Source organism: Arvicola amphibius, chromosome 17 (genome assembly GCF_903992535.2).
Source record: "Arvicola amphibius chromosome 17, mArvAmp1.2, whole genome shotgun sequence".
Taxonomy (NCBI): Eukaryota; Metazoa; Chordata; class Mammalia; order Rodentia; family Cricetidae; genus Arvicola; species Arvicola amphibius.
The window spans coordinates 3,880,624-4,024,802 of record NC_052063.2 but is presented as its reverse complement, the minus strand read 5'-3'; the positions used below and the strand labels follow the sequence as shown (position 1 = coordinate 4,024,802).

General features: G+C 43.6%; 1 protein-coding gene and 1 pseudogene across 1 annotated transcript; both read right to left on the bottom strand.

The window, feature by feature from the left end:
* Positions 1 to 34,666: 34,666 nt before the first annotated feature.
* On the bottom strand, positions 34,667 to 123,047 carry C17H12orf42 (chromosome 17 C12orf42 homolog). Its single transcript, XM_042054260.1, has 5 exons — positions 122,967 to 123,047; positions 104,435 to 104,503; positions 76,094 to 76,205; positions 38,683 to 39,033; positions 34,667 to 35,103 (listed from the first exon to the last, which is right to left on the bottom strand). The coding sequence occupies exons 1-5, from the start codon at positions 123,045 to 123,047 to the stop codon at positions 34,667 to 34,669; spliced, it is 1,050 nt and encodes a 349-aa protein (XP_041910194.1).
* LOC119803611 lies at positions 88,095 to 90,365 on the bottom strand (annotated as a pseudogene).
* Positions 123,048 to 144,179: the final 21,132 nt, after the last annotated feature.

Sequence of the window (144,179 nt, the reverse complement as noted above, 5' to 3'; positions counted from 1 at the left end):
TTGCAGCCAGGCGGTGGTGGCACACGCCTTTAATCCCAGCACTCGGGAGGCAGAGGCAGGCTGATCTCTGAGTTCGAGGCCAGCCTGGTCTACAAGAGCTAGTTCCAGGACAGGCTCTAGAAACTACAGGGAAACCCTGTCTCGAAAAACCAATATATATTTGTAATGCCAGGAATCAAATTCCAGCCCACGATCACGTTAGGAAGGGTTCTACCATGGAGCTCTATTCTTTTCTTACCCTTTCTCAGCTACCTCTAACCACCCTGTAAGAAAAGTCTCAAAAACATTCCTGCTTTTTCAACCATGGACCAGCATGGGTTGAGCGTGGCTATCAGTGTTGTATAAATATCAAAAAGCAGGGATGCTAAGAAGGTAATACCATGAATGGAAAAGGTGGTGATAGGCTCAGACCTTGTCTCTCAGAGTCTTGGCACACACAAAAGCAGAGTCTTGGGAGTAGTGAAAAGTCGGGGGAAACCACTCATTTAAACAGGAAAGTCCTCTGTTCTCACACTCTCCCCGTCTCTGCTCTCCCTAGTCCGGTTCTATCCAGGAGGGAAGCAGACACTCATAAGAGGCCGCTGAGCAAACAGGGACTACCCAGTTTCAGTACAGACCATATTAAATAGGAGAACAAATTCAAACACACAGGGCCGACAATACAGAAGGATGCAAATCAGCCCGCTTTGTGCTATCATGCTGAAAGACTAATATGACCCATTCATTAGGAAACAAAAGCCAGGGTGAGCGAGCAAAGCAATCACCCTTAGACATTCTAACCTCGCAGGAAAGAGTTACATATGTCAACATTGACTCAGGAGGGCTGCTTGCTCGTCAAAGAAAGAGTCATTTTCACCCCCACGAAAGTAGGACATCAGCTTCTCTGTGTTTGGAATCATGATGTTGCTTGATACAAACGAAAATTTTTTGCTACTTCTGAGACATGAAGGATATCTGCGCATATGTACACTTATAAAATAAATACAACATATTCACTTTTTAGCGTGTCAGATAAGACTCTTTAGGTTGAGATAAAAATGCAAAGAGGTTTATTAGCGCATGTGAGTGAGATAGGGTTGGGTCCAGCAGTGACCTAATTGGAGCAGAAATTATGTTACCAGGCTAGGATTTTCTCTGTGCCAGATCTCTGTCCCATGCTGCCTCCCGCCTTGTATTGTTCAAAATGATTTTGGCAGGGCTGATGAGGTGGTTCAGTCAGTAGAGTGTTCGCCTGAGAGCATGAGACCCTGACTTTATAAGTAACCTCCAGATTCAGTGAATGATATTATCTCACCATATATGTGAATAATAGAAGCCCAGAGACTGATAGATATTGAGGTTCAAGCTGAAGATCAGAAGAGCAGAGCAGTCAACCACTAGAGAGACCTTTGACCTCTACCAAATCTTCAGACCAAAGGGACAAGATCCTGTCGCCATGAATCCTCAAATTCCACACACCACTTAGTTCCTGTCTCTTCCCCTTTATATTCCTCTCTCTGACCAGCCATATCGCTCCTGTCTCCACTTCCTTAGTGCTAGAATTAAAGGCACGTGATCTCTAGTGCTAGGATTAAAGGCATGGGCTCTCAAATGCTGGGAGCCTCTTTGTGTGAGTTCTGTTTCTCTCTTAGGCAGATTCCAGCTTGTGTAGCCCAGGGTGGTCTTGAACTCACAGAGATCCATCTGCCCTTGTATCCTGAGTCCTGGGATTAAGGATGTGTGCCACCACTGCCTGGCCTCTATGGCTGACTAGTATGGTTGCTTTACCCTCTGATCTTCAGTCAAGCTTCAATTACTAAAACAAATAATATACCACTACATTTACCCTTCTTTGTCTAAAACAAAAAAGGTTTCAAGACAAGAAAAACTATAGACAATAAGTACAATATATACAATATATACAGGCAATAAATACATCAACAATGTCTGGTCCATTTGCATTTGACAAATTCAGAAAAAATCCTCCATATCTAGCCTATGTTAGAGCAAGGGATCCTTCCAAAGAGAATGTGCTCCTAAATGCCAGTTCAAGCATGCCAATGGTCCCACAGACTGCCCCAGCCACACAACTGTACCCCGCATTCAGAGGGCCTAACCTATGCAGGTTCACCTGCTATCAGACCAGAGCCAGTGAGCTCTCACTAGCTCAAGTCAGCTGTTTCTGTGAATAGCCCCATACCCTTTCCTTAATCGTTGTTGATTTGAATAGCTTGCAGCATTTGCTGCCTCCTCTTGTCTTGGACTATCATTCATATGTATGAATACATATGGAGCTCTGGTATAACGTTGACTTCATAATGAAGACTCTTTGACTTGTTATGATCTTAAACAGAGTGGTCATGCATACATATCTACATGGCTTGCTTCAGGTTTATGATATATGACATACCTCTTCCAGTTCTGACTGCATTTCAAAACTCAATTTGCAATGTCAGCTCTGTTACAGACTATTGCCCCACCCCACCCATCCTGCCCCTGAATTAGTCTTAATCCGTTATTCACGTTGCTTTTCCAGAATTTACTCTCCCCAGGAGGGGCTCATTGTAGTAGTATTACATTATATTACATAGTATTACATAGCATTACATAGCATTACATTGTAGTATTGGTATTGATACAATCTGCAGTCAGTTAAAGTGGCTATGAAAACCTTTTGCTCAGACAGTCTTCTAAATATCTTCTTTATGCTGCTCAGTTTTATTCTGAAATAATATGTTGCTGCTAAAGGTTTTGAAGGAATATGACTTTAATTTCCACATGATCCAGATTATTGCTTTTAGATGCCCAAAGTTTTTTTTTAATGGTATCAAGAGTAAAGGAAAAAATATATAAGCAATGAGTGTCAGACATGGGATGGTATAGAAAATAAGGGACTTCAGAGTGTTCTTCTCCAAATGAGTCATTTCTGACACACCCCCTCCTCCCAAGGTTCACGGGTCGTCTCCAGAGAGGGGGTGGAAAGATCGCGAGACAGAGGCATGGAAGACTACAGGAGGCCCATGGTAGACTACAGAGAAGAAGAAGACAGTCGCACATACAAATTCTCAGAGGATAAAAAAACATGTGCAAGATGTGTAGGAGATCAAGCCGGACAAAACGCAAACATGGGGATAGGATGTGGCCGTGGCATATTATCACAGATGAGTTGCCGTTGGTCGCTGACGGTTGTTTGGACAAGGAGAGCCTGTTTTCCCCAGGGATGTGTCCTCCGAGAGGCTACCCGCTCTCCAGTAGATGTCCTTATACACAAGCACATACTGACGGCACCGAGTGGACTCGGTGGAGTTTTCAAAGAAAACACATAAAATTGGTAGAGGATCAAAGTGGGGGCATGAGGGAGGAGTTGGAGGAAATGGCATTGACCAAAGCATTGTCTAGATACACGAAATTCTTAGATAATATAAGTTTGAAAATAGAGAGTTCAAAGAATCAAGGAAATTTTTTAAATGGTGAGAAATAGAGGAAGGAAATTTCTTCACTGTGTCCATATCGGTAAGAGGAACACAAGTGACATCTGCAAGCCCATCCTTTGGGTTGTGACATGAGAGTAAGGTTTATATAGAAGCTAGGACACGCTATAGGCAGCTAAGTAGTTCATACAAGGTGTGGTCCCAGCCCACCACTGTCCGAGTTCCAAGACCCTTCTGCAAGGTCACTTGTAAATCTTTCTCCATGAGACAGGGTCTTTGTACGTCTGTAGGTTTCTCCTCTGCCTGTAGATTCGTTCTCTGGCTGTAGATCCCTGCTGTGGGTATACTATCCTCCTCTGCCTGTAGATTCCTCCTCTGGATATACTGTCCTCCTCTGGCTGCCTTCAAGGCTTTAGTCTTAGCTTAAGATTCCCTGGGAAATTCTAGTTTCTTGGGTTCCACTGTTCCCATTGATCTGATAGCCAAAGAAAGGGAACAAGTGTCTCTAGAATATACCCATTCCTGCCAAGCATTACTTTAGGAAGGGCTGCCACAAGCAACCCCATCGTTTTAGTCTGAAACAGGGTCTCAGAGGCCTAGGCTAAACACAAACTTAGTTCTCCTCAACACATTTATAAACTCTACCCAATTCAAACCCTGCCAATAAGCTGATTCCAAAACTTACATCAGAGATCAGCAGACCAGGAGATTTTATTTTTAGCGAGGTGGTATCCTCACCATACACGACCCATTGTTGGAATAATAAAGAATGTGGCCTCCCGTACAGGAAGAGGTGAATAGATCAACGGACTAGCACACAACCCAGAAGCAGTAGTACACACCTGAACGCTTGAGCCCTAAGTTATAATTGTTTCCTGGAACTTCGTTTTAGAACTGAAATCAGTATTTTCTCTTCAGGGCTTAGGTTTTGCTGTTCTCATACTCTGAGCTGGGACTGGATCATAGCAGCTGTTCTCATGGAGTTAGCATGTGGTCTTGCCTTCATGCATGTAAAATAACATACATTTGGGAGGTTTAATTTTTATACAAGCTTTTCCTTAACTATGTCTTATGACGGAGTGGGTAAAAACAACAAAGCAGATAGGAAATGTCCATTGTAGATGTAGTTTTTGTCAGATAGGAAATGTAGACGTAGTCCATTGTAGATGTAGTTTTTGTCAACAATCTACCTCTCGTGGTGAGAGAGATCTCTGGGGCAACAATGCACAAAATGCAACAATGGAAGCAATAGCATTGCAGAAACTCACATACATCCCTCCTCTTTAAACAAATTAATAAAAATAATAGTAATAATAGCATCAGCCAGAGCCTGCCCTGTGATTCAGAATCATATTTATAGCAGCTAAATATAAATACAATCACACCGGCAGGTGCAATCAGCATCCTTATTTTATGGCCAGGCAGTGAGGGCTAGGGAAGATGAAGACGGAATGGATGGTAAGATGGAGACACACGTCCGTGTCTATCACACAGCCAGACCTGGGATCAGTCTCTCTAGCTCTCGGCTGACGCCTTTGGTGTCCTAATGAACATGATGAATTCACAAAAGGCAACCTGTCATGTTTCTTCCTAAACAACTTTTTGGATGAAATCAGCACTACTCTGGTGGGAAAATTAATTCATTAGCAAGAAACGTGCGGGTAAAAAGCAGGCACTTACAGAAAATAAACTGACTTTGCAAGTGTGCAGACTTGGAGCGTGTTGTCTTCTGAAACAGGAGTACCGGCGCCCTGTGTATGGACTTGGCCCGGCATTGTTGACACACGAAGAAGCTCTTTTTAATTAACTGGCTAGGAACTTAATATCTTCACATATGCAAGGCAAGTCGACTAGCTCAGGCAACCAGATACAGCAAGCTTTGTCTATTAGTTCTGCTGCCGTGGCTTGCCAGGGAGCCTCCTAAGTCAAGGGCTTTAAGGCTAGATCTTAAGTAATGGTTTTGTACTCAAGTGTTCCTTGGGAAAATTAGGATATGCTGAGCACTGGCAAAAAGTACAAAGTGACCTAACAAATTAAAAATCGACAATAAGAAGAATAAACCAAAGGAAGTCAGATTAAAATATTCAAAAGATTAATTTGCAGAACAGCATGTGACCCTGACTGAATGAGCACTCTTTGGAGCTTTGGCAAAGTTTGAAGCTGGAATTAAACATGCCATCCATAAGCATTGTCTGTCTTGGCAAAGCTTGTTCCTAAGCCATCTCTAATAATCAGCAACTTGTGCTTTGCTACCTTGGGTCGTATTTTAAAGGCATATTTTCCATCTTAAGGTGAGTGCCACATTCTGGTTATATTTGTGTGCTTCTTAATGGTCTCCTGAACAGTCACAGTCATCCTAAAATTACAATATTATTTCTTCCTATATCTATATTTTGACTTTGATTTTTTTCATATTTTTGTTTTATTTTATTTTTGGTTTTGTCTTGCTTGAGAAAGAGGAGGAAGTTGGATGGATGTGGAGGTGGAGAGGACCTTGGAGGAGTCAAGAGAGGGGAAACTCTATGATCAAAATGTAGTATGAAAGAATAAATTAAAAAATTATCAAAGAAATATATTGTATGTCTTATAATTTCTCATGCAATTATGAAGAATAAGAACACAGAGCTTTAAAGAAAGGAAGAGGCTTGGAGGATTCTAGTTTAACACACCTATTTCAGAGATGAGCTTCTGCAAAGCTTTTCAAAAGTGAGTTTTCAAAGCTAAGTCCGCAAGAGTGAGTGTCAGGCCGAGAGAAAAATAGCTGGCTAGTGGTACTCAATTAGTACTCAAATCTAGCGTCTGGCAACCTGTTTTTGCTTATGAGTTAATCGAAAGTGTTTTCAAAACATGTTTATGAATAAGAAAATCTAATGAGTTTGTCATTTACTGTACCAGGGAGTTGCACTTGATCACAGTTTGTCACAATAAAATGACTTTAATAAAGATGCATTTGAAAGGTTTATAATTACAGTCATGAAACTTAACATTTCTACCCTTTAATTCATCAATATTATTCATAATAATATTATTCTAGCAATAATAAGAGATGTATACCACGATCACTGAATGAGACTGCTTATTGAAGGTTTGTTATCAAAATATTCGATCAGAGATTACGATACAGCACATGATAGACCAGGCCCTTTCAAAGGATATGTATATCAAAATATACGTGGCGTGATATGAAGGATTCACAAGGTATATTTGATGCAACCCAATTTCATCTTTTGAAAAGTGAAATTGCAGGAGCGCACTAACATGTTCTTAGGAAAATAAAACTTTAACTCACTATTTCTGAATAATGCAATTACCAGGGATCTTTATTTTGTTGGGTTTTTTTTTTTATATTTTTATATTTTCTGCTACACAGTCATAAAATAAGCATGAATGAATACGTAGAAGAAGAATGTTGTCTTGAAACTATACCTTTTGTTCAAAGTACATCGAGCACACAGCCAAGCGAAATAGCCACCCAGTGGGTTTAATTAAGGTTGGTTGCATGAGCTTGGGTAGGTTATTTGCCTGGACAACTTACCAGTGGCTACACCACTGGAGAAAAATCACACCTCTCTCCACTGGCAACAGTTACATGCCAATGGCTCCTCGGGAAGGGGAGAGCCCCCGAGTCCCTCACTGATCCATGAAGGAATACTGAGGGCCCCACTGTGCACAGATATCCACAGCTGTTTTGTGTGCATAATTGCAGCAGCCACGGTCTATCCGGAAGACAGTGTAGCAGCAGGTCCTATCCATCCTCCAGTTCTTACAGGTTTTTCCTGTCCCGTCTTGCATAATATTCCCTGGGTCTTGGTGTGGGAGGAGCATGAACACTTATCAGTCAGTTATTCTCAGCACTTTGACCTATTATGAGTCTCCGCATTAACCACTGCCATGGCCAAAAGCTGTGCCTCTGCCTAAGGCTAAGAGAAGCACTGGGCTGTGGATATAAACCTGAATGTTCATAGGTAGTTTATATCTGACTAATGAATTTTAAATAATATTTTAATTAATTAACTAATTAACCGATCATTTTATACAGCGTCTTTTGATCCTAACTCCTGCCAGATCTACCCCTACGTTCTTCATCTACCTAACTTCAAGCTCTATTTTTCCCTTTTGTCTCAGACTCATAAAATTCAGCTGGAGATCCAAGATCACATTGAGAATGCTTTTGCATCTTGACGACCATCCCCTCTGGGCATAGACCACCCCACTCTCTCTGTGTCCTTCTATGGCAGGAAAAGATCAAGAGGATGAATGGGGTTTCTTTTAGAAAGGCATTTATCTCACTAGTGAGGGCCAATCTCTCAGGACCAAATGACATGCCAAAGTTCCCACCTCTTAATAGAGTCTTCTTATGAGAGTTCAACACATAATTTTTAACACATGTCAAGGAGAGAGAGGAAAGCAGGCACCAGCATCTGGCAGGAACAGGAGTCACACCCAGTGCCCATCTTGGTTTGGAAAACCCTTCAGCTTGTTGGATTTTCTTAGGCCTTATGGGCTACACAGAGCTACCGTATCTGTGCCTGAATGTTTCCTCTTACCCTTCTGTCAGTCGATATCACCTTCCACATTCATCTTCAAAGCACACCTTTGCCAAGGCCTGATGTGGGAAAGCCGTCCTCACAGGGTAACCAACCACGAGGACCTAAAAAAAGCAAAGACCAGGTCTCTCCTCAGACAAGCATCTGGTGCCACCTGATGAGAGAGCTGTGCCCCTTCGGAACAGGCAGTATGTCTTCTTTTTATTAACCTCGGCAAATATTTCCAAAAGCATCAAATAAGTGTGTACTGATGATCCTTTTAGTATCAAATCTTGGTAACAGATATATCTTCATTTGTAAATTCCACCAACATTCTGAAAGTCAGGTAACTAAAATGGAAGAGGAAGTCACATAAAGCAAACCCTGAAAGATTGGTTGTATTAATGCTTATCTTTATGGACGTGGCCAGCATGGACTGGGTGGCTAGTGGCTGTCACCGTGGGAATGTATGCTAGGCACTGTTACCAGAGACACCAAGACTGGGGACCATCTACAGGGTTACTAGGTCTGATCAGCACATTCTCATGGGTTTTCTTTTGATGGTTAAAGTAGGAATCTTCATCTCCCCCAGGGACTTTTAAATTCTGAAGACATGGGATGGGGGAAAGGGATAGGGCAAATTAAAGGAGCGCTGATCTGGTCCTGTACAAAAGCAAGAACTCCCCATCCATGTCCATCCAAGAGCCGAAGGTGTGCAAAAGCTAAAAACCAGGCAGATGGTGACCAGGCGAACCTTGGATGTTTCTTGCTTAATTTGATTATTTAAACTTTTTAATTGGGTTCTTTTCTGTTCTACACTTTAAAAAAATTACAGAGATTATTTTTAGACAAAATAAATAACATATTTTGTGAACAGGTGGAGAGCTAAAAAATTCCAGTCACCAGGTGTCATACTATCAAACAGCACACCAGGTGTAAAAAGTAGAAAAATAACCTTGGAGGGTATCTGGGGAGAATGCCAAGGCAGGTCAGACAGCCATTACCTAACCCTGGCAACTCTTTTGCTTCACAACTTAACGGCAAAGATACCCTAACTGCTAGAAAGGTGTGTGCTAATTGTGACCGCCTCCGAATCCAGAAGAAATACTCAGCGGCGGAAGCCTGGATTCAGAGTCTCCTTCTCAGGGCCACTGTTCTCCTCAGCCTCAGAGCTAGTCCAGGACTCACCCACCTGTGGACGTCCTGTCTGCTCTCTAGCCTTGCACACAAAGTCGTCAACCCGAGGACGCTGTCTCCCGCTCAAGTCAAACAGACAAACGTCATTCACTAAGGCTGTGCCAGGTTCTGAGGCACCGGAGCTGCAAAAGCAGCCATTGGCCTAATGAAGGCTAATAAAAACAAAGACCCTAACCCTCCAAAAGCGTGGATGGAGCCGGGCATGGTGATGCACGTGTTTAATCCCCAGAACTCGGGAAACATAGGCAGGCAGAGCTCTGAGAGTTCGAGGCCAGCCTCATTGAGATACACAGTGAAAACTCGTCTAAAAGGAAAACAGTACGAATTGAATCGATAGAGTGAAGGCCAGATGCTCTTCTATGGACACAAACTAATGTGGATGGAAGTCATAGAAAAACACTTTGAAAATGTCAGAGGTAGCACTTAAGTGTGAATGCATTCATGCACACACACATGCACACACACGCACACACACACACACATACACACAGTCCTCCCTCTATATTAGCAGGAAACATGCTCCAGGATCCCCAAGAGGACACTAAAAGCTACAAATTCTCAAGCCCCTTTATGAAATAAAGCAGTACTTGAATACAATCTATGGAAAGTGTACTGCGTGTATCACAACATGTCTAGTTTTTTTTTTTCTGAGGTGAGCAAAAGCTCATTTTTTTTTCTATTGTCTCCATAACAATACCAGCATAGGGCTGAGTCACTGGCCCTTTCTCTTCTTGTCACCTCCGAGTTCACAATGCTCATGCCTCTTCCCAGCCAGCATTCCCTTAGGGCCGCTGTTGGGCTCAGCTCACCGAGACTCAGCATGGCCTTCTCTGTGGTTTTAGCCCCTTTGCAGAAAGCCAGCACCACGTACCCACCCACCACAGCCAAGTTGTCTCCTGTCAGAACCCTTCCTCTGCTGGACACACAAAGTCCTCGCTGCCCTTGTACTGTGCCACTTTGTGAGCCGGTGCTGCCGCACTCCTTGCAGGAAACCCAGCAGCTCTTAGAGACGTTCAGCATGTTCTCGTACAGAAAGACAGACAGGCCCACCAATGGGTGTTTATAGGGAGATCATGTCTAAGCTATAAATAATACCTGATGCCAAAGCTATGTGAACAGTTGTTGTATTGTTAAGGGAATAATGACGAGAGAAAGTATGTCTACATGTTTGGCACCAATATTATGTTTTCCCAAAATACTGCTTGGTTCAATCCACAGGTATGGAGTCCATACATGAAGGACTCACTGTGTGTATCTGGGTATAAGCACATCAATCAATCAATCAATCAATCATCATACATACATACATACATATAGATTGTGTATATATGTGGTTTTATGTTAATTATGTTTATGTATTTAAAACTAGGTAAATCATAAATACATATGAACTATCATAATTGTTTATAAATATAATAAAATCATTAATAAAATAATAATAGATAATTTTAATAATGGCAATTTGCTAGTTAAAATAATTTGATACCTTATTTGATTTATTTGATGCTTTGGAAAACCTCAAGGAATAAAAAAGATGGCTAATTTTAATGACAAGATTTTACACATGATAAAAACCAATGAGCAAGCAAATGTGGAAAGCTTGAAGACAGATGGGTTAGATCAGCGAGCACATGGTCCAGGGCAGAGGCTTCCTCTAGAGCGAGAGAGGGGTGCCAGGCGAGAGGAGAGGATAGAGGTGATGCCAGGTCTACCCGAGTATTCCTACTCCTTTACCCAAATAACACATGCAGCAGAAAGAACAAATGCTCAATGTCAATCCATTGTTTATAATAAATCACAGCTGCCCTTCGAGCAGAATCTGATTTGCTGCATTTCAAGGCATTCTTTGCGAAAGAACAAAGAAGACAGCATGACAGAAAGAGGAATTAAAACCCTGTTGGACTCCCACCGCTGCCCAGTCTCACTATATAACCCACATTACCAGCAACCATGAGGCCAAGGCACTGCCCCGTCTCTGACAGGCATCTGATAAGCTGCTCTTCCGTGTCTCACCTCTAATACTTTCCTTCCCTTCCGGTTTTCCCTGTCGTCATTGAGATAGCATGACATCATCCTATGTCTATATTTATTAAGCATGTTGTTAGACGTGTTCTTCCACCATTAGATGGTGACCGTCCTGTAGGCAGGGACCCCATCTCAGCCACCCTGCATCCCCGAAGCCAAGTGCCGGGCCTGGCTCATAGGTGAGTGATGTTTGTGCTGTGACCAGAGTGAACATCGGCCCTGCGAGCCCTCCCACAACTTGTAGGGGTTTAACCTGAAGCAGTGTCGGTGAACCCTGCTTTGTTCTGCCTGGCTTTCTTTCAAAGTCGACCCTTTTATTTAGAATCAAGGAAGAAAAAGAAAAAGAATAATTTTTTTTCTCGAAAACTTCAAGATTATGTTTACATTCTCTTCCAGCGTGGCTCCTTGAATTACAAGTTCCGCTAAACTTGCAAGCAAGGCTCGGTTGCAATCTACCTCACGAGAACTGAACACTGGGTATTGATTTTTTCCCCTCTGAGTCAAAGAGAGTGCAGGTGTTTAAGCATTTATGAAATTGATTGACTTCCCTCCAGCAGCCAATTGATAATAAGTTTAAGCTTTGGAGCGAGGCTATAAAGGTTTGATTATATTAACAATGCCAATAGTTATGGGTTCATAAATCTTAAGAGAAAGGATGCATATGTCACTCAGAAAGCATGAGAACGTTGTTCTTTTAGCACGGATCCCTCCCTATTGTGTGGAGACCCGGTTGATCAGCTATTCCATTATTTGAATAAGTATCTGATGTCTTGTTTTCTTTCAAGGAGGCAGGTGCAGGATGAAACAGGAAGCCTGCCAAGAAAGATGATAAATTACCATTTGATGCTGGCGACCAGGGGTGTGGAAATGCAGGGCTGCTGGGGATAAAGAGGGGGGAACAGTCTGAGTAAAGAGGGAAGACTCACAACGACAACTCCGGAGGTATTTACTTTACTTCTTCGTCGTCCTTGTGATACTCTAAGGGTCCGTGTTCTTTTTTTTTTTTTTTTTTTTTTTTGTAAACTGCAAAGTGAAAGTCTGTTGAAAACAACCAGGCACTGGTGACAGATTATATTACAGCTGCTGAGGTCAGAAGGAAATTCAGAGTGGAGGGAGAGCTTGACAGAGGAATCAAAATGACCTAAGTAGACAAATGACGTCCAGCAAAGTGAAGCACGCAGCGGCGCTCTCGATAGAGCACCTGGGTCACATTTGTAGGAGGCAGGAGGCCCACATGAACTGCACTGACCAGGGGCACACACTGTGCCTCACACCCTAAAGCTTGGAAGAATCAAACGTACTAATGAGAATCACACTGACAATGATCACAAGTCAGTTTTGGAAGCTGTCCTTCCTATTTACATCACTTGCTTGCAGGCTGCATTTTGCATTGCCTTGTTACAAGATTAGGAACCACTGTTTCGTGATCATGCCATGATGCTGGTAGACTCACCATCGGCGATGGCCACTCTTAACGTATTAAATTCAACAAAAACTTACTGAGCACCAAAAATGTAGTTTGTGCTCAGGTGGATGCAGAGGACAAGTTCATGGGCAGATGAAGGAAAGGTGAGGTAGTATGCCAACCCACGGGAAAGATGCATCTATAGCATGGAGAGGGTGGAAGATGCAGCCGAGGGACCAGAAGCCCAGGCTCCTGGGAGTGGTAACATCTGAGCTGGCAAAGAGCAAAGAGGTGACACATTCAAGGAACTCAAAGAAAGAGAACTGGAGATAAGCTGTGGATAGCAGCTCTCCCCAACACCGGGGCTCTGTTGCTGGACCTCAGGATGGATAGGTGAGTGGCAAAATAAGGAACTAGAAAAAACTCTTAGGGTTTACAGCACAAAAGACAATGGACTTCAGACTACAAAGCTTGCAAGTTATTCTGTCGTTAATAAGATGTCCCTGAGGTATTTTGAGCAGGGAAGTAATCCAGGGGATCTGCATTTAGCAGGATTTATACTATAACAAGGTTGGCATAGTGAGGATACAACCTAAGGAATACAACTTTGAGAACACAGCAGAGGAATGGGCTAAGCTTGTGCTTTCCAGAAGAGGTCACTCAGAGATGGGTTCTGGAGGGTCGTACTGGGTTCACCACTCACGAAGGAATGGGGAATGTTTCTCTTAGATGGGAGGAACAAGGAAGTGGGTGGGAAGAAAAAAAGGAAGGAAGTGGGGAGACAAAGGAAGGGTGGGAAGGGAAAAGGCAGAACAGAGGAGGAGGAGGAGAAAGGAGGGCAAAGTTCACCAGGGATGTGGCGCTAAGGAAAACCTTAAGTAGATTTTAACTAGTTTTTAATTTTTTATACCCTTTAGAGATCTAGACATTTAAAATAAAGGGAGAAATTTTAAAAATGTGTCAATGATAAACAAAGGGATGCAATCAGCTCAAAATAGAACATATTCCCTAGCTTTGCTTGCAGCATAGGGTTGCATGATGTTGGCCACTTCCCAAAGCCAGGTTGGGAAGAACACGGAAACACAGGACTCAAGGGAAGAATCCAGAAATTAAATTTGATTATTTGCTTTGCCAGTAACAACACAGTGCTTCTGGAAAGGTTTCGCTAGGTGTTTTCACAGTTCCAAAATGGGGAGCTAGCATCTTGGGGTATGTTCTGGGACAGCTGCATGGTGTCTGCGAGCCAGAGGCCCCCCCTACAGTCTTCTTTGTAGGCCCCCCCACTGACACACACACAGTCTGCTCCATAAGCAAGTGGTCCATTTCCATCCATGCCACGGACAATAACAATCAAACAACGCACGGTGACACCGAACTCGTCATCTCTGGGAAGATGTAGTCATTAAAGGCAACTTTCAGGCTGAGCCAGCATGCTCTTGGCTTCTCTGATGGTCGTCACCCCAAGCAGGTGCATGCACAGCAGCTCTGACCCAAGGGAGAGTCACGCAGGTACAGGGTCACGCAGCTGGGCCCTGCAGGAGCTCCAGCAGGGATCTGTTCTAACCTGAGTTCACTCAGCTGTAAATGGGGGCCATGGCTCTCATCTCCCCGGAAGCACCTGACACGTGACTGGAGCTTAGGGAGTACTGAGAAAACAGAAGTTCTAGAACGATGGCAAGTTTGGAATGCCTGAAGACTAAGACTAAGCACACGTAAACATGGGCGCACACACACACTCACACATACTCACGCACACACGCCCACGCCCACATACAACACAAAAGGAGACTAGTAAGAGAGAGGATCAGTAGGGGCGGGGGACAAGACAGTGTAGTGTGAGGTGTTTATGACTGAAATTACATTCAGTGCAATAGACGAAAATGCCATAATGAAATCCATTACTCTGTGTGTGTATGTGCTTGTGTGTGCATGTGTGTATGTGTGAGTGTGTGTGTGTGTGTGTGCTAATAAGTTAACAACACCAAGTGTAGTGATATTTTGTCGATGTTTTGACAAAAGCTTGCCCGAAGATCAGGGTGCAGAGCTAAGTCACTACAGGCCAGGGAGGAGTGGTGGCACACATCTTTAACCCCAGGACTCAGGAGACAGAGGCGGAGGAAGTGAGTTCAAGGCCACCTTGGGCTACACAAGATTGAATCTAAAAGAGATACAGGGCTCACACGCCTTTAATCTCAGCACTAGGGAGGTGGAGACAGGAGTGTTATGACTGGGTGGAGAGAGACTATAAGGCAGAAGGAGACAGGGTCTCAGTGCGGTCTGAGGTGGAGACAGTTGCAGTCTGAGGATGAAATCTGAGGAGACCGTCTGACGACAGTACCGCTCCTTCGTTCTGAGCATTGGTAGAGTTAGAAGATCTCTCTAGTGGCTGGCCGCCCTGCTTCTCTGATCCTTCAACTTTCACCCCCTAATATCTGAGTCTAGGTTTTATTTAATAAGACCAATTAGGAATTGTGCTACAACCAAGGACATCTGCTATTAGAGGACCCAGTCATACAGGGCATGAGATTGTCCCTCAGCTGCCGGGACTGGTACTTTTTTCCAGGACGTGCGTTTCCCTAGTCTGTTTTGTCACCATGCTCTTGGCCCTTAATAGTGATCTCATAGGTAAATATTCTATTAGACAGTGGCCATGCTCAGCTCTAAGGGGAAATTTATACCCTTAACTGCTAGAGGACACAATCAAGTCATGCCGCTGTTGATCTTCCCCTAAAACTGCCATCTTAGCGCTTTAATTCTTTGTCATATTTTCTCATCTATGATAGGAAAGATTTATATGCTCTTTAATTTCATGGTTCGACCTCCGCCTAGTGTATTAATGTTCCAGAGCCTATATGCGAAGATCTCAGAGGTGAGAAAACGGAAGTGGAATAGGAATAGGGATGGAAAAGAACCACATGGGCAATGGTGCCTTGGCAGTTAAGAGCACGGGCTGCTCTCCCAGAGGACCTCGGCTTGTTCCCAGCACCCAGATGGCAGCTCACAACTATCTGCAACTCCAGCCTTTAGGGATCCAATGCTTTCTTCCAGCCTCCTTGGGCACTGCATGTAGGTGGTGTAAAGACGCACGCAAGCAGGACATCTATACACACCAAATAAAACTAAATGTTAAAATATTTTTGAAGGATGACTTGAAGGAATATTATTGGAGAGATATATAGTGGAAGAGGAAACACGGTATCCCCGGCAACACGTTAGACATGATAATGTTATTTCTAATTCTTGAGCCTTCTAAGAGTGTGTCACTAAAGGAAACATGAAGTCACCTTGCCTAGGTGATGGATGCTTAGCGTAATGACAATACTATATGTGGTAATTTAGGCTCAGGGAGTGGCACTATAAGGAGGTGTGGCCTCTCTGGAGTAGGTGAGCTTTGTTGGAGGAAGTGTATCACTGGGGGGGGTGTCTTAAGGTCTCAGTTGCTCAAGCCTGGCCAGTGTGGCATTCTCTTCCTGCTGCCTGCAGATCTAGAAGTAGAACTCTCAGCTGCCTCTCCAGCACCGTGTCTGCCTATATGCCACCATGCTTACCACTGCATTAGGGTGGTTTTTGTGTGTTAACTTGACACGGGCTGGAGTCATCAGAGGAAGGAGGCTCAGCTGAGGAAATGCCTTCTTGAGATCCAGCTATAAGGCATTTTCTCATTTAGTGATCAATGGGGAGGGCCTAGTTCACAGTGGGTGGTGCCATTCCTCAGATGCTGGTTCTGGGTTCTATTAGAAGGTAGGCTGAGAAAGCCTTGGGAAGCAAGCCAGTAAGTAGCTCCCCTCCATGGCCTCTGCATCAGCTCCTACTTCCAGGACCCTGCCCTGTTTGAATTCCTGTCCGGACTTCCTTCAGGGATGAACAGTAATACTAAGTATAAACCTTATAAACCCTTCCTCCCCAACTTGCTCTCTGGTCATGGTCTTTCATCACAGCAATAGAAACCCTAACTGAGACACCCACCATGACAATATTGGACTAAACCTCTGAACTGTAAGCCAGCCCCAATTAAATATTTTTTTTTCTTTTATAAGAGTTGCCAAGGCGTCTCTTCGCAGCAGTAAACCCTAACAAAGACACTGGTCAGTATTCTATGACTATGACAAACATCAGCTCAAGCCAGCGTATAAAAGACAAAGGTTTCTTGTGACTTGTGACTTCGAGGGTTTTAACCCTTAGCCAATTAGCTCATTTGCTTTTGAGCTTGTGGTGAGGCAGCGCACTGTGTGGGTGGGGCACAAGAGAAGGAAAGTCCTTCATGTCAGAACAGGGACCCCAAAGAGTTAGGTGAAGGGGGGACAGTACTAGGGACCCATAATACCTTTTGAAGTCTCCCCCTCCAAAAAAACCCTAAAATGTTCCCCCAAACTGCACAAGTTAGGGAGGAAGTCTCAATGCGTAAGCCTTTAAAAAGATTCCAGGTTCGCCAACAGCACTGAGACTTTATGATGCTGGCTAAATCTTTTAATTTCCACAGTAGGCTCCATGGAGCAAACCATCCCAAAGCAATTTCATATCATTAAGCCCATTCACAAAATAACAGTTATCCATACCCGGAACCCAAGACTATGAGGTTATGAGGTTTATACCCTGATGAAGACGTATCTTCTGTTACATGTCCATTGAGAACAAACCTGGCTTCTGGTGTACCACCATTGACAAAGAATTATGATAGCCTCCTGCTTACCCTAACATAGGAGCTCACAGAAAACAGCAAGAGCCAGACCAGGGATAATGCCAGCTTCGACTCTAAAGAAAACGTACAGAGAAGGGAGTTCAACGGCGCTCCCTCACCTAGAAGCATAGTAGGGAGGGCAAGCTACCCAAGCCTGCAGGACACAAAGCTAGTTACACATCAAGGTGACCTGTGACACTCAGGCCTCCTGACTGACACGGGACTCACATCTGTCTCTGCCTGTCACCCACGCGTGTGTTCTCAGGACCGGCCAGGCTCTCTACTTCCCATAAAACACAGGCGCCTTCTAGTCACATAGCAACCCAAGCTTCCTCACTTGTTCCTATTTATTTTTAGAGAAGCTTTGTGTTCCCTTCCGACGTAGACAGAGCGTGTTCATGTGCTTGTTTTTCTCCCACTTCACAATGAGGTGTGCAGTTAGGATATGAGTCATTCCTTCTAGGCTGGGGTGACTCAGTGTAGGACCATCTGGGACAGCCTAGATCCTCCAGTGGCCCATAGGGACATGGCTGGGAGCCTGAAAGCCCATTTGGAAAGAGGGAACACTCTCTTCCACTCGGGGTCACAGCTTTTGTTTGTTTTTTTTTTTCAAGTCAGTATAACCATAAATAAATAAATAAATAAATATAAATAAATAGAATGAAATGATTTCTAATGATGTTAAGCTATAGTCATAGATCAGTGCCTATCCCAGGCATATCAGAGAGGCTACCTCTCAGGCAGCTGTTGGGGAAGATCTACAGTCAAACATTAGGCAGAGAGAAAGCCTAGGTTGGAGGTCTCCCTGGGAAGAGGCAGAGGAGGAACTGTGGGAGCTAAAGGGTTCAAAGACACAGGGAGAGCATGGGCCTGGAGAGTCACTGATGGGGGGCTCACAGAGTCTACTTGAGTCTTAACTAGGTCCTCTCTATATATGTTATGGCTGTTAGCTTGATGTTTGGTAGGGACTCCTGACAGTGGGTGTAGGGGTGTCTCTGACTCCTTTACCTGCTCTTGGGGCCCTTTTCCTCACCCAGCCTTGATGTGAGGATGTGCGCCTTGTCTTACCGTATCCTGTTGTGCTGTGTTCAGCTGATGTCCCAGGGAGGTCTGCTCTTTTCTGGGGAGACACAGGGCAGAGGGGGAGAGGGGAACAACCGGGAGGAGTGGAGAGAGAGGAAGCTGTGGTCGGGATGTATTATATGAAAGAGCAATAACTAACATTTTAAAAAAGAGTGGCCTTTGGGCCTTTGCTGTTTCCACAGCAGTGACTCTCAACCTGTGGGTCAAGACATATCAGCTCTTCTGTATGTCATATGTTTACATTATGATTCATAACAGTAGCAAAATCGCAGTTATGAAGGAGCAAGGAAATAAATGTATGGTTGGGGGATCACCATCACACTTTATTAAAGGGTCACAGCATTAGGACGGCTGAGAGCCACTGGTCTACAGGATCTGTCTCCTACTTAGAATGGCACTAGGAGCTTAAGGGAGCTTATTGGCCTGAAACCACACGAAGTGTCTCATTGTATATCCCTTTATTTAATCCTCACAACAGGCCAAAGGTAGACACTCTCAGTAACATTAGTTTTAAGATAGGGATATGGAAGGGCTACTACGTAGTGTACCCAAGGATACACAGCAGCGGAGTTGGCAGAGCAAAACCCAAACTCATATATGTCTGCAGCCTGTGCTCTTGGACGTGTACCCGGCATCTCTGACCTTCCCAGATGAGATAGGCAACTCTGGTCATCTGAAGAAACCGACCTTCCTGGGCTGTAATGAGGATTAAATGCGTAGGATACTTGGTTTCTTCCAAAGGCCCAATCATCTTCTCTGTATCTCTTAGAAGTCTCGACTCAGCTGACATCCCTAGACCTCCTCTCATGGATAATGCTTTCCTCAATTGTCCCCCATTCTCATGGAAGCTCATTTGGGAAGCTGAGTTAGAATCCTTTGGTACATCTGGGAACAGAAGGTGTTTGGTTTGTCTGGTGGATGGAGCACCTATGTGCATGTATACACGCACGTGTGCATATGTGTGCACATGCATGTGCACACAATGCATATCTTTGTTTTAATCTACATTTTTATAGCTATAGAACAACTAAATCCTTCTTAAGACTTAGCATTTGTTGTCCTATGGAGGAAAAGAAACCTGGCTTGTCAAATCTGATGAGCAGACATTTTTCAACCTTTGCTCTTCTGATCTGGTTAGGCAGTCATGCCCAGTTTGAAGCTGATTTCCTTTCATTTCTAAACTCCTCCATGAGATGCCAGGAGCAAATTCTTTGCCCTTCTAATGTCCTAAACACTCTATTCAAGCCATATTTGGCATGTCTTTGTTTTCTTTTATGAGAAAAGAAATTATCTTGGAGGGGGAAAAACCCACAGCTCTCTTTTCTCTCCTGTATTCCAATTAAAAATCTTTCTACTGAATGTGCTGTCTAATTTCAGTTGGATTTACTCCTTAAACACTGTTTTGTTTGTTTCCTTGCTTGCTTTTTGGCTTGTTTCTTGTGTGTGTGTGTGTGTGAGAGAGAGTGTGAGTCTGTGTGTATGTGTGTGCAAGTGTGAATGAGTATATGTGTAAGTGCATTGTGTGTTTGTGTGTGTACATAAGTGTGTATATATGTGCGTATGTGTGTGAGTGTGTGTCTGTATATGTGTGTATGAGTATGTGTATATGTGTATGTGTGAGTGTATGAGTGTGTGTATATGTGTGTATGAGTATGTGTATATGTGTATGTGTGAGTGTATGAGTGTGTGTATATGTGTGTGGGAGTGTATGTGTGTGTCCTTGATCTAGTCCTTGCAGACTCGATTGAGAGGCCTGTCCAGAATGGAAGAAAACAGACAATGTCAGGTTAAAAACAAAAGATAGGGCAACGCAAACGTCATCAGTCACAATGTTTTAAAGCTGTGCGTGCCTGCTGCTGAGAACCGTACACCGTGATTTTGAAACCTACATTAAACACACTTCATCGTTGAGGAAAAATGAGACCAGCCATCCTGACACAGAAGAGATGGGAAGCTGGAGGGCACCAGCTGACACTGATTTAAAAACCTGACTCTGGATTAACAAGAGTCTCCTCCTATCCACTGAAAATAAAGCCACAGATCCAGATAACCTTGTGGCAAACCTCGAAAGATGTGGTAATTCTGATCTTCAATGAATTGCTCTAGAATCTAGGAAAATAAAGCACCCGGTCTACCTTATAGGGTTTTCGATTTATACCCAAGCAAGATAAAGAGACACACAAAAAAGTGTGATTCAGCCTCATTTAATTAAAGAGAAGCCAGAGTCTCAAAACATTAGCTAGCTGAATATTAAATATATAATGGTCCAGCAGGAAAAGAAGACAGACAGTTGCTAGTAATCCATTTAATTTATGTTAGTGAACTAAAGGAAAATTACAAGTTACCCAAGCACCGGTTCATTTCTGTTGCACATCCAGCAGGACTTCCTTCCTTTCAAAGGCTGGGGAGTCTGCCACCATCAAGAGATAAAAGATATTTCACTTAGGTGAGGTGATCAGGCTCTAGATACCTGCTGAACATGATGGTCATAGCCAACAATATTGTTCTGCTCATTAAATATTTGTCCAGAGGAGGGTGTCAAGATGGGAGTGTCCAGAGGGGATGTTAAGAGGGAGGTGTCAAGATGGGGTGAGGTGGTGTCAAGAGGGGGTGTCAAGAGGGAGTGTCAAGAGGGGCTATGAAGAGGGGTTGTGGAGAGAGGGGTGTCGAGAGGGGGATGTTATCAAGAGGGAGGTGTCTAGAGAGGGGTGCCAAGTTAAGTGCTCTTACCATACACAGACACACACACATAGGAGAAAACTTTTAGAGGGTATGAATGAAGATCAATCATGTTGATAGTGATGACCAATTCACACATGTATACTATGCCCAAACCTATCAAATTATATACATGAAATATGAAGTTTTCTGCATGAGAACTGTACTGGTAAGCCTATTAACTACATGCATATCCTTATTATACATTTGGTTTTTACATATTTATTATATCTTATATATAACAAAATACATAAATAAAAATGGTAACCAGTGGCTAATAGACATGGAAATAGCTAATACACTAATTTCTACCCATAGGGGCTTAGTGTTTCCATTTGAAATCATCAATAGAAAGACCCCCCATCCTTAGAGGACTGACAGAGACATTGGCATGAGGTTGACTGAAGGTGGGGTTACTCTTTCAGAAATTTCAGCTTTTAAGGCTTCAAGGAGATGGAGCATCAGCTTCTTGACGGGTATAGGCCGCCATGACCCAGTGGAAGTCCACACATCCAAGACTATAGGCAGCAGAAATTGAACTTTAAAGGTTTAAAAAAGAGGACACAGACTGGGCAGGTAAGGAAGCAGGGAGGAGGAACATGATCAAACATATTGTATGAACTCAAAGAAGAAAAATTTTAAATTGCTAAGCTTTGTGTGTGTGTGTGTGTGCAGGTATAAGCATAAGCGGGGGCAGGGAAGAGCACTGTGCCAAAGAAAAGGTGTATGGGCAGAGGACTAATCCCAAGACAGTTCACACATGGTGACTGCCACTCCAGCGTCCTGTTGTCCTGAAGGAGTACAGACAAGGCAAGTCCTAGGGTCACGCAGCGTGATCCCTGGGGACCAGACTTTCTGTTGCCATGGTACCTGTTGGGCTAGTGCAAGAGAAGGGAGTCAGAAAACAAAGACTGGAAGACTGGAAGAAAACGTACATTATAGGAAAAGTATAAAAAAGAATTGGTTAGGAATTATTTGCCGACTGCCAACTGTTTCCTAGATGCTGATAAAGACATAAAAACTTCAACATCAACACCACTAATAACCATAATAAGCTACCCAGATAATGTGCTGGTCCCTTGACCAACGCTACATCACTTGGTCCTTACAGCATCTTTAAGGAGCCGGTACTACTATTTGATGAGTTCTCTAGGAGAGGACACGGAGGCTAGGGTGGGTCAGATCGTTTGACTGAGTCCCACAGACAGTCCACAGTGGAGCAGGCGTGCACATCCAGTCTGATCAGAGAGCCTGTGTTCTGAGACAACAGGAATAAGCGAACGCCATTCTCTCGTAGGACAGGGAAAGGCATACAAAGGATTCACACTTCATCAAGGCCATTTAGCCTTTTACACTAAGTCGTTGGCACGGTTCTAAGGGCTTTGGCAATGCTGTCATATTTAGTCCATCAGACAAACCTACAGACAGCGATCACTCTCCTCAGTTCACGGAGTGAGCAAAGATGACACCCAGGAGGGAGAAAAATAACTCACAGTTCACCTGCAAAGTAAGAGAAAAGTCTAGACTTTTACTCTGAATAAACATCCAATCCTCTAAGCCATCTTCCAATGCAGGAAGGCCACAGACCAGACTTTGTGGTGGGTCGGGAGGTGTTCTGGGAAAATGAGAATCTGAGACTAGAAATCCACACAGTCCAAAGACATGAGCTTGTCACACCTGCAGCAGTTCTGAATACCTCCCCCGTCAGGTAGCCTTTTACCAAGGTGGTATCCTTTTGAAGGATAATTCTATAGTGGTGATATCCTTGACACAGAATTTCAAGATTTGCAGTGGCTTAGAGGAGAGCCAAGCTTATATCTAGGTTGAGGGAGGCAGAACAAAGATTGTAGATGACTTCCCGCTACCTAGCCCACCTAACTTGCCTTCCGACGCGAAGTGTTTTCATGTGAGGACAATCGTCATTCCTCTTTGCTACTTCTGCAACACGCAAGGGGCTCGTTGTGTGCCACTTTAGTGCAATAAAAACCATACTCTACTGAGGACAGATAGAGTAAAAGAGAGGGAAAGATTATGAAATCTCCTGCAATCCCGGACTCAGCCTGAGCTGCACATGAGTCTATACTTATGCCAGTGGTTGTCAAACACGTGGGTCATGACCCCTTTGGCCACCTTCTATCTTCAAAAGTGTTTACATCATGATTCATAACAGCGTTGGGGAATATTATTTTCAGGTGTGTTGCTTTTGTTTGTGCTGCATTTGTTTAACTCTGTGAAGCTGTGTTACGGTGCCTGTCTAAAACACCTGATGATCTAATAAAGAGATGAATGACTAATAGAGAGGCAGGAGCAAGGGTAGGCGGGACTGGCAGACAGAGAGGATATAATAGAAGGAGAACAAAGGAAAGGGAGCAAGCAAGAAGGAGCAGCTAGAGGCAGACATCAGGGGTCAGCCACCCAGTTACACAGAAAGCCATGGAGAAAGAAGTAAAGAAAGATATACAGAAATAGAGAAACATATAAGCCCAGAGACAAAAGGTAGTCAGGATAATTTGAAGTTTAGAAAAGCTGACTAGAAACAAGCCAAGATAAGGCCGGGCATTCATAACTAAGAACAAGCCTCCATGTGGGATTTATTTGGGAGCAGGAGGGACCCTCAAAAAGCCAAAAGAATAAAACATCACATAATATAACAGTAACAAAATTATAGTTATGAAGTAGTAACAAAAAGTTATGGCTGGAGGCCACCCCAGTTTGAAGAACTGTATTAAAGGGTCATAGCAATAGAAAAGTTGAGAACTTATGTGAACCAAAACATGGTCCTTTCTGTTATATTCATTAGAATGCAGTTTCTGGTCACTTAAAAATCAAGATTCTTAAATGTTATAGTGACTATTATGAATTCTTCACAAGAGCTACAGAGATGGCCCAGAGGTTAAGAGCACTGGCTGCTCTTCTACTAGGAAGGAATTTGATTCCCAGCACCCACAGAAGAACTTACAGCCGTCTGTGACTGTATTATGTACCCTGTCCCAGGGTAGCCCATGCCTTTTCCTGGCCTCCATGGGCACCAGGCTCACATGTGATGCACAAACATACATGCAGGTAAAACTAAGCCACGAGAGGCCCAGGCAGTGGGGTCACACACCTTAATCCCAGGATTTGGGAGGCAGAAGCAGGTGGATCTCTGTCAGTTCAAGGGCACCTTGGGCTACACAAGATCTATGCAGAAACAGATCCATGTGGTAGTAGCTCAGACGTGTAATCCCAGTCCTGGGGAGTCACCTGTGTTTAGTCCCAGCACTAGAAAGGAATATAAACCAGGATGAGACAGGAACTCTTTCTCTTTCAGTCTGAGGATTTCATAGAGGTAAGAGCTCTCTAGCGGCTTGGCTGCTTTGCTTTTCTGATCTTCATGTTGAACCCCAATATCTGCCTCTGGGTTTTTATTATTCATGCTACACCAGCCAGGGCTCACAGCAACATATTCTTCTTGTCCTTTGTTGTCTTCAGACCCTTTGAATACATCTATTTTTTCCTGTTATTCTTTCTAGCACACACCCTAAGGCATAGGGTGACATCCTGGTTCACCAGCCTGCTCCCTTGACACACTCCTGCTGCCCAGAGAATGTTTTCTACAAGGCTGCATAATTGGCAGAGCCCGGGAGCAGCTTGCCTTTTCTCAGCTCTAGAACTCAGAGAGAGGAAGTGACCTGAGACAACGATCAGAACCAAAACAAACTGTGGTTTCTGAAAAGATCCTTCTAATTAGCAAGATTGGGGAAACAGCATGGATACTTGCTGGCCATGTGCAGGAAGACACCGCCTCGGTGAGGCTGAAGAGAGAAAAGTACTTGGAAGGACCAAATCCTGCCAAAGATGTGTGACAGAAGCCACATTCTGTGAATGTTGTTCCCCTCCCCAGTGCACCCAATAGAACTTTCCAGAAGAACATCAAATGAAAGAACCGGTCTTCCTACATTGCTCAGATTGCTAAACTACTATCGATAGAAGCTGTGTGAGTTTTATTTGCCTTCTGTCTGGAACCAGAGGAACCAGATGCTTCATTAGCAAGCACCATCCCCTCACAATAATGTTCATGCTGAGGTCAAAGTGATGGGAAAGGAAGGTTGATGGGCAAGCATACCCACTCACCAATCATCCACCTTCAGGAGGCTGTTTGGGATGCTAAGGGGCATGATGAGGTGACTGGCAGGCACCCCCAGCCTGCCACAGGTAAGAGAGCTGTTGATATCCCATTAATGCAAATAGATTAATGCAGCTTCTCTACCTACAAGGAAATAGAGATGGAAGTAATTTCTAGACCCACACATTGCTACTCCAGATGAAACAGGGGTCTCCCCCATCACAGAAGACAACAAATATCGGACAAACCCAGACATCACAAACTCAGACATCGTGAGATGCTAACCTCAAAGCCTAGTAAAATGTTGGAAATTCTAAACTTTTCCCTTCCCCCCCCAGCACCTCAGGGTTGGTGGGGTAGGGGTGAGGGATGGGGAGGTGAGGTCAACCTGTCACTCAAGTGAAAGCCTTTGTTACATAGCTTCTTCTGGAAACCCAGCCCTAGGTAGGAAGCCTGAGAGCCACAGCCCAGCGATTTAATCACCACTCACCCCCTCCCCTGTCTCAGTGCAGCACAGGACCCTCGAGCCAGCCTTCTGCTCCCCGATGGCCAAATACCGAAAATAATTTTCTTTGAGACGACTTTGTTCCACCTAATTTGTGAGTAAAATTTCCAAAGGGCGGCCGTGAAAGGCCCAAGATAATGAGGAAGTCTTCAAATTCAGGGGACCTGATGGGGTCTGCTCTCCAAGCTACCACACACCATTAATCAACTGTTACTAGGCAGACTCCTGAAGCCCCAGTAGAGGTCACCGATCACATGACCCACAATGCCCCCCAGCTTGTACCACAGTACATGTATGTGTCTTTGTAACTCAGGAGAAGTCATAATTGACATTGCTGCGTTTTTGTGGTTTTTTTTTTTTTTTGTTATTGTTGTTTTTCCTTCTAATCAGCCCTTAAGTTTGTGGAGCTTTCTGAATAGGACAGAGTGGAAGCCTAAAGACAGAACAGAGGTTTGGGGAGGGTATGGAGGCTGTCACCAAGAAAACAGGACAAGTTGAGGATGTACCTCTCAGAAAGCTAACTGGACACCAACAGAAATTACTACCCCATCTAGTTCAACGTATCCTCATTTTGAAAATGGGATCTTTTTTACACTTAGTTTGCATAAAATATTCAAATTTAGTCTTCTTTTTCAATGTGATCCACAGGTAGTTTATTATTCCCCGCCCCACACAAATTTTGTCTTTTCAGATTCCCTACAAATCAGAGATTCATTTGTCAGGCTCATAAAAGGTCCTGCCCCTCCTTGACTTGGCTCCCTTTAACAGTAAGCTCTCAAGGGCAGACAACTAGGTGTCCTGACATCTCGTGCTATTTTCTTCCATAAACCCCCAATCCCAATTCCCTATCAGTTCATTCTTCTGCAGACTTTAGAAATTCTGTAGTACTAAGGAAAAGCAGAAAATACAGCCCCAAAGAGGAACAGCATCACCTGCCGGACAACCAGAGCTGTTTTTACTTATTTTACTGTATAAATACAACCCCTGAGCTTATCCTGACAAGTCCTTTTTTGTCCTTGGGACAGTGTGTGGGGCAACAACCACATTTAGTAGAACTATGCAAACCGCCAACCAGAAAAATTAATTATCAGTGTTACAGATTTATTGTTGCATTGCCTCAGACATGAACCAGAACTTCCCTGTTATCCGTAGGTACCAGGGAGGCCCCAGTTCTAGTTCCTAAAGAGCAGCCCTCTAGGCTTTCACGTTAGAAACTTGCTGACATTTATAGCAATGCAGAAAACCTCTGTGTAGATCAAACTGATTTAAATCAAAATGAAGAAGGTTTCATCTAGAATCTCTGTGTAGAATCTCCTCTAAGTAACATCAGCATTTCTTAATTTCTACCAATCAGAAAGCACATTAGGTAAAATGCTTATTGATCTGGACCAGCACAAAAGTTATCAAATGTATTTTAACTAGCGAATTCCATAATTAGGAACTTAACATCCTAAGTGTGAAGAATACAAAACAATGATATATAAAATGTATTTACCACAGTATATTGTGATGGAGAAGAAATGAGTTTATAGAACAATAGTTATAGTATGAGTTCTTTTTATAAAAATAGCTGTGTGTGGATACGTCAAGGAAGATATTGGTATGGATATGTTCTGATATGCAAATGATGGTGACTCGGCCATAAGCAAGTTTTGCCTTTTTCATAGCTTCAGGTATTTTCTTTTTCTTCTACTTCATTTTTTTTTAAAAGATAATGAGGAGACCATGAAAGAAATTATTTCCATTTTTTTAAAAAAGGAGATTGGAAGGGATGGGGGCGTGTGCCCTGCACTAATGCCAGCCCCGCCATCTGGGTTGGTGACACGCGTGCAAAGGGCCTAAAGAGAGAGGTGGAGGAAAGGCACGAAGGAAGAAGGCTTCCACCACACTAAGTGAAAAGCCAACAATACGCATATCAGCATCCTAAGATGGACCATTCTGCTGGGAAAAGCCAAGACAAAAGGATCATTGCGCACAACAGTTCAAAGAATATTGTACCTGTCAAAACGTCCGTCATCCTCTATAGAAGCGCTCCCTTCCAAGAGAGAAAAGGGAAACTTTAGAAAAGTCACTCAAGAACAACAGCTTGCTTGTCTCCTTCCTCTTGCCAACCCCTCCCCCCCATCTGAAAGCTATTGAGATCCTTGTTAAAGATTGCCTGGAAGGAGCAGACAATAGGAAGGTCTCTTTCATTGTCAAGGACAGTTACACTTTGAAGATGAAGCTCAAAAGAGGTTAAAATGGGTCAACAAGCAATTGTTGAGTCTATGCAAGGACATGTGACGAGGACATTGTTAAAGTCTCACACAACACACACACATATCTTGGTCTCAAAGAATTCAACTTTAACCTGGAGGTGTGGGAGGGAGGGAACTAGCATGCAGTGTTGATTTCTGATTTCACCCTGAAGGAGAATTAAGGGGCAGGGCATCAGTTAACTGACGGTTTAGGGACAGCTTTGGCTATTCCAAACACCCAGATACACGCTGTGTTGAGAAAAGTGCAAGTAAGGGAAAAATGAGAAAACACAGACTTTTGAAAACATGTAAGAAATGGTTGCTATGTGTAAACATTTATATTGTCAAGATTTATGTTTTTGAGCCAGACACAGTGGTAATTTTGGCATGTGGGAGGTTGAGGCGGTGGGATGGCCACACATCCAAGGTCATTAAGGGCTACACAACACAGTGAGTTTCAGGCCAGCCTGAACTACAGTAAGACTATGTCTCTAAAAACTGTATTTTCGGGATGTGCTTGAGGAAACGTAAATAATATTTCATCAAATGGTTTATAAGTATCTGGAGGAGAATTCACTTGAATAGTAACAATTATTTTTGTGCAATTTCTAGAAAACATAGAGACCTGACGGCAGCTGACACAGGGAGAAACAGAGTGGCCGGTGTGAGTCGAACTGAAGGCGTGTGGTCTGGCTCTGCCATGTACCTCACACGTGACTTTGGACCTGTAACCTGACTTCTTTATTTTCAGTTTCTTCCAGTGTGCAGAGGGGCGGGGCGGAGCAGGGGAGGGGGGTGGAATCCGGACCTTCAAAATGAACTTCTCTCAAACGAAAACCAAAATGACTGAATTTTCAAGTTAGTGAACTAATTTATCACACCTATGTGCTTCTCTTTACAGTCTCATGTGGCCACCTGCCTCAGGAACTTTCTTTTCAGCCGTGAAAATAAGTGAGAATTGCTGGAGAGATGGCTCGGAGGTTAAGCACATTGGCTGCTTCTTCCAGAGAACCTGGTTTCAATTCCTAGCACCTGCATGGCAGCTCGCAACCATCTTTAGCTCCAGCTCCAGTGGATCAGACACCCGCTTCTGACTCTGAGCACCAGGCACACCTCCGATGCACAGATAGACATGCAGGCAAACACCCATACACATAAAAACATTTTAAGGGTTATAAAGAAAAATGTAAGCCCCGGAGGGAGCAGCGGCGTTACAATGAAGGAATTAGAAGTGATTGGCACAGCTTAAGGGCCTGATCTATGGCTATCAGAATTATTTTCATGAGTTTATAAAACATTTTGAAAAGAATACTGAAAACAAATATCATTGTAGTCTGGCTGGCTGAAATTGGCGCTTTAATTACAATAAATTCACCTTAACATTTTAAAATTCGAGTTCATTCCCTAACATCGAAAGACAGTTCACCTCTAAGTAATCCAGGTAAGGTTCACAACAAAATGCATGTTTTCCTCTTTGTTGAGGAGTTTTCCATTTAAGCACTTATGACTTTAAGCTTCAAGCGTTAGCAGTTGAGTGTAGAGACATGAGATTGCTAGGCCATTCCTTCCAAAGGACATTCACAGCTGAATCTGTTCTTATGTTTTCAGTAATGTGGATTAAACCCATGGCTAGCTTCACTCTCTTTTGTTTTATTTTTTTGCTTTTGTTTTGTTTGTTTTGTTTTGTTTTTTTGTGTGACAGGGTTTCCTTTGTAGCTTTGGAGCCTGTCCTGGAACTAGCTCTTGTAGACCAAGCTGGCCTCGAACTCACAGAGATTCACCTGTCTCTCCCCGGAGTGCTGGAATTAAAGGTGTGCGCCGCCACCACCCGGCAAGCTTCATTCTTTAAAGACATATTTGGAATATTTACCAAAGACTACCTATCCTATGCCTACATTTACTTTTAAAGATGACTTGCTTTGGTTATCAATTTTCAAAGTTGTAAACAAATGTATCTTCCCACAGGACACCGGCTCCTTCCTTCTTCCCCTCTCCCATGTGTCAACACGTGTATTTATAGATCTTTGGGTAGGATGTCATTTCATTTTTAAAAAGTTAACCACGCCCTATTCTTGCTCAGGAGTGAATTTACAAAGCATCCAATGAGCTCTAAGCTTCAGGTTCCTTCCTCTGAAATGTTACCCTTACTCTTGCATTCTTTTCCTTAGAGGTGTCTATTCCAAAATACACCTCTATGTGCACAAACATTGGTGGGCCCCTATTATGCCCATAAACTATGCCTCAAGTCATGGTGGCTCATCTGTTTTGTTTAACGCTATACAGCAGGGTTCAAGGTGATACTGCCAACAAAATATATTGAGATATCTTCATCAAAATCCATGACTGAGATAAACAGGCTGTTTGGTTTGCTTCATAACTGACAGGTGAACTTTAAACTTTTGAAGAAGTAAGATTTCGAGACAGTTTCTAAAAGACTATTAACCTGAATGCAATTGAGTTATTACACATGACTCGTTATCAAGGCTTACTTGGCCAAAGTGGATTTTCACTGCTATATTAAGAATAAATAAATAATTAGCACATAATAGGTATTCAATTAATCTTATAGAATGAATGAAAGAACTAATTCTCATACTTGGTTTCTAGCTTGTCAAGGGGAAGGATTGTTTCTCTTTTAATCAAAATTAACAGAGCAGTCCCTAGAACATGATGAGAATGATCAGCATTGATTGGATCGACTCAGTTCTCACAGCTCTTACCAGGACTCTTTAAAATGGTTAAGTGTCCAATCAGGATTTCACTAGCTCTTCAGGGTGTACCCCAAGTTCCTAAGTTTCAAAATCAGATTTCAAGGAGTGAAAATACAGGTTGGGGGATGGGCTTAACCCTGGAGCAAAAAGGAAGCTGGAATATGTCAAAGAGTGAACGATGAGGATCATATTTCACAAAAGACCTCAGACTGAAAAAGGGATGGCACACGTCTTAAGAATTCTGAAGGAGTCCTAATTTCTTTCCCTGACAACAACCTCTTTTTCAGCCCTTCATTACTTCAAATCTTCAACATACATTTGTAGTTACAAATAACATTGCCTTAGGGCTGAAGAGATGGCTCCACAGTTAAGAGCGCTGGCTGTTCTTCCAGAGAACCCAGGTTCAATTCTCAGGATACCCATTGGTAGTTAACGCCTGTGTGTGACTCCAGTTCCCCGTGATCCAGTGCTCTTTTCTGGCCTCTGCACCCGCTGCGTGCAGTGCACAGACATATGTGCCGGCCACACACCCATACACATCAAATAAAAACAAAGTTTTAAGAATGGCCTTGTTCTTTCTCATCTGTGTGAAACCTCAGTCTTTTATAGAGAGGTAGCTAAGAGATCGCACCTGAAGATGGCCAACTGTCATTCTTCAAGCTGAACTTTTCTAAACTGAAGGTTCAGCCAGACGTGACTACCTATATTGCCGGCCCACAGTTATCCGTGCCTTCTCTCCACTATAAGCTCAGGAGAGGATTTGGGCGAAATTCCTTTATTTACCTCACCTATGGAGAAATAGCATGGTCTGTAACTTTAACTGTAGATGCTGGGAGGATGGACACACACCCCACCCAAGCAAATATACTAGTTTAGTAATAAATATAGGATAGAATTTTATATTATCATTTTGAAATTATTTTATTTCATTATTATATATATGTATATAGTTATTATCATTAGACATTAATCTTCTTTATCTGTGAAATGGAGACAATAAGAAACTACTTCATAAAGTTTATAAAGTCATTGTAAGAAGCAAATAAATTATTAGAGAATATCAAGTACTTAGAACAGCCTCAATAGGTAATAGACATTAACTCTACAATTTCTTTTTAAATTATTTCTTTCATATGTTACAAAAAGATTCCTGATTTCTGAACATCCTTCGTCAAAGTCTCTCTCAAACACCCCTTCCTCTAATGTACCAGACTTCAATGTTCATCAAGATCATACTTCCAAATGTAGTTTTCAGTTAATTATTTTTCCACAAAGTAGAAATTCTATGTTGTTTATGGGACACTTATAGCGTGCGGTAATAAGTGCACTGTAAATGAAATCACAGGTCCCTGCAGAAAGAAGAACAAGCTGTAATTCTGAGCCTATAAGAGAATTTTCCATAGTATATGAGACCTTATTCCTATGTTCCCTGCCTGGGTTGTGCATGAATACATATCATGCATTTTCTGACACTGAATTCTGAATGTACAATCCAGCACTGTTTTTCCAAAACAACGGGAAATAGCTCACTGCACTGATCTTTGTGTCTAAGTTCCGAGCCCGTCTCAGCGCAGAAGCTCCTGTCTGTGGTCGTCTGGGCGAGAAGTCCCTTCTCATCCATCCCTACGTATGTTCTGGGTTGGACCAACTAAGTTTTCTCCTGAATGCATGTATTCAAAGACAGAGGAAATGGCCAGAGACATCTCCTTCACTATTCGTGTAAAAAATGGATTCTTGAAGGATTTCTTGGCAGTCTCTGATTCTTGCCCTAGTGATTTGAAAGAAACCCTTACCTTAAATCTTACCAGCTATACACGGAGTTGGTATGCTTAGAGCGATAATATCTAAAATGCTGTTTCACATGTATTCCACAGAACACTAGCATTACCAGATATTAATATATACTATTTTAAAAGTGCAAGTGCATGCTAGGCCTGGTGGGGCATGCCTTTAATACTAGTACTTGGGAGGCAGAGGCAGGAGGAGCTCTGTGACTTTAAGGTCAGCCTGGTCTACATAGTGAGTTCCAGGACAGTCAAGGCTATGTAAAGAAACCCTGTCTCAAAACAACATACATGTACACATTTCCAAGGGTCTCTGATAAATGGATACATGAGTCTTTATTGTGAAATTTATCTAAGGCCCAGCACATTAGTGTGGTCCCCTGAGAGGATCACAGTGAGCCACCCTCAGAGAGTTGGCTACAATCTCTCAATGTCATGCCACAACTTTCTAGTCCTGGCATCCCAGGGACTGGATTTGGGAAGCTACTTCCAACTGCAATCCACACATATTAGCATCATTTGCCTGTATCTCTTTTCTCCATCTGAACAGAACTGCCTTTTATCCATTGAATTTTCAGATAAATTCACTTATTTGCACCTCAGTAAGGAGAGAGTCTCTCTACCACATCAAGTCCAGTTTCTGTTTCAGCATCAGTTATTATGAACTTTAGTTGACTGTTTTTTTAATCTCCTTGGGCAATGTTATGCTTTGATAACATTGTGCTATCTCATAACTTAATCCCATGTTAAAATACACACTGCTCTCCAGTCAAAGGGCATGAGGTTGAACTTGTAGTTGTCACATGAACTTTTATGATCTGATGCCCAGGATGCTGTCTGCATGCTCTCTCATAATAAACCATGCTAATAACAGATAATAAGACAAGCATCGCAACGTAAAAATCATAATCGGAAAAGCTTTAGAGTTTGGGTATACCACTATTTTCTGAAGCTTCTTACTCGGCAGAAATACACTTTTTACAGATTGAATACTTTTCAGGCGTCTAAACCTATTCTTAAATGTCATGCAGTTTTCTTAGACCACCGCTGCACTCCTGTTGAAACTCTGAGACCCGTAGTGCTGGAGAGATGGTCAGCAGTTAGGAGCACAGGCTGCCCTTGCAGAGGACCTGAGTTCAATTCCCACAGGGTGGTGTACAACCCCAGAAATCCCAGTTCCAAGGTATCCCATGTTCTCTTCCAACCTCCATGGATAACAGGCACACATGTGATGCACATACATACATGCAGGCAAATACTCATACACATAAATTTAAAACAAATCTTAAAATATAAACTCTGAGTCTTGAACATGAGGTTCATGACTCAAATGTAGGCATACTTTTACCTGCATATAGGCACACATTGAGCCAAAGGGAAACTATGAATGCAGCTAATCTTTCTAATCTCTGTGCATCTAATTTCCCAAGGCCCGCCCTGAGGGGACACTGCAAGTCTGTGGACAGATACTGATCACACTGGTTCCTATTTCTCCATGAACATTGAAAGGAACAAATGTCATCCCATCAAATCACCGATAAAGCTATCAAACACTATATAGTGTTGAGCGTAGGCATGTAAGTCTGGTAAGTTACCCTCAAAGCATTTTAAATGTGTTATTTAGAATGACCAGTTTGATAGTCCATTCCCTGAGTTGCCAGACTTTTCTATCGCAAATGAGAAACTTTGGAATTGTCTCCTTTAAAAAAAAAATTAAGCTTACTTCCAAGGGTTTCAAAGCCTCCAGCTAGGATCTGGCTTCAGGTTTCTGACACAAAATCCTTCACATAGCCTGAAGAATTTCCCTGGGCATTTCTGCTGTAATCAAATTTCATGTTTTAACTATTAAATTACAGGCATTCAATTATGTTTTCCAAATGTCTACATAGACATCCTGAAGGCCCTTAGAAACTATCCTTAGCCCTAAGCCAAAGCTGGCAAATGAAACCTTTTACCTGTAACAGCAAAACAAAGGCCCAACCTACGATCCCAGCAGGCCGTGCTGCCAAGTGGCACACGGTGCACCCAATTCTCATTGTGCAGCGTGGATTCTTTGTAACAGTGGGAGACACTGCAGAACAAAAATACCATTACAAATGCTTCAAAAAGAACATTTTTGGCCGCGACAGAGACTTTTGACATTATTTATTAGGTTCAAAAATGCTTCACAAAGCCTAACAATGGTTCTGTGGAAACCAGTCCATCTGAGGCCCTTTCTGTTGTTCTGGGCAGGCATTGATTGGAAGATGGGCAGCGCTCGCAGAACAATTCCTTCTCAGCGGTCAGTGTAAGTGAGCAGTGGCTACCGGCCTGGAAAGTGTCTGTGAACAAGCCGTATGGAAGCGCCGGGGTGGGCGTGGGGCTGCTGAGGAGCAAACCTTCATTAACTTCTTGGGAAACAAATGGGTAGAAGATCCCACGAGCAGAGGCAGGGGCTCCTTAGCTGCACGGCCACGGAAGGCGCTAGCTGCCTTTGACCTACGTTCTGTAGGGTGATGAGGCTGCTTGGGAGTTATCACGGGTGTTATGGCGGCCAAGCCTCTTCCTAATGCACTTCCACATATGCTTAGGGAATCTGTGTTTGTCCAGAAGCCCGAGCATGACACTTTATCCTGCTGTCCAGATTCCGGGGAAGTCCTACAACTGATCTGCACGGAAGGGTAGTTCTGGTTGACACTTCTGCAGAGGCCAATGGCGGTGAAAGGTCTCGACACAGGGCCTGGAAGGCAAAGCAGAGTGGTAGTCGAACTCCAGCCTGGACATGGAACACAGGACAGCAGCTGGGATGGAGAGAGAAAAGGAAATTCCCTGGTCACCCCGTCACACAATCCAAATGCTGGCTATTCCTTTGCTGGTCCTAGGAGGAGGCTCCCGAGTACAAAAAACGGTTTCAAAGGAGCCTGTCCAAACCTTCGGAGGGAAAGGGAGGGGCTTTGGGACTAAAGCCGGGCACCAGCTTTTAATTCCAGGAAGTTTGTAAAGAGAAAGTTATTGAATCGTGTTCGATATGCTAGAAAGGGCCAACGGCCTGCTCAGGCTGACCGCTGATGATCTGTAAAGCAAATCCAAAAGTTAGTTACGCCATGGATTTTCTTAGAATTTTTTTTCTTTTTTTTTCTTTCTTTTTTTTTTTTTTTTTTTTTTGGTTTTTCAAGACAGGGTTTCTCTGCAGCTTTTTTAGAGCCTGTCCTGGACCTAGCTCTTGTAGACCAGGCTGGCCTCGAACTCACAGAGATCCGCCTGCCTCTGCCTCCCGAGTGCTGGGATTAAAGGCGTGCACCACCACCGCCCGGCTCTTAGAATTTTTAAAACCAGCTGAAATGCAAAAAGTATATAGCTCCCGAAGCTAAGCCTACCCAACATACACTCCCGCTGATATTAATATCCAGTTTAATTTCTATTCTTTCCCCACGGTTGCAATTCTACCTACATTTTATGCATACAGTCTTACATTTTTGAGAAATCCTACACATTGGCCCACACACATTAGAGGTCTGTCCCGTCAGTAATAAATTAAGATAATTTACACACTTGAAATCCTTTCCTGCCACTCTCTAATGGGCTTCTTAGTCACGGGGAAATTCCCAAAACCTTTCAAACAGCCACAGAATTCTTTCCCAAGCACAGCATCATCCTAACACTAGGCGTCAAACAGCCGATGTGTTTCTAAGGAGTTAAACTGAATTCCCACCACATTGCTCTGTGCCTAGTAGGTACTGAGTATCTTCCGCTGTGCACTCAATATACCTGTCAAACAAACCAAACAAGAACTGTTTAGGGAACCTGGCTGATCCAAAGTACGAGTTATTCCTGGACACAAAAACGGAACACTGCCAAATGTCTGAGTGAGTGAAAGCTTCCAAAATTCTCATAACACCTAGCAATGTGGACTTCCAGCCCTTGTATATGCGTCACTTAATTATGGTCCCATCTTCAGAGCATGAAGAATCTGGTGAAATTCTGGAATTTAGCACAATCGGACATGACCTAGGCAGAACATGCTAGCCTATCTCTTTCGCTGAAAGACGGGCAATTCTTTCCTTTGGGGTACCGCTGCAATCACCATGGCACATTTGACCAGCAACAAGTAGACAGTGTGGCCTGGCAAAATCCGGGCCGTCAGGGTCCCAACCCTGAAACACCAGCTGTCCTAAGCGTCTTTGCTCTCACTGGGAACACGGAGCTTTTGCTGTCTATGTCACGTGATTGCTGATGAAAATCAATGTGTTCATTCGATTATGCGTTGGCTCACCAGTGAGAAGCTGGTAGGTGCCCAACAGCATTTGAGACATTAGGGGCACAGAAGAGAATAAGGTGAGCATCTTCTCTGCCCCTACACAACCTATGGTCTCTTTGTGGGGGCCGGAGGGGGAAAGGAGAAGGGAGCCGACTCAGGAATAAGAAATAAGTAAGCTTAGAAGTCTTAATGATAAATCCTTAGAGACAAATAGAGCAAGAAAGGAGATTAGGGAAGACCAAGTGTGTCATACTTAACTAAAGACGTGAATATGGAGAAACAAACTGGTTAAATGTCTGAGGGAAGACGACAACAAAGTGTTCAAAGTCGAGAACTTAGAAAGTGCTTCAGGCCAAAGAACCATCATTGCCCCTGTTACCTCATCAGCCAAGGATGCTATGACCTGGAGTCAGGGTTGCAGGTTTGAATCCTGACATCAACCCTACAGTAACAGAACCCCAACAGGCCTCCAATTGTGCTTCCAAATGATGAGAAAGCAACGTTTTCTATCTCTGTGGAAAGATCAAATGGATGAGAGCTGAAGGCATATGCTCATGTTGGCACATTGCCTTACACAGAGAAAGACTCAAAACTGGAGAGATGGCTCAGTGGATGGACCACTTGCCTCACAAGCATGAAGACCCGAGGTAGATCCCTAGGGCACATGTGGAAATGCCTGCTGTGGGAACAGATGTTTGCAGCCCCAGAGTTGAGTAGGTAGAGATGGGAGGGTCCCTGGGATCCTCTGGCCAGCCAGTCGGGCCTAATTAGGAAAGATGCAGTCCAATGAACGCTGTCTCAAAAGGAGGCAGACTCCTGAGACTGAGCTAGGAGGTTGTCCTCTGATCTCCACACACATATACATGGGGACACACACACACACACACACACACACACATGCACATAAAGTTTTTCAAAGGCGTTAACTGACTAGTATAATCTGCATCCCATCATTAGGTCCAGCATCCTAGAAATAAAAGATTCTCTGACTTGGTGTCTATAGATCAACAGAACCTGTGTTGGCATTTGGAATGAAAACTCTCCACACTGGAAAAAAAAAAAACAACAACTCCATTACAAGAAGGTTCCATAACACCAACCCGATCCTTCTATGTAACATTTCCCACTAATTATCCTTGATTTATGGAGGAAAAGAACAAGCTCAAAAAACACCCATGAAAATGTATCATGGCTACAAAATTGATGTGGGAGAGAGCCAAGACCTGAGCCAGGGTCTTCTGTTCCAAAACCCTTTTTCTTATACTCCATTTAAAATTACTGTGTGTGCACATGTATATGTTCGTGCACGTGTGCCCACCACATCGTGCTGTACACACCTGCATGGGTGAACACAGACATGTGCATCCAACAGTGTGTGTGTGAAGGTCAGCAGACAACTTCACTGGCTGGAGACAGTCTCTCTGTGTGTTTGCTGCCACTCACCACTGCCTACATTGATGAACTTCCAAGGGTTCTCATGGTCCCCCTACGTCTCCTCCTCATTCTTGAAACACTGGGGTTACAGACATGTGCTCATATGCCCAGTTTACATGGATCCTAGAGGTTCAAACAGGTCTTTCAAATACCTTAGCCACTGAACTATTTTCCCATCCTCTGTGCCCTTACTTCTAATCTTTCCTACTAGGACAGCTGAAGTTGAAACATTTAATTATCATACATATTACCCTATCCTATTCATTCACAGCTACTTTATTTGTAAAGTAGGGAGGCTAGCTGTCTAAATGTTACATGTTGGTTTTGTAAAAAGCCATAAAATGCTCACCATGGAGTCTAGCTTAGGATAACAGCTTAACATATATGATGTCACCGCTACTGTTTGGTGCAACACCTAACTGATCAATAACTTGTCATCGATACACACCTGATACCCCCCTCAAATGTAGTGTCAACACATAGCCTAACGTCTCACTGATAAAGCTCTTATGCTTCTAGAATATGGCTCACCATTGATTCAATAATCAGTGGTTTTGTAAAATTGAAGTTAAAACCAGAAAATGACAAATTTAAGACAAGAGAAGTTAGAAACCACATGATACCTACCAGAATCTCCCTTGGAGTTGCCCAAGGGATGGTTCTGAAGTGGTATGCGTCTACCTGCAGCTTCCAGGAAAGTGGTATTCACTGAGTGTGATGGCTTACTATCTGCAGCTGGCTTTTCCACAAATGGGCCGGTCCAGGCCTGCTTAGGTGATCCTCTAAGTCGCTTCTGCCTTCTCTCTTTGTCAGTAGAGAGCAAATCATCTTCATCCATTTCACTGGATGGTGACCAGGAAGGACAGGCTTCTTCATAAACTTCTTCGAAAGAAACTGTGCTCTCAGGAGAGTTGGGGATTAGGCACTGGTGAGTGTAAAGTAGTCCTGTCATTGGACTAGGAGTCCCTTCTATAAATCCTGTAAAAGGGAAAGACGTTAGTTGGAAAGAATCACTTCAAAACCATCGTCTATATTAATGGAAGGAGGCAGGGATTGAGTTATATATGGCTTTGTGTGTGTTTTCTGTTTCAAACCTGAGCAAACACGCATGACCGTGACAGGAACTGGGGTCTCTCTACACGAGAGGGAAAACGGTGGGACGAGTGTGGAGTGTGGAGACAGATGTGAAGGGCTGAGAATCCTGATGTATGTAGCAGATACTGCATGATGCCCTGAACACAGTTGCTGCTGAATCCTTGCAAGAGCCACAGCTAGGTGAAATTATTATCTCCATTTTATAGTAGGAACACTAGATTGCAGTTTATAAGTGCCTCCCACCAAAAATAAAACGCTGTGTTGAAGCTCTGTACACCTGTGCTTGTGATCTCCAATATCTGCACATGTGGCCTTGTTTGGGAAAAAAAGTTTCTAAAAGTATAATTAAAAAATAAGTCATTCTGAATTAGGGTTCATTTTGTTTATCCTCCTTATAAAACTGAGACTCACGAGAGCATGCCTCCTGGAGACACAGGCAAAGGTGAAAGCCAGTGAAGATGGAGACAGGGATTAGGAGCCTAAGTACACAAGGAGCTACTGGAACGAAGAAGCAGATAACCCTTCTCCAGGGCTTTCAGGGGAATCATGCCCAGGCGGACACCTTGATTTGGGACTTCTAGCCTCCAGAATGGAATGCATAAGTTTATGCTTTTCTAAGCCACCCATTTTGTGACCAATTCTTACAATACTCCAAGAAGCCAACACACATTACAACAGGTAGCTGGTCCAAGTTTACATAAATACTAATGAACAGAGTTAGAACTTCAGCCCAGACTCTCAATCCCAAAGAACAAGTCCAGTGGTGAAGACACGTCTTTAGATGCATTAGCAAGGAGAAAAACACATTGCTTAAAGGTGCCTTAGAGGGCTGGGGAGGTGGTCCAGTCAGGAAATAGTTTGCCTTGCAAACATGAGATTTGAGACCCCATTTTATAGACAGACAGACAGACAGACAGACAGACAGACAGACACACACACACACACACACACACACAGGCACATTTGCAATTCTAATGTTGTGGAATCAGAGATAGCTAGCTCTCCAGAGCTAAATAGCCAGTCATCCTAAGCAGCTTGGCTAGTCCCAGAACAAAGAGAGGGTAAATGTGAGAGAGCCTTCAATAGCCAAAAACAGCCATGGACACAGCCAGGGCAGTGCCAACTTTCCCTGCTACAGACAATGGTGGCTTGGGGGAGATAGGGTGAAGGTGGCTTAAAGAGATAGTTAAGAAGCAACTCTGACCTCTTGGCCAAAAGTAATTGGGGAGTCATAAAGAAAAAAAAAAACAGGAAGAGAAGAATAGTCTCTCTAGACAGACAATATAGGGGAGCGTGTGTGTGTGTGTGTGTGTGTGTGTGTGTGTGTATGTGTGTGTGTGTGCGCGCGCGCGCACAATTTTAGGATTATAGTTTGAAAGCAACTGATCTTTTTAGGGATAAGAATTCTTGGAAGGGGCAAGAGAATGGACAAAGCTTATTTTATCTAATTACCAAATTCAATCTTTTTACAATTATGTGTTTTGCATAAATAAAAATTTTGACCTAAGATGTGTTATTCTCATCTCAGAATAGTAGGAGAAATCAGTGAAAGCAGTTCAAGTTGGAGCTCGGTGTGAATCCTGGGTTTTGGCAATTTACAGCTCCGAGGCCTGGGAAATTTCTCTTTAATTTACACATTCTCAGACTCTCATTCATAAAATATGGAGAATTACAACTATCTCTTGAGAAATGACAAAGCACAGACTAGACAGTGTATATAATGTAGAACATAATTGGTGTGTAGAAAATAAATATTAAATACTGACATTATTACATAGTAAAGTCAATGCTTATATGAAAGAATCATTCTTAAATATAAATATGGAAAAGCATACAATGAAAACAACAAAATTTGAAGAAAATAAACTAAAATCCGCAGTTCACATGCTGGAATTTTTATGAATCTTTAATTAGACAAAAATAAAATTTAAAGAGTTAAAAAATAGTTTAGCATTCATAGTGCAGATGTATTTAATGACATGTCTTTTCAGATAGCAGTGACATAAAAGGAGATCTTCAATGGGGGAAGGAGTGTAGAGAAAGAGAAATTTCCAGGGCTTCGAAATCTCCTCAGGTTGAGTGTTATGCAGGCTAATTTTGAGAACTGAAGAGGAACTTGCAAAAAGACATTGAGTCTGTGACAATGTGACCAAATGAATTACATCCTCTAGAAATTATATTCAAGACCTGAACTTCAGTAGCTGTGAATCTGCCCTTAATTGGAAATAGACTCTTTACACATGAGAGTCAAGAAGAGGTCACTGATGTCGTCCTTAATTCAATATGGCTAGTGTCCTTATAAGACGAGAAACGGAGATACAGATATAGAAGAATACCACGGGATGGGAGAGACACAATTAAAGAGGTGTTTCTAATGGTTAAGGAATGGCAATAATTGCTGCCAAACGCTAAACATGCATTGGATAAATTATCCCTCAGAACCTTCAGCAAAGCTTTGACTCTTGATCGCCAAACTAAGAAAATAAAGTCTCTTGGTTTAACCTGCCCAGTCTGTGGTAATTTGCTACAATAGCCACAAAATTATTATATGCATTATAGCCTGTTTTTTGCATATATTATCCTAGAGTATTTACTAATAGAACTATTTCATCTAAAACATTGTGTTCATCTTTTGAAGACATATAAGAGAAAGACCCCAAATATGGTAGTCATGGAATGGGAAGGAGGAAAACTGAATTAGATACCTTGAGTTCTACCATGTAGAAGAGTTGGGCTAACACATCAGGAAATATACTGTGTATATCGAGTATCATGTGGCCAAGAGGATACTGTCCATGCTAACTACCACATTCTGCCAAAGCCACAACCTCGTACACTGAGGGTCAATCATAAAAAATACTCTCTGCTATCCCAGTAAAGTGGGATCAGACACATTTCAACCCTGTTATTGCCAAGAAGAAGTGGAGAATACAGAAAAAAAACAGCCATTTTAAAGAGAACAATATTTTTAAGAATGTAAAACTTTCTGATTTTTAAATGATGGTATCTTGGCCAGGCGGTGGTGGCTCATGCCTTTGATCCCAGCACTCGGGAGGCAGAGGCAGATGGGTTGCTGTGAGTTTGAGGCCAGCCTGGTCTACAAGAGCTAGTTCTAGGACAACTAGGGTGGTTACACAGAGAAACCGTGTCTTGAAAAAACAAACAAACAAACAAAAATCATAGTGATATCTTTTTAGTCTTCTAATTATCTAATTATAATACATATGACACACACTGCTCTCTGAATAAGCACAAACCACTAGTTTCCATTTTTGGCACATAACCAGACCTATGAGTGCCATAACCATTTACTTCCTTCTGTAAATCTTTACCATAGAACATAATTTTATAAATATTCATCCTGAATCAATGGGAATGGAGAAGTACATTTGTAATCTCTGTTCACATGCAAATCTTAGATCTAGATATCTGGCCTACCTCCCTCACATTAACTTGAATGTCTGATTTTCATTTTAGTTGACATATTATTGCATCTTAAACCCTACAATTTGATGTGGCAGACAAAAATTATCTAGCTTTCCAAAATGCAGAGAAACATTTAGGATCTTTCAAACTTGTAGCTTTGGGTTTCTTGGTCCAAAGGAAAAATGAATACACTATAACCATGGTATTCAATGCATTCTTGTTTGGTTGTTCAAATATCGTGAATAGGATATAAGGTCTGAAGCACTTCAAATGCATCCAGTTTTCCTTCCCATCCAAGAAGTTAGGGATCAAGAAAATTTAAATGTTGTCTGAGACTGACCACTTTCAATATCCAACTCTGTGAAAATACTTTGAGAGATTAAATTTTCACACCTTTGCATCAAATATTCCACCCCTTCATATTAGGTATTCCAATGTATACAAGAAGCAATAAAACCACCGTGCATTATTTAAGCATTAAGATGGGTGGTCACTGTGCTAATTTATTTCACTATTTAACCAATATTTTTAAGCATTTGCCACAGATTAGATACTACCCAATAAAAGCAATAACTTGAAGACAAAATTTATCAGTTGATTTATAGTAAAATGAACTTGAGCCTATTAAACCAGATTCTGCTAATTTCACAGATTCTTGAATCTGTTTCCGGTATCTCCTATGATACCACTGACAGGTGACCTGGATTAATAGAACAACCAGTTGCCTTGCCTTGGTCTTAAATAGAGAAAGTGTTCAAAGTTCTTTTACAATCTTCAGTGGCTTTTTTCCTTAATTTTCCTTCCTAGATAATGACAAAATTTAAGTCATATTCCATAGCCTGTGGCATGAAGTCCAGCACTTCTTAGTAGGTCTTAATTACACTTGTCTAGTTCAATGTTTCCCAACTGTACATTAGATAATAAATATTAGACAATAACATATTGGACATTTTTTTAATATGGATCATGTCCTACCACTGGCCAAGCTGGGGAGAGGGACCCAAGTATCTGTGCTGTGAGGCCCCATTGTGGTTTAAAGCATGTCATCAGTGTGGAGAGTCCTTGATCTGTGGAAATTCTATGGGTTTCCAAGGCCATTGTCAGTTTTATTCCGCAAAATAATCATGAACATGAGCTGAAAAGTCAGTACCTCTTTCTCTTCAGGTATCTTCTGCATTCAGACACCTCTCAGATCCAGCATATACACTCCGTATAACTTGACGGTTCCTTTACATCTTGCTTGGTTTCGTATCAACAATCCCACTTGAGCCTCACTAAGCCTCTCTGGCTTATTAATTTTACTAAGAAACTGAGGCTGAGAAAAAAATATTCATTTTGACTGTATCTCTAGCTGAGCCCAAATCAGGAACCCGGTCTCTGAATTTGGGGTGACTTTTGCTTTGCTACTTCATAGTCCATGCTGGTGGGACCTACTCAAGGATACACATGACTGCAGTATCCTGAGCTTGATGAAGTGTCTACGATGAGAGCAGCTAACACATACTGGGCACTGACCACAGGCTTGACCATGCCCTACCATTCAAGTCTTAGCCATAAAAACACAGTCGGAAGTGTGTCTAATACAGAGAAGTAGAAATCCTCATTTTCAAAACGTAGGCTAAAATTGGCAATGAATAAAACTGGCAGAGCCAGGCTCTGCATCGATGCCTTCTTCATATGAGATCCCTCATTCAAAGCACGCTCTCAGACTCCTGGTGTAGGGATGCATAGCTCATCAGTTATAGCTGTGTTTTGGTGGTGGGGCGAGGGTGGTATTGGCGACTTACTGAACGCATTTTACAAAACCAACTTCTTCTTCTCTCTGCACTGCAATGTCATTTTGATAAATCATGATAGATATTTTGGGAGGTGGGGTAAGAACAGGCCTAGAGAGTCTGCAGCTCGCTACTTAGACCACGGTTATAGATTCAGTTTCAATTCAATACAAAGACAAATGTGTTTACTCCTCTCAGCTTCCGTGTGTCTTTGCTTCCCAGGCTTTCTTTCTTCACTCTACTGCATTCCTAACTCTGTCGTGTTTATGCTATGAAAGACGGGCAGAAACACCCAACTAAAACACAGAGGCACTTAACTCCCCTAAACCCATGATATCATTTAGGTGTGACCAAAGACTAAACCTAATTGCTCTTGTTCCCTCGCATCTAAAAATCAAACATTGATCATAAATACACTCTCCATTCTATTAAGGCCATTAAACTACCACCCTCCTGTATTATACCCTTTGAAGGTATTCCTAGACCGTAATGAAGTCTGTTGCCTCCCAGCCACAGGCTGACTCGCATTTGAGCTAATGAGTTTGATGAGTACGGGGGGGGGAGGGGGAGTCAGTGTTTATCAAGCCCTCAGAGATGATGGAGATACCAGGCACTCACAAGCTCTGAGTCTAGCTGTTTGAGTCAAATCTATGTTTTAGCCCTTTCTAGGCCTGACTTAAGTTTTCCCAATCCATGAACTGGAAATTATGTTACCTACCTTGGGTACAGATAAAATAATACCTAGAGCAATGTGAGGCCGTGGGGAGCACATACTTCAGCTGTTCTTACTGTGGTTGGTTAAAACTTCTGTCCTTTCTTAAAGGCTATGGAGTGGACTCAGTCCATTAAGTGACTGCTACTTAAGTGTGAGGGACTGAGCTCCAATCTCCCAGAAGTCAGGTACAGCAGTTGTCCCTGTGAGCACAGTACTGAGAAGGCAGAGATGGGAGGATCCCTGGGGCTTGCTGACACACCAGCATGCCCAATCGGGTGGTATCCAGATTCAGTAAAGACCCTGCCTCAAAAAAAAAAAAATGGTGTAAAGCATAGAGGAAGACCTCTGATGTCAAGCTATCACCTTCGCATGCATGCACAGGCATGTGTATATGCACACATACATACAGGCAAATGAACAGCACACAAATATCACACAAATATCACACACACACACACACACACACACACACACACACACCTTTCTCTTTCTTTCTCTCTTCTTCTCTACGTCTCCTGGAAAAATACAAACCATCCAGAGACTTGTCTTATGCCCTCCTTCATTCAAAAATGTTGGTTAAAAACCTACTCTGTGCCTTACCTTATACATGATCCTGGGTGCAAGAGAATAATATAAATGTCGTCCTTACCCTCATGAAGCGTGATAACTACTGTGTATTACAGGAAAAAGGACAACACTGCCAAACAGTTGTGAATTAGTGAAGAGCATCAAGGAAAAGCCCAAAGGTTGAGAGATTGACCCCTGGGGAGTGACGCGGGGCAGTGACATTTCATCTCAGAAGACCTGAAGTCTGAAAAGGATTTGTTCACTTGAGAAGTAGACAATGCCATGCTGACCATGGAGAGCTACCCCCATGGCTGACAAAGTAAGCTGGAAGGACATGGAGAGGCGTCTAGAGGGTGCATGGCATGTGATTCACAAGGGACTGGGACGTGAGCAGGATGAGTCACAAGTGGCAGACAGGTGGAAGGCTACTGCCAGCCATGCAGGTCAAAGGACATGGGGACCCAGATGGGTGTGGTAGTCTGGGGTAGTTACGAAGAATTTAGCAATCTTTCATCTGGAAGATGGGAGTTATAATAACAAAAAGGTTGGGGAAAGTGAAGGATACAGACTTGTAGCTTCAACTTCATCACGTAAACAGCTTGGAAACTAACTTGCTGATCCACGTAGTGGCTATGACTTTCTTGGAACCCAGCACAGAACTGAGTTTTCAACTTCCACCCCCAAACTCTGGAGGGACAGCTAAATCCAACAGGTCAACCTAGGATTTGCTTGCTTGGTGAAGTTACCGCTGGAGCTGGGAACTGATGGGAACGTTGTAATAGTGAACCTGACCAATCACCGGCAGCTGGTTTGAATGACTTGAGAGTGCAGGCCTGGAGACCTGTTTCAGGTGGGGAAAAAACTCTACCACATTCTCAAGGTGAATTTGTGAGAAGGCTCTTTCCAGAATCATAACAGGGAGATGGATGAACGAGCTCAGCAAAGCACAAGTAGCGTATTCCCCTCAACAAAAGCATGGCAATGCTTTATTCTAGCTGAGGGAAGGAAACTTTCCTATTCTGGTTCCTTTGCGTGCTCCCTGTCTTTCCTGAAAGGGAAAACGAACAAACCTAAGAAGCCCCTGTACATCTCAGGGACCAACCTGGGACCTAATCACAAGATTAGATTATGGAATCTTCCCACATCTCTCCTGCCTTGTCGTGAGCGTGCCCTCCAGCATATGGCTTCTCAACCTGCGGGTCACAACCCTTGCTTTCACAGGGGTCACCTAGGACCATCGGAAAACACAGATATTTACGTTATAATTCATAACAGTTGCAAAATGATAGTTTTGAAGTAGCGACAAAAGTAATCTTACGTTTAAGGGTCACCACAACATGAGGAACCTGGAGCATTAAGGAGACGGCGTTAGGATGGTCGAGAAACACTGCCCTAGTGGAACAAAGCAGGATTCAAACCCACATATTTCAAGACGCAGGTCCTCCCTGGGGAAGCAGAGTGAGGGGAGCTCAAAGTCTTTCACGCCTTGTCCATTCCTGTGGCTGCTCATCGTCAACACTTGTTTGTTTGTTTGCTGCCCTTTTGGGGAATATAAGGTAGTACTTGCACTGTGGTTTTACTTTGTGTTTTCCTAAGAAAGAAAAGGCTCAACCACTTTGTCCCACTAAATCTTTCCCTGGAGTGGTCCGCATTTGTCTGATTATGGACTGAGCTTCCAGCCCTTCTCTCTCTCTCCTGTTCTGTGTCTTCTAAGCAGCTGGAGCATAGTGACAGAGCCCAGCAGAACACAGTGGAGAATCAAAATCAACAGCCAGGAGCTGGCCTTCAGGGGTCAAACCCACACAATTCCAGGTTGGTCAAGCCCGATTTTGCATACAAGGAAATACTAGGGTGATTCCTTCATCTTAATGACTGACTTAACTTCAGGCACAACCGGCTTGACTTATGAAAGGCTGGTGCTTCCTGCCTGTTACCGCTTTGAAGGGCGCTCAGCCCTCTGTGAAGTCATCTTCACAGCTCTCGTTTGGCCCACCCGAACATGTGCACTGTAACAAACAGTCTTTCAAAACATGAAACTATACTAGAAAATGGGGAGGGAGATTTATAAACATTGAAAACCCCAGCATTTAATGGTCCCGGAAAGCCATTCTTCATTGCATTCACTCTGTAAGAAAAGCCTGAAGTCTTGTACCAAATCTACAGAATTTGTCTCAGATGGTTCTTACTTGGTTTCACGAATAAATGATACTGATGAATAAAAGCAAGGGGGAAGATGGGAGGGGAAACATCACACATGGAGCCACAAACAAGTGCAGAAGGAATTCAGTGCCTCCGACCCCAGCCTTTGTTGATGGCCTCACCCGAGATCTGTGTCGATATTATTTTGAAATTTAGAGCCTCAACTTGTATGAACATGAATCTGCACGCTGAGTTCTTGCACGCCTCCGTGAAATGGCCAAAAGAACCCGACTGACCCTATTCTTGCATTAAAGCAACGCGCCGGGCAAGGCCTGAAAATAAACCATCTATGCTTGATTAATTAGGTTTGTAAGTATTGTTTCAGAACCAAACAATATTTCTAAAGATTTCAATAGTTCAAAGATTGCCCTATGGCCGTCTGGCCAATACATCTTCTAACACACACAGTTTACAAGCATTTTTCTTCCCAATACGTTGTCTTTGGTTGGTGCGACATTGTCTGAGTGCAGGGCTATTTGGGTCAGGGTGGTTTTCTCCTCTGCACAGCAGTGGTGCTGAGCACAGCACTTTGACCATACATCTTCCATGTCATTTCCATCAAAGGCACATGACACTTCCTGGTGACCAATCAGGAGTGGTCCGGCATCCTAACAGAGGGCATATTGGCAAGCCAAGCTTTCTTAATGACAGCCATTGTTCGGGTCCAACAAAAGGGAGGTCCTGAATATTAACATGTGGCCTTGTGTAGAGGTCATCGGTATGGCACATCAATCATATTTCACAGATGAGAAAGGGAACTTTATATGTTCTGTCCAAACCCACTGTTGTCTAAACAAATGTAGCAGGCTGACAGCTGACACCAACCAGGCAAATGGGCTTGAGTGATGATCACCTCTTTACATATCTTTTTGCTCCTTTTGAAGAATCAGCAGACGTTATGGTGAGGGGTAGTATTTGAGGAATATACCTTGGGGACACAGGGAATTTCAATAACTGGGCAATCCAATTAAAATACCAATGTAAGAACACATAATCATTAGGCCAAATGGCATCTGCTTCTAACAGGGATAACTTTCTGCTCTGGAAAAAGAAACCCCATCCCAGCATCTTGAATTTTCTCATTGGCAAACACTAATGGGTCCATGTAAAACCTATCAGTAAGGTTTTGAGTATATAACTGGAAGGAAAGACTCAGGGTCTGGCCTCAATGGCAAGACTTGTATCATTTAGTTCAAGATTAAATAAAGCGAACCACAAGGCAGAACTATGTGGAGCTCAGTGGTGTCTCCCGCACTTAGCGGCACATGAAGGACCACAAGATAAACTTCAGTCTCCGTTAGAGAACGTTCTCTGTTTAGTAGCAGGGATACGGTGATGGCTACTGCATATTTAAAAATAAAAGTTTATTGCCTCTTAAAAGACCTGGGGGTGAAACACACGATGACCAGAGAGATTAATGAAGAAGAACGGATGTCTCCTCTCTCCCTCTGGCTGTACTAACATGGGAGGGGGCAGGTGGGCAGAAGAAAGCAGGAGAGAGCAGGTCCCTTTCGGTTCCACAGGGAATGAATATCATGCCCTGACTGTCAGGCACCCCTTTCCATCTGGAATGTTCTTCCCAGTCCCTCCCTCCTCTAACCATCCTAGTCCTCTTGGCGTTCTTTTTCCATTTGGATCCATCTGCTGCGCGTTCTCTCTGGTTGATCCTGACTCTCAGTTTGAAAGTGTTTGTTGATGATCCTGCCATTCACAGTCACTCCAGGCTCCAAGGGGAGAGAGGCGGAATGTCTGCTTGATCACTGCGCATGCTCTAGAAACACTTGTGTATAAACGGCAAGCTACAAAATTAAAATAAGATCCAAATCTGACTTGAGCACTTGTTGACTTAAAATAAGTCTCTTCTTTTCATCCTTTCCTATTTTATTTTTTAGGCAGGGTCTCTCTATATAGCTTCAAGTTTTTCCATCCTCCTGCCTCAACCTTCCGAGTGCTGGGGTTACAGGCGCATACCCTCGCACTTGGGGCGACACACAATGCATTTCTGTAAAATGACAGAAATTCTCAGACACACGAATCACAGCAGTATGCACTTATTATCCTGAAAAAAAAAAGGAATTAAGGTCTCGCGGAGGCTCGCTGTTCTTTCAGAACAAGGCCTTTGATAGGGGACAGGGATAAGGCAATTATCTGGTCCGCAAGTTAATACAGGAGGTAAAGGCGCTTGCTTACACACCTGAGCTCGGTCCCCAGAACCCACATGGTAAAAGGAAAGATCTACAGAGAGAGGATAGGGAGGAAGTGGGGAGGGAAGAAGGAAGGGAAAGAGGGATGGGGTGTAGGAGCAGAAACCATAAGGGACACTTCCTAAGAAAATTAGTCATATATTTTGAGAAATACTTTGAGAAAGTCTCTCCCTGATACAGATGTGTGCATATGTGTGTATACACATGTATGTATATATGCATGTATGTGTGTATATATGTGTGTATTTGAATATATACATATATGCATGTCCAAACACCAATCCACTTGTTTTAGTCTAGAACCTTTTCTGCACTCAGAAAATGCTCCACCTAAAACAGTTTTGCTCTTCAAGGCCAGAAGTCAGCACCAAGTCTTCTGAGCAACTCCAGCCTGTGCACAGGCTCACACGATCTCCCTGTCTTCCAAACGTCTTTTTGGAAAAACTTCATGGCACACATTGTAACTTCAACAAGTATTTCTTTTGTGAAACAAAAAAAAAGGCAAGTTGCTAAAGGAAAGAATATTCATCTGTCTCCTCTTCTGAGTCTAACAGAGAGCCCAGTGTGCCGCTGCAATCTATGAACTCTCAATAGATAGTGATTAAATATGAACATACAAAACAGCCATTCTAAGATCTCAAGCAATTGTCTTAAAATATATATGAAATGCTACATTACACTCGACTGTGATCATGTTTCCTTCTTTCTGCTCCCCCACTCAATCCAAGATCTGTGATCCTACAATTCTAAAGGTTTGAAAGGGAAGCCTCCCTGTGCCTAGATCTTTCTCTTTTCAAACCACACAGGGGAAAAAGCTCCAAGATGGTATCCCATTCTTTGGCCGTAGCTAATAGGTACAGGTTCATGTACGTGAGGTGAGCCACACTTGGCCAATCAGATTCCTTCAGTGGGTTTCTGTTCTTAGGGCCTCAAAGGCCATATCTTTATAAAGTTAGATGTTGACATAGTCTCAGGCCAAATTTTAGGTCTACAAATTGAGAAGACTACAATAAGGAAATACAGTAAGCGATAAGAAACACAGAGAGCCCTAGGCATTCAAAAGACTCTGGGTCAGGTCTTCCCCCGAGTTCCACCGCCATCCAAATCCCACGTACGTTAGCTCTGCACACCACTGTCTCCCTTTGACTAACACCATTCAGATTGACTCCATGATGGCCAATCAAACATAGTTTTTAATAAAACTACATCAGATTTGCCACTACTGTGTCTGTGAGCTTGGTCTCCCGTCCACAGATGACTTCTCGTGCAGATGCCATTGGGCTATGCTGTGCCCTTGCTAAAACAGAGAGCTGGGAGAAGCACCCTAGATAAAGAGTGAGGAATGCTCATGAATCTGACTCTGTGTTTTGCCACCTCTGGCTGAATTCAGAAGGCCGCGTGACACTGACCAGGCCCCAGGTGAAGATAACATGCAATCACGTGTTTGCTATTGATTCCTAAGACCGGTGCTCAGTTCTGCTCTATCTGCCCCATTCTACAGCTGGCAAAGAAATGGGTTTCGCGGAAGTAAGTTACTTGTTTAAGGTTGCCCAATGCTATGGTAGAAGGGATCTTGTAATCTCAACATAAGATAGACAAAATAGACTGTTTCACAGTCTACTGGCACATATTAATTCCCCAAGCCTCCCCCAAATTCTGACCCTTTCCTATTCCACCCTTCCCCTTGTAGCTGAATCCTATAGCCCTCCTTCTCATTTAGAGCAGGCCCCTATCCTCTCTGCCTCTGTTTCTCATCAAAAAGAAAGACAGAAATAGTTATTCTGTTCATCCAGCAAAAAGGAAATTAATGGTTGATTAGATGCCTGTTCAACACAATGAGAAGAAAAACCAGTCTTCATGGCGAATTATTGAATTAGGGGGCAACTTTCAGTGCCACTATGTCTACACAAAGCCGAGCTCCCCATAGATGCAGTAAAAAAAAAAAAATAGAGTACAGTTTAGCAACAGAAAAAAAAAATGAAGTCAATTGGTCAAACAAAAGACGGAGAAACAGATGTCAAGACCGTAGCGCAGTCCCAGCCCTGGCAGAGCTCACAAACCTCAAGATGGGAGTCACAAGAAGGCAGCCCCTGACGCTCACACATTCGCGGGAAAACAGAAACCCAAACGAATATGACAAACAAAAAGCAGATCCACCAAACTGGTTGTGCCGAGGTGTGCATTCCTCTTTCCACTGCTAACTTCTATTTCATTTTCAAAACCCAAGTTTAATATCAAAATCAAGAATAAACAAAGACAGTGCCCAAAGCTATCAAGATACCTTCCCAGCCCAGGATATTAAAAAGACACCGTTCTGTCGATAAGTCTGGCACATGACATATTACGATGTAGTCTTTCAACATGCCTTCGATCCATATTTAGTGAGTTAAATATTACCCTCATTTTCAATGACACACCGAGGTGTACTGAGATGCACTTTATCTACAAAAGTTCTACATCACAAAACTCATTTGGTGTCCACACTGATAGCAGAAACCAGGGAGTTTTCTCTTTGACTCTTTATACATGGCTATTGGGCATAATTCAAGGCATACATACATGCACTGAGTTTTTAGACGATGGCATTTAATATCCTGTATCAATTCTTTGATTTGTGTTTCAGTTATGAGCGACGCTGTTAGGCCTAAACACTAAATGAAACTATAGTTAGTTTTCATGCGGACCAAGTTAAGTGAGATGCTGACTTCTGCACACTTTTCAGCTCTATTAAGAATGAGAAACAATTTATGAAAATCACAAGTCTTAATTAATAACTCATTAATTTAACTCACACACCCCACCCCCATGAATCTAAAAGAACCAGACCCAGGAGGTAGACAAAGGAAACACTCAAGATAAAGTGGAAAGCCCCATTATGTGACTGAGTCTCAAGCCCCAGGAATAAATACACAGATGCCCCCGACTTCCGTTACCTTAAATATGCCTGGGCCATAGGGAACAGTGATGAGCACTGTCTATTTTTAAATGCTCTGCTCATATTTCATTCTTTCCCATATGTCTTATTTTCAATTACTACTCGTTTTCATAAAAAATAAGCTCGTTGATTTACAAGGTTCTTTTCCCAAGTCCCCTCTTTCCTATTACAGCCACAAACTGTCCCAGCCACTATAGACAAAATAACTGTCGTAAGAAAAAGAGAATTCTGTAGAAGAAAACACAACCACACAAGAGGATCTGTGGGCTACACAGCTCCCATCTCTGCTCCTTCCAAACGACCCAGTCCATGTAGGCATTAATGAACCTAACACTGGTGTCAAACTGTTTCAAAATAAACCAAATGTTTACAAAAATTATCCGGGAAAACCTGAAGAAAACGCTAGAGAAAACCATAATCTGGTTAACCAAAAATTAACCAAAATGTGCTTTCCAGAATAGGGGGCCTCCCTGTCGTTCAGGGTTGACTTGGAGCAATTACCCAAACAAAACAGTTGGCGCCTGCATTGGCGACAAAGTAGTGTTTGCATAAAGTAGAAGGAGAGAAATATGCATGAAAATTAAATTTAGGCTCTGGGACTACCCTTTGGGGGCCATAGAAGAGCTGATTGCATGTTCACAGCTGGAACTGGTGTTGGCAGAGAAGGCTTTATTCATTGGCAGAGGGAGGGACTGCCTTCTTGAGTGACATCGGGGTGGCAAAGCAAGGGTGACAGCATGCCACGCATCTGATGCCGACAGAGCTGGAGGCCCTGGCCCTGCGCAGCTTGGATCTGGCAGCAAACTGGAGTTTTCTCCATTGAGAAATCAGTGCTGTTTACAGGGCATGTGTGTCTGCTCCGGTACAGGGTCCTTCCCGCGTTATTACATGCTCATCACACGCAAGGCATTCGGCAACTTTTCTAGTTGGAAGGCTGCAGATTTGAGCCAAGAGGTCAGCCAGTGCTCTGAAGAACAGGAAGGGTGAGGCTTGCAAGACCAAAGTGGAAGACTGAAGCTGGGGCTCGGTGGTAGAGCACTGGCCTTGCATACACAAAACTGTGGGTTCAATCCTTAGCATTGGAAACACCACACACACATACACACACACACACACACACACACACACACACACACACACCCCACAGAGCTGAGGCCCATAATAAAAGACTGAAACTGTCTTGGGTGAGGTCTCTGTGAAGTGTGTGCTCTAACGGGCACCTGACAATTGTCTTCTAGTTTTCTGATGGCAGAATGCGAAACTGGCCCCAATCCTTCACATTACCTTTGCAATGTAACCCTACCCAGTTTTCAGATAAAATGTTCCACCCTCTTTAACCTGAATTAGACCTACTATTTGTTTTGCCCAACAGAATATGGCAAAATGATAAGTACTTTCTACAGTGATGCAGACGGACAAACATTAGCCCAGTGAACAGACAACAGTTCCCCAAGGCAAGAAACAATATATGCTGAGTGATGATAGCCCAATTCATCTAGCACTTTGATGTGCTAGGGAATAATCAAGCATTGTACTTGTAGTAGCTAATTTAGTTCTCCAAACAGTCTGATGAGGTACTTCTCCTCTTTCTCTTCCTCCTCTTCTCCTTCTTCTTTTCTTCTTTCTCTTTCTTCTTTCTTTCTTTCTCCACCATCTTTTCTTCTTCTCCTTCTTCCTTATTTTCTTCCTTCTTTCTCCTCCTCCTCTTCTTCTTTTCTTCTTCCTTCTTTCTCTCCCTCCTCTTCTACTTCCTCTCTACATCCTTCCCTCCCCACTCTACTTCCTCTCTATCAGCAGTTACGAATTTGGTCCAATGTCCCACATATTATAATTGACAAAATTCTGATTCAAATCAAGGCTGTTTGATTTCAGAGACCACACTCCTTCAACAGGATACCACTGTGCATTTAAAAGGATCCACATGGGCTTTTAAGGGGGAGCCCAGACTTCTGCAACTGTCTGACGGCTGGACCCATTGTTAACTCCTCTGCTTCTCAGTCTATTCTCCATGGCACCACCAGAGTGTATTTTTTCAAAAGTTGAATCTTATTTACACAATGATCTCCTTCATTGACTGCCCTTTGCCCTTACAGGAAAAAAAATAGTGTTGTGATCCAGCTGCCCTCACTCCCCCTGACTGACAGTGGAACTTCCTTGTGGTCTGTAATTGACAAGGATGTTTGTGTTCTTTCTGGCCGGTGGGTCTCCACAGAAGGAGTAGAAGTATAAAAGGTTGCTGGGCAAAATAAAGGTTGCTGTTCTTCCACCTGAAAAGAAGCCTCTGTGTCTCAATCCCGGCACCCCCGCCAGTCTTGGCTATCCAGGCTGCGCTGGCTGCAGCAAATAGAAACGTTCTTTTACATTTGTTGTATGTGAGGGTGTGCATGAGTGCTGTGGTGTGCACATGCTGATGTCACAAGTCATCTGTGGTGTGCACATGCTGATGTCACAAGTCATCTGTGGTGTGCACATGCTGATGTCACAAGTCACCTCCTAGGAGCTGGCTCTCTCATCAGGTGGATTCCAGTTCAACTTGCTAGGCTCTGCAGCGAGCATCCTTACCCACTCAGCCATCCCACCTGCACTCAAACTCTCTGTTGATGGCCACAAGGTTGTGTATTCTCTGGTTCCCTCCACTCTACTTCCCCGCGTTACAACTCACTTCAGCTGTGAAGGATGTGGAAAAGGCTGCGGCCTTTTTCCTGTCTCTTAACTGCTCCACACAGCTTGTTCCCACTCAGGGTCCCGTGCCTTCACTGTAATTTCTGCTTAGAATGCTACTTCTTCTCCAAACCTTGCCATTGGCTCTGCCTCTTCTCTCCCTCAAGGTCTGCATGCTCATCACCTCCTCAAAGAGGCCCTTCTTGGTCACCCTATCTAAACTGACACTTCTCGGTCATGTTGGTCTGTTATTGTCTTAATTTTCTTCACTGAAATCACATGACTATGTGTGTGGATTTTTGGGGTATGGATACCTATGGTAGTTTGAATATACTTGGCCCCTATAAGGTCTTAGAAAGTGGCCCTATGGCACTGTTGGGAGTGTGGCTTTGTTGGAGTAGGTGTGGCCTTGTGGAAAGAAGTGTGTCACTGTGGGGGTGGGCTTTGAGGTCCCATATATGCTCAAGCCACGCCCAGTGTCTCAATTCACTTCCTGTTGCCTGCCAATCAAGATTTAGGACTCTCAGCTCCAGCATCACATCTGCCTACACTGCCAAGTCCCACCATGGTAATAATGGACTGAACCTCTGCACTGCAGCCGTGAGCCACCCCATTAAACATTTACCTTTATAAGAGCTGCCGTGGTCATGGTGTCTTTCCACAGCAATAGAAGCCCTAGCTAGGACTGTATTTCTTTCATATCCTGCTACCCTAATAGGAAGTTTACTCCATAGGCACTGCCGCTGATATGCCTGTTAGACCTACAGACATTCCCGACACAGAAAAACAAACACACTGAAATCAAATCAGAATTTCAGATGAACACTGACTATACTGTGTGGGCCATGCTTACCCTAAAACGTCTGAAAATAAACTGGGCCCCCTGTGTTATATCTGAAATCTCTGTTTCTCAAAGAGTAAAGGCATCATTCACCTCAAGGTAGGCCACATTTATCTGAGTGTCGGCGACGGCCGAGTGTGAGTGACGGCCGAGTGTGAGTGACGGCTGAGGAGTGGCAGGGCTGAGCCAGGCTATGCTCTCACTGAGCCACCACACATATTGCAGGGCGGAGAGAACAAGACCAGCGAAACCCCAGAGAGAAATGAAGGAGAAGCAGGTAAGGACATCAGGGGTCACAAGGCAGCCCCCTCTGAAAACCAGCTACAGACAATACAAACTGAAAACGAAAAGTCACTGAGAGAACAGCCCGGGACTTCCACCTCCTCCACAGTCTTGATCCTGTGGGGAAATCCTCACCCGATGTGGCTGCCCCGCTCTTGAACTTCCAAGTCTGTAGGACCAGCCGTGAAAATGAACCACCATCCTTCATAAATTACCTGGTTTCAACAGTTTTGTTAGAGCATCTGACAACAGACGGAGACAGTATCAACAGAAATTGAGAGGACAGAAACCCGGGGAGGATACGTGAAGGTAGAGAGTGGTACGAAAACTGTCACACAAAAGGAAACCAAAGGGCAGTACTGGAAGGCGCTAGGCAAGCTGCCAAGAGAAAAAAAGCAGTTTTAGAATTACTGGTTACTACCTGGTTGGCTATGCCTGGTTCAAACCGCAACAGTGGTCAGCGTAATAAGAAATTCCCAGAGGTGAAGCGATACACTTCTATCCTGGAGGTAACCACCAATTCCTATCTAATTAAACTCAGGGCTTGCTCAATAAGAGGGAAATTATGCCTGGTGCTGCAAACCTAGACATTGTGGGCCCCTAAAGCCAAACCCCCTACTGCTCTGTTCTTAAGCCACTACAATTTCCAATTGCATTCTAAATCCTTACCCTGATGCCCACAGATAAATGTAGTTCTCCTCCCTCCTCTAAGACGCTTCTTTTCGAAGATGATAGAGATCACTTCAGGAAGGCATGAGGGATCAAAACACAGAAAACAACCGACTGTGGAATGCCCAGCATCTACAGTTCCACCACTATGCCTACGGCTCAGGGAACATGAAAGTAGAGGGACAGAAAGACTGTAGGAGACAGAGGAACATGGCATCTTCTCGGAGACTGTTTTCTGAAGGGAACAGGGAAGCTGCACCCGTGAAATCGCAGCAATAGAGTCACCTAAATAAGTCCATGCTACATGAGACCTGAACCATGAAAACACCAGTGAATGTTTGCTTCGACACGGATGAGGGGCTCTCACAAAGCCCCACCCACAGACGAAGACCTACAGCCACTAATGACTGCCGAGAGAGATACTCCATGTCCCACAATGATTAGCTCTCTAATTGGTTGCCGATACCAAGAGGTCAGCACTTAAAAGCATATACATACATACAAGCAATACTAAGTGGACTCAGCAGGTTGTATTTACATATTTAAAAGCTTGTAGGCAAGCAACACTTGTAATGAAGAAAAGCAATAGGATAACAAAAAGATAGCAGTAGGGATAATACGTAAATGCAGACGGGGCCTTGGAGATAGAGTAAGGGGAAAGGCGGGAAGGGATAACAGGATATTATAAAAGAGGATTAAAGATGATCTAAGTATATTACATACATGCATGAGATATCGTGAAAACAGTTGTTTTGTATAGTTAATAAAAACGAGAAAAGAAAGGAGGAATGAAAGAAGACGTAGACATAGGATGTGCCATGTTCCTGCCCTCAAGGGCAGGGCTCTGGTATTAGCCCTGGACACGCCAATGATCTGTTCCACTAACCAAAGAGAGACCGTCTTATAAGCAGTTCCTCCAAGGTCTAAATTTTATTTAAATTTAATGCAATTATCTAAGTAGCTTTAAATTTCCCCAAAGAAGATTTCATCCCAATGTCAACCTAAATGTTGATCTAAAGAGAGAGCGCTTCATTCACGCAGGGTAAATCAATCTTCATGATTGTCTTAAAACTGACTGTCAGCCAAGAGAACACGTGGGTTCAGCAGTCCTAATATCTCAGCCCCAGATGATTTCTACAAACTCCCATCATGTTATAAGATCAGCATATTTATAAACAGAACTATCATTAATATCAGAAACAAGAACCCAGTCATCCTTATACAGGTAAGGCATAGGCTGTCCAGATTACTATGCCAACTGATTCCTAAAGACATCACAAGTCAGGAAGGTAAAAACCTTGTTGGAGACAACTTCTTTTTTTTTTTTTTTTTTTTTTGGTTTTTCGAGACAGGGTTTCTCTGCAGCTGTTTTAGAGCCTGTCCTGGAACTAGCTCTTGTAGACCAGGCTGGCCACGAACTCACAGAGATTCGCCTACCTCTGCCTCCCGAGTGCTGGGATTAAAGGCGTGCGCCACCACGGCCCAGCTTGGAGACAACTTCTTAACAGTGAAGTTCAGGGTGACTTTGAGATGGGAATCTGGGAACGACTCAGGGAAACTGCTGGCTTCACATTTTTAGAATCCTCAGCAGCAGAATATTGTGGAAATGCCACAAACCCCAGCCAGGAGGCAAGCCAAGTAGGAGTTCAAGTCCAGCCTGGGCTACAGTCAGGGTTAGGCTGAACAACTTAGAGAAACTTTCTCAGATCAAAACATACAGTTCAGTTGGTAAAGTGCTTGCCCGGTATGCATGAGATTCTAGGTCTCTAGATCAGACACGTGCACACACACACACACACAAATCCTAAAGAGACTGCACAAGCTCCAAAGGCACGTGACTCTGTACATTGCTACCCTGTATGATTTTCTGCACTGGAAAACCTGCCTAAGACTCTAATGGCACAGCTGGCCTGTCTGATGCTGTACCTCCAGCAATGCCTGCGCCCTCCAAGCCAGGGCTATGGGTTCAACTGTGTCTAGCCTCATGAACATGTTAAAATTTCAACAGCCTCGTCCCGTAAATGTGCCTTTCAGGTATAACTGATACATAAATACTTGACATTTGACACACCAAATCCATCCCACTTACATCCTAAAATACCCAAAATAGTTACAACTAACATTTTGACTTTGGCTGGTAAACTTTACTGAGCCTGGTTGCTGACGGGACTCCCTCACTGTTCCGAGAGTCAAACAGATGTTCCAAAGAATAGTCAATCCAAAAGGCTGGTGCGGAGAGAGGGATGGGGTGGTGATGAACACATACAATGCAATGCCGGTTACGGCTTAGGATCCCATAGAGTGATAAAGGAAAGCTACACAATGTGAGGTCAGAGGGAGAGAGAGAGGCCTACGAGAGTCTGAGCAGACTCCCCTATCTCCCCACGACAACTCCTGATGGCATCATGGTTCTTCAGAGAGAAAACCATAGGATACCATGATGGCGATGTTGGGTTGAAATCATGATATCTTTGCTGAGAACAAAGATTGTATGCCTTAGATTCTCACAAAATGCCTGTCACACAGCAGAGGCCCAGGGCCGCTCATCATTATGTTTCCAGAAGCAGGGTTCCCAGGCATTAGTTCACATAACGGAGAGCTAATAAAACTCACGTTATAAAGAACATAGCTTCATTTTCAAAACACGGAAGTTACAGCACATGTCCCAAACGTCAAAACTCATCTGTGAAACAGGAAATAAAGAACACAAATAATCTTCCCTCTTTCGGGTAAAGAGGACAAACTAGTTTCAAGATCATCTTACTGACTGAAAGCAACTTTTCAGGGACGGTACTAGAAAAAGGTAAGGAGGAAGGAAATCAAGCATAGAACTCTTGTATTGTGGATCCCAAAGCCTCTGGGCTTTGGTGACCTCACGAATTACAAACCAGGGTATCCTGGGTCCAATAGGCTGTCTCTGTAAGGTCAGGCCCGGAGACTAATTTAACTGTCAGTCCGGCCATCACCCAGCAGAGATTGGTACCTGCTGGACTGGCACCTCAGTGCCCTAACTTCAAGTGCTGCTTCTTAACTATAATCCAAGCTGCTGGGTGTGAACAGCTTCGTCTTGATGAGCAACTTGTATTCTTGATGCCCCAAAATGCCCAGCTCAGCTCTGCCCCTCCTTTCATTCTAGTCTTTCCCAACAATGAAAAGTCCCCAAAGTCCTGCCTGTACCTATGCAGCGTTCCTATTCCTTTGTGCTCCACTGCATCAAACCCACTGGTGTAGGAAAATAAATAAATAAAAGAACTCCCAGGAGCTCTCTGTAGGAGCTTTGAGGATCCCGAATTGAACCCAGTGCTTATCTTAACTTGCCTATGAGAGATTTACAAGCCAGAATAGAACAAACAAGGAGTAATTTAAATTTTAATTTAAACCCTTGTCTATTTTCTTATCCCTTATCAAACTGCCAGCATTTTGCCTTCTGACAATGAACAAGTATCACTGGCATAGGCCAGACCCTACCCACAACCCAGGAATCTCTTTCATCTAAACCCCTGATCCCTTCAATAAACAAAATACGAAAAGGCAGTCAAAATTACGCTGTGCCTTTATAAAAGAAGGCAGGGAAATCCTCAGAATACAATTCCCTCCTTGTTATTCTCCAATGCCATGTGACTTGGAGTCATTCTGAAGGATAAAGAGACACGGGCTGCCACTAGGTCCCAGCTATGACTTCCCCAGCATTCCCAGCCTGGCCCATCTGTTCTCCAAGGGCCACATGAATGGCATATGTCAAGAGAGTTGGAACTGTGCAAACTGCCCAAAGGAATCACTTGGCCAACTCCCCTTTGCCTCCACAGCTTCAGAGACTGCTGCCGAGCCAACCACCATATGGCGAATAATTAGTTTTTTGACCCTGCTCAAGAAAAATGTCCACTTCATTGCCAAGCCTTAGCAATACGTGAGTTAACAAGCAGCGGGTAACTGAATGCCTATACATTCACAAGTTAGGAATCTTCTTTCCTTTTTTTCCCCTTTTTTTTCCTTTCTTGGCCTCAAGTTCTGGCCACTTTTGCTTTGCTCCCCTTTAAAAAGGTAACAGCATCCAAAGCATTTAGGAGCAAACTGTTATTTTCTTTCTTTCCTTTTTCTTATTTATTTTTGAAATTCTGCAACTCAACAGGAAATGGATTGTCATAACTGTCTTTCTTTTTCCTGTCTTTTTAAAAATGATAAATTCAACCTGTATAAAAGTCAGAATCCTTGGGCGGGAGAATGGGATGTCTTCTGCCATTTATGTGCAGGTAATTCATATACAATAATGAATCGCAATATACTCTGTGACCAAGCAGGATGTATTTATTTGGCTTCCTTAAATAACCCTTAACATCCTCTCTCTATATAGAAACGTAGCTGTCAAGTGTGAAAATCAAAGAACCCCATTATTTCGCCGCCCCCAAGGCTGTCCAGTGTCCCACTGCCTTAGGGATAGTGTTCACAGTATGTCATCCACAAAATGTGACGGTTTCCGAATCGCGATCAATTATTGAAAGATCAACATGTAACTTTAAAAGCTTATATGTCCCTTCCGTGCTGTAAGATGAAACTAGATGTGTTTATATCCAATTTTGACTTGTCTGTGCATGGAGCCCTGACGGCCCACGTCGCCCCCGTTTTGATGCTGGTGGTTTTCTGGCCATGACCTGCACATTCTCTGCATGCGGACACATGAATCCCAGGAATAAAACCAAACAGAATTAAAATGTTCCCCAATGCAGGTCTCAGAGAACCCAGCCACGGATCAGTGGTTCTCAAGCATCTTTAGTTTGAAGATCACCATGCCATAGCAGAAGCCGCCGCCAAAGGTCCTCCCCCAACTATTTGTGGCTGAAAAGAAAATGTTTTCTCTAAATAAACCAAAGGAGGGCTGCCAGCTTGATGAGATAGATAAAAATCCTACAGAAAATGGGAACTGGAGCCAGACACCGTAACTTTTTCTTTCTTTCTTTCTTTTTTCTCTTTTTCTTTCTTTCTTCTTCCTTCCTTCCTTCTTTTTGTATTTCTAACAATCAAAATAATATCCCTAGGGCTTAATGACTTTGGGAATAGACCACTTTTGCCTCCCACACTCAGTACCTAGGAGCTCGGTACCAGCTGCATGTGTTCATTGAGCAAATATTTCAGTGTTGAATATTGTAAGCAGAAGCCTAGAAATTAGGGTTATTTTTTTTCTATATTTGTTTGATAACCTTAGCTGGAAGGAATTATTAGCTGATATTGAACCCCATGTTACGATCAATTCCATCTAATTATCATCCCTATACTCACAGTCTGTCCAAAATTACTAGGCAAGTATGTTCCATGTGTGGTCAAAAGAAACCTGACCAAGTGTTTTCCCACCTTTCTATCTGGAACACTTGGGAACACTGCACAATGATGAGATTACACCTCCCACTGCAGTCTAAAGTTCACATCAATCAAAATCTCTCCTTTACCTCCCCTCCCCCATCTCTGCCTCTCCATTCCTGTCCCCTCCTACTCACAGAAAGCAGAAGGGAGAAAGGCTCCCTCATTTCCAGCAGTGGGCGGGTTAAAAAAAATCAAAGTTCTACCAACTACCAGATGAAATGCACAGTGGTCGTCTACAAAAGGTGGCTGCGTCTGGGTCAGAATCAATGAATATATTCTCAGAGCATCAAATTTATTTAGCCCCGGGGATCACAAGAACTTTAGAGTTTAAGGAATTATTACTAAACAATATTTGGAACTAGGCATGATAGTTCTACACCTGTAATCTCAGACCTATAGAGGCTAAGGTAGGAGGGTCACTAAGAGCCAGTCTGGGTACAAGGTAAGTTCCAGGCCAACATGGGCTAAAATAAACCATGCCTGAAAAAATATATATACATATTCATATATAAAGACCTTGGGGTCTAAGAGTCTTTGAATACCCTAATATTTGTATTTTATGAAGATGAGTGAAAGCTCATGTCTGCTGCCCTCAGAGGTCAGAAAAGGGCATCAGCTTCCCTGGAACCAGAGTTACAGACAGTTGTGAAACAGGTGTGGCTGTGTCTACTTGTAAATCCAGTGCTGAAGAGGAGAAAACACTCAGATCCCTGGAACTCACTGGCCAGTCAGCCTACTCCGTGGTTCCGGATCAATTCAAAAATCTTGCCTCAAAAAAAAAAAAAGAAAGAAAGAAAAGAACATGGCTCCAATGGAATAACTTTCAGAGGATTCCCCTGGCTTCTACATACATGTTCTTGTAGCTACACATATGTGCACACACACACAGACATATACCTACAGGATGAAAACCAAAATTCTATGAAATATGTAACAGCGAGCCAGCTCTAGCCAGGACGGTCAGGAAAAGTGAAGATGAAGAGAAGACAGGAAAGAGGCGCCCATTCAGATGTCCCTCAGCCAATGACTAAGCACAAAAATGGAATGTGACTCAGCAACGCAAAGGGATGAATTCCCGAGTTGAGCAGGAAGTTGGATGGCTCTCCATACACAGGATGAAATAGGCCACTCACAAAAGGTGTGGGTCTACCTGCCTGACATTCTTAAAATGATCAAAAGCTCAATGACAGGAACCAGATTGGAGAAGTGAGAAGGAAATGGAGGGGAGCTTTTACGGGGAGCTGCCCTGTACCCTGATTATAGGGATGGTTCCATGAATCTGCCTGGGTGTTAAACTCAGAACTGTCTGCCAGCAGAGTCAATGTTACCCGTTACCGGTTAAAAACAAAATTAAAAGATGGTGTCAAAAAAAAAATATATATATATATATATATATACATATAAACAAGGTCGAGAGTAGGGAGACAGTAATTGCAAATATTCAGCGCTTGATAAAGAATTCATTTCCACAATGAAGAACTGTCAAAACTCAACAATAAGAAAAAAATAAACAGGCACCAAAGAAGGTTGCACGGGTATCAAATTAGCATGTGAAAGGATTTCTCTACGTTCCTGTCATCAATATGCAAATTAAAACCACCTGCTCTGACTGTGGCACTCCTCAATAGTTGGAAAATGAAAATATATATTCTTATAAAGACTTGGAGCACAAATAACAACCTCAGTTCCATTTGTCTTAGCCCGAATGGAGACAACTCAAGTGGCCCTAAATGAGGAAGTTAATGAACACGTGGTGGAATGCCATTCAGTGGATTGGTGAATAGTCCAAGATGCAATGAACTTTGGATACGGGGGGGGGGGGGGGGGGGGAGGGGGAAGCAGCAGCCAGTACCTCTCACTGCCTGACAAAAGAGAACGTATTATATATTCTACTGTTATAAAATCCTGGAAAGAGGAACTGTTCTGTGACAGAAACTGGCAGTGAACACTTGGAAAGCTTTTCTATTGCTACGATAAAACACCGTGGTCAGAAGAACATCTATTTGGTCCTACGGTTCCAGAAAGATAAGTGTCCGTCACAGCTTAGAGGCATGACTGCAGGCAGGCATGGTGACAGGTACATCAACCTGGGAGTTCATATAGCAAGCACAAAGCAGGGATAGCATATGGGGTATAGCACAGCCTTTAAAATGTTAATGACAGCTACTGGTAGCATGCTTCCTCCAGCAAGGCCACACATCCTAAACCCACCAAAACAGCGCTACTAATGGTGGACTAAGCATTCAAACATCCAAGTATGTGGGGGATATTCTAACTCAAACCACCACATGGTCTGCTCCTTGGTTCTCATGGGCTCACAGCCATACCATGATGCAAAATGCATTTAACCCAATTCCAAACTTCCCCATAGTCTTTCAGTAGTAACATTCTTGAGAAGTCGAAAGTCTCTTCTGCTATCCCAGGCAATCTCTTAATTGTATATTTTATTATTCCAAAGGAGAGGCATGGGAACATGGCAAGAAAATACTGAATCAAAGCAAGAGATAAATCCTGGAGGGTAAATTTCAAATGCTGTAGCTCCGTGGTATCAAAGAGCTCAGATAATTCCACTCTACCATCTTGGGTGACATCTCTTTCTTAAGCTGGTTCAGCAGCTGCCAGGATCATGACTCTAGCATCGTTGATATCTTGAGGTCTTCAACACAACCAGGTTTTACTTTCGTAACTTCAGGTAACTTCCAGAGCCTCTTGCCCTCTCGTGGCCAACATGTAGGAATTACGTTGCCACACAGTGTGTGAGCACAGAGGCCTCTGAAACAATGGGAATTCTGCAGCCCCTTTATTCTTGTATCCTGCAGGAGTCTAGAACCCGCTTCATGTAGACAATGCTGCCAAGCTCAGCCACCAGCCTGGGATGAGCCTTGGCTCCCTTGAGTCACATCTCAGCAGCTTTTGTCTATTGTTGTCTATTATAGGGACACTAACATCCTTAGGCCTCTTAGCTTGGAGGGGTTTTTCTCTGAGGGGACCCCTCCCTTATTCCACTGCAGACTGGGACTCAGGTCTTGGTCACAGTGTTAAGTTCTTGGTGCTTTTTATCTCTTTAACCTCTATATCTTGTATTTCTTTCTACCCCACTCATTTTTTCCCATTATAAACCCCCACACCAGTCATTAATAATAACCACCCCACAGATTCAGTATCTTGAATCTGTGCTCTCTTGAAATTATCTCCATCAAAGAAATCAATTCATTACTTTTCGATTTAACTCAGGCGAGTTCTTAGGTCAAGGGCAGAAAGCAGCCAGAGTGCTTGCCATAATATCATAGGAATGACCTCTAGACCAGTTCCTAATGTTGTTCCCCTGCAAGCTCTCTTAATCTGAGCCTCAACATTACACAAGCCCTTCAGCACGGCCTTTCAGTCCTGCTACTGAGATGGCCAATTAAACATTACTCAGCTATGTTTACAGTCCAGCATTTCAAAGTCTCAAATTCCTCACAGAACAAGATTAGGCTTGTCATAGCAATAACCCACTCTTTGACACCAACATCTATACTACTTTTCTTTTATTTATTTACTTATTATGTATACAATATTCTGTCTGTGTGTATGCCTGCAGGCCAGGAAAGGACACCAGACCTCATTACAGATGGTTGTGAGCCACCATGTGGTTGCCGGGAATTGAACTCAGGACCTTTGGAAGAGCAGGCAATGCTCTTAACCACTGAGCCATCTCTCCAGCCCCTATACTACTTTTCTATTGCTATGATAAAATACCAAGACTTGAAGAAACTTATAGAAAGAAGAGTTCATTTGGGATTATGATTCAAGAAGAATAAAGTACCAATCACAACTTGGAGACATGACAGCTGGAGCAGCAATCAGAGCATATATATCTTCAACAGAAAGCAAAAAACAGAGAGAGTATGTTAGGAATGGCACAAGGCTTTCAACACCTCAATGCCTACCCCCAAATGACCTACTTCCTCCACCAAGGCCACAACTCCTAAACCTACCCAAACATCACCAACTGGGTACCAAATATTCAAACATCTGAGCCCATGGGAGCCATTCTCATTCAGACCACCACAGACATGTAATCAATATTGCATATATGTGTATATATTATATTATTTTATATATCACTATTATATATAGCATTGACTTTATTTTTCTACTTCCCTGTCTGTGGCATGCTCATACAGTTGACAAAATATTGTTCTTGAGTATATTTTGAGGGTGTTTAGAGGAAAGGGTAGTGTTAGCATCAATAGACTAAGGAAAGAAACAATGGAATGGAACCATCATCCTTCTCCCAATTTGTTGAAAACAAAATAAGAAAAAGATATAGAAAGGGGAAGGGGAAAGGCCATTTTGCTCTCTCTGCTTAAGCGGGGCCATTACCATCTCCTGGTTTAGGACACTGAAGTCACCAGCCTGGCTCTCCTTGACCTCCACTGCATGCATACAGCTGGAGCATTCATGGCACTCCCCACAAGGATGTGAAGAGAGTTAAATAAAACACACCTGGGAAGCAGTTCAATGCAACTATCCCTATGAAGCATGCAATAACAACTAGCTCACGATAATTAGAAATGTAAGAGTCCTATGGATGCTTTCTATGCTATAAAATGGGGATAATTATGGACCTTTCTTCTTGAGTATTAGATGAGTTTACACATAGAGGTTCAGGGAGCATCTGGCACATAGAGAGCTCGGCATTGTCTCCAGTGTTGATGACGTCATTGTCATTTACCACCGTCTCCACCGTCATTAGCCCAGCACCACCCAGGGCTGGGCAGCACTTTTAATAGTGGCCAGTTTTCAAGATTAAACCTTTATTCATAAAACAATGGAATGATATTTCCCTCTATGCAGAAGTCTGTGACTCTTACATTCTGTATTCAGACCATTTCTGCTGATGACCCTGTCCATTAGGAAGCAAGGACAATACTTTACTTCAGTATAGGTCTTTGGTTCTACAGAGGCAAGTCATCCATGGAAGGTACAAATAAATGAAAGCAATCTAAATGTTCCCCAAAAGCGACATGCATAATTCAATGATAAAAAACTCAAGTAGGTATAATATTGTTGAGCTATTAAAATTATATATATATATATATATTATATAAAAAGTTATTGAACTAAATTGTGAAGCTGTATAGAAAGATAATGTAATGCTAAATCAAAGTATTAAGATTGTACATGTGAGGGCTGGACGGTGGTGGCACATGCCTTTAATCCCAGCACTTGGGAGGCAGAGGCAGGCAGAAATCTGTGAGTTCAAGGCCAGTCTGGTCTACAAGAGCTAGTTCCAGGACAGGCTCCAAAAAAAACTACAGAGAAACCCTGTCTCAAAAAAAAAAAAAAAAAAAGATTGTACACATGGTGGGGGGGTGGAGAGTTGACTCAGTTGTTATGAGCACTTGTTGATCTTGCAGAGGACCCAGGTTCAATTACCAGCATCCACCTAAAAGCTCACAACCATCTGCAACACTAGTCACAGGAGTGTAGGTGGGGGGAAAATGTCTGTCACCCTCTTCTGGCCTCCAAGGGTACTGCATGCATGTGGTTCCCAGTCATACAGGCAGGCCAAACAACCATATGCACAAATGTGAAAAAAAATTAAAATTGTACATACTTTAGGGATGCAATCTATAATAACTAAGTATATACCGAGCCTTAAAAACATGGATGACTTTTATTTTATGTTATATTCATCTCTCTCTCTCTCCCTCTCTCTCTCTCTGTGTGTGTGTGTGTGTGTGTGTGTGTGTGTGTGTGTTTGTGTGTGTGTGTGAAGTCGATTCTCCCTTTTCACCATGTGTGTCCCAGGGATTGAATTCAGGTCATTAGACTTAGTTGCAGTGCCTTTATCTGCCAATCCATCTATCTCCCTGGCCCACAATGATGAGTTTTATCAGGCTAGACAGATGGCAGTCTCTCTGATTCCAAGAACTATGCTTTCTATAGTTATCTAAGGAGAACTAACTGCCCGGTACACTATCAATTTGAATTCTCAAAGGTTGGGTACTAGAAAATACACAGAAAACATATCACGTTCTTTCCAGACAGAGGAAACCAATAATAAGCCTTCTCAGTTTTAACAGCAAACAACCTCCCCCGACTATATGTCATTAAGTATTAAGTTAGAACTGGTCAAAGGCTAAACCTTTAAATAAATGATGTCCACATTGGGTTCTTGACTCCGATCTGTGCCACACTGTAGCATCTTGAAATAAAGAAGTCACTGGCAGTTAAGTGTAGTGGCCTTTCATTTGTATTTTAATAAATAAAGCTTGCCTGAAGATCAGAAAAGTAAAACAACCCCGCTGGCCAGCCTCATACACCAGGCAAAGATGACTCGCACCTTTAATACCAGTAGCCACACTAACATGCCACAGAAACCAGGTGGTAGTGGCGCACACCTTTAATCCCAGAATTTGAGAAGATTATAAAACAGGAGGAGACAGCTTTCAGTCTCATTCTGAGATTCCTGGAGGCAGGATTGCCATTTTGGATTGAGGTCGAGCAAGTAGCTGGCTGCTTTGCTTTTCTGACCTTCAGGTTGAGCCTCAATTTATCTCTATGTTTTTTATTAATCTTGCTTCAGTTACGAAGACATTTGATTCTGCCCTAGAATCCTCAGTGCGGCTTCCTGTGGCACTTCTACAGAGCACACGTGCTTCCAGTGACTTGATGATCCTCAGCAGGATGAACCCCTCAGGAGGCTCCCTCCCTAGGCCCAGACCCTCCAAGCCAATGGTCTTGTCAAGTCTGTTAGAATGTTAGATCTTTATCTTAACACAGGTAGAGGTTAAAGCAAAAACTAGTTCATGTGGCATTGATCAATAAAGACACGTTTCAAACAATAGAAAAAACAAAATGCATTCTGCTAATGTGCACAGTCTTAATGATGCAGAAGCAGGAAGAAGGAATTCACTGTTACAGAACCAACTGAGGAGAAACACGGAGCAACCCAGGTTGGCCCTCACAGCTCCACTGACAGTCTCTACAATAGTCTTCAGTGAAGCACTGACGTGGCAAACATTCCTGAACCCCAGTAGACCCGGAGGAAGCTTACCATTGGGAAAGCAATACAAATGTCTAGCCATCGTTTCTGGGTTTAACCTCTTCCTTCTTTCTAAAATCAAAGTCTGAGAGACACCCTATCCTGCACTAGAAGAGGCGTTTATTAAAAATGAGTTCTGTCTCGGTCTGTTTTCTATTGTCACAATAACTACCGCAAATCGGGTAATTCATTTAAAATATTTGCTCCAGTACCTGACAGGTGAGATAGATACAGGCCAAGAGTGGAGCAGAGTCAACGAGACTATTTAACTTTACTGCCGGTGGTGCCGCTTCTGGGTGATCTTTGGCTTCGGCTTCCTTGGTACTGGACTATGACCTCTAAGATGAAAATAATAATAATAATAATAATAACAATAATAATAAAATCAACCCTTTGCCCCCCAAGTTGTTTTTGGTCAGTGTTTTGCCACAGCAACAGAAAGCAGACAGGAGCAGGGGCCTTGGGGCTGGAGTGAGGGACAGTCTTAAGCCACCCATTGTGAGTGCTGAGAATTGAACTCTGACCTTCTGCAAAAAGTGGTGAGGGCTCTTAGCCACTGGGTCATTTCTCCAGATCCCTGGAGGTTTCTTAAGTCTTACAACTTGCGATCTCATACATAGGGAGTAGACATGTAAGAGAAATTATGTTAGATACAGAGAATTTTACAGCAGATAAGTAGATTGATGCTGTTCACCGTCCTTAAACAAAGCATGCCAGCATATGGGCCACGTTTTAGACAGACAGATACATAACAGAGCTTATAAACCCTACACTAGATATTCCTTTGCTGGAAAGCCATGCACTGTGCTTGCTGTCTTGCAACAGATGTTCAAGAGGAGTGTGCCTGCCTGTCTCCACGAGAAGGCGAAAGAATCTTATGCTCAGATGCCACTGTGGGTCCGAGTTTTATGGCCCGGGTGAGGCTGCACTCTGTCACACTACTGTTCCCGAGGCTCTATAAAGTGTGCAAGGACACAGCGAGCCAAGCTTAAACAAACAGGCTGCAGGCCGGAAGGCTTGCCACTCAGCTCTGACCCAGTGAGGCTCTGACTGCCCCTGAATCAGTTTTATCAAAAAATGGGGACAATTGATAGCATGGCTTTGCCATAGGGTTTCCATGAAAACTAAAATGATAGTTAGCATGCAGTTATGTTCGGTGAGTGTCGGTGACTGCTCTCGTCTAAGTAAACACAGTCTAGCCGATCCTACCCCCAGAGAACACAGGGACACGAGTCTTTGAAAACGAAGCCCAGTAAACATAGCCAAGGCAAACACCCCTAGCCAAGCCCTGTCTTCCTCTACCTCTCCTCGTGGCGGATGCCCTTCTTCCGGCCTCCAATCTTATTTGCCATGGAAAGAACTATAATGAGCCACTTTTCACTCAGCCCAACGACACAAAACTTAAGCCCCCAGAGACATCCTAAACAACCTGCAAGTCATAGTGGTCAGTGGCCCTGCAGGCCCAACCAAGAGTTTTACACGCTAGGAAATTCAGAGTCCATCTTCCCGAGGGGTGGACCAGCAGGCCAACTGCCATGCTCCTCACAGAGTGCTGTGCCTTTTGTCCCCATGGGATTTCACAGAATTCAAAACCAGAGTCGGGGGAGGAGGCGTGAGCACAAAGGCCAGGAGGCAGCGCTGAGTGAAGGCCGCTGTGTGTTATTAATCCGTGTGATTAATCCGGCATGCTAAGGAGGGCTGCGGAATCAAACCCCGCGTGGTTTTGATCCACACGGATTAGAAGACATTGCGGCTTTCGCTTGCCAGCGCCCGGTTCGCTTTGTGTGTGCGTTTCATTCTTCAGACTCCGGGCGGGCACAAAGGCGAGAGAGCATTCACAAGGGGACCCAGTGGCACAAGCACTTTGACAAATGTCCCCGTCTCCCCTCCCTTTCTGGGATACACTTCCTGAATTTCCCAAGAACTACGCCCTGGGTTTGTATTTGCATCATTTCCTCCCAAAGGCTGAGCTACTGGAAGCTGCCCCGCCCCCAGGTGCAGATGTCTGTCAACCCATGAAAGGTAGTTTTACACCAAGAGGTGCAAGAAAGTGGGGAGAAGGGGTACAGACATATTCCCGGTCCCCGTGGGAACCATCCCTTTGGAGTGAGCAACCCCAAAGATCCCCCACCAGAATCTGAGCCTGTTCTCACAAGCTCAGGGGAGTAGAATGGATGCTCTCAGCTGTGCCAAAGAAAGAGCAAGACATCTTAAGAGAAAGAGAAGAGGTCAGCAAGAGAGAAGTCGCCGGGCTGTGCCTCCTCCTGCCAGCTATAGCGTGATTCTGACGTAGATGTGCAGACCAGCTAAGATACAAAGCAAAATGACAGGAGCAAAGAGGGTACTTCTCTAGGGTATCACTGTGGTCTGAGCCAGAGGGGTCACCAAGATTTATGAGACTTTTGTAGAGAATGAAATTAACGGAGACCTTTCTCAGTGCTGTGTGGACCGATTGGTGACTCTGACGGGAAACATAGAAAGCTTCCCCAGGCCTCTAGCTACATGGGTCATGCCTGGCTCTGAGTTCTATGAAGAAATGAGGGCTCCAGGCTAACGAGGTGTCAGATCTCCTTCTTCTTTTTCCTCTCCCTGTCTTTCCATTTTCTCTACACTCTGGTTCCTCACCCTACTGCACAGACAGAAGTGAACAGCCAGAACGGTGCCTCTCGGGTGACATTCTGTGGCCACCAGTCAACATCAATGGATAGAGCTCAGCAGAAAGCTCGGTGCTTTGGTGATCTCCTTATGGAATAACCTGGGACTTTCCTATACCTGTAAGACTTTATCCATATATCTTTTTTCCTTAGGGCCCCCAGTGTCCAAAGCTACTGCTTACTATTGAACGGTTATAAGCACTGTTGAACTGCATCTTAGGAATCCATCTCAGCCAGAAACCATAGCCTTTCAAGGAAGTCCCCCATCGCACTCACTGAAGAGATGTTTATCTGTATGAGCCCCACTGGAATTCCCAATGCTGTCCTGTGACAGCCCTGTCACATTGACCTCTAAGAGTGTGGTCATGTGTCTGCGTCTGTGTATGTTTCTGTGTATATGTGTGCACACACTTGAGCATGCTGTTATCAACATTTGTATCTATTGGATCCCCTTCTCCACCTCCACCCCCTCACATCCTCACTGCCAGTGCATCCCTCTGGCTCCTTTGTGCTTTCTCTGTTGTCCTGCTCCAGTTAGGTACACAAAGCACACGGCGGTGGTCTCTAAAGGTAGGTGGGAAGAGGAAACTCCTTTGGCTGTGACTTCAGTGCCGCCATGGAATTTAGGACATTTTTTAATCTAAAACTCTTCCTCGTGGTTGACAAAGCTCTGCACAACCTCAGCCCCATTTACTTCCATTTCAGCTCACAAACACCTCCCCTTCTCCAGACCTGCTGTGGTCCCTCGGTTGTACAGAAGCTGCTTTAATATAAGATTTACTGAAGTAAAATTTGCATAGTGTATAATTCACTGATTGGCGTTGCGCTATATGCCACATCGAATATGCAGATCTGTAACCATGATCACAATTAAGATCTAAACTACCGTTCTAGTCGCCTCAACAAAGCCTCTTACTAAGGAAAAAAATCTACATTATTATTCATCTGATAGCTGGATAAACCGTGGCCAGTGCATGCAATGGGCTATCCCTCACCACTAATACCACAGATCTGAAATGCATTATAGTTAATGAAAGGAGTTCGATATAGGAAATTGCATGTCAAAAGATTCTATTGATATGAAAACCTAGGAACGAGAGAACTATGAAGATATTAAATAACCTGTCTGTCATCAGAGTCTGAGGGGCAGGGGCTGATTCCAAAGCCTATGGTCTTGCATTTCCATCTGTCTCTAACTGCTCCTTGAGACAACTGAATCCATCGCTTCCCTGTGTTAAAGAAAAAGGTGGTGGTCCCCCTTCCAACACCAGTCTCACTAGGGGTCTTCCCAGCTCAGATCCCCATCCTGATACAGCACCCAGGACCAACGTGCTGTTTGTTCATCTGTCCTAAGGGCTACGTAAAGTCAAGTACACATCTCAGCTTTAAAGAGTCCCCGATGACAATTACCCCCACCCACTGGTGCCCCTTGGCCGTAGAAGACTTCATGGCCATCAGTGGAAGCCACATGACTCTAATGCAGGGCATTTATCAAACAGTTACAGACACAACCCCAGCTCTCAAGATCCTCGGCCACTGAATGTTGAAGTCCTGCATGCTTCAGATGGATATAGTGGTCTTTTGGTCATTCTCTGAATTTTGAAAAGAATTAGGATGTAGGCATTTGCTTTACTGATTTACACCAATTGCCTGAAATAATGAGGAAATGCCTAGTGGAGCCTTTGTCTGATACTAGCTAGAGTGGGGTACATCAAAGCCCACTTTAATATGTGCTAACAAACCCCTGAAATATGAAATCCTTACTACAGTCGTCTTTTGGTGTCCAAAGGGGACTAGTTCCTAGACTCTTTTTTCACTGGTACGAAAACGTGAGGTTGCCTGTGACCCTTACATAAGAAGGCATAGTACTTGTAAAAAACCCACAGGGCTTCCCATGCACTTTAAATCTTCTCTGGACTATTGCGATACATGATGATGATAATATGTATATTATGTAAATACTTCCTATGCTGTGTCATTTAATATAATGACAAGATTGAAAGGTCTGCATATGTTTACAATAGACCTATTTATCATAGCCATAAACACGTTTTGAGCTGTAGTTTGCTCAAACTATGGATATAAAGCCTTGGATAAAGATCTCATCAAAATTATACAACCCAGGGCATTGAAACCGCCATAAAACCAACAAAACCTTTCAATCGCCCTGATATTCAAGCATACGTAAGAAACGGATGAAGCAGCAGCCTGTCTCCATTTTAGGCTTAAAAGCCATCTTAGAGCAAAGACAAGCTAGGTTCAGTCCTGTTTATGACCAAGCCTCTGTTTTTACAGGATCGGGCATGCCCCACCTGTAACCTTAACCACAAACGGTTCTGTATGGTCTGTTCCAGGAATGGCCAACCATGTCTTTGTTTCCACAGGTTATAAAATCACCTGTGACTACCTTGTTCTGACGACCTGCTGTGATTCCCTTACTTTGATCACCTGTTACGTTCTGCTCCTGTAACCCCACTCATTGCCCCCCACTTGGAAGCCCCCTACCCCTGAACTCTATGAAAGCCTCATCTCCCCACGTCCAATGTTGACCTTGTGAACCCCACCTTAGGTGGAAACAGCCCATGTACACAAATTTTAAAGCGCTTGTTTTAATTAATTTGGCCATGATGGTTTGGGTCTGTGGTCTCTCTCCTCATGTCTTTGGGATGAACACTGGTGACCCTATTGCGTATGTAAATAAGCAAGAGAAAACTTTCAAACATTCAAAATTAATAAAGGAACAGCACCAAGATCAAAGCACAACTATGATCTGCCTCATCAACTATTGAAAAATTATTACTTTTTCTTAGATAATAAATGGGTCATTCGACCCAGTTCCTTTTCAAGCCAGGGAAATACTCCTCAAAATGGGGCTTACCAGTAGTTCCCAAATGCACCATAGTCCGCAGTGTGTGTGCACAGTAGATAAGAACACAGCTGCACATCACATTGGTCTCGTAAAAAAAAAATTACATTCTTGGAAAAAGCTTGCCTTCCATGAATTTAGTTTGGAAAACTATCCCCAAGCCCGTCTCTCTTTATCTCTCTGTCCCCACTCCAAACGCACACGTTGGGACAATTTAGGCACAGTTTCCACAGAGGCCCTCCTAATGAGCTTCATTTTACCAGGTCCTTGAGACCCAAATTAGGCCAAAGTCATTAGGCATAATGTAAAACTATAAGTCTAGGAAGAAATAAGGTTTTCCTTTGATTTGCTTGGTTTTGGACTTTGAAACAGGGTTTCACTGCTTAGCCCTGGGTGGGGCTCACTATGTACAGCAGATTGGCCTCCAAATCAAAGAGTTCCACCTGCCTCTGCCTCTTTTACTTTTGAGACCATCAGCTCCAAGAATAATACATGCTTCTGGCTACATTTGCTACTCTTTCTGAAAACAAAAGCAACAATGAAATAAAGCCGATAAAATAGGTGGGATAAAACCCTGCTAATGTCCACGAGCCATGGATCCGGCCAAGCTTTGAGCCAACCTCCCCCTGGATTTTCAGACTTCATAGACCAATGAAGTGCCTCCTTCATTGCCGTGGCGGGAAGTACTAAAGGGTGAAAAGTTATGGTTTACGCTACAGTTTCTTTGGAAACCATGGGATTTCTTGGGGCTAATTTACCTGGAAACGGTAGAAAATGTAATTTATCCGTTTTATGTGATGCAGAGAAATTCCTCATGTGAGTGAGAAACCTGGAGCAGGGCAAGGCTGCTTTCTCAGCGCGAGGGTTAGGCTGTGAGGCAAAAGAGAAAAACAAACCAGACAGCGTCAGGGCTGTGACTCCACGCGGACACCTACAACCCTGCCTTCACTGAATGAGTGACCTTGTAATAGCATTTTTGTCTCTTTATTCTTTAAACGTTAAGATTCTGGAAACAGCTAGAGTTGGCTCTCGCTGCCCACGGCATGTGCACACATCCCACCCACCCCCCCCAATGTGCTTGACTAAATTAGTGAACATTTTCTGGTCATGCAGAAATTACCCTCTATTGAGTTCCACCGTGTGCCAGAAATGGTTGAAACTGATGTCTTTGTAAAGGGTGACCAAAAAAAAAAAAAAAAAAAAAAAAAAAAAGAACAATAGGCTGGGTGGTGGTGGCGCACACCTTTAATCCAGCACTCGGGAGGCAGAGGCGGGCGGATCTCTGTGAGTTCGAGGTCAGCCTGGTTTACAGAGTGAGTTCCAGGACAGGCTCCAAAGCTACAGAGAAACCCTGTCTTGGAAAACGAAAACAATAACAACAACAAAGGACAATAGATGTCACATGGGGATGCTTTTGTTTTTGTTGCTGTTGACAACAAGATGAAAACAAGATAAGGTTAAGAGTAATGAGGAAATGTTAGGAATAGTACTCTTCATTTTGAAAATATTTGTTTTTAATTATCTGCATGTTTGGAGGGGGTACATGTACACCGGGGCTGTGCCTACAGAGGGCATCAAATCCACTGCAGCAGCTGGAGATCCTGGCAGTGTGAGCCTCTCCGTGTGGGTGCTGGGAACCAGGTTCCAGTCCTCTGTAAACACAGTAAGTGCTTTTAACCATTGGTCCATCTCCCTAGCCCCCCATCCCTGCCCCCACACTCTAATTTATATACGGAAATAAGATACGGCTTCTCAGACAGAGGTGCTTCTTAGACTCACAGGCAAAGGGGGTAGCTATGTGGTGACATAGGAGGTCATTACAAGCACAGGGGGTATCTAGCAGATCAGAAGGTAGAGATGTGGGAAGGCGGAAACAGTCAGGAGATAAGAGAAGGGATGTTTAAGTCAGCTGTTGTGACCTTGAAGGACTCCAGACCCCCCCCCCAAAAAAAAAGGAGAGGGGAAATAGCTACACATATTGAATAAATAACAGTGAATTAACCAAAAGGATGATTTCACAGAAAAGCAGTTCATTAAAAGCTTAACTAGTACTAAAAACAAAACAAAACACTCTTAACTGTGTTTTGTCCATAACTGTCATTTTAAAAAATCATCTGGGGAATATATATTTTACAATACAAATCCTGACACAAAATGCCTACGGCAGAGTACAGGAGTAAACACGGAATAAAAGAGAAATCTACCCAGGCAGCTGATACAGATAACAGATAACTTCCTATTTATTAGAACACGGTGCTGGCTCAGTAGCACCGCCCAGAAGCCTACTGCACCAGGAGGTTCTCCTGCTCCCCTTCTGCTAATCCGTGGGTCCGCATCCTTGCAGAATTTCCAGCTGATTAAAGACCTGGACGACATTTTGCTGCAAAGGATTTAATGCTGTCTATAGACGAAGAAGCTGGCGGTGAACCAGATGCCTGCCTCTTCCTCTACCTGCGGAGCAGAGGACTCTCTCTTCTGCGATCTAAATAAACTGAAGGCCAGACATCAACAGCTAATGCGGTCCATGGCCCCTTGTCTTATTCACCCAACCTTGGCATAGCTCTGCTACAGGAGACACAAGGCTTTACTGGTCTCTTTTGGATAGAACTAAATAGAACTGATGTTCCAAAACACACATTAAAGTGCATTGTTATGTCCAAAGGGTGCATTTCATGGAGTTAGAATTGAACTGGGACGATAGAGAACGCACGGGGAAGAGGCTGCCAGGGTCGAGACAAACGAACCAGACTCCTTAAGAGGGAACATCTCACCCTTGGGAAGGGATGCCTCTTTATGAAGATCTGTTGCAATCGCTCGATTCAGTGTCTGAACTAGGCTCGTGCTCTATATTTTAAAGCGCAGCCCCCCCACCTTTCTTGGGGGGCGGGGGAGAGCAAACTTTCACCACAAAGACACAAGAACAGTCAATATTGATCTTCCTGACAAATGGCGCACCTCATGCCACAAGCCGCTCGAGCGTCTGCTCAGCACGGCAGCCGTCCCCTTTGTCGGGACATAATGCCAAGTGGTCTCGTGCGCTATCAGCTGCAGATCACAAATATTGAAAAGAAATAAATTTCGCTGAACGAAAAGCACCTTTCTTTGTTCTGCAGCCCTCTCTCCTCCCAAGTCATGTTGATTTTGGGGCTGTGCATACTCCCAGCACCTGTACTTTTCAATTGTTTGTTTGCCAAGCCCGTTGCGGTTTTTCTTTCTTGGCTTGAGGATCCATTCTAAGTACAGTAACCAATGAAATCGTGTTTTCTTTCTCTGTTGGCATTATGTAAGGGAAGCAGCCGCTTTGGGCCACCTACAGCCACGGTAATTAGAGGACACAGGAGGACAGAATAAGAAATCGGAGCTCCTATACCTAGCCTTCTCCCGTAGGATCATGGGAAATGCATCTCCCCTGCAGACCAAGAGCAAAAGCAAGGATTTCTGCAGCAGCCTTGTTATTTGGCTGAGGTTTTAACGCCATGAAAGGCGATGCTTTCTAACTTGTTTTGCAGAAATCTGCAATCATTCTTTAATTGAGAATTGGGCCCTAAACGATAAGAAAGGCTCTTGCAGTGGCGTGCGCTACAATCTGAAGAGTCACGGAGGCTGAGTACTTGCCGTGGGAATGGAGAACGAGAGGATCTCCAAAGCAAAGGGCAGGAGGATATACAGCGTTATGAAGAGATAAAGGGGAAACTAGAGTAACGGGAAGAGGTGTAAAGAAGAGAATACGGGGAGGTACAACTAATGCTGAATGTCATATGGAAGCCTACCACTGTAGAAGTTTTATATATATTTTATATATATTTTATAGTATGTTCCTTTTATATAGGAACACACACACACACACACACACACACACACATATATATATATATATATATATATATATATGGAACATACTATAAAATAGGGAAGAGAATGCTATGCCGCCAAGTAAAACCACCAGTTCCAGAAATGGGGTACATCTTTGAGTTCTTGGCCAAAGGGGTCCCACATCCCACAGAACCACATAGCCAGCATTGCAAGCTGTCGCCAGGGCGACTGGTCGTTCTCTACAGACTGCTGGCCATGCCTTATCACTGAGGGAAACACTTAGGTCATTCACACAGAGAAGCTGACTTCCCGCTCAACTAGAAGCCTCACCCCTGCACTGCTGGGAGGAGCTCTGTATGCTGGCAGAGGAGAAAAGGAATCCTTAGCATCACCCTGCCACAAACCCCGGGGATCCAAAACAGTAACCTCCTCCCTTTCAGGGCACACAGAAGGGCTTCTGTCACTTTTCTTTCCAATTTTATTTTACTTTCATGAATCTGGGGGTTCAGATTACCAATACTGGATCTACATGGTTTGGGTAAAACAAATACTTATATGTGGACCCATCCTTGCAGATTCCATCCTATTGACTTTAGTTCAGGACCAGTGACAAACTGAGGTTCTGTCCAAACTCCCTGAACCGAGGTTTCGCAGTGAGAGACTGAAGAAGCCAGGCTGCTGAAGCTATCTGACCCACAAGGGTTCCTTTCTCTCTTAGGATGGGCTGAGCTGGGTGGGCTGCATTCACACACTCTTCTTCCTGGGGCCTGGATGCTGTATTTGCAAGATGGGAGTTCAAAAAGCAGTCTGTGTTCATGGAAGTTAATTTTACTTCAGGTAAAATGGATTGATTCTGATAAGGCTGCCACTCACTCTGCCTAGGGAAGAAATTCCTAAGTAATCTACTTCTCCCCCAAATTAAAGGGACAGCGCTCGCTACCAACCCTTACGCCTACAATCAAGAGGTATGTTCTATCGTTGCCGATACATGCAGTAGGCGCTAGAGTAAAACGCTGAGACTACACTCCTTCGGTGCGTGCAATTGCAGCTGCTTTCAGCTTCTCGCAGCATCCAAAGGTTACAGGAAATCTCAGAGGAAACGTGGAAATGCCATGGCCCTTGTGCAGCAGGAAACCCAGACCCATGTAAAATGGATTTGTAGAAAGAGTCGTTTCTTATACAAAGCCATCCTGTGGGCTGGAGAGATTGGTCAGTGGTTAAAAGCACTGGATGCTCTTCCAGAGGATTCTGATTCAATTCCCAGCACCTACCTGGCGGCCCACAATCATCTGTATCTCTGGTTTGAAAGGATCCAATATCCTTCTTATGATTGCCAAAGAAACCAGGCGCACATGCCGTACACAAACAAACATGGAAGAAAGCAATCACACAGAAAATAGAAAATAAGTAAACTCGAAAAGTTTAAACTATTCTATAAGAATAACCAACTCTAGATATACTAAAATTTATATAATTTCTCAAATCTACACCAATAGTGTCAGAACGTATAAAATACACTAATCAATGTCAGCAATGTCTCTACATGAGAAGAAAGGTTCTTTTGAAATTAAAAAAAATCAGAAATTATTTACAATATTGAAAATGAAATTGCTAAAAGCAAAGGATTTTAATAATGTTCTCATAAGTAGGTTTATAAAAAATAAGCCAGAAAAATTTTTATGATCAATTAAGACATAACATTAATGAAGCATTATTCATCATATTATAGAAAAATGATGCCAAAATATCATTTTTTTAATTTTTCAAGTCCTGATTAATATCATATGTCGCTAGTATTTATGGAACATTTATTAGCAATAAGATATTTTAAAGCTAGAAGCTTTATTGTTTTATTACCAGTAACAGGTGGCATTTTTATTTTGCTCTGGCACCCACAAATATTTATTTCCAGGTCTTGACAGCATCTGTAGAATTTTTTTTCCAGAATAAATCTTAAATTCTCAGTCAGTTGGGCAAGGCCAAAAATTCTGAGCCAAGTGAATAAATTCTGCATCCCTTCCCTGCATCATTGAGTGGTGGTATTTCTAACTTGGGAGATCACTTCCCACCTCAGCTTATAGTATCTAAGCCCGGTATCTGGCCATCTGACAAGAAGACAATAATAACGTCTGCCATCGACCGGAAGCACGTCTTCTCTAGAGTTGAGAGACTACACAGCTCATGCACACTCTTGTGTCCCCCTCTGCTCTTTGGCATCTCGGGCCAACGCCATGCTGATTTATGTTCTCTTGTGATCTATCCGGGTGATATTTGTTTTGTTGATAGCCTTTGTCTCTGAAACCTTTAAGATCTCTTTGTCACTATTGAAAGGAGTCTCACAATAAAGAGCCATGGTGTGGGTTTTCCTCCATTGTGCCCGGCATTCCAGCCACTCCTTCCGACCTGGAAAGTCCTGTTTTGCAGTTCTTATGAACCTTTTCCCCTTTTCCTTTTTTCTTTTATTTTGTGTGTGTGTGGTGTGCGTATGAAAATAATTTGTAGTCTCTTTGTGTGTGCCCGCACTCTTCCTCCTCTCTCTCCTCTCCATTCCTCCCTCCATCCTCCCCTTCGTTCTCATTTCCCATTTTTTTTTCATGTTTCCTTTCTACTTTCCAGGGGCTTCCTTCCCTCACATGGCTCCTCTCCTCCTCTCCGGTGACTTTCTTGAACATATAACCTCACTTTTTAAACGTTGGCATCGCAGCCTTGTGTCTGGGATATTTCGTCCTCTTCTCTCATTTGGGGGGTGTATGCAGGGTCAGGTTTGGAGGGGTTTTGTCTGGTTCTCTCCACACTGCTCCTCTGAACTCCATTCCTCTGTGTATTTCAGTCTGTCCCATGTTAAAGACTTCCCTCGGGGACCTGGCGAGGCTGACTGCCCATTCACTTTTTCTTTTATTTTCTCCCTTTTAAATTTATTTACTTTGAGAATGTCCTAGGTGGACACAATGTGTTTTCATCATATCTATCCCTCCGTTTCCACTCTCGCTTCTCCCGTGTAACCTACACACACACTCCTCTCACAAATACATGGCCACTTCCTTCATAATTATAGTTGATATATATATATATATATATAAAGATAGCTAAATACAAACTGCTAAGCCCAATTCATATACCTATGTGTCCTTGGGTATAGGGACGGTCAACTGCTTGAGCACAGAGAGCCTAACAGGGGGCTCGTCCTTGAAGAAAAGCGACTGCCCCTCCCTCAACAGCCATTGACTTCCTGTAGCTCAACTAGATAGAGGTGGAGTCTTGAATGGACTGGAATGTTGACTGGTAAGGTCTTGTATGTATAACTTCACGGTTGCCAGTCCGTGGGCACAGCATCCCTGTGATGGCCAGCAGGCACTACAACAGCCCACTCACTTTGTATAGCAAAGCACTCAAAGTCTAGCTCCAAGCTTTAGACTCAGGTGTGCAGGCCACAGAAAGTGTCACAACACCACCAAGGGACAGCGAGCCTGTCTTTCCGGTGACAGATTCCTGGGGATTTGAAGCCAAGGACGTTTCTCAAGCTTGCTTGTTTATTTTCTCAAATCCAAGGCTGGGACATAGTCTCCTGGCTGAAGGCATTTAGAAGGCAACTAAATAAAATGGCAAGACATGACTGTACCATCTCCTGGTCATTCCCAGGACTCGGGCTCATTGCTGCTCTTCTCCACTGGGTGGACGGTCCTCCCTAAGCTTTGGTTTCCTCAGCCAGGTGCTGGGCATTCTGCAAGGCAACCCCCATTGTTGGGAGCAGTTTCTATTGGAAAAGAGACCCAAACACAGAGGTGGGAAGGGAATGGATGAGTTGAACAGAAATTTTCAATGAACATTGAAAAGGAGAAGCAAGGATTACAAAGTCTTTTTTTAAAAAAAATTATAATGGAATAAGAAATATAGTCTCAGTTCAGATATACAGACACACCTGGGTCCTCCTAACCACGGAGAAACTAGAGAAACACCGGCGATCCATGTGATCACAGTTCTCAACAGTGTCTGAAGTCCTTATGTGCCCTGTTGGTCCTAGGAGTTTGTCCTGGTATCTTCCAGATGAACTCAAGTTACTATGTGTACTTCGTTATTAACTGACCTGTCAAATGGGGTCAGTTTCCCTTATCTATTGCTTTTATTGGACTATAAATAAAATGCAGCTGATCTCCTATCTATGTCATTCCATCCTTTATCATATACTGCACACACACACACACACACACACACACACACACACACACACACACGTGAATATTTGAGACCCAAACACTGAGTAGATGCCTGCATTCAGAGACAGAACATCACAAATGTATAACCGTGCACACCTCAGGAACAAAGTGGGAAAAAAATATAAGATAGGTCAAGACCTCCTTGATAGCTGTTGAAATGTATATGATAAATAAAATTAAGCTTAAAGATGTTGCTTTTCAACAACATATAAATTCCAGTTCCTTTCAGGTCCTCTTTAGTGGTGAAGTTTGTAGTCTACTTGAACAAAGGAACCATAAGTCAATTATCCGATGATTTATTATAAAACACTTTGCCTACATTGGATATGTGGATGTGTAAACATCAGAGCCCTACACCCCCACATCACAGGACCCCCACCATCACAGGCTTCGCATTTCAGATTTCATTAGCCAATAAAACCAGGTTTATTTATAATAAAGTTAAGCCTTTCAAACCACTGACCATGGAAACCAGATTTTGAAATAATTCAGATTTGTGTATCTGTTCTTTCTAATTAAGGGTAATATCGGGAAGCGCAGACAGTGGGTAGCATTGTTCCAGCACCATGGATTTAAGCAAGAAAATCTGATTATCGGCTCATGTCAGAAGCCAAGCGATAATGCAGCTTAGCATTCGTTTGGGCTTTTTCTTTGGCCAAAAGATAATTACCGTTCATGAGGCCTTACGTAAGTGTATCTAATATCTAAGGCCCTAAAACTTATGAATAGCTAAAGCATACAATGGGCAAAGAAGAATTATCATACTTACTATTTCTATGCCTTGTTCCACCACAATAATTTCATTACCTAACAGAGCCAAAGCTCTAAAAATCAAAGAATCATTTCTTAAAGGGCAAGAAGTTGAACACGCTGGCAAGGTTTTCTGCCCGATTTCCTCTGGTGAAAGTTATTTCTATCAAATAAGAAGCAGATGAGGCAGAATTTTAATAGGAAATGTACCAGAGCGGACTAGGAAATACCTAACTAGGTCATTGCACAAACAGATCTCAAGCTGGAGGAAGATGCTGTTTTCTTCCACGGGCTGATACTTCTCAGGCCACAGCTGAGTGGGAAGCTTCCTGCTGACAAGCAGAGGCACAGCCAGAGCTGAAAAGCTCTGAGAAAAGCGAGAGCAGCTGAGGGAGCTCCACGGAACACAATCAGTGTCAGTAGGGATCACAGAAGGCAGGCCAGAGACTCGGGGCAGAAAATGATTTGAACGAGTCGCTTGAAACTTGGCCCACGAAACCATATCCAGCGGAGAAGATGATGAAATGAAGCTGTGTTCAAGGTAATGGGCAAAGAAGCCTTTATAGCAACTACTCTGGTTGATATCTACAATGTCTTCAGCTATACATTTTTATTTTTTAGCAATATGTTTTGCGTTCTTGTCAGTATGTAGCAGAAGCCCTAACACTTTGTTGAGTCCTTAGAAACACTGTAAGACCAGTGGTTCTCAACCTGCGAGTCACGACCCCTTTGGGGGTTGAACAACCCTATTATAGGGGTCACATAGCAGATATCCCTCACAGCAGATATTTATATTACAATTCATAACAGTATCAAAATTTTTAACACGCAAAAGCCAGTTGTATTTCTATATACCAACAATGAACAAGTACAAACCAAAATCAGAAAAAACAATAACATTTACAATAACTCCAAAAAAATAAATATTTAACAAAAAAATGTACAGGATGTCTGTCTGCTGAGGCCACAAAATGCTGATGAGAGAAGCCAAGGGGGTAAAGATGAGCTGCTCACAGACTGAACAAATACTCTGAGTGTGCCAAGCTCCCCTCCAGCTATCTATACATTCAATGAAATTCTAGTCGAAACTGATAAGTTTTATACACATAAACTGATTCTAAAGTTTACATGAAAAGGTAAAAGTAACATACGTCAAAATCAATTCAGGAAATGCAAACCTGGAAGAATGGAAGCACTGGATTAAGACTTACTACAAGTCCTGGTCCTCGAGCCTGAGCAGAGTCTGCACATGGGCCCATACCCCTGTGCTCCCCCAATAAAGATGCAAAGGAAATTCAGCGGAAAATGAGTCTCTTCAATGATTGTTGATACAATTGGACATCCATTGGCATGTGCTCAAATACAAACAAAGGCAGACAATCCTCATGCACTAACTAGATATCAACATGTAGGAGAATAAAAATAGATCCATATCTATCACCATGCACAAAACTCAAGTCCAAATGGATCAAAGACCTCAACATAAAGCCAGCCACACTGAACCTCAAAGAAGAGAAAGTGGGAAGTACACTTGAACGCATTGGCACAGGAGACCACTTCCGGAACATAACTCCAGTAGCACAGACACTGAGAGAAACAATAATTAATAAATGGGACCTCCTGAAACTGAAAAGCTTCTGTAAAGCAAAGGACACAGTCTATAAGACAAAACGGCAGCCTACAGAATGGGAAAAGATCTTTACCAACCCCACATCAGACAGAGGTCTGATCTCCAAAATATACAAAGAACTCAAGAAATTGGTCATCAGAAGAACAAATAATCCAATAAAAAAATAGAGTACAGACCTAAACAGAGAACTCTCAACAGAGGAATCTAAAATGGCTAAAAGACACTTAAGGAAATGCTCAACATCCTTAGTCATCAGAGAAACACAAATCAAAACAACTCTGAGATTCCATCTTACACCTGTAATAATGGCCAAGATCAAAAATGCTGATGACAGCTTATGCTGGAGAGGTTATGGGGTAAAGGGAACACTCCTGCATTGCTGGTGGGAATGCAAACTGGTACAGCCCCTTTGGATATCTGTATGGCAATTTCTCAGAAAATTAGGAAACAACCTTCCTTACGACCCAGCAATACCACTTTTGCGTATATACCCAAAGGATGTACATACCACAAGGACATGTTCATAGCAGCATTGTTTGTCATAGCCAGAACCTAGAAACAACCTAAATGCCCCTCGACCGAAGAATGGATAAGGAAAATGTGGTACATTTACACAATAGAGTACTACACAGTAGAAAAAAATGACATCTTTAAATTTGTGGGCAAATAGGTGGATCTAGAAAACATCACATTGAGTGAAGTAATCAAGACCCGGAAAGGCAAATATTATATGTACTCACTCATAAGTGACTTTTAGACATAAAGCAAAGAAAACCAGCCTACAAATCACAATCCCAGAGAACCTAGACAACAATGAGGACCCTAAGAGAGACTTACATGGATCTAATCTACATGGAAAGTAGAAAAAGACAAGATCTCCTGAGTAAATTTGGGGCACGGAGACCATGGGAGAGGGTAGAAAAGGAGGGGAGAGGAAGGGAGGGGAACAGAAAAAATGTAGAGCTCAATAAAAATCAATAAAAAAGAATCATCATGCACCGTCAATCATGGATTATTTTAGGAAAAAAACACAGGAAGCCTTTGGATTTCTTAGATGTGACCTCAAAAAGGCACAGCCCATAGTCGCCAAATTAGAAACGGTGTTCGGTGAGAGCGCTAGAAACAAAAAGGCAGGCTGCAGTCTCAACTGGGGAACAGCACAAAACATCTGACAGAGACTGCATTCCTACAATACAAGTATCACAAACCCCACAGTAAAGAGAACCATTTCAAACTGAACAAAGGACTTGAATAGACTCATTGCCAATAAAAGATATCCAGGTGATAAAGAAGAATCTGAAATGATATCCACCAACAGCCAGCAAATTAAAACCATGGTGAAACGTCTTCCTATAGCAGTTAGGGTGGCTAAAGAAATACAGACAACACCAAATACTGGTAAAGATTCAGTATCGTTGTCTACATGTGGATTGTCTAAGCCTGTGTTGACAAATGAGTCTGACCTTGTGGTTTTAGAGAGCACTGTCTTCCAGTTTACTGGGCTGTGACTGGTGCGAATCTATGGCATAAACTGTACTCTGTGTGCCATATTTTAACGAACCTTAAATGAACTCTGCAGGGGAAGATCCTCTAGACCAGGGCTACTGTGGTCACTGTCTCTCACTACTGCATTTGTATTTAGTCTTTATTTTCACCTAAAGCCTTTGGCAAAGGTCTTCTGAACAGGTTTCCACAGTAAGCTTGTCAGCGTCTCAGGCTGCAGAGTTTAACTGCCCTTAGTGTGAAGCAGCTGGAGGTAATGGGAAAACACATGGGCCTTCCTACAGGCACGCTCAAGGCAACTGTGGTTTGATTTGGCCTGGCTGCCTGTTCCACGTGGCTGACCCCAACTCTAGGAGAAACAGCATCAGTCAGGAGCTCTCAGGGCTAGGGCCTCCCAGCACTGAGCTATGTACTTAGTGGCTGGTAGTTTTGTGGTGAAGTCTCCCCCTGCTTGCAAGCGCAGGTCCCAGGGTCATCCTGAAGGGCACTCCTTCCCTGATCAAACCCCAGTGCAAGGAGTTTCTCAAGTCCTCCCACTCCCCATGCGGTAAGCGAGGCAGAGCCTGAGGAGTGGTCAGACTAAAAGTCAACTGAATTGTAACAATCTAGTTACAGAGTACTGCCTACAGACCAATCAGTGCCCAATCTGGATCTTCCCCACCCACCTGTCAAGCACCATCCTCCAGTCAGGGTTGGGAACATCTGACAAGCAGAGAAACAGTGGCACAGATAGACAGAAGGGCACTAGCCCAACCAGAAACAGACAGACAGACAGACAGACAGACAGACAGACAGACAGACAGACATGCATAGAAGGCTCAGCACTTCCAGGAGGACTGAGGATCTGCCTCATGACTTCTTTAGGCTATAGGCCAGGCTGCTGGTGATCCTTGCGGCTGCAGAGCTAGCGGGCTTGTGGTAGCAGGGGGTTTGCTCTTCTTAAAGGTGTCCTCCAAGTCCAGCGGGAGAATGATGCCAAAGAGCTCTGGAAGGTTCGGGGGTGGTAGTGCTGGTGGATGACAGCCTGGCTGAACTGGGTGCCTCTGGACCAGGAGGGGATGGGCTTCCAGGGATGAGTCTCATCATCCGTGGAGCCATCACTGTTTAGGTCCATTCGGTAGTTATCTGTGCTGATCCTGGGGTGGGATTTGGGTCCTGGTGGAGTCATTTGATCTGAGGTACAAACAGGACACTGCACCTCCAGTCACGCTTAGGGCCTTGCTGGCTCCCGCGTCTTTGGCTCTCTTTGCCTGTTCTTCCTTCAGACGCTGCTCAGCCGGGTGCTATTCTTCCTTCTCCTCCTCCAGTTCCTTCTGAAGTTGGTCCTGCTGTAGCCGCAGGGCTTTCTCTCTCTCCTGCATCTCCCTCTTGACCTGAAGACACTCCTGCTCCCTCTAGCATTCCTGTGTTCTCCACCGCTCTGCCATTTGCTGTGCCTGCTCAGGCTGCTCTGCCAGCCCCGTGGCCTCAGCTGCCTTGCGCTGCTCCTGATCAGCCTCCTCCTTCAGCTGTAGCATCTCTGGAGATGCCGCAGCTCCTCTTCCTCCTGTAATCGCACCTGTTGGAGCCGCCTGAGCCTGCGTGCCTTCTCCTCCTGCTTCCGGTGTGCCTCTGCCTCCTCCGTCTTCTGGGCAGCTGCCTTCTGCGCAGCTGCAGGCTCTCCAGACGCTGGTGCTCCTTCTCCTTAGGGTCCACACGGAGGGGAGTGTTGTGTTTCATGAAGGACTCTATGACACCGCTGCGGGAAGCAAAGTAGGCGTCATGAGCATCCGGTTCTTATGCGCTATGTTCAAGAAGGTCCGGAGGGGCCATACCACCTTGTTGGCTGGACAGGGTGGGGAAGGGGTCTTGTTCTGGAGGAGTTGCAGCTGCTCCTCCTCCAGCTGTTCCTCGTCCGGTTCACTCATTGCCTGCTTATAGCTGTGTTTCCTCCTGGCACTCGGAGCTGGTTCTCTGTGTCCATCTGTTTGGTCAAGCTTGGCTTCTTGCTGCAGAAAATGTCTGTCGCCTGGCCGGTGACAACAAACTTCGAGGTGGGCTTACTAATCACAATCGTGGTGGCACTGTGGCGCTTCGAGGTACAGTCACTGTTTTTGGAGACCTTTGGCTCCGCCTCCTTGGTGAATTTCTGCTCCGGGCCAACTTTCTGAGGCACTTCATTCAGGAATCTCTCCAGGTAACTGTGACCAATGACGAGAGCAGAAGCCTCTGGCTCCCTGTCAGCCTTCTTGGCAAGCAGGCCTGACCTACAACTAGCGTTTTCTTGTTCTGCCACCAAACAGGACTTTGTGGCTAGTGGCACTTGGGAATCCTGGGAAATCAGGCTTTGCCTCCCTGACCCAGCATTCCCAAGAGGGTTCTTGTCTGTGAGAGGAGAGAAGAAAGCACCTTCTCCTGCCGTGGAGAATCTGGGGAGCCAGAAGAGTCCTGCAGGCCCCAGAGGCCCGAGCAATCTTGAATTTGGAAGCAGAATGTCCTGCCCCAAACCCCCTGTTTTTAGAACTCTGAAGTATAGCCTTAAGGGAGCTCACTGTGACAGATTCCAGCTTCCCAGCCTCGACCTTCTTGGGTGTTGATTCCTCCTCCGGAGTCAGAATGTCTTGGGAAGCTGCCGTGTGGCTGGAGCTCGGACTGAAGATGTAGGATGGCCACCTTTGAGCTGAACGAGGTGCAGTTCTGCACGGTTGCTCTCTGGAACTTACCTCCACCACAGCTTTCTTGATCACTGGAGGAGACCCAGCAGTGGGAGAGGAAGCAACTGGTGCCACAGAGGCCTCCGCCGCCTCCTCTGGAGTTATCGGGCGCAACACAGGGGAGCCGTTTTCCCCAAGGCTAGTAGCTGGCTTCTCCACCTTGTCCTTGCTGCGTAGGTGCTGCGGGATAACCTTTTCCTCATGGGATCTCTGTTTCCATCCTGAATGTTAGACACCCTTCTCCAGATGGATTTTGGGCATCAGCTCCGGCTCATTGTTGAATTCTCTGATGAACACGCATGCGCTCAGCCTCCTCCTTACTCTTGAGCCACATCGAGTCCTTATTGTCCATGTTGTAGACAAAGTCCAGCAGTTTCTGGTCACGTAGATCCAACAGGTGAATGGGCCCTGGGCCTATGGTCCCCATGGTGGCCCTGTCCGGCGCCTCACATCTGCAACTACTACGCAGCCCTCCTCAAATGAAGCTCCCCACCACGCCCAACCCTATTTAGCTATGAAATAGCAACAAAACAATTTTATGGCTGGAGGTTACCACTACACGAGGAACTAAAAAAGGATCGCAGCATTCCAAAGGTTGAGAACCACTGGTCTAAATATTTCAACTCCTTATAACAACCTTGGGGAAGGGGCTTGGAGGAAGGGAGGGTTGTAATGTATGAGAGAAAATATGGAAGGATTGGGAAATACATGGGATTGGGGTGCATGATGTGAAATTCCCAAAGAATCAATTTTAAAAACGTTTAAAAAAATGAAAGAAAAAAATTTTAAAGTCAAAATAGTCACAGATATTATTTTAAAGAAGAAAATATTTCCTGGGCCTTAGGAGATGTTGATAATTTGATTTAGAGAAAGGTAAGACAATATCAAAACTCAACAATGACAGCCACACTTACAAATATGTATTCTCAGCTTAGAGAAGCAATGTTTGTCGTGATCACGGCACAGGCTGAATCCGGGATCCACCACAAGCAAACTGCGTGAGCTGTCTTTCCTCTGACTCTGTTCTCTCCTCTTACGAGTGGGGAAAACCGTCCCTATCGGGCTGAATCGTAGCAACACCTCGATGATGGCATGCACAGATAGTTTAGAAAAGCCTGATCAGCTAACTGCTGTTTATACAACAAGTGAAATAACTAATAAGTGCCAGTAATCCCTGGTTATCGGATTCACTAGTTGTTTAATTTGGGTGAACAGATGGAATCTGGGATGGTCTTTCTTGTCTATCCTGAGCAATAATTACTCTGCTTCCGTCTCTCTGAGCCCATGGAGCCTTGCTTAGCTGGCCCTCCATCCCCTCTGGCTGAAGCAGCATCCACAGGGCCTGCGTGGGTCTGCACCAGGTCCTCTGTGTTTATGTTACAGCCCTTGGTGTTTTTGTGAGACCCCTAACAGTGGGAGTCCGTGTGTCTCTGATTCTTTCGCTGCTCTTGGGACTCTTTTCCTCCCGTTGGGTTGCCTTCTCCAGCCTCAATATGAGGGCCTTTGCCTTGTCTTATTATATCTTGTTTTGTCCTGTTTGGCTGTCATCTCTTGGAGACCTGCTCTCTTCCAAAGAGAAAAAGGGGGCAGTGGATCTAGGAAAGAGGGGAAGTGGGGGGAGCTGGGGAAAGTAGAGGGAGCAGAAATTGTGGTTGGAGTGTATTGTATGAGAGAAGAATCTATTTTTAATTTAAAAAAAATAATGATTCCTTTACCCTTACACTAAACAACCCGACCAGGAAATGGTGTTTGAGCCGTATGTGACTATTTCATCCACTTCTAGTTATGTTCACCTCTAGTGATAAACTGTCTCCATGGTAAGCCACACCCCCAAGTCAGTATTCCCAGCCAATCTGGTATTTGATATCTATTTAATTGAAATCTTGCAAAGGAAATAAAAAAAAAAAACTTACACCTTGGCAGCTTAGACCTAAGACTGTTTTCCAGTATTTTTATTTGGTTTGACTTTTGTTCTATTTGTTTGCCCCTCTGGTTCAACTTGCATCCTACCAACTCCTTTCTATGGGAGAAGGGCGTTTTTCACCAAGAAGCATCCTTCAGTGGAGGGTGATGGTGAGCATATCCCAGACTCAAGGCATTGTGTGGGTGTCTGCTTCTTAACCAATGGCACTGTCTGAGATTGGGCTTTCCAGGCATGAAAGGGGCCATGATGCCTAGTCTGCAAGCTGAAAATGAGAAGGTCCTCTCTGGTGCTCTCCCAAGAGCTTGGAAAAATGAAATTAGTTGCTCCAGCACATAGCCAGAGCCCCCTTTAGGCAGGGTACTAGTTCCCTGCCAAGACTTTTCAGTGCTGCTATGGTGACTTGAATTAGGCATCAGGTGTCTCCCAAGCCTTTCCCAGCAAGACCGGGTGACTGCTATTTCAACACAGCTATTCCATCTTAGGAAGAATGTTAATAAGTCCATTTCTTAATTATAAAAGTGGTAACTGTCCACTCTAAAATCCTTAACCATTCTAAAGAGGGTGTAGATTTTTTACCAACCTCGGAAAATTAAAAGTAAAACGTTCTCGGATGTTTCCAAGGGTTTGGATGTGTATGTTTTAGAAGGGTACAGATGCACTCTTTTCTATACACATTGGGCTATCACAGAACCAGATGAAGACACTTCCACATGATCCCACATGATCCCAATGAGTACGGATGCCCCGCTCGAAACCCAGCTTACTCTCAGAGGCAAATTAGGATGCATTTCCAAGTTTTACTGAAGTCCCGTAAGTGAAGCATCACCTCACACAACGCACACAACGCAGACAACGCACACAGGGTGGGGTTCCTGCTACTGTTCATTTTCACCCCCCTTCCTAGTCTGTCCTTGCGGGCCCCTCTCCCTATCCACCCCTTCTGCCTCCAAAAGACCTAGATCCTCAAAACAGTCTGATCTAGCTCTAGTGTGCACACACACACACACACACACACTTCTCCCACCTTGCCTGCACATTCGTACACCCAGTCCATTCCAAAATCACTCAGCTTTCTAGAGTTCTTTCAGTTGGTCTCCTCTGTATCCGTCACCGGATTAACAAGGCAAGAGGGTTAAGTACATCAAAGCAACAAAGGTATCTCGTTCTTCAGATACCTTTCAGTAGAAAGTCCAACACTGCGAATGCACGCCCGCACGTCACCGTGGTCACACTGTGACACGCTAACCCTACGACTTGCTTCTACCTACAGATGTGCTTCTGTGGCTACAGCCCTCCGACGCGCTGAAAGCACACAGGATTGTACAACGGGAAGCATGCCTTGAGCCACATCCTTGCTGTTACATTTTTAAATTTTATTTGTTTTGATTTTATGTGCTCTTGTGTTTTGCCTGTGTGAAAGTGGGACTAGTACTAGAGTCACAGACAGTTGTGAGTTAATATAATATATAAAAAGTTACATATATACATATTTTATATACACACGCATATTTTAACTGGGTAGATCAGTGAATAACAGAGCACATAACTGGGTGTGTATAGCTGTAACTATGATCAGGGTAAGTGACGTATCAGTCCAGTCTGTGACCAGGATCTCTGACTAACTGCTCCAGGATTCCGCTTTCCCTGGTGTAACATGGGGAAAGTAGCTTTGAGAAACTGTGTGGAATAAAGTGGATCAATAATGAGGCTTAGCCGGGAGGTGGTGGCGCACATGCCTTTAATCCCAGCACTCGGGAGGCAGAGGCAGGTGGATCTCTGAGTTTGAGGCCAGCCTGGTCTACAAGAGCTAGTTCCAGGACAGGCTCTAGAAACTACAGGGAAGCCCTGTCTCGAAAAAAACCAAAAAAAAAATAATAATAATAATGAGGCTTAGCCCTTGAGTAATGTGAGATTCCGTCACTGAGCTAAAAGAAAGCATCTGTAAAATTCATTTAAATAACTATCTGCATGCATAAAAATTTCACAGACAGGGACAATCACAAGAAGTGTTTGAAAGCCACAGTGTGGGAGGAGCTGGACCTGGGCAGTGGGGATTTGGGCGATATTCATAACTCTGTATTAAGGCATTCTGGCTACTTGAAATTTCCAATGACAACTTCAACAATGCATTTTGCAAGTACATCATTTCTATTCATAAAAATAAATAAATAAATAACCCAAGAGAAGTGAGAGAAATGTCTCAACAGTTCAGAACCCTTGCTCTCCCAGAGGACCCAAATTTGGTTCCTAGCATCCACATTGGGCAGTTCATAATGTCCTTAAGTCCCGCTTCGAGGGATCCACTGCCCACTTCTGGCCTGCACAGTCACCTACATCCATGACTGACAGGCAGACAGACAGACAGACAGACACACACACATAACATAAGTAAATAAATCTTAAAAACCAAGGTAACTACTATATAGACATGCTAAACATAGGGTAATTTTATTGCCGTCATAAACAAATGTATTTGTTAAAGCAGTTGGTTACATTGCAAAGTGATGGCCTAAGAAAGTGACTCCTGATCCTACAGAAGACAAAAGAGCAACTAATAGAACTTTGGGGACCCTGAGCTCAAGGTTTAAATCCTAGCGTTCATTCATTCCTCACTTGATGCGTTTAAGCGGTTCATATTCCAGGCACTATATTAAGCCGTGGTAAGCAAATCTTCCACAGTTTTCCCTTTAAAGATAGTGAATCTTTCATGGCATTTCCTGTCATTGTCTATAGAGAGAGAGGCTTGCTGATTTAAATAAAGTAGCACATGTAAAACACGCAGCATGACTAGCAGCCATGGGCTGCTTCCTCCCCTTCTCTACTGCTACTCAAGTATCCGAGGCAAACCGAAGGCTTATCAACTAACATACAGACATATGGTAAAGAAAGGGTTAACCAATCAAAGATGGAAGACCCACAGTTAGAGCCAACTAAGTCGACCAACACAGAACCTACTGGATGACGCCCTGTCACTAGAGCTGGGTACTCATTTGACAGGAGACAGCATGGCATGGCGGGAAGATCCTAGTCACAGACATGGGGTACACCACCCGCTCAATTGCAGAGTCTGCTCCACAGAGTAAACGGGGAAGCTACAGCCTCAGTATCCTCTTTAGGAAAGCAGGGGTCAGACTCCACCTTCTCAAAATATCCGTCAACGTGTCAGGCCACCACTTAGCAGGCAACCTGCTCGGAACAAAACTTAACATGTAGCATGTTCCAAACACCAGAGGTAGTCCGAAAGCTGCGTGGAGGTAGGCTTTATCCACGTAGCTGGTTGATGGTTTCCCCCATTCTAAAATATGCAATGTATAGAGGCTAGTAACTAAGGAACACTTAGGGCTGAATATAATCGCCCATGTGAAAAAAAAAGTTAACCAGTCACTTCATGTTTTTAGCAAACACTCCTACCATTGTGCGGCGTCATATTGTCCCCCTGGTGAATAGAGCCTTTAAAAGTGTACTTTAAAAAATGTCTACGCCTGGAACCGAATGCCGTGTCAAATCTATTGGTTCTGTGTGTTTAAACACCTGTATCTCATCACCAGCCCTTCATAATATTGTTAACCAATAATTATACTTATGATGAGTAGTCGATCCAAGGATAGCCTTCCTTGGGACGCACGCACCCATTCTTGTGTTGTCAGTAACCCATTCGTAGCATATAAAAGCTACTCGGGTAGAACAGCACCCACCCACCCATCCGTCTAATGAGCAATAAAGCTCTGAAATTGTTATAATAAATTGTCCCGTGTCATCTCCTCTATTAGAGAATTCTTGCCTGGGTTTACAAGAATGATCAATGTTTGTTTACTAAAGTTCTAAATTTCAACTGCCTGATAAGATTAAAATGTTGCTTTGACTGAGTGTAATTTACCTCTGTTTTTTTATTTCAAAGAAAACATGGAAACTTTGAGGCAGGCGTGGTGGCACACACGTTTACTCCTAGCACTCGGAAGGCAGAAGCAAGAGAACAGCCACAAGTTCTAGGCTCACCTGGGCTTCATAGAAAGACCCTGCCCCAATCGATATATAGTCAATTTGAGAGAAAAACTAAGCTTGCCTTGGAGGCCATCTGCACACTACTAAGAACCAGCATTTGGTGATTAACTTAGAATTTCAGAAGAACTCACTCATCTACTTCCCAAACAACAACAAAAGACAGCAATCTGCCAGTCACTGGGGTCAAATGGAATGAACTCCACAAAACAGAATCCACATAAAGGGGGTATTAATGAAATAAGATTTGAATGACTGCTTCTCACACATGGCCGGAGTCATATCTAAGTCACTGGGCCCCCCACTGCACTGTATGAGACTGATGTTTTCATTAATGCTTTTGCACACAACTCCTCCCAAAGTCACCAGGAAGAAACTGGATGAGATTTGAACTCCAGCAGTCTAGTCTCTGAGTCTGTCTACACAATTAATATCGTCAACTAGCTATTCGGTTTCCATCCGTGAGAGCCAAGGCCACCCGAAAACAGGTCCCAGTGACCTCAGTGGTGTTGGGGAATATTATTTTCAGGTGTGTGACTTTTGTTTATGCTGCCTTTGTTCAATCTGATGTGCCTGTCTAAAGCACCCGATGGTCCTAATAAAGAGATGAACGGCCAACAGCAAGGCAGGAGCAAGGACGGGTGGGCTGGCAGACAGAGAGCATAAATAGAAGGAGAAACGAGGAAGAAGAGGAGCAAGAGAAGAATGATAGGAAGCTATCGGGGGGCCAGTCACCCGGCCAGCCACAGCCACAGCCACAGCCACAGCCACAGCCACAGCCACAGCCACAGCCACAGCCACAGCCACAGCCACAGTAAGAAGGAAAGAAGACAAAAGGAGGTTGGGTTGGTTTAAGAAAAGCTGGCAAGAAACAAGCCAAGCTAAGGCCGGACATTCATAACTAAGAATAAGCCTCCACGTGTGACTTATTTAGGAGCTGTGTGGTGGGCCCCTCAAAAAGTCAAAAGAGTAAAACAACACACAACATTATTGCATACCAAGTCGGGGCTTGAATACCCTGAGAAAACTGGGGGGGAAAAAAGCTGCTCCTTTAGGAGTTTGTGCTTTTCTGGCGAACCCTTGAGCAGCCCGTATGCAAAGTAGTAACAAAAAGCAAAGTAAAAATGTCTCCCACAGCACAAGTGTTGGCATTCTAAATCCCAAGGTAGGCTGAATGCATTCCTGGTCATGTACCTCCAACCCGGCTGCAAGCTTTGGACTTGGCTTTCACAACCCCCTCCCCACCCGGAAGTGGGTGGAGCCAGCTACTAAAGCGCAGAGAAGATCCAGGTGTAGCGTAACAGTTTAAAGTTTGCCTGTGCAGTCAAAAGAGGCTAAAAGATATACACTAAAAGAGGTCCAGACCAGAACAAAACCCCAAAAACAAAAAAAGAAGAAAAAACAACAACAAAAAACCTTCAAAATAGGTTCCAGTGTGTTTTACAATGTGCATAGGCTTAAGAAAGAAAGAAAATGAGTATAGGACGTAATAGAAATAAAGAGTTTTTAAAAATATAATAAAGTCTTTAAAGAGACAGTAAAAGCTACGTAGAAGAAAAAGCCAGTAAGATGGAAAACTCACAGGGAGTCGTCTGGATCCTGTATGTTATTGTGTTGATTTTGAATTTTTTTTAATTGCTGAAAAGCAAAGGACAGCGGCTAAGAGACCCAGAATTGAAAGAGGGACTGTTGAAATAAACCAGCCTGGATATTACTTTTAAAAAGTAAAAAAAAAATGTATTTGTCAAATGGAAATCAAAAATGCTTTGGAGAAACAGTTTTGCTTTTGTTTCCATAGGAAACAGGGGGTTGTGGATTCCTTCCAGGTAGATTTGGATCTGGTTTGATCAGGGAAGACCTTCTAAAACTTGGCAGGTGATATCTATCAACAAAGGTTTTAACTGGTCTTTCCGGGACTTGGCCATTATCTCAAATTTTCTCTCTAGGACCTTAAAAATACTTCACCCACATTCAGCAGGAAGCAGTCTAGAGAACACAACATCCACATTCCCAAGGAAAAGGGGGTGTGGTGGTCTTTGGTTATGTTGTGGGTCATGGATGTTTGTTATATTTAGGGGAATATAGGATAAAAAGACAACTATTAATCTCAGATATTTTGCGCTGGCATGGATTTTGGTATATGGGTACAAATTCAAAGCCAATTTTTTTTACACTGTATATATGTTTTTACTCTTGTCTAGAGGACTTTTGCATATTGATACAAATTTAATGTAATTTTTGGGCAACTTTTGTTTCTACTCTTGTTTAAAGGACTTTTTAATATTTATACAAATTTAAGGTAACTTTTGTTACAACACACTGCACATATGTTTCTACTCTTGTTTAAAGGATTTTATATATTGATATCAATTTAAGGTTATTTTGTTACAAGATATTTTATATATGTTTTTGCTCTCGTTTAAGGTATAGTACCTATGCATTTCATTTTTAAAATGTAAGGTAAAATTCTAGTTTTTGAAAGCTGTTATTATGAACCATACAGGACAATCAAGAAACACAGGTCAGTTGGGAGCTGGGTGGTGGGCCTCTTAAAAAGCCAAAAGAGTAAAAACAACACACAACATAGTGTACCACTTCTCGGTAACCTGGAATGCAAGAACAAACTCAGTGGAAAACTCTATTATGAGACAGAACTGTCCTTTGGCTACCTGTCTGACCTGGACCCCAAACTGTCTCTGGCAACTAATACGAACTTATCCCTCCTCTCCCAACTCCATAAGCCCTAAAATTGTCTGAGGTGCATCATGTCCGTGTGGGTAAAGGAAGCTGCTAGATTTGGGCAAGAGTTCCAAATCATCTGCCAACAGTAGTCTGCCTGAAGCCATCTGTAATGTGAGCCTTTGATCTCTAGACAGGATGTCATCGTAGAAAGGCCGGTGATGGTGAGGGCTAAGCACGACCCACGCTCCTGCGGCGCAGGCAGGGTAGCTCAAAAGACTCCCATCCGACTGAATCCGTATTCTGTTGTTTGCTGTGACCTTTTCGAGGTGAGCAATCTCTGAAAGAGGATTTGATGCTCACTTGGACCATCAAGGGCTAACTCCAGTGGCTAGGCGTGGAAAGAGGACCAGGCTAGCGGCCCAAGCGTCACAACCTCAATTATCAGAGCCTCAATCCGCATGCGCTACTGCCATTTGCTCCAAGGAGTCGTGCCAAATGGGCCTGTTAGGCCATAGCCCCGCCCTGCAGTCACAGCCCAGATTTATCCCGAACCCCATGTCTGTGATTCCTCTTCAGACCAGCAACAGACTCAGCCCTCTACCACTCTAGCCGGAGATCAGGGGTCACCTGCAGGACCACCCTCGGGCCCCCTGCACGGTTTCTGCGTGACACTGACCTGCCAGCTTCCTCCTGGGCTCATTATCAACAGCTTTACCAAAGTGAATGTCTTTGTCTCCCCTTTTCTCTAAGATGTTTGTATAGGATATTGGAAAAGTCCGACATTTTTAAACCTCTTCAGGGGCCACTCCTTAGCATCCTTCGGCCACCTCAGCCACAGGAGGAATTAACCCAGTCAGAGGGGACATAGAAGGAGCTGGTGAAACCTCCCCACTTCTCAAAATCACTTTCTTACCAAAGATGCTCAAATGCCTTGCTGTCCACATCTGAATCGCTTCCACCTATTGGGACAATGGCTCTCCTCTCGAGACCATGGTCTGCCCTACATTTACCAGACTCTTTACCATCCTCAGAATGCCCACAGCATGGCTCATTTTCAAGTCCATTTAAACACCAGTTGGGGACAAGCACGTGCCCCAACAGCACTGACCTGCTGAGAGCCACCTCTCCTGAACCTACCCTGTGCTAACACATGGCTTGTCTACCAGTCTTGAATGTCACACAATTGTAAATAGGCATTTCATGTTGGTTGTAGACTGGGCTATCATTTGATATGCGGAATCATTTGTAAACACACTTTGCAAAAAAAGCAACATGCTTTTCCATAAATACTAATGTTTCCCCAACTATGCACTGGAGAGAATGGTGAAGCTTCCTAGGAGGTACAGGTAGATCCCCTTCCACCTCTTCCTGGAGCCAGGCCCCCAAGAGGAACCAACAACTGAGACCAATTCCAAATTGTGACAGAGCAAGTCCCAACCAGTGTGGGAGCCAAGGCTAGGGAGCAAGCGAAAGTGCCCAGCTCACCCACGCACTTTCTAAGTAAATGCCAAGCGAGCCAGGCTTCCTGGTGGAGCCTGGGATACATCAGTAAATGAGGTGTGCTTGGCCAAGCTGAATAAATACTTGAACTGATTGATTGAGGAAAACCACTAAGTCAACCCTTTTTTTCTTCTGTGTTTTTGTACAGCATGCTTCTCTTGGTCACGTCGTGTATATGCAATGCCCGTGGGAGCCAGAAGAGGGCACTAAGTCCTGTGAAACCCCAGTTAGAGACACTGTGAGCTAAAATGTGGGTGCTGGGAACTAGACACCTTTTCGGCTTTCATTCACTTATTTATATATTTTAAATTCAGTGAGATATGTAGACTATGATATATTTATAATTTATAAACACATTAATGTAACTTGTGATGTCATACTAAGTGTCATGATACAGACATAAACATAAGCAGATTGAATGTGGACACTCAATATTTTTATCACTGCAAGGTATTTGCAATTAAGATTTCAATAGCATTGTTCTAATCCTTTGACGCCTACTGACTGATGAGCCATTCTCAGTGGATTTTGGACTGAGGAACATTTCACCCCTGGATGACCCAAGGACCTCTCCTGGCCCTCAACAAGTGGAACTGACCCCCGAGAAGAACATCGACCAAACATTCCAGGTACGCTCGTTTCAGGTAGACAGGACAAGCAGGGTCCAAGAGGGAAGTGTGCTTGGAAGGCTGAATAGAACCATGGGGGCCAAGGGAAGAGTGACGACGAGCCTGTATAGGACTCTGGAGCCATGGTGGAAAATATTAAGTGAAACTGAACCCTGTTGGAGGCTGTAAGCAGAATACAATGCTTTTATGTTTTTGGAAACATCACTAAAGTCCTTCAATCCAGCTTTGACCCAGAATGTATTTTTACCACCATCTGTTTGCTTTGCCTACATCTCAGATAGCTTTCAACCAGAAAGAAAATACCAGAGTGTATAAACGGATCCCCTCCACGGACACAGCTATCGTATTGAACAACACACACCTGGTTCTCTGACCCTGATTCATCCTGCATTAAGTCATCCAGGTCATCCTTGATGTTGTGTGTAGTGCCCGCTATAAACCAGCTGCAACATTGTTTAAATATGTCACAATGAACTCGGCCATTCTCCTGCTGATGGACCTGTCTTTTCAGCATCCCATTCGTTGCAAAACTCACTCCTCAAAGTCAGCCCTTGTGTCTTCATCAACTATTAATTCCATGCTGGTGAGGATGGCTGAGTTACAGCTCTTTGAGTCTGTAACTGTGTTAAACTGTTAAATGTTCTCCCATGCAATTCTGCAGCATGTGAAGTTTCTGTTTCTCTACATCTCTGTAAGAGTCAGAGGTGCAGGGGGTAGGGGGACTCCAAGGAAACAGCATCTTTCCAGATACCACAGGGCTGATACACATATAACTCAAAGAGACTGGGACCGCCTTGCACAGGTTCAGCCAAACTAAACCCCAGCACTCAGAAGAGGGAGTGGACACAAAGTCCTACCCATAACCAAGAAGTTATGTACCACAGACACCTGCTGGGGAAGGGACATTTTCTCCATTGGATGTCACTGGGTTATGTCAACCACAATCCAGATCAGGCTTGATGCTCAGGAGTAATTGGCCAACACAAAACAGACTCCATGACTTTTTTGGATTATAATTGTAAGAGTAGCTGTTGGTAGTGGCAGTGGCGCCAGTGGTGTGTGTGGTCTTTCTTCTTCATCTGAGAGGGGTTGTATTGGGTTTTTTTTGTCTTATTAGCTTTTGCTTTTTCAGTTTGATTTGGTTGAGAGAGAGAGAGGGAGAGAGAGAAAAAAAAGAGAGAGAGAGAGAAAACATGAAGTTAGGTAGGTAAGGAAGTAGGGAGGAGTTGGGAGAGGAGGAAGTTATGTTCAAGATATATTATACAAAATAATTTAAATAAAAAGTTCTCATTTAACCATAGTTTTCTAAACAGTTTTAGTTTTCCTCCAATGAATTAGTGTAAATATTAGTGTAAATATTAGTGTAAATGTTCATGGGAATGGGGATGTTTTTGTTCATTTGGTTTATTAGTATGTATTTTACACATTTCTTTTTATATTAAACTATTCTGTATCATCAGAATTAATCCTAACTAGTTAATATGTGGTTTCATTTTATAGACTAAATTTTATCTTTTATTAATTATTATGATCTACAATCTGTTTCCTTTTTAAAGTATTGCTAGCTCCAAAGGATGAGCTACATATTTTTCTCTTTCTCTCCATTCCTGGCATTTGACATTTTATTAAAACTCAGTCACAGTTACTGAGTGTGGCTGACTCTTTGGGAGCAACAGAAAATTTTGAACTTTAATTGAAAAGTGTAATTTTTAATTTTTTGCTTACCATGTTATAATATCTGTACTGAATTCAGGCACAGATTTCCTAAGAGGCAAAATTTTCTTTTTCTTTACTGTTGCTCTTATAATTTGATCATCTTTTGGTGCTCAGTGAACACAATATAAAAAGCACGATAACACTGAAACACCCACATTCTGATGCTGGTCAGACAGAGGGCATCTGATGTGTCACCCATGATAGTGTCCCATATATGACATACGTTATTGTGTAACCTATGATAGTGTCCCATATATGACATATGTTATTGTGTACTATGATAGTGTCCCACATATGACATATGTTATATTATAAGTGCTATAAATGCTATACAGTATTTGATATGCAATACAGAATACCACAGATGTGATATGCAGTAGGGAAGAAAGTATATGAGAGTTAGCGTAGAGTGTAGCTATAAAGTATGGCAACAAACATCTTAAATGTTTTTCCTACAATCTCTGGAATTCCTCCAATGCACAAAACCACACAAACACAGAGAGGGAAGAAGGAATGGGCCCATCCAACTGAGAACCCAGAGCACACAAGACCCAAGGCTCAGGCAGGACTTCACTACCCCACCACTCCTTGCTGAAATCCAGAGGAAAAAAGGGGTGCCCAGGAATCCACTGTCAATGGGCTTTGTGTCACTGAATCTGTACAGGCAATGCAGGACTCCCACATGGAACACACCTCTCCTAGCAGAGGGACTTGTGGCTCCCCTTTAAGAAAGTTCCGCCTTCTGAGGGGCTTAGCACACCAATAGAATGGCCTCCATAAGGGGACTGTCCTAATGTCCCTTCCCTTTCCTACAAACCCTCCTGTGAGTCATAGACTCCATTAGCTGGATGGATTCTTAGGAGGCCAATGACTTGAAACAGAAAACTGCTGGTGTTTGCTGTGGACTCGGCGCTCTGCCCCAGAGCAGAAAGAACTGGAATCAAATCAGGTCATGGTTTTGTTTGTGTGTTTTAAGTAGGCCATGTTTCCATCTTCTCGATGCTGGTCCCGTTCTTTATCATCTTCCAATGTGGGTTTACACCTCTGGTTACTCCTCGGATTCTATTTCTAGTCACGGCTCCCTACTTTGGAGGAAGCACCAACTCAGGGCAAACTGTGATGGAGGCTTTGTTGCTTGATTTTGTTCTTTCTTATTTCAAAATTTTTCTTTGTGGTGGTTGTTGCTGGGTGTGTTGCTTGTTTGTTTGTTCGTTTGTTTGAGAAAGGGTGTCACCATTTGGCCCTGACAAGCCTGAAACTACTAAATTTTGGAAAAAGGAGACTAGAAGGTAAAACAATCTTAGAATCACCCCCAAGCCTCATTCACCTGCCTGGAACCTAGTGGGTATATCAGTGTGTCTGGACTCTGGACCCCTTTTTCGAAGACGTTGCAATTCCCCTCATGGCAAACAGGAAGGGCGCGGAGACATGGAGAGATCTGACACTGTATATTTCAGTACAAAATCTCCTCCTTCTCAGTCCTGCTTTTGTAGACAAAGCTCAGCTATGGCAAACTCTGGGATGCCACCAGGGCTCATGGGACCAGCCTGCTAGCCATGGCGACCCTCTCTGTGTACACCCTTAGAGAGGCAGAGATTCACATCTGGGGGATGCAAATATCTCACATAGAGATAGACATTCACTTTGCCCTTCCATGAGTGGGCCATTCCAACCAAGGAGTAAAAGCAGCCTCCTGAGAAATATTTTCCACTATTGGTATATCCTCTAGACCCCTCCCCCAAACTGTGACACACGCAGGCACTAAAGAAAAGTACGTGCTTATAGTCTTGCTAACCAAACGAGTTTTTTCTTAGTGTACATATCTGTGTGCTCAAAGAGCAAAGAGCTCACACGATTCTCAGACGCACTCAAGGTTCTGTAGGAAATACCTTTCAACGTTCTTATTTAGGGATTTAAAACACAAATAGTTAACAGTTATAATTTTCAAAATAAGTACGAAGAAATAAATGCCATGTATTGAGCTATGGAACACAAAGACAGGACACTAGAGATGTGGTCCCCGGCAGCTGGATTCTGTTTACTCACACTTGTATGGGATGAGCCTCTCTTCCACAGGGTCACACTGCTCACGATGGGAATATAGCAAAAGGACTTCTGGAAGAGAGGGAAGAAGGCATTAAGCGTCACTTCAGACCCGTTTCATCACTGAGACATGAGTCTGGGGAGGCTCAGAAGCTAATTGATTCGAACGGCTGTTCACACCGTGAGTACCTGATAACCCACAGAACACTGGCCCGGTTTCCATGGGAACCATGGCAAACTCCAAATGCGGTTGCCACCCTTAAGGGTCCAGATGAAGTCACATACAGGAAGCTTAAAAGAACCTCACGAATGAATTTAAAATTTTGATGCTGGTGTGTTATAGAGGAGAAAATGACTCCTGAGATTTTAATCAGATGAAATAGAGTCCAACTGGTACACCCTGTGCCACACACTTGTGGCATTTGCCATATAATCCTGAGCCGTTCCCAACTGATGCACATATATATATATATATATATATATATATATATATATATATATATGCAAAGTCAACCACCCAAGAACATTAATCAGAAAGGAATACTTCGTAGTGGAAGTCATTAATTTAGAGCTGTATTTTATGCAGACTTGACATGGGAAACAAATGAGCAATGCATATAATCTGATTGCTCAGGGCAGTCAGAGAAGGTAACCTGAGGATCTCAGGGTGGGAGAGAACCTTGATATTTTCCAGAAAATGTCAAACCTTCCTAGGATTACTCTCAGGGTTGGTTTCCTAACTTCTTGTTTTCAATTTGATGTTTTTCATTGAATCACACTGTTCAGAGGCCTGGACACAGCATTTGCTAAACTCAGTCTGGGTACCATGAAGAGTACACCCCCACAGGCCCAAATTAAGCATACAGGGATGAAACTTAAAAATCGTGGCCCTTCTGCTTTCCACCAAGGTAACAAAGATTTAAAGATCTTATTTGTTGATTTAGTTTTGTGTGGAGGTGTATATGCCTGAGTGTGTGTACATGTACTGTGTGTATAAAAGTGCCCAGCATGGCTGGAAGAGGGTTCTGATTTCCCTCAACTGGAGACATCGGTGGTTGCAAGCTGCCTGACGTGGGTATTGGGAACTAAACCTGGGTCTTCAGCAAGATTGGCAAGTTCTCCTAGCCAGGGAGCATCTCTCCAGCCCTGGTGAGCAGGATTTAAAACAGGGATAGTTACAGAGACTCGTGGAGGGAAATGCAATAAAGCTGAGTGTTGTGGAGGAGAAAGACAAGCGGTGTATGCAGACTTCTTCCTGCTCAACAAAAATCAAGAAGAAATGATGGTCTTCCTGAAATCCAAAACCAAGACTGAAGGGCATGAGAAGTCAAACGTTTGAGGCAACCAAAACATAATAAAACTCCTGAATCTAGAGGGAGTATATGGATGAGGAAGAAGATTTCCAAGAGCCTTAAAAGAGGGAATTAAAAATACAGCGTTAAGTACAGGCACTGGTGCGAGCCGGTGAAGTCGAGCAAACACGTCTTTTACATGGTAAACAACAAGCAGGACTAAAGGAAACAGCTGAGAACCAGGAGGGAATCCCAAGCTAGCAACACTTGCCCACTAGGTGAAGAAGTTACTTCAGATCGCCCAACATAGTGAAGGGCCAATGCAGTGTCACCAAGCCCTGACTATGAACTCTCTGATGAGTTACAGGGAACTCACGTACCCTTCAGATCCCAGAAGTTTGCCCTGGAGAACCTGGAAACCATCTCATCTGTGCAGGAAGGATGGACTGCTGTTTAACGAGTGGACCCAGGAGAAGTCAGGCCCATGCCCAACATGGATCTCCGTCTGGAGTCTCTGCACTCACTCAACCCATGCACCTGGGGTTTTCCAACTAGGTAGAGCCTTTGCCTGAGGCAGACAGGGCCCTTAGTACATGGCTCTGACATTGACTTCAGTGGCGCTCTCTTGGTACCAATGGAGATTGCTTGTTCAAGCTGCGCTCATGTCAGGGCACAATGGAGTAGCATTGCTCAGACTGACTGTGATAGGAAAACAGTATCTCCATGTGCACACAGCATCCCTGTAATCTGTGCTTCCCAAACAGTGAGGCTCCCTGGCAGCCAACAGGACGCGCTCTCCCTTTAAAAACAAGATAAAGTAGAACGTTTTGTTGCCGTCTAACTGATACACAAATGACTGCCTGTGTCTGCTATCTCCAGAGCGGTGTCTTGGGAGGTATCTACCAGAGAAAAGAAGCCACGGAGATTAGGACTATCTATCAACTCTCTAGGACAGCCTCTCCTTGAACCTTCAAAACGCAGGTAGAATTTCTTTTCAAATAAAAGGCTGGTGTCATCAACAAGACAGTGGGGGAGGGGCTGGAAAAGAAAATAAAGGAGCTGGGCTAGTCATTGCCAGTCGTTAACCTGATTTTCTAATGAATATGGCATTAGGCATTCATTAACGATCGTTTGTGTTTACGTTGAGCCGTTGATGTGGGATGAAGGTTGGTAAATGAAAGCAAATTTAGCCAGACAGTTCTGGACACTTAGAAAGCAATTAACTTGTTTGGTAGTAATTACACGCTGAAAGCTAAATCAAGTGCATTTAGGAAGGCACAAGAGTCTCTGCAGAAAGCCAGGGTGCTCTGCTCCAAAATACTATAATAATAATAATAACAACAAAATAATAATAATAATAATAATAATAATGAGGAGGAGGAGGAGGACAGCAACAACAGCTACCCATGTTTCTCTGAAGATGAAAGAGAAAAAGCAGAAACATACCATAAGCGACAAGCAGAAGACTCGGGTTTGATGAGCAGAAGTGAGATCATAGCCCATGTTAGAGGAGAAGCAGGTTTCCAGAAATAAGGAGAGATCAGCCCATATAATTTTAATTTTTAAAAACTATGCTTTGACACAGTATTGTGAAACCAGGTGTCATACATGGCAGGATACAGGTTTTTCCCCATTCACATCATACGTGAGACATTCCCTGCATGAACGGTGAAAACCAAACCTGCTGGCAGGAGCCCGGATGGCCACTCCATTGAAGTGACAGGTTTTTACCACTGACTGATTTTTATCTCCAGACGACACCCGAGTGTGACCTTTATTCAATGTAGTGTGTGGCTAAACGTTCCAGACATTAAACACAGCCAACAACTCGCAAGAAGATAATTGAGACTGTGGTGGCCTTAAGAAAAGCATTCAGGGAAAGATGGCCGAACCGGCTTAAAGCAAAGGAAGAAGCACAAAATTCCGAGCAAAATTTCTCATCAAAGTGTCCCTGCAGGGCAGCATACACGGCTTCCGTGATGCTTTCAGACAGGAAGTCACTGTTCCCGGAACTTCCAGTCCTCTAAAATTTAGTGGAGAAATAGGAAGAGACGAGATGTGTATGTGTGAGACTGTGTGTGAGTGTGTTACTGTGCGTGAGAGACTGTGTGAGTGTGTGTGAGAGTGTATGAGTGTGTACATGTATGTGAAAAAATGTGTGTGAATGTGTGTGAGTATGTGTGTGGTGTGTGTGTGTGTATGTGGTGTGTATATGGTGTGTATGTTTACGTGATGTGTATGTGTGGGGTGTGTGAGTGTATGTGAGACTGTGCATGTTAGTGTGTTAATGTGTGTGAGACACTGTGTGTGTGAGAATCTATGAGTGTGTACATGTATGCGAAAGAGTGTGTGTGAATGTGTGTGTGTGGATATATGTGTGGTGTGTGAGTGTGTGTGTATGTTGGTGTGTGTGTATGGTGTGGGGGGTAAGCATGATGTGTATGTGTGTGTGCACACGGCATGTGGTGTGTGTTTGTTGTAGTGTGTGGTGTATGTGTGGTGTGTGTATGTGGTGTGTGTGTGGTATATGTAGTGTGTGTATATATGTAAATGTGAATGTGTTTGTGGTATGTGTGTATGTGAAGTGCATGTGTGGTATGTGTATGTGGTATATGTGTGTCTATGTGGCGTGTATGGTATGTGTTTATGTTTTGGGGGGGTGGTGTGTGTGTGTGTGATGTATGTGGTGTGTGTGTGTGTGTGTGTGTGTAAGTATGTGTGAGTATATGTATGTTCCCTCCTAGGGCATCAATAAGTCGATTAGGCCGCAAGAGCAGATCTTGAGAAGAGCCTGAGAGCTGGCGATGGGTTTTCAAGCTCGAGCCATGGTCTGGGTTGCCCTCCTTTAAGGATGGGAGGTGACAAATACCTCCACAGACTCCACAGATAAAAGTTTGCATGCACTTGAGGGTCAGTAACCAAAAGAAAGTTCCCAGGAGGCTCCACAAAGGGCAGCTGCCCTTGTGGAAACATTTGCGAAGTGCTTGGGTGTCAACGGGGCTAAGAGCAAATACTTGCTTTGTCCCTGGGATGGGAACAGAAAGCAGAAACCAGGAGAAAGCTTTTTGAAATTCCTGCTTGGGCCATCGAACTGCGCCAAGTAAAAAGATGCATTTGTCACAGCGAGTGCCGTTTCTTTTAAGAGGAGTCATTTGGTTATCAGAGAAAATCCATCTGTTTCTAGGCATAGAATCAAGATATTAAGTCCAAAACTCATTAATTAACTCACTTAACTGAACCCACTCCTATAGATCTAGATTATCTACTTAGTTAACCTAATAGGGTTGCTTCCTGACTTAACAGTCCAGCAGTGCACCTATGCATCACCCCCATTCCCTTTGCAGTCGTCCCAGGAGCCTCTCCTGGATCATCATAGACAAAGGCATTCACGTCGGGAGATTCGGGGACCCTGCTATTGAAGCAGCTGTTACTGATGGATTCCTGACATTGTAATGTACGGTCAGGTCACCTGGGGCTCACTGGCTAAAATGTGCAGGTGAGATCAGGGGTTCTAGTGAGACGCCAAGATCCTGCTTTTGTATCAATCTTCCTAATGATATGGCTCTCATAGAACATACTGCTGAGACTCTGATCCTTACAGTATTTATTGCCTTAAAGAGATGATAAGAGGCCAGGATTGGTGGAACATGTTTTATAATCCCAACCCTTTGGAGGCCGAGGCAGGAGGCTTACCAAGAATAATCTGTTCTGGATAGGTAGCCTCTAAGAGGTCAGCTGGGTTAGAAAAACCCGCTTCAAAAATAATAAATAAAATAAAGAGATTAAGATTGAAGATAACTGAAGCCTTAGAAATAGATTCTTCTCCAATGAGAGTCCTAGAAAGTATAATGGACCAGCAATGTCCATTAACAATGAAATACAAACACATGGTCTACCACCGTGTGTGCTTTTCAGCTGTCATAGCTATGCCCAGTGTGTTTCTGTCCACCTGTCTGGTTATTGCAATCAGGATAAAATTATTGATTCACACTGCAGTGTGTTCAGCACCAAAGGAGTAAAAACAAAATGGGGTGCGACCTCTATGGTACTCCCCAAGACGCTCCAAGCCCAGCAGAACAAATGCCCCGACAGGATCGATGAAGTAACCGAGGTACTCCTCCGCCAGACAAAGTAGAAACATGAAGAAGTATCAGGGGCCACTTCTTGAAGGCTATGTCCCTTGAAAGCAAAATGTCCTTGAGCCAAATTTGGAAGCAGAAGCAAATAAAGTTAGTGGCAGAAAAGGAAGTAAAATGGTGATGTCCAAAAACAGGGACAGAGCCGGGCGGTGGTGGCGCACGCCTTTAATCCCAGCACTCGGGAGGCAGAGGCAGGCAGATCTCTGTGAGTTCGAGACCAGCCTGGTCTACAAGAGCTAGCTCCAGGTCAGGCTCTAAAGCCGCAGAAAAACCCTGTCTCGAAAAACCAAAAAAAAAAACAGGGACAGAGACAGAGAAGTCTTGACGGGAGAACATCCTGACCATGTGCTAGTCGCTGAGAGTGTCAAGGACAGCCCTGTCCCCTCAGCAGCTGCCCTAGCCAAGGTACTAATGGGTGTCTGCTATTTTTTTTTTTTAACCAAGATTTGTTTTGGAAATGGGAAATCCAAAGCCTAAAGAATTCCACTACATCCTAAGGCAATCTCATGATTGAGCAGTTGGGATTCCAGCGTGAGGCTGCCTCGTTGCAAGACCTTGTTACGCAAGATGGAGCCCTGGCATCTTGCGTGGGCATTTCAGAAGATCTAGACTGTGAGGTGTGAGTCAGCCTATGAGACCGATATTGCATTTCTGTGCAAACATCCCACTCTGTTTTTCCTTTCTTCATCCGGTACTTTGAATATTTGACTACACAGAACAATTGACTCCAGTCACTTAGCGATCTAATATCTTATCAGCAAACTTCCTGTCAACAACAAAGTTTTGGACATTTTAAATACCCATAATTTTATTCCCAGTTATTCTTTAAAGTATCTTTACCTTCGAAAGAGCTCAACTTTGAAAAGTACAGTCAGACAAAACAGTCAGAAACTGAGCCAAGGGAAGCATTGACAAAGCTACAGCTGGCCCTACAGAGTTCTAAATGAACTCCAAACACTATAAAGCATGGCACTCTCTCTTGGCAGATAGGACCCTCTGACAAGATTCGGCTTGGTCAGTAAATGCCACTGTGGAGAGCAAAACCTTCCCACCTCACACAGCGGCTGACGGTCACTGACTTCACCCGTGGAGTGTGGCACAAGTGTGAGCATCAAAACTGCACTCCAGAGTGAGAGGGAAGCGGAAGCCGAGCTGTGTGCCGTCCACACTACTTTGAGGAGTCCCACCAGGAACGGAGAACAAGAGATAAGACGGAAGCCAGACAGGGCAATGGGGTCAAGTGTTGACTTTATCTCTCTAAATAATTAGAGAGATCTAGGAAAGCTTAGAAACAGAGAAAGGGAGGGTGGAGGTAAGGAGGGAGGCTTAACACGTACAATAGTCAACTTTAAATCCAAAAGCCCCAATTCCTGAAGCTAATCCTCTCTTCAAGAAAGACAAAATCATCTAGGTTAAAAAGATTCAGAGTCTAAGAAGAAGTAAATCTGATTCCCCCAAGATAAACACACAGGCTCCAGGTTGAACAAAATCACTCACTCTTTTTGTGTGTCATAATTATAAATTCATTCCTCGATGGCTAATTGTCAGCCACGGATTCCAGAAGCTCAAGAAAAACAATAGAAACTCTATTTAAATGACATTTTTATAACTATTATATTGATTGATTGATTGTAGGCTACTCATGGTCAACTATGAAAAAGCAACAACTGGATATTCTTGAAATAGTTCTGTTAAACATCCCTAATATGCCTTGACAAATATCCCTTCCTCTGGGTACTGAAAAAATCAAAAAAAAAATTGGACTGATATGTTACGGGCAGTCAAACACCAGCAACTCCAGTATACATCAGTGATGACCCTTTCTTCAGTGTGGCTAGATAAAGCACGCTTACAAAAAAAAGAGCCTTACTTAGCCGGACACTGGGGGGCTGGGAGTTTTGTGGGTCGCACATTCCATCTCCTCACGAGGTTACCAGTTCAGAAGAATCATTGAATTTCCAGGAACCAGCCAGTCTCGTCAAAGGGAATCACAAATCCTTAACTAACATATGCTAACTTTTCTTTGAGGAACAAAAGAAGCATCTCTGTTTGTCCCTCACCAGCCAACTCAAAGGCACCTTTCACTGGCCGTGTTAGCGGGGAAATTCAATTGTATTTAATTAAGTTCACCCCCCCCCACCTAAAAAAAAAAAAACTGCACACAGAAGCATCAAAGAGGTTATCAGGGGTCAGATGCCTGTCATGACTTTCTGACCCTCCCAAAATGCAAAATAAAAGATTGTGATTTCCCCGCTGGCAAGATGGGTTTCTGTGTGTTTGTGTCTCTCCCTTTCTGCTTTAATTTAATAGCAATCAGCACAATATGGCCACTTTTTCCCTGAACAATAGCACGGGCAGAAGTTAGGCTTAGGGCGCTGCAAGGGGGAAGATGGGACACAAGAGAAGCTCACTGTGGCTTTCAAGGCTCAATGAGAACATCACTTTCATACCCATCACGCGTGCACACAACACACACACACACACACACACACACACACATCTATTTAACATTCATTGTGTTCAAAATGGACAGATGCAAGCCTTTGAAATCTTATATTCAGGAATGAATTTCAACGTTCAACTTCCCATAGATGCTTTTAAAGAAGGAACTATGCACAAGTAAGATTTTTTTTTTTCCTTCACCAGAAAGTAATCTTGGGATCTGGCCATGCGTTCACCAATTCTTTAACTTAAAAAAAAAAAATCTTAAATATTTATGGTTCCTCTTCTCTAAATTTCATAATTTCCACCTTATACCGAGCACTTGTGACTATAACCAGAGTTCTAAACGGGTTTCATGGAAAACAAGCATAAGTTAATTAAACCGAATGCTATTTACGGTCTTAAATGACTGATGGCAAGTGAGCCCTCAGCACAGCACTTACTTCCTAAGATATTTCATGTCGAGAAAATTATATTGTAAAGTGACATAATAAAAATGACCCTACGGGTCTAGGGTCCAAAAGACATCTTCCAGATCCTGTAATTCAGCTCTTGCCTGACCCCGATCCATTTCCACCTGTACCCAATCTGTAGCTAGGACTTGCACGAAAACTCTAAACTTGCTGTTTCATGAGGCCATCCGCTTCCAAAGAATCGGTCTTCGTAAGCAAACATCACCAAGAGTACTAAAACGATTCAATGTTGAGGTCAAGTGTCTCAAATTTTGACTCTCGCTCGGAAGCCAGTTTCGGAACTCAGGGAACTCACTCAAGCGTCCTATTCCCGTGAAGAGGAAGGTAAGCATGCGCGCTCATCTCTGAAGATCTCTGTGGCTTTGCGAATCTGACTTTCCCCGTGAAGGTCAGGCAGGTGAGTCATCTTTGACTTGAACATCTGCTCTAGTCAACAAGCAACCCCTGCCTGGAAATCCTCAGACTGCCTGGCATGGTTTCCATTGTCCCAAGCAAGCTCCAGAATCGATGGGGAAGTGACAGAACCCGTACCCTCTTTTTTGTAGCCAAGGCTTTGAAGAGAGTTATGAGAGGGACCCTTAAGACTGTAACCTGGTTCCAGCATGAAGAACAAGGATTGCAGAGTGGGTAGGGAACAGAAGACGCCTTAGAGAACAGGTCTTGTCTAGGGTTGAATTCAGCTGGCCTCTGCCCTTCCTGATGAGAAAAGTAGATGCAAAGAAAACAACTGTCCATTTATGCACCTTCATCCCCTTGGAAGCCAAATAAGGAGGAGGAATTAGCCAGGTCAATAGTTATGGGCTCATCTCAACCGCCCGGTAGAACTGTTTCTCAAGGCATGAAAGAAAACTCACGACTAGAGGAACTGACAGGTCCAAGAACACTCAGCTATTAAAAGGGGGATTTGGACCAAGATCTGCACCCAAAGTACCTCCAAGTCCAGTCCAATAACTTTGACTATGGAATTTAACCACCTTTGAGAAAAACCATGAAGACCATGTTTAAGTTGTTTCCCTTCTCCCGGCCATATGGAAGCACACAGCACAACTACAGATTCCTTTACCATCTTTATTTTATACAGTCAGCTCATTTGCCACATATCTAAAATAACCATCTATTTCTTTTGTTGATAATATTATACTAATAGGGCTATGTTTAATGCTTTTTAAAATATCTTCGTTATTTGTGTGTGTGTGCATGTGTATCGGTGAGTATGTTCTGTGTGAGAGTATGCCTGCATGCCCAGAAGGCAGAGGCATCAATCACCCTGGGGCTAGAGTTATAGGGGGTTGCGAACTGCTTGACATGCGTGCTGAGAAGACAACTTGCATCCTGTGCAAAAGTGGTATGTACCTTTAACCACCAAGACTTTGTTCAGGTCCCTGTTTAATCTTCTTAATTTGCAAAACCTTTAGGATAAGCAGTAAACAAAGGGACTTATTAATCTTTTATTATGCTAAACTGTAGCAATTTATTCTTCCCACAACAGTCCCCTTTGCTCCATCTGGTAAGATACCATTAAATACTGGAAAAGGCAAAGTTATAATAACCAAAAGTAAAAGTTGACATGGACAATCATTGCCAAAGTCTGAGTGTTCCTGTCCTTAAATTCGTGCACTGAAATTCATAATACCAAAGTGTTGGTATCAAAAGCTGGAGCCTTTAGAAGATGATTTGATCTCACCAGTGTGGATAAAGACCTCATGGAAAGTCTTAAGGGGAAATGTTTGCTCCTTCCATCACAGAAGGACACAGCAACAGAGTATCATGTTCAGGGAACACTGAGTCATCTAGTGCTGTGACCTTGACCTTCAAAATAGCCAGGACTGTGAACAATGAATTTCTATTGTTTATTTTTTTAAGATTTATTTATTAAGTATACAACATTCTGCCTCCATGTATCCCTGCAGGCCAGAAGAGGGCACCGGATCTCCTTACAGATGGTTGTGAGCCACCATATGGTTGCTGGGAATTGAACTCAGGACCTCTGGAAGAGCAGCCAGTGCTCTTAACCACGGAGCCATCTCTCCAACCCTCTATTGTTTATACATTACCCAGCCCAATAATTTTATTATAGCAGCCTAAATAGGCTATGACAAGGACACAGAGAGAGAAACAGAGAGAGACAGAGAGACTTAGGAACACAACACGGCCATTCCGTATCCCATATCTACCCTAAATACAATCCATAAAAATAACTTGATATAGTCCCTGCCGTTCACTGCCTGGGAGGCCAGAGCGACAAGCACTAATTGCTGTACTGAGTTTGCTGAGCATAATTAAGCGGATTACTCTTACACTCAGGTGTATGTCACAGCTGGACTTGTTACCAAGGCAACAGAATACCATCTGACACCCCCAGATAAAGCACGTGTTCTAGGCTTCTTTCTGCAGACTAACATTTTAACAGAATCCAAATTTTTAACCTTTGAGTGAGCATAAGTAAAGTCTTATCATTCAGAATCCAAGCAAGAAACACGCTGAACACCTAGACTCCTCCATGTCCCTCACTTGAATGCTAAGTGTATTTTAGGACATCCAAACGATAATATCCAAATAATGGTTCTGTGATGCAGATATAGGCACGTGTTTGCCTGATAAACTGTAATAACTTTTCAGAGAGACAGATCCCCCTACCAAAGAGAACTTTGGATAAGGACATAGCTCAGTTGGTAGAGGTTTTTTAATATATAGGATAAGCATGCATGAAGCCTGGGTTAGACCCAGCAATGTAAATACAACAGGAGGAAGGGGGCAGCCTGTAGTCCCAGCACTTGGGAAGTGGAGACAAGAGAGTCAGAAATTCAAGAGCATCATCCTTGGCTAGTCTGTAAGTTCAAAACCAGCCCAGACTACATGAGACCACATCTCAAAGTGTATGTTTGGGGCTAGGGAAGACTTGGCTTTCCTTGACACAGGGTGGAGATGCTGTTGGTGGTAAAAACAGACTAAACTCAAGAGTCTAATACACTACGTTTTTCTCTACCTCCTCTGTCAGCCCCATGACCTTTAGGAGAGAATAATGAAAACAGCCATTTATAAAATCCCCAAGCTGCACCAAGAATTTTATACATGTTAACACTTTTGATGACAGTCTTTGGAGTAGGTGTCAGATAACAAACATGGTAAACAAAACTGTCATAGTGGCATGAGTATGTGTAATTATGATCGTTAACATTGATTTTCAGCAATAAACTATTTGAACAGTGGGAGGGAAGTGCAATCTTGCCCAAAGATTAAACCCAAATAGATAAATACTAGTGAGACATAACAAGGGTCAATAAATGGTGGCTATAAAATATAATAGAGTTAAATAATTCTTGCATGATCCTGACTCTACAGCATCATGACAAATCTGCATGTGTTCAGTCTCCCCAAGAGAGAACATGTCAAAGAACTAGAAGAGCCCAGGGCACCATGATGCTGTTGTCATGGCAATAGGCATTCTACATGGGTGAAAGAATTAGACAGCTCAGTAAGACTCCTAGTTAGAACACAGACATCATGAAGATCAAAAGTGGGAGGGGCGAAAAGGACTATGTAAGGAGAAATAATTTGTTCACACTTTAAGGCGAAGTATTCATGTTTGGGAAAATATGTGCCCTCGTTTTTTTAATGGATTCTTGTCCAATCTTTGAAATCAGTACACTATGGCATAACTAAACTTTCATACAGCCTCACCTATTCCATAAATGTGGCCTTAATGAGAAAGAGCCACCAGAGAGACTATTTCACCAGTAACTCCATTCTAGATCACCCACGAGTGTACGGTATGGGGATAACCAAAGGTATCGTCTGCTTTCCTAGGAAAGCAAGATGTCCTCCATCTAGCCAAAACTGGTAGGAGGCAGGTGATGTCACCATTGTTGTCCTTAAAGGTGACACTCACTCCTCACACCACACTGTATAAGTCATCCCAGCCCCTGACTCACTGTAGCCATACAGTAGATTTAGCTCTTGGCTTTGGGTTTTCATTTTCCAGATGACCTTCTGCAAAATATCACGGAAGGCTTGTGACTCAAGCTTTACGGTAACATATGCTTTCAGAGTTTAATTTGGTTTTGAACAGGATTAAATATGTGCCAAAAAAATCAGACCACGAAATATTCGTAATGAGGGACAGAACACAATAGTCACCTTAAGTGAAGAGTAATTATATAACAAGAATTCGCAAATTGCTTGATGGCATTTTCTTGTGGAGACAGGCACAGCTGCCATGCTGATCAAGTGCCAAATTGTATTCTTTTCTCCCCGTTTCCAAGAAGAGAAATCCCCTCTGCCTGGTGTGCAGGCTTCCTGGTTTTTCTTGATTCTCCTCTGATGCACTCACACATCTTAACAGGTGATTTCTGGATCAACTTGACTTGACCTTTGTACAGCTGAGTGTGCAAGCTTTACAAGTGTTCAAGGTGTACGAGTGTGTGCTAGGACATCAATTGGATGCCTGTTTTGTTGTATTCAATAAGGAGCGTCTATGTGTCTAAAGCGTAATTCAGAATTTTAGAGAAAAGCATTGTGGATGTTAAAAAGTATTTCTGATTCCAATACGTTTTCAGTTGGCCTGTTGAGCCAATAAAACATTCAAAATATATCAGACTCTTCCATCAATCAAAAGGATTAGTGCAGCAGGGAATTGGGAGGAAAGAGTAGCCTATAAAATAGGCAGAGCTTAACACATAAGGAAACAGACATCTCTTTTCCTGGAAGGTGGAGATCTAGAAACAGACCAGATTGCATTGCTACCGAGAGGTTCAGATGGGTAATTTTCAATAGCGCTATGTAGGAAAAATAGTTTGATGGATCTAAGACACTTTTGAAACTGAAGGCATGCCACTTCTCCACTGCACCCTACCCACAAAACAGGAGTGAATTCATATATAACAAAAAGGACATAGTAGCTGTGTCTGCTCCTATGTAACGGTTAGCTTGGAGTTTGCTTTGTACCAACCAAGACAGATAGGTACCCTCGACCTAACCACTCTACCTCCTACCCACTCTGTGAAAAGGATCTTTTGTTCCCTACACTGCATTATTGTAATGAATTTGAAGTTGGTGACCTTAAGAACGGAACTAAAACTCTTGACCTCTGCTTAACCTTCTGTACCCTGAACACTGTGCCTTATAGCAAGCTGTCTTGCTGAGTTAAATACATATTTGCATATGTTACATTAACGATATCATGATTGTCATGTACGGGGACAACGGATTTGTTTCAGGTTCCAGTTATTTTTGCTAAGAAAGGCAGCCTCTCCTCCCTCCACTCTTAAACTTAGACACACCTGTATCTCCCCTCCTCACCCTACCTCCCAAGTCTTTCCATGTCCCTATACAAAAGTACCAGTTTAAGAACAACCTGAATATATAAATTAATCTCTCCAACATTTAGAAGAAAGTCAACATTGAATATGAACTAAAAACAAAAGCATTATAAATGCAACCTCTTTTTTCTGTCCCTGAAATATGAACAAGCCTGAGTGGTTGTGATTGGAAAGCCCCCTAGCTTTGCTATGGCAACAGTCTGAGTGTTGGAAGTGACCCAGATCTGAAGAACTAGCTTGTAACAACCTCTGTGTCTCTTGTCTTCTCAGTCCTTCTCATTCCATCTTCAAAACAGACCTGCATTGGCCTTCTAAAGGATAGTTGAACCTCATATTGCCTGCCCAGCTCAGAAGTCACAAAGGCTCTCTCAACTCCTCTCATGGCATGAGGGTGTACAAACCACCCTCTCGACCCAGGCCAGCATTCTCCCCTCTGTGTACTCTTACGAAACTGACATGCTCCTCTGTCCCTCTGACTCTCCATGCTTCCCCAGTGAGCAAAGTTTCCTTCAGCTCTCACCTCTCTCTTCACCTGCATCTGTCTCCTAACCATAATGATCCAAGATACAGTTACATTTACAGAGAAGCCAATGTGTAAGTCCATACCTTTAACTTTAGCGCTCAGGAGGCTGAGACAAGAGAATCGTAATATCAAAACCAGCCTAGGCAAGGTAGTGAGACCCTGTTTCCAAAGCTGAAAATGCGAACGACAGCAACAAGGAAAAGAAGCTGGAGAGATGGCTCAACAATTAAGAGCATTGATTTGCCAGAGAACTCAGGTTCAGTTCCCGGCATGCATATGGCAGCTCACAATTGTAGACAGAAGTTTCTGTCCCACCCAGTTCCACAGCCATTCAGTCCCAAATAAACACGCAGAGGCTTATATTACCTGCTTGGCCTATTGCTCAGGCTTATTACTAACTAGCTCTTATGACTTAAATCACCCATTTTTCTTTTCTATGTTTAGCCACGTGGCTTGGTACCTTTTCTCAGTAAGACATTCTCATCTTGCTTCCTCTGCATCTGGCTGGTGACTGACTCTGCCTTTCCTCTTCCCAGAATTCTTAGTCTGGTTCCCCCATCTATACTTTCTGCATTGCTATGGACACTCAGCATTTTACTAAAACAATATGAGTGACAAATATTTCCAGTGTACAATGACTGCACATGACTACAGCACATGACCTTCCCATAATTCCAGTTCCAGGAGAGCTGATACCCTCTTCTGGCCTCTGCAGGCAGCAGGCATGCATGTAGGGCATAGACATACAAAGAGACAAAATAGTAATACATATAAAATAAAAATAAATTTATTGTTTTTAAAAAAGAACAGAGAACAAAATAAATCAAGCTTTGAGAACTTTGAGAAGACAGAAATCCTCGTCTGTTTTTAGAATACTGTCAAAAAGTAAAAAAACTTTGCACTGGATAGAACTTATGTAAGACATATTGCACAAAGAGATTGGGGAATTGATGGGTTATTGGGTAAAAGGATAACAAGCAAATCAATAAATGGTTGGATAAGTGAGTAATTAGATAGTTGGATCAAGGAATAAGTGGTGTCATTGCCTAAGATTCAAGTGACAGATGCTACGTTGCACAGAGGACATTGAAAAAATTCTAAAGAGCATCAATTAGCCCTATAATTCTGTACTAATCCAGCTTTGCTCGCAAAGACATTTTGAAATTGACTTTGCTCATCTGTCTGTCTTACAACCACAAGCTATTTATGTGCTCACACAGAAATTGCATTTTAATTAATGCCAACCCAGATCGAATTCCTAGGAACTATATTAACTATATCCTCCTCTGAATGACTGGGGAAACTGTTTTTCTTAGTAGCTATTTTTAAATGCAGTAATCTTTACTATATTAATCTTTATTGCAATAATCTTTATAGCTATGGAAAATACAAGTTTATGACCATCAATTCCTAAGCATTCGTCTCCCTCTGTCCAAAGCCAGGCCATGAAACCCAGACCCCAGCAAGCTCAAGCTGTTTATTCCCAGGTGCACACAGCCTACTCTCGTCTGCCACTAAACACGGTGACAATTTGTTCTCCAGCAATCAACTAATTCCCAAGAAGCCACTCGGAAGCAGAAGCAGGATGACTCACACCCATGCATTTTCTACAGTAAGCACTAGTGTATATAACATCAGCTAAGAATGGGCTGGAAACAATGTTTTCAAAGTGGCTAGAGCAACGTGGCCATATGGATGTGGGAAGTCACTCTAGGCCACCCCTAGATGAAGCAATACAGACCTTAACTACTGAGAGAGAAGAACCAATCATTTCCAGGGACGAGCCCCCAATAGGTTGTCCAATTCTAAGGCTCATGCACATGAACAACACTAGATGAATTCGGCAGATTGTATTTGCACATGCATAAGTATGTGTGTGTGTGTGTGTGTGTGTGTATGTGACAGAGAGAGAGAGAGAGAGAGAGAGAGAGGTAATTAAATAAAAAGAGGTCATAAATTTGAGAGAAAGTGGTGGGGAGGACACAAGAGGAAATAAAGGGGGTGGGGGATGATGGAAATGATGTAAGTATAGTACTCACATAAAATTCTCAAAATTAATTTTAATTAAAAAAGAATAAAATAAAATGGCTATGAAGCTCATTTTTAGTGTAATATTTGGTTACTATTTTGTACAGCCATATCACATTCTATCTACCATTGTCAAAAGTCTGGAGTTCTTTCCATATATGCTTCTGTTAGTCTGAGCCCATCAGGGAAACAGAATTAAAGAGGTGAATCACACATAATAAGAAGAGATAAACAACCTTATTGCTTCCTGAAAAATATCACTGTGCAAACTTGGATGGACGAAAGGAACATGAAGCTAGGCCAGGAAGCTAAGCATACAACCAGGAGATGATGGTACATTCAGAGACCCACCAGCCGTCTGGAGAGGTGGCAGCATTTGGAGGAAAGAGATGTGGAGGCAGATACCAGATGGAGAAGAAGAGGATTTAGGCATGTCCAACCCTTGGCCAGTGACCAACACAGACCATAAACTTACTTCAAGCATAAGTACTTAAGCATGAAGTTTGTGGGTGACATCATTGTGTGACAGGACATGCTTGTATGGCAGTGGGCCTGAGAAGAAATCGGGAATTAACTTGGGAGGCAACGGGTAATCATTAAGTTAAAAACAACAACAACAAAAGGAAAACGCTAGGGAGTGCTCAATAAAAACACAACTTAGAAGAATCATCTGGACCTTCAGAAAGTACAGGGGATGTTTAAACTCAAGGCAGAGTCTGGACATAGGAGACATGAATGATGGCTTAGAAGGCTTGGGGAAGAGATGCCATTAGCCTTCCAAGGCTCCTTAATAATCTTCCAACCCACGATGGACCTTGCTATTTACAATGGTAAACACCTCAATGACCCCAACTCTCCAGATGCCTCCCTACCCAGAATTCTCCAGACTACACTTCCAACTCCTCCATATATACCAGGTCTGTGGACCTACATGTGCCCGTTTGATTAACTTGACTGCTCTAGCTTGACCTTTGGCCTTCTTAGAGATTATAAACTCCGGATCATCCTCTGGTCATCTCCACTCCAGATCCCCTCCAGCGGAATCCTGGCCGTATCTTGTCAAACACTGCTCACATCCTAACATTAATTTGTAATTGTGTATCTTGTGCAAGACTTTATACAAAGAGTCATCTGCTGCTATAAAATGAAGTTTGTATAAAAAGTGTTGACTATAAAGTTGTCCATAATTACAAATTGATGTGGGATTCCCCTCTGCATGCTGCAATATGTTTTATTACCATTGGTTAATAAAGGAACTGCTTTGGCCTATGGCAGGGCAGAATAGAGCTAGGTTGGAAAACTAAATTGAATGCAGGGAGAAAGAAGGCAGAGTCAGGCAGATGTCATGTAGCTGCCAAAGGAGAAAGATGTTGGAACCTTACCAGTAGAGCACAGCCTCATGGTGATACATATATTAATAGGAATGGGTTAATTTAAGATATAAGAGCTAGCTAGGAATATGCCTGAGCCGTCGGCCAAAGAGTGCTGTAATTAATATAGTTTTTTGTGTGATTATTTGGGTCTGGGTGGCCGGGAAATGAATGCACAGTCTCCGATTACAACAAATTATATAAAATTATGTTAAATAGTATTTATATATGTTGGATTTGGGTTTTTTCATCACTGTGACCAAATACTTAACAAGGAGGAACTTAAAGAAGAATTTATTTTGGTCCACAGTTGGAGAGAGTGTCACTCCATCACAGTTGGGAAAGAGTGAGTCACAAGCCACTCCTGGGCACAGTAGTTGCCGAGACTGGTTAAGATATGTGGCTATGTGAGCAGTCAGGAAGCACAGGGGGAGATAACAGGCTGAAAGCAGGACCAACTAGAAACCCTAAGACTTACAAACTAGCAGCCTGCTCCTCCACCCCACTACCTACCTTCCGCAAGCTGTGGAAACAATACCACTAGCTCAGCACAAGCGGTCACTTCACAGGCAAATCGCAAATACATACATGTATGTATATATATGTGTGTGTGTGTGTGTGTGTGTGTGTGTGTGCTGTATAAAATGGATTGTGTTTTTACAAACCAAAGAAACGTGAGACAGCAGGGCTGGCCTTCACGCACACGCACGGTCCTTCCAGCCACGACCATTCATTTTTCCAAACACATTTGAAACTATTCTCCTGCTTCTACAGATTTCTAATTAACATATTAAGTAACTTGGTTCTATACTTGCTTGTACTATTCCCCTAACTAAACCATTAGCACAGACAAAAGCAGCCACCGTGTCGGAGGACTCCTTCCTCCCAAGGCTTGAAGATCATGTGCACAGCCCTTCAGGTCACTGACGCCAGCATCTTTGCCACGTTACACACAAATGATGACTTCCAGCTTGGGCATCTTGCACAAGCTCTTCATTGCTCATCAGTGTCTGCTTCAACCTCTGTCCCATGGTGCCTCACCTGCTGTAGCATTACGGGGGAGTGGAACCCACAGGGGCTGACGCAAAGTCAGAATCAGAGAGAGAGAGAGAAAGCAATCCTAACAGTGAATTAAGGGGGCTTTCAAAAGACAAACAAGACCTAGTAAGCGTAAGTTAAAAAATACTTTAGAAAACAAAGTTGACTCTACCGATATGATAGAAGCAATCAGAAGCAGCAAAGCGCCAAGCAAAATTTGAAAAACTTGGGGAAATACTGTACCTTGTTTCAACAGGCTCCCAAAGCCTACTGCGCAACTCAGGGGCAAGCAAGAGCTACACACACGCTTCTGCAAGACACAGATTAATGGCTAAAACTGTCAGACAACAGCTTTCCAGGAGGAATGACTAATCAAGATATATTTTAGTCCCGATGTCCTGTCCCGTGTGTCTGATACACATTCGTTTCAAAAAGAAAAAAAAAAAAGAGGAGGAGGTGGTGGTAGTTAGAAATGATGTTTTATCTAAAGTATATTCATTGAAACCAGAAGGGCACATTTATGTATAATGAAATTTTCTAACTTGATTAGATTTGGTACTGAATTATTAAATAACTTTTTAAATAAAGGGAGAAAAAGAGAGGTGTCATGGTGAAGGCCAACAACGGAATAAACCTGGGTAGAAGCTCGATTTTTGAACAATCCCTTGTTCTATTCAAATTCACTGAAATAAATTTAGGTCCTGCAAAGGTCATGACTCGAAGACAGGAAAACCCCAAACTGATTTTAAAGAGACTAACCCAGAAGACTTGCAGTCCCTTTAAGAAGTTGACTTCTGAGTTGGAAGAGAACTGGCCAACCATTCTCTGACTGAGCCACGTGCTAACGTAACGGCCAATTATCGTTCCACAGATGCAATATCCCAGCTCATTCTTGTTCACAAGGTAGCAACTCAGGGCTGTGAGTTTAGAAAATAAATTGATGGACTAGACACTCGCCGCCCAGGGAAAGCGTGGGTAGGATTTGGGGCTTTTTGCTGGATGGGGTCCGTTTCATTAGTGGGTCTGCGTCCCCCGCTGGGCTCTTATTTCTAAGTCTTTTGTTTGGGATTTTCCTTTTAAAATGATACCTCCGTGCAGACATCCACATGCGTGTAAGAGAACACTTTGCACATGTCTGAAAAACCTGTAGCACAGTTCTGGAAAGCACAGAAATCTTTTACAAAAGAAAGAAAAAAATGAAAGGGAAGAAAATGGAATATTTTCAGCTTCCCTGGCAGGTGGGTTTCCAGTGGTTGAAAACCCTGCTCCCCAAAGAAATAACCCTGTAACGGTAGCAAGAGAAAAGACACTCAGGTTCTGATAATCCTGGCAGAACTAAATTGCAGACCTGGGAACATTAAAAAAAATGACACAACACCCTTCAAAAGAAAAATAAAACAATGGGCCCAAAATAGGCCCCATTATGTGGGTCAGTGCATACTGTGTGTTTCCCTGTAGCATTTTATCCTGGTTACTGTTGCCAGGGGACACCTGATGCTCTCATTATAAATGTTTGTCTTTCACATCTACATTCGAGCCAGTTTTTTTTTTTTCTTTCCCCCTCTTTCGATGTTCTCAGAACTGTAACAGAAATTAAAAATAAGGAATGGACCCCATTATTACACAAATACCTACAAAGCGGAGGGAGTGACCCCTGGGGCTCACCGTGTTGTCCCTGGAAGCATTGATGCCCTCGCCCCCAGGGCCTCTCGCCTTTTGTCCCAGGGTCAAAGCCAGGACCTCGGCTGAGTACCCTCTGTGGAGAATTAACAAGTTGACAATTTGGGCGCCCCCCCCCCCTCAGCCCAGGCCCAGCCTGCCTGAATGTTATAAATAGAGACATCTGGATAGAGCCCTTTCACCGCAGTAATTGAAAACGAACACGGATCAAGTTCTGGCCTGTTGTATTCATAAATCTTGAGGCTTAATTACATTAAAGGGAAATCTAGGGCCCAGCACTGTGGAAACTGCAGATTCTATCGGCCGCTTGAATCATGAATCTTTAAGATAAGTGTTTTTTTTTTTCTTTTCCCATCCCACCCCCGCCCCCAACGCTTTAGTAAGAGTTGAATGGGAAATTTTCAAACCAGCCATCTAGTATTACTGTGCCAGGAAACTTCTGAGAAGATTCTGGCCTCCTCTGTTTGATCGTAAGCTTCCACTGTGTGCTGCTGGCTGACGTGCGCGGCTTCCGCTCAGATCCGTGTTCCGGGACTTCAAACTAGACATATTTTTGTGAGTAACAACAACAACATACTTGACAGATATTCCAAATATGTCTTTCCCCGCCATGGAAGACAGAAAGTGTGCATCTAGTTAAAATTTAATGAGTTTCATAGAAAAAAAACTGATCTGTGATAACTAAAAATTCCAAGTGAACTCAAAACCCTCAGCGCCTTCTTTAATAACAAGTGAGAATTACACCCTGGAGAGATGGCAGACATTATAAATAACCCAGGGCGAAATTTCTTTCTCTTTCAGTGTAAAAAAAAAAAAAAAAAAGTATTCTATTTTATTTCCTGAAGCTGGATTTCAAAGTAAGTGTAGATAGCACTAGGAGTTTGTTATGTTCTATCGTTACCTTAATTCTGTGTGTGCGGTGACACTAGAGTCACCCTGACAGGAAGACTAGCACGGCTCCTCACACAGAAATACGTTCACGCCAGTTGCCCTGCTGAAATGAGGCCCTGAGAGGACTCCCCCAATGCAGTTAGAGCCCCACCTTCCACAAAGGACCTCCCTGTGTTTCTCCTACAGCATAAACATATAAAGGGACACGCTGGGTCAGATCCGTGGGCTTGGAAGTAATAGCTCTAAGTTCCTCCTAAAGTCCTTGTGTCCTTATGCCTTTATGTCTGCACACACCACATACAAACACACACACACACACACACACACACACAATGAGAATTACCCCATATGAAAACATTGCCTAATGTTGGGAAGAGGCAGCAACCTAGTGAATATTTATCATGAATGTCAGCACTCAGATGTGTTGATAGGGTATCCACCTAGAGCCAACAGTATGCTCACAAGGAGGGAAATGTCTCTGCCTTCTGAATTGGGAAAGGATGGCCCAGGGGAATCAAAAGACCAATAGCACAGGACAAGAAGCGATGGAGAAGAATTTAAAAAAAAAAAATCTGTAGCCCATGTTATTTTTACCAAGTTGCATTGGCGGGAAACCATTTACAAAGACCATTTATAAAACACAAATGTCTTGGGCAGGAAAAATATTATGGTGAGACCATGAACTCTGGATTCAAATCCTGCACCCTGCTCTGGTTTGTTAAGACAGCTCAGATCATTTCCCTCCCAAGTTCCTCATACTTCAAATAGGAAATGGTAATAATAGCAACAAGGTCACTGCTCAGACTCCTTCAGGAGGCGCCGCGACTAACACACACATTGCTCAGCCTGACCAAGTGAAAGTGCCCAAGAATTGATAGTTGGACTGTCTCACACCGGCTTTTAATCATTTTCTATGATTTGACTTTCTGCCATTTGAGTGATCTAATCTGTGATGTTTTAATAGCCTCTCAAGCAGATGAATACTTTCTAGAAAGTATTCATCAATAACAATCATCTCAAGCTAGGACTCAAAGAGAGCTCCAACAGACTTTCTACCTCACACCATCTACTAGTTGCTTATTTATCAACTGTATCCCCATGCTATAGCTCGGCAACGGAACGTAGATATGCTTGCTTACTGGGTGTCCCTGACGTACAGCATAACTCTTGTGACCCAAGTTACTCATTAAAAACTGAGGAACTCTCTATCCTTCTCTTCCTATGGCCAGCGGTTAGCAGCTAATTAATGACAAAGTTCCTTCTAGAAATACTATCCAGATTGCAGGACTCCCGATGTAGAATGTGGTGACTGTTATCTTGTGAATGTTATTAATGCAGAAAGTGATGTCAAAAGATCCTAAAGTCACTAATGAACATCAGGTAGGGGCTTACGGCATGAAAGTGGTGTTGATGCCATCCAAACATGCTGACCAGTCTTAAGACACGGAAAGGCATCTGGGTAGGCGTTGAGTGTCTGACGTCGTGCAACAAGGACATGACAGACCTTTGAAGATATTCTCTAAGGAATTATACCAGCTTCTTATGAACCACTATAGCTTTGGGGTTTTAAAATATTTATTACAGGTGGGGAATGGCAGGTGTCTCTGCATGCATGTCAAGGACAACCCAGGGCTTCTCCTCTTCTACCACCTAGGTCCTGAGAACGGAACTCAGGTTGTCGGGCTTGGCGGCACATGCCTTCACCTGCTGAGCCGTCTGTCAGTCAAGGCTCCACAGTTTAATGTTACTGTTGAATTGCGGTGTGGGATTCCCCTCTGTATGCTGAGACTATGTTTTATTACCACTGCCAATGGCATAGCAGACAGAGTAAAGCCAAGCAGCAAATCAGAAGAGAGATAGAGTAGGCAGAGTCAGAAAGATGCCATGTAGCTGCCGAAGGAGACAGACGCCAGATCCTTACCAGGAGGCCACAGCCTAGTGCCGACACACAGATTAATAGAAATGGGTTAATTTAAGATGTAAGAGCTAGCTAGAAGTACGCATGAAGCATTGGCCAAACAGTGCTGGAATTGATATAGTTTCTGTGTGATTATTCAGATCTGGGCAGCCAGGAAACAAACGAGCAGTCTGCAGTTCCAAAATGCAATCAAAAACACAAGCTTTTTAGCCAAATCTTACAGACTTACAGAAATTTGTGATTTTTTTTCTCCTGCATCAAGCATTCCAACTAAAACTTGATCATTAGAAGTGGAGGGGGGAGGCAGGGGAGGAGGAGGAGAGGCTGGAAGGAGAGGGAGAGGAGAAGCTTCATTTGGGATATAGAATAAATAAATAAATAATTTTAAAGAAGGAAAAGCAGAACAACGTCAATGTGAGTTATTTTAAGAAATGCTTCCGTGCACAATACAAACCTCATAGCCTCCTCCGGCCCCTCATGCACCCCTCCTTTTCATTCATTTCTACCCCACGCATCCCTGCCCTGTAGAAGCTATGGCCTAGGGGGGCTGTGAGCAGAGACCAAGGGAGCTTCCGTGAGATTTAAAGGATTGAACTCCATCATGGGAGTGTCCTCAGAAACTATGATGGGCACAGGTTCAGAAACCATGCAAAGCAAACCCACCTTCCTCTTGTCTCCTGTACCATTCAAATGGGCTCTTCTGAAACCAGGAGATATGCTGTCTAAGCACAGAAATTCCCAGAGGGAAAGGTAAGCAACACGATTCTGCTTTAAGTGAAATTCTCTCTTAAAAATAAGAATGTAATCTTTGACCATTAAAAAAAAAAAAGTACCTTCATTAAAATTTCCACGAGATGCTTGGGTCCCTCCTGTTTCAACATTAATACTTTACATCGTTTTTATTATAAACCTCCGTAATATGAATCTGATATGCGCGAATCTCTCTGGGTTTCTCCAGTGAGATGATGCTAGCCACTCACCATAGCAATTGTGTTCACACGGCTGCCATTTCCATCAAAAGCAGAGCTGTGATGGATGACGTCTGCCCAACAGGACGGCAGTCTGTGGACAATGGTACTCTCAAGTGTAAGGAAGCACAGCTGTGCAGGTGGACAGAGGTGGACAGATTGCAGCGTTGGGCACCCATGACCTTCGGTGGGTTGAGGACAAGGTAGTTTTCCTAGAAAGGGCGCTCACTAGTTTTTTGACACCCCCCCCCAAGTGAGTTCCAGAGTATCTTTGCTCCTTGTGCGGTGATCCAAGGCAGTCCCCCTATTCTGCCAGTAGTTCCCAGGATGCCCTAGCACAAGCAGGTTATTCCCGTTCTAATATATTTACTAACAAATCAAATCACGTGCACTAGGATTAGAGAAAGTTAAGTTAAACAATAATAGGCATTTTAAAGGGGAAAGAAATGCGATTTTTTTTTCAAAAAAAAAAAAAGGGAAGATGCCTTGGAAATTTCTCCTTCTCAATCACTCATTCATCCATCCATCCATGAAGCAAATATTATTTTCTAAGTGTTTATGAGGTTACCAGCCTTTGCCCAGGGCGCTAAGAACAAAACAGCAGGCAGGACAGGGGCTAACAGAAGCATAAAGGCTAACAGTCTAAAGGAGCCGCCAAGTGAAGACGAGGAAGAAGAAAGTGAGGCCCTGAGGGCACAGGCTGAGTGTGTGGCCAGCAACTTCCGAGTCTTGGGATAAGCTGATAGCGAACACCATGCGCTTCCTTTTCCAAACACCTAAGCAAGAGAGCTTAGCTTCACTAAACACTTGGTCACGGTAATTCTCCTGTTGGTCTTGCTGCTAGAACCTATGAGCAGCCGGCCACAGTTTCACACTGCAGAAGAGAAGGGCAATACAGGAGGCAGAGGACACTGAGCAGACAGACTTCCTAAGCCAGGGTCCCGGTAGACGTCTTTACCGTTATGATCTTAGCCAATATCCATCAGCCTTCGCCAACACTTCCCAAGACACTTCCCTCCACCTTGCCAATCAGAAAATCCAGTGCATGCCATTTTTTTTTATCCAGGGTTACATCTTAAGATTTCACTCTGTGCTCCCAGGAGACAACTTGCTCGTTTTTGCTGTTTTGATCAATGCTTCTGTGTTCTTGAGGATTAACTCCTTGTGTATATGTGCAAGGATTTCCAAGGTTGGCATTTGGGGATGGAATGAACAGATCATAAGAGTTTGCACACATTTATATACAGCATACAATACCTACTTGTTCAAAAGAGATACACAAATTTATTCTGATGTCAGTTGCTTCACACCTGACTGACATACTACTTAACTTGGGGGAAGAGATCCCTACTTCTAGCTCATTGTCAATTTTACCTGCATTTCTTGACTACATGACTGTCTGTAGGTAGCATTTCAATTGTGGGTGTTTGTTTGTTTGTTTTCGAGACAGGGTTTCTCTGTAGCTTTGGAGCCTGTCCTGGAGCTAGCTCTTGTAGAACAGACTGACCTCGAACTCACAGAGATCTGCCTGCCTCTGCCTCCCGAGTGCTGGGATTAAGGGTGTGCCCCACAGCCCGGCTCATAATAAATAAATCTTTCCTGAAGATCTGAGAGTAAAACAGCCACACTGGTCAGCCCTATAGACCAGGCAATGATAACATATACCTTTAATCCCAGTAACTACACTAGTTGTCATAGAAACAGGTCAGTGCATGACTTTAATCCCAGTGGTGCACACCTTTAATCCCCACCCTAGAGAGAATTACAAAACGGGAGGAAACAGCTCTCAGACACAGTCTCATTCCGAGATTCCTGAAGGTAGAATTGCCATTTTGGACTGAGGTTGAAGTAAGAGCCATTAGCTGGCTTCTTTGCTTTTCAGATCTTCAGGTTGAAGCCCAGTTTCAGTCTCTGAGGTTTTATTAATCGTGCTACCACTAGGCGACCACTAGGACAGGCTGTTCGGTAATGAGTTTCTGCGAGTCTTTTATCTGCCTTCTTAATTGAGATGCTTGCTGGGTGCCAACCCCTCCCAGATTCTTTCTCTCTGTGTCCTCTCCCATGTGGAGCGTTATTGATTTTTATTTGATTGGCTTCTGTTTCGGTGCTTAGAAATAGAACTTATTTCTCAATACAACCTCTTCTTATGACTAGAGATCAGACTCAGGTCGCCAGGGTTGGTATCTCGGGACCTTCATTGGCCAAGCCATTAACCGTTTCCCGTTTTATAGTTAAGTCTTTTGGTGTGTGGTAATTTATCATTTAAGTCTACGGTATGAGGAAAGGGCCAACTTTCTTTGTCCTGTGAGGCAATTAGTCACTCTGTCATTAGTCATAGATTAGCCCATAGTCTCACCACCAATCGATAACACGACGCAAAGCAGCCAGCTGAAGCCCAGGGCTTATTTACCTCACGTGGGCTACTGCTCTCCGTGGCTTACACGTGATGCCCGCTCTCTACTGTGTTCTGCTGTATGATGCAAACTCTATCAGACAGCAGGGCTCCATGTTTATGGCTTACTCTTCTATTCCATTGGGCTACTTCACGATAATGGCCTTTTAATTGCTACACATTTGTAACAAATCTTGACATCCGACAAAGCCATTCTCCTGAAATTATTTTCAAGTGGGAGTAGTTTGGACATTCCTCACACCCAAACTCTGGAATGCTTTTTCTTCTGTTTTATTTTCTTTTAAAAAACACATCCACATTTGAGAAGAAATGCATCAAAGTCTAAAAGCCATGCAAAGAATGCTCATCAATGTAACAGCAATAATTATACATCTTCCCTATGAACATGTTTTATTTTTTTATGTTTCAGACTGATATACTTCAACGAATTATAATTTTCTCATGAAACCAATTCTTGATTTTTCAACTGTGATTAACGATAGCTGTGGGCTTGGTATCGGCACATTGGATTAAGGCTCTGTCTTCATTACCTCCCCTCTCTTCCTCTCTGGTTATGTGATGCTGTGCGCTGTGCAAGAATTTTTTGATTCTCTGATTCACTAAACTTTTCATTTTCAACATTGCTATTAATTTTTGTTTTTGTTTCAAAACTATTTTCTTGCTGAGTTTTTCTTGTATCTTGCTTACTTTTTTTAAAAACTACATTGGAGAAAAGAAACCTGTCCTAACAGCAAGAACTTTACCACAGGAAAGACAGAGGATACATTTAAAATTAATTACGACTCTCTCATAGGTCATCAAAGACCCCAAAACTGAAAGCGGTCAGACTACCATAGAAAGTACTATGAAATGTAAAGTTACTTAAAGTGAAAAAAAAAACCAGAAGGGGGAAGACTCCCGGATGGCGAAGAGATGGTGAAGAGGGTTTTAAAATTAAATAAACATAAGAAGAATAAAAGAGGAAAACAAAGAAATTCTTAAATCAATAAGGTAAAGTCAGAAGACTACTAAATGTAGTTTTCTCCAGAGGAGGAAAGTCGGGGGCAGAAAGAAAAAAGAAAGCAAAGAAAAAGGAAAAACATTGCCCAATAATTTTTAAATGGCAAACAAAATTGTTTGCACGTATGACAGGACGGGATAAGTACAATACAGTTTTTAAAAACATTAGGGGAAAACGGCTGGAACGCCAGCAAGAACGGCCGTGGAGAACACCGGGGCAGAAAGAGGGCAGGGGACAGCTAAGTCGGAGACTGCGAAGTTACACGCTTGGAGATTGGGGCGTTCAGTTGGTCTTGAGTACTCCTTGTCTTCCTATGGTTTATGACATTCTGAGTTGGACGGGGCTCTCAGGTCCCCCAGAGCTGTCCCCACCTTGCCTCTACCTTGGTAGCTTTTCTTCTTTACCTACCAGAGACCTCTGCTGGTCACACTTAGCTTTGCAGCCTGTGGGCAGGGGCGGGTCTCCCACCCTCCCTAGATGGTTCTCCTGGGACATTTTAAATGGGTGGGAAGGGGCATCTCCAACCACAGCAGCGAGGTCAGGACGGGCAGAAGTCCTGTCCTCTTACTTTCAAGACCACCTGGGTACTCATCATCTCATGAAAAAAAAAAAAATGGCTGTGTCAAAAACACCCAGGAAGGGCACAGATCTTGGGTTCTACAGCTGTGAATGACAGCTTGGTGGCTCTGGGTTTTGTTTGTTTTTTTTTTCCTCCTTCTGGCCTCAGTTTACCACTTAGTGGTATGTTCAGTTGATGAGATCTGCCCCTGGCCGCCCAGACTGAGGCTCTCTATCCCTATATACTTGCCCACCTGCCCCAGTCCCCAGTCCCCTCACCCTTCAGCTTGCCCCCCCCTCTTCACAGCCTCCCTCACCCTGGGACTGAGGTCAAACTGAGGCTCACTGATCTGCTGCTGTTGCCTGACCTCAGGCTGCTGGGCAGTATTCTCTGCGATTCTAAACCTTCCATCTTAGAGGGAAGTTCACTGAGACCCAGAATGTTTACAGGGAGGTAAAACATTCCATCCTGCAGGGGGAGCCCTTAAGCTCAGGAAGTAAACAACTTTAAAACAGCCTCTGGAAGTCCCTGAAATTAACCAGATCCCCTTAGGCCCCTCCCTACCCACAAGTAGGGAGACCTACAAGAGAGTTACTCTCAGACAAGAAAAGCAGCCAGGAAGTAGAGATCTTCCGAAGTGCCTAGGGGAAACAGAGCAACTGAGTCACCCGGAAGGGACCCCTTCTGTCCAGCCTTTTGAGCTGGCTGTAGGTTGTACGGTGAACACCAGCTTCTGTGGGCTGTCACTCATGCTGGGGTAGGCATTGGTGGTACAACTCTGAGCCCTTCAGCTCTGTAAGAAACCCTTCGCCTGTGTCAGTAGAATTCATTGGTTCTCCAGGTTGGACTTTGTTGATGTCTGTACCTGGGGCTGTCATCAGTATCCTGTCTGGGGTGCGTAGATGTTCGGTCCTAGTGCAGGCTATTCCTGTACAACACAACCTAAGACTGCAGGGTAGCTGGGAGTTTGGAGGACAATCATTTTTTTCTCATTGTGTGGTTCTGGGTTTTTATCATTGTGAGGGGAGTGTACCTGTAGAAGGTCAAAGGACAACCTCATACATTGGTTCCTCGCTATCCACTTTGAGACAAGGGCTCTTAATGTTCTCCATTGCACACGCTAGGCTAGCCGGCCTTCGAGCTCCCAGGCTTCTCCCAGCCTTGTGTCCCACCTCACTGCGGAAGTGCTGGGGTGCTGGGACTGCAGACATCCCCCAAACCACCGAACCATGCCTGGTTTTACATAGGTTTGGGAATCCAGTCTAAGGTCCTCATTCTTGCTAAGCAAGGACTTTGCCCACTGAGCCATTTCCATTTCCCTGGCCATACGTTTTACAAAAAAAAAAAAAAGAAAAAAGAAAAAGAAAAGAAGGAAGGAAGGAAGGAAGGAAGGAAGGAAGGAAGGAAGGAAGGAAGGAAGGAAGGAAGGAAGGAGAGGGAGGGAGGGAGGGAGGGAGGGAGGGAGGGAGGGAGGGAGAGAGAGAGAGAGAGAGAGAGAGAGAGAGAGAGAGAGAGAAGCCATAATACAATCCATCATTATTTCTAAGACTTCTCCTTCTAAACCAACATCTCCTTTGAGTGTGTGACTTTCCTTTAGGACAGTGGCCTTAAAGTTCCTAGAGACTCCTTTTTGTGGTTGTGGTTAACGAATCTGTGAGACACCACTTCAAGTCTCTCACAGTAGTCTACGTAGACAGTCTAAAAAAACGCAACCTGGAGTTTATTCATACCTCCGGGTTCCACTTAAAGAAAAAAAAAGAAACTTTGGCCAAACAGAAAAATTAGAGCCCATTTTATTTCTAGGTTAGGAATTCTACTTTCTATATGTCCTCTACATTTTGTCTAGAAACCAAACCTTTTCTTTATCTTGTCAGACTGTCTCTTCCACAGAAGAGTTTGGGGCAGCCAGATGACAGTTCCAGCATTCTGCCTGAGAACCCATGTCACCAAATCTGAGCGTCTATAGGTCATCTTCTCTCTTCTGGCTTATGCAAGCAAGCATTCACCAATGCCCCCCCCCCTTCCAATAACAATGATGTCTCCATATTCTCTGGCTTTGCTGTGCACAGTTGGCTTACCATGACACCTGCCTCTGGAGCCCAGCTGGAAAAACTCCACCACATCCTTGAGGCTTTTGTATCACTAGCACCCCACTTCTAGATACTAACTTTATCAGTTGACAAAGCCAGCTTTAAAGTTAATGACTTAAAACAAAAAATACGGCTTCTTATGAGTCCAAGGATTCGCTGGAAATCCATATGACTAGACTAGATGTGGTTGGTCTTCTCTGGTAAGTCTGCCTGCTGAATACAGGGGCAGGGGGTCATCTAGGGTACCCTGACTTCTCTGCCTCACAGTTGGTTGGCTGTGGGACGCAGTGCCAAGGATGACTGGGTTACATATGCTGTTCACAGTCAACCAGCCAACCCAGGAGTGCAGAAGTGTGCCAACCAGCACATCACCCCTTCCTGGGCCCTCCCTTCCACTCCCTTTGGTAACCCCTCGCTATGGTAACTGATGAAACAAATCCCAATGCAAAGATTAGGGGAGTAGACCCCACTTCTTTGGGGACAAGCTATCAGTCATATTATAAATGGCATACATTTAGGGAGGAGTGAGGAACTGGAACTGTAGTGTTCAGCGTCACTGTGATATAAGGAACATCCCAACGCTTGTGGAGAAGTTTGCTTAAGATTAGAATAATCTATTCTTTGAATTTGCAGTATAACTTTTTTTGTAAGGCTAGGCCAAATTCAAATAGTCTCACTTCCTAAAGTATTTATCACAGTGTATAGTCATCTAATGTAGCTCATGACCACAAGATTTTCTGGATTTTCTGAGTCCGTATAAGAATCTTTCTATGCCGGGTGCTGGTGGCACACTCCTTTTATCCCAGCACTCGGGAGGTGGAGACAGGTGGATCTCCGCGATTTCAAGGCCAGCCTGGTCTGCCAAGTGAGTTCCAGGATAAACTCCAAAGCTACAGAGAAACCCTGTCTCAAAAAAAAAAAATTTTTTTTCTATGGGTGATGTAGTACACTAATATTTAAATTAAAAAATTCATAATTTTACAAAATGTCTTATTCACTACCAGAGAGAGTGGGAAGGGGGAGTTTTAACTTAGTAGATGCCATTTGTGTTGTGCGAATAGCCTGTAACACCCGTAAGGGAAGAGCTAGTAGCAAAATATAAGGACAGTTAACACTAGTTATGCCTTGAATGCCTCCTGCTCACGTGGTACAGACTGTATTTCCATGCAAATCAATAATCACTTAAAGGTTGATGTATATCATCAAACATTGGAAATGCGACAGTTGTCCTACTCCATCTGAATCCATTTGTCTTTTTTCTCCTGGAAATACCTCGCAGATTTAAGGGTGTTTCTTATGTGTTACTTTATTAAATAAATGGACAATCTAGGAACCCCGTCTGTTCAGTGATTTGTTGTTTTGTCTTCTTCCTCTCACTTTTTAAAATAATAGAATTTGCTTCAAAAAAAAATCTCTTCAGAAGAATGAAATTATCTGACCCAACCACGTTCCTGAAAATGTATCTCCCAGAAGCCTAAAAAGTCCAACCGACACAGAGGGAAGAACCTCAGTCTGATGTCTCCTCTTATCTGCTGACCCTTCTTACATCCTTTGTACAGAAGTATACACTAAAGAACTACTATGTTCATGGAACTTGAGCCATGCCACCTTAAAAACACAGACACCGGGCTGGGGCGGTGAGGATGGCTTACTCTGTAAAACATTTGCCTTGCATGCAGGAGGAACCAAGTTCAAATCCCAGAATCCACCTTTTTAAAATACAGGTTATGTTGACCCAGGCTTGTGATCTCATCTCTGGGAAAGCCGACCCGACACAGACACATCCTTGGGACTCATTGGCTGACTGATCTAATGTAATTGGTGAGCTTCAGGCTAATGAGAGATCCCGTCTCTGTGATGACACCCGAGGCTGCCCCCTCGCATCTACATGCGTGCTCACACATGAACACACATGCATGTGCACACATGGACACAGATGCATACACCAAACCCGTGGCTACTTGCTTTTCTTATTTGCCTTTTATTTTCTACCTCCTCACCTGATAACAAGGGGAGAAATCTAGAAGTTTACAATCCCAACTGAACATGCAGATAAGAGCAGGTTTCTATAACATTACCCAAAGGAGGGGGGATAGGGTCATTTTTAATATAGTTGAGAAAATAAACCCCTGCACATGCTTGCTGTGCTTCTATTAGGAATTGTGCTTTTCCCTTTTCCATGCTGGTGTCCTCCGACTGTAGCCTGCCCCTTTCTGGTGGATTGAAGAAGGTGAGCCTGGTATCACTCAGCACTGGGTGCTGTGGGCCCTGTGTTATAACTGCCTTTCCCACAGCGGGGAGGAGCTGCAGCGGGGGCGCCTGCTCTCCTGGTGGAGACTGTTGATTCTAAGCTATGTGCTTTTGTGCAAAGCCCCTGGTTGTCACAACAATGTGTCCCTGCTATGTCACCCAGGTCACTGAATGGGATCAGCATGTGTCTGTTTTGAAAATATACTTAGTTCGCACACTGCCAAAAACATCTAGTTAAGTTGCCTAAATACTTTGATCTTTCCAGCATTTGAGTCAGTTGTCATGGTAACAGATGCTCACAGATAGGGACCTACAACTTGATATCAGATCGTGTTCTCCTCCACTTCCCACAGGCGGCACATCTGTGACTCTGCCCTTCGGGAATGGGGATAAAGACGCAAGCAAAATCCACTCCTTGTACCTCTTCGTGTCATATGTTTGTAAATCAGAAGTTCGTGGCACTCAAAAACCCATCTCGTAGCATAATTTCCTATCATCCCAACTGTTTAACGAGACCTGAAAATATAGAAATAGCAGTCCCAGTAACCAAGCGAGAGACAGAAAAGCTGTAGGCTGTGCCTGTCGCCTCATCTCCAACTGCACTTCAGATGAAATTAAAACCACACAACTCCGCTGGCCAGTCAGCTTGAGACAAAGAACAAAAGCTTAATCACATATCTAGACAGGGCCATTAGAGTCAAGATGCAGAATCTAATTCGCACAGCACATCCATGCATAATAACCGCTTTTGGAGTCGGGGGTCTCTGCTCAAAAGACTCAGTGTCTGTACAGAGTCTGCGCTTTTTAATTATGAGACATTTCACATGAAGACAGGGAGGTGGGGACTCCAGAGCACTGTGGGGGAGCCTTGCCCTCCCTGCACCCTGAAGCTGGTTTGTCTCAAGCTTTCTTTCTTGGGGAAAAAAAAGAGAACTTTTTGAAAAATTCACTGCAAAACTTTTCTCTAAAAAGGCATGTAGCAAGAGGGTCCATGTGGTGTGGGAAGGCAAGCCGGTTAACACAGGCTCTGCCTCCTGTCAGATGTGTAGGGTTGGGCATTGCTCACATTCTGAGCCCTGCCCCTTCAGACTCAGGTCATCTGCCTGAGAAATTGTCATCTAATAACACAGTGAAAGCACCAGGTTTTATGTGCCTTCCTGATGGTCCCTACGTCTTGCTCTCTCGCCTCTGCCAGGGACCTCTGTGTTTAAAAACAAGTTCTCAGGCCAGAAAGATGTCTCATTTAGTAAAGGGCTTGACTACATGACTGTCTGTAGTAGCTTGCCCTGCCTGAGAAGCTGAGTTTGGAGCCTAGCACTCCCATTAAAGGCTAGGCGTGATTGGCATGCACCTATCATCCTAGTGAAGAACACAGGGGGAACTTGGCACTTACTAGGCCAGCTAGTCTTGGTGAATTGGTAAGCTCCAGGCTCAATGACAAACCCTGTCTGAAGGAATAAGAGAGTGAATGAGGAAGACAACCAACATTGATCTCTACCCCACGTGTGTGCTGACACGTGCGCACAACACACACACACACACACACACACACACACACACAAGTTCTCTAATGGCTCTCGCAAGCTGACTTCAGGTTCTTGGATAGGTCACAGGGCTCTGGGCAGCGCCGTCTTACCAAGGAGGCTGTGCAGTACAGCTACTCACTGTCGCAGAGCCATCTACCCAGAGAGCCTGAGCGGGTCGCCTTCACACCTGAGAACAAGAATCCTGTTTTATACTCACACGCTGAAAGACTAGAAAATGACAGCGGCCTCAGAGAAAGGTCAAATCCTCTGAGAAGCAGAAAGCACGCATGGATAAAATGAACAGTTTACCACAGGAGAAAATGAGGAGTGTTGTCTACGAGCTTTCACGTGCACTAGTATCATATGTGAACTTGTACACACCACACACACACACACACACACACACACACACCACTAGGTTTCTGAAGTTACCCTTAGAGCCTACATACACAACTGAGCCTCTTCAAAGCTCAGCTGTGGCCATTTGGTAAATATTTGGGGGCAGATATCTTCTGTGAGAAAATGTGTTTTGAGTTATTAACGACCTCCTTATAAGCCGACAAAGAAGACATTAATCGCTAAATATCTGTGTCTGTGGGCATAAACGTGGATGTCACATCTTGTAAAACCTTGAGACGGTGTGACATTGAATGCAAGGTCACTGGCGCTTGGCTCGAGCCCTCTAACAAGACTGCATGATTAGCTAGCATCCGGGAGAAGCAGGGCAGGGGCATGTTAGGCCGCCACTGAGACCATTTAGTGTTTTCTCCATATACTCTATAGTCTGTTGAAGATTTATCACAGGTCCCCTTAATACCATGAGGTCACTTCTTTGCTCCTGTGGCTTTTGTGACACCGCAACCCGTTTTAAAACTCTGCCCTACTACTAGCCTCCAGTGACGTAACACGATGTTTTATGAGAACAAAGTTTTGTGCCTTGTCGGCTGAAAATGATGGTGAGGCTTTATTTTGGACTCTTACACACATATGTGTTATTTTAAACATACGGCTGAAGAGAATGCAAAACAGCAGACAATCTAAGCACTGTGCCTGGGAACGGAAACGGGTCTCTTCTCAGGCAGCATCACTCCCTGATAGCCCGCTCCTGCACCACATTGTCCACCTCAGAGGATAAGCATTATCGTAAGCTTACAGATGAGAGCCGAGGGATTTTAGTGCCACTAGGAAGTTGAACAATAGGCTCCTGATTGGAGAAATCTGCAGGGCCGGCCTTCCAGACACACTTTGCATCGCAAGCATTTCCGTACCACTCACAGATGTGTGGACACCAGCGTGGGCATATTCCCTGGGGTCGGCACTTACGCTCACGGAACTGGAGCTACTGGGGCGTGGCCGGAAGAGTTCTGATGTAGGAGTCGCAGAACTCGAAGGCTTGCCCTAGCTCTGCGTTTACTTTCTGGGTCTTCTCAGGCAAGTGATCGCTTGCCTGAGCTCTGCTTCCCCACATCGGAGGTGAATGACTTCGCCCACGTCCAGTCCTCCGTATTACACATTTGAACCTTTCAGCCTTTTCATTTCCACAAATGGACAGCTATTTATAGAACTCTCTGGCTTCTTTCCTCCCAGAGCTGTCTTCAGATTCAAAAGTAAATGTGTGTAGGCGGCAATGTTTAGCTCAGTGATCGACCTCTTGCCTAGCATATGCTAAGCTCCTGGCTTCAATTCCTACACAGTATATGTGTGTGTGTGTGTCTGTATGTATGTATGTATGTATGTATGTCTATATGTTGTCTATGTGTGTATGTTGTGTGTCTTGTGTGTCTGTGCGTATTTATGTGTGTTTGTATACATCTGTGTGTCTGTGTATATTTGTCTATGTGTGTATATTTGTGTCTGTGTTTCTGTGTATCTGTGTGTCTAAGTGTGTGTGTATGTGTCTGTGTGAGTGTGTCTGTGCGTGTAAGATATGAAAACTGTGGTGCTATGCCAATATAGGATCTTTGAAAGGAAAAAATCTCATTCCTAATCTTTTTTTGTTTTTCTGCTTAATCTAGACCCAAAGTAGTTTCAGTGGATTTAAGATTAAAATCTGCTAAACTCTCTAAAGATTGTCTCGAAAGCTGAGTAACTTCTGCTCTGGACAAACTGCAGAACATTGCCTAAGGCCAGGTGAAGAAGTGGCAGCTACAGCCGGAAAAGAAGGCTCTCATAACTTGACAATACATAATAAATTATTACTCTTTCTTCCCTTTCTTACGTACCCTGAGAACCCATAGACGGGGTTCTGCAGTGGTTGGGGAGCCCTTGCAGAGGTTATGATCACTTCACGTCTAGGGGTTCACAATTGCCTGTAAGTCCAGCTCCAGGGCATTTAGACCACCCTCTTCTGACTTCTGCAGGCACCTGCATTCTGTACACATGGCCCCACACAGATATAACACTGACATATCTACGTTAGGAAAGACTCTTAAAAAAAAAAAGCTAGATTCTTTTGTTTTCTCCCAGGGACACTGACTTCTAAAAACAGGTATCTATTTCAAAAATATAATCTACACCAACACTAAGTTTAACAAAGGCAAAAGAAGTCAAGTTTCATAGCATATGCCTTGAAAAGGCCCTCATCAGTAAATAGGATTGCATTAGGAGAAGGAGCCTGAATACAACAATTCGGTGTATTAAATATTTATACTGAATACCATGATTATCTAATAAAAAAATTTCATTCCTTCCTGCTTTTGTTGAGCCTTCCTTCAATAATTAGATACAATAAACAGATAATACAAAAAGCTAACATTTTTGGAGGAGCCAACTGTACCGTTTTCATCCCTGTAAGTTTAAAAAATCTCTTTATTATTTAAATTTGCAGGCATTAAGGCATGTGCTTTTGACAGCCATAGGATGGTAACTGAATGAGTAAACTTCATAATGCAGATTACCACCATTTGTAGCCTGCAGCCCTTCCCTGGAGCATTAAAGGTGAGAAGTCTCCCTTGCTCTCCCACTTGGGCCCACACAACCCTGATTGCCTTTCCGGGGATACTGGACAGGTTTAGATACAGGGCCAGCCCTATGGGGGTGGGAGGTAAGGAAGATGTCCCTAAGGGCAAATTACCTTGGGGTCCCAAATTCAGTTTATGTTTTTTGTAAAGCTAAGAGGTACATCCTGAGTTGAGACCAAAAGCCCAGTGAAGTAAGCCTTGGAAAAATGTTTGTGCCAGGGATGGCAGCATTTCCCGGTAATTCATCAGTGTTCTTGCAAAGCAAGGCAATTTATTCACATGAAATCCAGTTAGTAGCCCTGTGGACTTGAAGTCTTTAAACAGGAGGCCTGGGGCTCCCACAGCACCCCCAAAGATCAGACTGCTTTTCCTGGCTGCCTTTGCCCTGCTCATCCTCATCCATGTTCCTCAGTCACAAAGCCTCAGCATCAGAATCCCTGTTGGAATCAGAAGAAGGAGGTGGAGTTGGAGAGGGGACTTCAGGACCACAGCCACTGGTGTTTAGGTGAGTGGATCATGAACGCATTAATCTACTGAACCCCCTTTCAGACAAAGTACTAACAAGGAACAGAGTGTTATATAAGACAACTGCACACACCAGTCATTGTCTTTCCTGCCTACAGCAGCAGTGCACGTAATACACAATACAGTTTAACAAGCAGAAAGATGGGCTGGAGAGACAGCTCAGCAGTTATAAGAAGACCTTGGAAATCCAGGGGCAGGGAGGTCCAATGACCTCTCCCTGCCTCCATAGACACCCGCAGCATGTACACACAGGTACACAGAGCACACACGCACACACACAGACACAGAGACCACACACACAAAGAACACAGAGAACACACACACACAGGCACAGAGAACACACACACACAGAGAACACAGAGAACACACACACACAGAGAACACACACAGACACAGAGAACACACACACACAGAGAGAACACACACACAGAGAGAGAACACAGAGAACACACACAGAGAACGCCCCACATAAACAGAACACACACAGGAAGACCACATACACGACTACACACAGACAGCACACACACAACACACACAAACCATGCACAGACACATGCACAGGTCATACATAGACATACACACAAAAACACAGACATGCACATAGACGGACACATACAGACACACACACACAGAAACCACACACACATATATGCATTAAAATAGAATATTTTTAATAAAAAGACACTCTCAAGGAGTACAAGGTCACTAATTCTACATAGATATCTTCAGTATCAGTCCCCGTCTACTCTTCCTGTAGGCAGACTTTAATTTTTTACATATTTAAATTAATTTATGCAAAGTAGCTACAAACAAGCTTTTAGAAGGCCTCCTCCTGTTCACTGTCCACGTATGCGGCAGTTTAAAGAACGCTCTGTCATTGGAAAGTGCAGGTGGCTCCCATTATCAGCCAACTAGCACTGCAGTAAAGGCCCTCATACAGAACGCTCGACCTCATAGCCCGATAATGTGTGTCAGGTGGGTTCTGGAAGCGGTATCAACAGATGCAGATGCTCATCAATATATCTAGGGTACAGGTCAAGTCAGAGAGCCCCTCAGAAGAGCCCGGAAATCAGTGCACTCCGCAGCAGCATGGGATAGCGTCATATTTATTACTTGCTTCTGCCAACACAGAAAGTGCAATCTGTGGTCATTTGGCAAGCCCAACTACATCTCTCAAGTCACTTGTTTTAGTTTACAGCTACAAAATGCATTGTAAATAGTCTGGTTTGCTCATAAAATTCATATATGTGGCCCATTTGCATAGCCGTAAAAGGGGTTCTTGGGAAATGTAAGTGACCTCAGAGAGAATGCAATAGGCCAAAGGAGAAATTATCTGCCTGGGCCTCTCTTCTGTGATGAGCTAAGACCCAAGTCTTCTATTTCTCATTGACTCCAGGGTTCCTAGAGGTTTTTAGTAGGATTAAAACCTGCTGTAAAATATGGCCTGAACAGAAAGGTGGAGAGAATCTTAATGGGCATTTGGTAAGCGTTTTGCCTCGCTGCCATTTCAGAGTCTCCACGTGTGACCCTGGAGGGGTCTCCACGCGTGACCTTGGAGGGGTCTCCCACGCGTCCCCTGGTGGGTGTGCCCACCACCCAACAGTTCTTTGATCTTACCATGTGGAGGGAAAGAAACATGAGGCGCAAACTTGTTTCAGAATAAATTAAAGCAAAGTGGCATTAAGGAAGCTCAGTGGCTGTGAAGCTGTACTTCAAGGGTTAACTAAGATCAAGCAGAGGTTACTTCTGGGGGTCAGGGTCTTGCTGATGGAGGGTGTCCAAAGGAAGTCATTCTCAAGGACATACTCAGGTGGGGATGTCACCCAACCCATTCCAGACTCTTCTTTCTCAGCCCTGTTGGACTTGTAGAGCACAGCCCCGAACTCTTCTTCACAATGAGCAGAAAGCTCTTTGCTCCCTTCCCTTGAACCTAGGTGGTTCTGAGTGCTGCAGCCAACTGCGTTTTAAGGTGATGCGCTCTCTCGCTCTGTGATAATTGGTTAAAGGCCACGGAGCTTCCTCCTCGTCTGCTGGAAAGAACTACTCTTGCCGTCATCAGCCACCACCTGAGAGAGCCCTCTGCCTTGATACCACCAAACCCCGAAGATGTCCGCACCACTACACACAATGCTGCCGCGCAACTCCTTATCCTTGAGCACTGAAAAGAAAGGGAGAAAACGGCGAGCCAAACTGAGGCGAGAGAGAAGGGATTGTAAAACAGATAACGGATGTCCAGACACAACAAAGCAGTAAGACAGCCAGAAGGAGAGGCCGCAATGTCAGCCCGTTCCCTTCCCGCCTGCCATCTCAAGAAGAGTGTCTGGGAAACTCAAAGAAAGATTTAT

Excerpts from the sequence above, each read along its gene's own strand:
- C17H12orf42 (XM_042054260.1), bottom strand. The coding sequence starts at position 123,047 with ATGGGACAGAGGTTGAAGCAGACACTGATGAGCAATGAAGAGCTTGTG. Across the intron at positions 104,504-122,966 it reads CTGGAAGTCATCATTTGTGT|AAGTCCTTTTGCTATATTCC; the intron begins GTAACGTGGCAA and ends CCTCTCTTCCAG. Across the intron at positions 39,034-76,093 it reads ACATTTTCTACCGTTTCCAG|GATTTATAGAAGGGACTCCT; the intron begins GTAAATTAGCCC and ends TCCCTTTTACAG.